The sequence below is a fragment of the Bos indicus genome, chromosome 1, assembly GCF_029378745.1.
Source record: "Bos indicus isolate NIAB-ARS_2022 breed Sahiwal x Tharparkar chromosome 1, NIAB-ARS_B.indTharparkar_mat_pri_1.0, whole genome shotgun sequence".
Taxonomy (NCBI): Eukaryota; Metazoa; Chordata; class Mammalia; order Artiodactyla; family Bovidae; genus Bos; species Bos indicus.
Genome location: NC_091760.1, coordinates 145,309,604 through 145,453,782, shown reverse-complemented (window position 1 = coordinate 145,453,782; position 144,179 = coordinate 145,309,604). Strand labels below are relative to the sequence as shown.

At 50.5% G+C, this 144,179-nt stretch overlaps 1 protein-coding gene across 12 annotated transcripts; it reads right to left on the bottom strand.

Moving 5' to 3' along the window:
* Positions 1-27,625: 27,625 nt before the first annotated feature.
* On the bottom strand, positions 27,626-143,731 carry ADARB1 (adenosine deaminase RNA specific B1). Of its 12 annotated transcripts, none has more exons than XM_019963238.2 (13): positions 143,579-143,731; positions 97,599-97,753; positions 75,616-75,651; positions 69,114-69,188; positions 68,912-68,950; positions 64,444-65,378; positions 60,690-60,804; positions 59,817-59,985; positions 59,058-59,206; positions 57,616-57,784; positions 52,313-52,494; positions 33,943-34,121; positions 27,626-32,035 (listed from the first exon to the last, which is right to left on the bottom strand). In XM_019963238.2, exons 3-13 carry the CDS (start codon positions 75,626-75,628, stop codon positions 31,856-31,858), a joined length of 2,205 nt encoding a protein of 734 aa, XP_019818797.2. In that variant the 5' UTR covers positions 75,629-75,651; positions 97,599-97,753; positions 143,579-143,731; the 3' UTR covers positions 27,626-31,855. The 12 variants fall into 12 exon arrangements, 11 of the variants coding, with proteins under 11 accessions (XP_019818797.2, XP_070652122.1, XP_070652078.1 ...); XM_070796021.1 differs by having other exon boundaries at positions 33,987-34,121; XM_070795977.1 differs by having other exon boundaries at positions 59,058-59,203.
* Between the last annotated feature and the right edge of the window lie 448 nt (positions 143,732-144,179).

The following is a 144,179-nucleotide window of genomic DNA, read 5'->3' as shown; positions in this document are numbered from 1 at the left end:
TTGCTTTTTCCATGATCCAGCGGATGTTGGCAATTTAATCTCTGGTTCCTCTGCCTTTTCTAAAACCAGCTTGAACATCTGGAAATTCATGGTTTACGTATTGCTGAAGCCTGGCTTGGAGAATTTTGAGCATTACTTTACTAGCGTGTGAGATGAGTACAATTGTGCGGTAGTTTGAACATTCTTTGGTATTGCCTTTCTTAGGGATTGGAATGAAAACTGACCTTTTCCAGTCCTGTGGCAACTGCTGAGTTTTCCAAATTTGCTGGCATATTGAGTGTAGCATTTTCACAGCATCATCTTTCAGGATTTGAAATAGCTCCACTGGAATTCCATCACCTCCACTAGCTTTGTTTGCAGCAATGCTTTCTAAGGCCCACTTGACTTCACATTCCAGGATGTCTGGCTCACGATCACACCATCGTGATTATCTGGGTTGTGCGGATCTTTTCTGTACAGTTCTTCTTTGTATTCTTGCCACCTCTTCTTAATATCTTCTGCTTCTGTTACATCCATACCATTTCTGTCCTATATCGAGCCCATCTTTGCATGAAATATTCCCTTGGTATCTCTAATTGTCTTGAAGAGATCTCTAGTCTTTCCCATTCTGTTGTTTACCTCCATTTCTTTGCATTGATAAACAAACCCCAATATATCAGTGATCCCAATAAATTTAAACACAGAAAACCTCCAATGAAAAGACTAGATTGAGTAAAGAATGAGACTGACCCTTTAGTAGAGTTGTGTTCTGCTCTTGAGAGGCCTTTCCTGTCCTGGGTGGGAGATGCGGCCAGGCCTCTGGGTGCATCTGCTGTGACATGAGCTGGCATGGGCTGGCCCTCTGGGCCCCACAATGAGGGTACAGCCCCACTGCTTTGGATCCTTACACCGAGGGCTTCAAACCACACAGCTCGGATGGTCAGAAGTCCAGCATGGAACCCGAATGAAGAGGTCTTACCTGAATCAACTTCTGGCTCCCTCGGCTATTGGGGAGCTCAGCCCTTCTCATGATTTCCACGCGGCTCCTGCATCTTCAGTGCCTCACAGTCTGGTGCCACCGGGCTCTCCGCACTTGTCCCATCACGACCCCCGCCTGCCTCTGCCTGGGGACTCCCATGGCCACACCCACCTGCCTGGGTAGCCCAGGACAGCCTCCTGTTCTCAGGTCCAAGCCTTGGTTGCTGACGTGCGTTGGCACCATGGCTTGTGCTGTGTAAGGTAAGAGGTTCCTGGGCATCTTGCCCAGGGACAGAGATGACCTGGCCAATTTCTGCCAACCACACCCAGGATCTGAGTCAATTTGATGTCCTGTTGGTTTCCAGGGGGATGGAGCTGGCCAGTAGCCAGAGGTGAGGGCCTCACCCAGAAGGGGAGTTTTGTTAACCTTCACCCACAGGGAGCAGCAGGGCCGTGTCAGGGTTTGGGGTCCAAATATGGAAGGAAATATGATTCCCGTGCAAGCTTCCTGCTTTTACCCCCACGTGTTTGTCTCCTCAGAAGCTCTGTTAAGTGCAACCAGGGCAGATCAGAAAGCCAGTGCATGAGTGCAGGCACTGCAGGGGGCCAGGCCGTTCAGGGATGCAGGGGTGCTGGGGTGAAGGGCGAAGGGATGCAGGTTGTATACGGGTACAGGTTGCAGAATGTGTAGGGGTGCCAGTGGGGGTTCAGGGAGGCCAGTGGTGTAGGGGTGCAGTGGTTCAGGGGTGCAGATTGTGTTGTTGTGCAGGTAAGTACAGGGGTTCAGGCTGTCTAGGGGTTCAGGGATACAAGAGTTCAGGGGTTCAGGCTGTGTAGGGGTGCAAGTGGAACAGGGGTGCAGGAGTGCAGACTCTGTAGGGGTATAGGTGGTACAGGGGTTCAGGGGTGCAGGCTGCGGAGGGGTGCAGCATGTTGCCTGGGACCTGAAACTGAGCTCTGCATTTTAGGGCGGGTTCCACCCTTCAGGAACATAAAAAGGCTTCAGTAGGTGTCAGCCAACGAGCATTATCAGTACAGATAGTGAATCTTCTGAAATGGAAGCTTTTTAAAAAAAGTCAACCACGGTACAAAGAAAAAGGCTCAATTAGTGAAAAACACAATGGAGATGGTAGACTGTGTTTTTTCTGCTCAACTGTGTACATACTTCTTTCTTTCCTTTAGAACATCTGTGATGTGTCTGAGAGCCTAAGAGTCCTGACTCTTTCCAACCAACTTAAACACAACCCCTCTACAAATAGTACTTAGTAAATCACTATTATATTATCAGTTTTAGCAAAAGACCCAGAGATGGGTGTGTGCTTTGACCCAGAAATCTTGCTCGGGGTGTGGGGGGGGGAGGGGGAGTAGCTTAAGAAAATATCTCACCTGAAACCCCCATGAAGGTTTCCACTGCAGTGTTAGTTATAAAAGTGTGCGATGACAGGACACACGGTGGTCAATGTGCGTGTCCTAAGTGGACAAGGGGGGCACTGAAAAGTGTAATAGAATCAGGTGTGTAGACGAGCCTTGATGTGAAGTCGGGTGGAAAAGGGACAATATCAGAATAGCACAAACTCCGTCTTTACAACCATGAGTTAATTAACGTAAGACATGAGCATTAATGTGTCCACTTTGGTGGGTTACAGATAACTTGCTCATTTTCTGGCTTGTCTTCAGTATTTCTGGTTTCTTGTGATAAGAAGGGGCTTCGGGTGGTGCTAGTGGTAAAGAACCTGCCCGCCAATGCAGAAGACATAAGAGATGCAGGTTCAATCCCTGGGCTGGGAAGATCCTCTGGAGAAGGAAATGGCAACGCACTCCAGTGCTTGAAGGACAGTGTCAGCTACAAATTGGCACCTGCCATGGGTGCTTACCATCTACCTCGACAAGGATCAGGTCATGTGCGCTGCAGCTGCTGACCTGCAACACCCCCTGAAGGAGTTCAGGGTGGAGAGCAGGAATGAGGCATCTGTGCTCAGGGAAAATTGGCAGGACAGGTCTTCAGATAGTTAGATGGTTTCAGGACCCGGTTTTGTGAGCCCAGTTTTTGCTCATATCTAGAAAGGGGCTTCCCTGGTGGCTCAGACAGTAAAGTGCCTGCCTGCATTATGGTTCGATCCCTGGGTTGGGAGGATCCCTGGGAGAAGGAAATGGCAACCCACTCCAGTATTCTTGCCTGGAAAATTCCATGGATGGAGGAGCTGGTGGGCTACAGTCCATGGGGTCGCAAAGAGTCGGACATGACTGAGCAACTTCACTTATCACATATCTAGAAAAGCACTAAAATCCGTCATGGTGACGACTGTTCCCCATGGCTAGCAGAAACCTTCTGGAAAAATGTGTGCTAAATTTCATGTACTCCCCCTTCACCAAAATCACACGTATACGGACCTCCACCTGCCTCTTTGGAGCAGTGTCTCAGAGCTATCTGAGGTGCTATTTCCCGGGCTGCAGTCCTCATTTGGCCCCAGAGAAGACATAATTCATGATTCTTGACATCGTGCCCTTTTTCAGTCGACACCGCTCTGTGGGGGTGACCCTGAAGAGGCCCCTGTGGCCACACGTCCAAGAGAAGGTTATTCTCAGCCCTGATCGTGGACTGGGGACATGTCTGTGTAACTGAAAAGCCACATGTGGTTAGAAGACCATGAACTCCCTGTAACAGGGACCCCCACACACTGTAGGCTCACCCATAGGTCCAGGTGACTACCTGCCCGAGCAGCCGCCAGACTCCTCCACCACCCTTGCTGAAAGAGGGGGACTCAGGAGAGGCAAAGAGCCACTGGCATTTGAGAGGAGCAGAAAGCAGAAAGACTGCCACCCGCGGCGTCTCGCCAACTCCCTAGTCAGAGAGAAGTAGCCAGGGCTGTGATGCTGTCCCCCCGATTACTCAATAGGACTCAAAATCCTTAAATAACAAATTCCTACTGGAAGCACAGCCCCCACCGTCACCCGCCATGAATTTTCTCTGCTGCTGCAACTGCTCTGCTCTGCTGGCTAACGTTGTGAGAGTCCCTGCTTGGCCAGACTGGATCCCCCTCACCTTCCTGACTCGTCGTCCCCAGGATGTTCCTAGGGGGAGATCAGCAGGCGGACGGTGGTGTGGGGTCTGAGGGGGGCCTAGTTTGCCTCCCCTCAGCACCTTTGTCCCTCTGGCTCCCTTGTGCCCCACACCTGGAGGTCAAGCTGCCGCATCCCCCCGGACAGTGGAAGGGTGCAGCCTGGCCCCAGTCGGGTGACTGTCCGAGCGTGGGCCTTGGGAGCACAGCAGCAGGTGGCCGTGTGTTTGGCCACGAGGCCCTTTGTGCTAAACTCTGGGCAATGTTTTCTGGGGTCAGTGATTGCCTCCCAGCCAAAAGATATCTGTGCAGGACTTTCAAGGGGTCACGTGATGTTTGTGGGCTGGGGAGGAGGTGGGCAAAGATGAGTGGAGGCTTGGCCAAGGGCCCCGCAGAAGTTTGGAGTTTTGCCCTGGAAGGACTAGGGTGTCAGTGAGGGTCTGAGAGTCTGTGAGTGCAGTGACAGCGGCCAGGGGACAGGTGTGGACCTGCCACCAAAGAGCCTCTCCTTCAGAGAGCAGAGCCTATCATCCCACCCCTGTCCCATGACCCACCCCCAGAGTATCTGGTGACCTTCCCCAGGGCCCACCCACCAGGGCAGGATGATAGGATAGCTGCAGGTCAGGAAGATGGAAACATCATCAGTTCACACTATTCTAAAAACTTGAGATTTTACTTCTGTCAGAAATCATAACCTGGCCTGGCAATGACACCCCAGTCCAGCAGGTGTGGCCAGAAGTGCACAGGTCTCTGCACTTCCCACTCCTTCCTCCCTCGTCAACCACCTCAGTACAGCCCTCCTGCCACTTCTGCCGCCCTGACGACATGGTACCCAGAGCGCCGTAAAGAGGCCAAGAGATGCAAACCAGGGCAGCTGATTCCCTGGGGCGAGAACTTCAATCAGTGGACAGTGGGCACTAGGAGGGGCCCAGGCAGAGACCTTCCCTCTCCCCTGCCCCTGAGTGCTCCCAGAGCCATTTTCTCTGTGCAGCCTGTTTGGGGGAGTCCCTAGAACTGAATGGATGCAGCTGCCAAGGTGGGTCATTCCAGCCCCTCTTGAAGCAGCAGCTGGGGCCTGTGCCTCCCTTTGCACTGACCACATCTCTCCTTGCCCACCTGCCAGTTTCTTACACTCTCTGCCCTATGCACCTCCCAATTAAAGTACCAGCACTTTCATCCTGGCCTTAGGCTCTGTTTTCTGGAGAACCTCAGCTAAGACGTGCCATACCTAAGGGACCCCAAAAGTGAAGAACTGCCGTGAGGACTTCTATTTCCTGGGTCTGGCAGAGTAGATGCCCTGAACAACCCTTCTGAAGAAAATAGATGGATGGCTGAATTAAAAGAAAACATACAATATATTGCAGACTTTTCATGAAAACAAAGAAATCACATGGCAGCAAACAGAAGCAAATCAGGAACCCAGGAGGCAAGCTAAGTCCAAACCAGGTTTCAGATGTGGGGTGCCACGCAGGGTCCTACAGACCTGGTGCCGCTCTGACAACCACCCAGGGCTTGGAGGGAGGCACAAGGCTGAGAATCTTCCAAAGTGGGAAACAGACAAGGACAGTTCATAAAGCTGGTTGGAAACATATAGGCAGAAGTAGAAGACACACAGGAAAGATTCCTGTATCAGCCCTGATACTGCTGCTGCTGCTCAGTCGCTTCAGTCGTGTCCGACTCTGCAACCCCATAGACTGCAGCCCACCAGGCTCCCCCGTCCCTGGGATTCTCCAGGCAAGGACACTGGAGTGGGTAGCCCAGATACTAGGGAAAGACAAAAGTCCCCCTGAGGATTCATCAACTCAAGCCAGACCTCAGTGAAGTTGGTGATCTAAACTCACGCTAACCATGTGGCCCAAATTTCAAGCTGATTATTTATAATAATGGTCCCATACTGGTGACATCCCCCAGGTGACAGAAGTGAACACAAAACTTTAGTCAGAAAAACCAAGTGAAGGACTCAAAGAATTCCAACCAAAGATGCTTCCAAAGCAAGCAAGCAGTTGGTGATCAAATTATAAAAAAGAGAAAGCCACCATAAAATTCAATGTCTAACAACAGATTAGATACAGCTAAAGAGAGAAACAGTGAACTGGAAAATAGGTCCAAAGAAATTATCCAAATTGCAATACAGAGAAACAAAGACACGGAAAACGTACAAGGAGCTGAAAAAAATTGGAGGATACAAATAGAGGATTAACCATATGTTTGATAAGATTTTTCAAAAGAAATGATAGATAAAGCAGAGAAGAGGCAACGTTTCAAGAGACAGCACTGAGAACTTCTCTGGTAGATTAAAGATACCTGGAAGAGCCAGTAAGCCAAATAAACCCAAAGGAGGATAAAAAAAATAAATCTCCATTAAAATATATAATGGTGAAACTGCAGAAACCAAGGGAAAAGAGATGTCTAAGAATAGCCAAAAAGAAAAATCAGATTATTCATGAAAGGATGACAGTTAGACTATTTATTTTACATTGGTATCAATGGAAGCCATGATTGGTATACTGTCTTCAATGTCCTGAGAGAAGATAGCCTAGTGTTACAGAAACTATCATACTATAATTATGGTAATTTTCTTTCAAACAAAGAAGAAATGTGAGAGTTTAACACAGAAATACATAACTAAAAGTGAAAGAATACTTTAGATCCATGTTGTCGGATACTGTGGCCATTAGGTACACATGGCTCTTTAAATTTAAGTGAAATTTACATTAAATAAAAAAATTCAGCTCCTCAATCACACTAACCACATCTCAGTTGCCCAAGAGCCACGTGTGGCTGGTGACCACCAGACTGAAAAGCACAGACTTTCCATCATCACTGCAAGTTCTATTGGATAAGTGACCCTTCATTAACTCCCAGAGTTTGCTCAAATTTATGTCCATTGAGATGGTGATACTATCTAACTATCTTATCCTCTGCTTCCCTCTTCTTGTTTAGACTTCAATCTTTCCCAGCATCAGTGTCTTTTTCAATGAGTCGGCTCTTTACATCAGGTGGCCAAAGTATTGGAGCTTCAGCTTCAGCATCAGTCCTTCCAGTGAATATTCAGGGTTGATTTCCTTTAGGTTTGACTGTTTTGATCTCCTTGCTGTCCAAGAGACTCTCAAGATTCTTCTCCAGCACTGCAATTCTAAAGTATCAGTTCTTTGGTGCTCAGCCTTCTTTATGGTCCAACTCTCACATCTGTACAAGATTTGGAAAAACCATAGCTTTGACTGTATGGACCATTGTTGACAAAGAGATGTCTCTGTTTTTGAACATGCTGTCTAGATTTGTCATAGCTTTTCTTTCAAGTAGCAAGTGTCTTTTAACTTCATGGCTGCAGTCACTGTCTTTGGGCACTGATTTTGGAGCCCGTGAAAATCTGTCACTGCTTCCACGTTTCCCCTATTTGCCATGAAGGACTGGATGCCATGAGCTTAGCTTTTGTAATGTTGACTTGTAAGCTTCTTTCGTTTTTTTGGTTTTTGGCCTCAAGGCATGTGGGATTTTAGCTCCCCAACCAGGGATTGAACCAGCACTCCCTGCATTGGAAGTTTAACCACCAGACCACCAGGGAAGCCCCATACACCACAGACTTTTTAAACTAAGTATGTATTCACAAAAGGGCACTTACTACCTGAATGATCCAAGAGAACACAACTTGTAAACACACAGGGGAAAAAAGGAAATGACAAAAGGATTTTCAAAACATGTCAGTAAACAAAAACGAAGATAAAAAAGGAGGGAGGAAAAATCTATAAGGGGACAAATTGAAAGCATACATGTTAGATCTGAAGTACTGCTATTGTGAATCTTACCGTTTTGTGTATAATTAAGGAAGAAAAAACAGTGACAATTAAAGGATGATGATAATTTCTTACCACATCAATTATAAGACACATCCTAATTCTACATTATGTGAAAAATGTACATCTTAGAATTGATGGAATCAGGTAAGAATATGGAGAAAATCCTATTTGTCAGCATTTACATGGATGAAGTGTATAAACGTGGACTAAGTCACACCACTCAAAGATGCATAGTGTCCATGTGGATAGTTGGCTACGCCAGGTCTTAGCTACAGCGTGTGGGATCTAGTTTCCCAACCAGGGATCAGACGTGGCCCCCTGCAGTGGACACGTGGAGTCCCGGCCACTGGAACCAGGAAAGTCCCTGGGTAGCTTTTAGAATTCCAAATTATCTACTGTTTAGAAGTCAGGCAATCATATACCACATTGTCCAAACCACGTTGCTTTGGACCATAAGAGGGGGTTCTAAACCTGCTTCTGGTTTAGAACCAGGGATGGCATAAACCATCGCTCTCCAGGGCAGATCAGGAAGTACAGTTCCCCCCCTTATAGGAGTGTTCAGTCTCTCAGTTTTGTCGACTCTTTGTGACCCCATGGACTGTGGCCTGCCAGGCTCCTCTGTCCGTGGGATTGTACAGGCAAGAATACTGGAGTGGGTTGCCATTTTCTTCTCCATGAGAGATCAACCTTAAAAACAAGGGCATTGAAAAAATAGAAGGTCAAAGTTAGATAAAGAGGCACTAATGAAAGAAGGCTGAATTGCTGATATCAGTATGAGACGACATAGTCTTAAGACCAGCAGCCGGGAGTGGCCGTGTCTGTTGCATCTTCTCCCGCAGGTTGTGAAGGACAAAAAGCCAGTCTCCCCCTGTATCCTCTCTTCTCCGAGGAACCTCAGGACTCCCAGGGAATGCACCCTGGGCGCGGGCCCACCTTCCTGTCGTTTCTGTGTCCATTTCTCCCCGCTGCGTCATCTGTATCTGGTGGCCCTCTGAGTGGGACTGTCCCCCTGAGGTCTCACTGTTTGCTCTAGGACTGTTGATGTTCAGGAAGGGCTCACAGACTCCAATGTGATTGGATCTGTTATTGTTGCCAGAGTGAGCATGACATTCTCTCCAGCTGTGACCCTGACTACAAACCCTCCAAACACACCTATTTTTTCTCCTTAGTTTTGTCGCCAGGGGTGGGAAAGTGGGCAAGCACAGCAAACTGAGGGACAATAATTAAATTTGAATTGCAGTGTCCTTTTACTGTCAGGGGCTAAGGTGTCACCCACCCTCTTGGTCACTAGGAGTCCAGGGATTGGCTGTGTCCCCACGATGCTTCAGTTTCAACACAGACAGGTAACCCTAAAAAGGTTACCTTCTTCTGGATTCAGGCAGCACAGGTGACGGGGCACAGAAGGAACTGCAGCCCGTCTCCAGCCGCCTGGGCTCCAATCCCCCAATGGACGAAAGGCGAGTGACCAGGCTCTGCGGGGCAGGTGACAACATTTTAAACTACAGTCAGCATTTCCACCCTAAAAGGTTAAAGATCAAGCAGTTGGAAATAATCCGGAAAAGAAACTGTCTCCACTTTGTCCCTTACATGACCCAGTGTTAGCTGTTCCTGAGACAAGGTCTAGAATAAACCAGGCACTTGTGAGACATGGAATTTTTTTTTTTTTCCAATAAAAGATACACTCTGGATTCAGTGGATTCCCCCATCCCAAGGCCCCAGGGCATCATCATGAGCTGATTAGTTCTGGGTGGAAGGAGAAAAACAAACACTGCTTTGAAGGTCAATGTCATCTGACTTTGCTTTAAAAATATTCCAGCTCCAAAAAAGCCCTTCCCACCCACCCTCTCTCAATCTCTTGGTTCTTTCTCACCAAAGGAGGCTGTAGGAAGTGGGCTCAGGACACACAGTTGGACACTCAGCCCTGAAGACCCAAATCTGGGAGGGTCCTGAGCCCATGACATTCAGGGGTCTGTCCTATGCCCTATGGGCCCAGACAGCCTCATGACGGGGTCTCAGGGGTATCAGTCTTGGCTAGAAGCCCACCACAGGACTTAGGAGTGGGGCAGTCAACCTTCCCAAGCAAAAGGCTCCATGGGACTCTCGGTGTGGACAGGATTGGTGGGGCGAGAGGGTCTCGAAGACAGGCCCTCACAATTTCAGTTTTGCTGACAATCTCTGAGAGATTCCTGATACCCTGTTATTATTGTTCAGTGGCTCAGTTGTGTCTGACTCTTGTGACCCCGTGGACTGCAGCACAACAGGCTTCCCTGTCCTTCACCATCTCCTGCAGTTTGCCCAAACTCATCTCTACTGACTCAGTTATGCCATTCAACCATCTCATCCTCTGTCAACTCCTTCACCTCCTGCCTTCAATCTTTCCTGGCTTCAGGGACTTTTCTAATGAGTGGGCTCTTGGCATCAGGTGGCCAAAGTATTGGAGCTTCACCTTCAGCCTCCCTCCTTCCCATGAACATTCAGGACTGATGTCCTTTAGGATGGACTGGTTTGATCTCCTTGCAGTCCAAGGGACTCTCAAGAGTCTTCTCCAACACCACAGTTTAAAAGCATCAATTCTTCTGCGCTCATCTTCATGATCCAATTCTCACATCCATACATGACTACTGGAAAAACCATAGCTTTGACTATATGGACTTTGGAGGCAAAGTGATGTCTCTGTTTTTTAACACACACCTCCTCCAGGAGGAGGAAATGGCAACCCACTCCAGTATTTTTGCCTAGAGAATCCCATGAATAGAGGAGCCTGGCGGGCTACAGTCCATGGGGTCGCAAAAACTCGGACACGACTGAGCGACTAATACTAATACTAGGTTTGCATAACTTTCCTTCCAAGGAGCAAGCACCTTCAATTTCATTACTGCAATCACCGTCTGCAGGGATTTTGGAGCCCAAGAAAACGAAGTCTGTCACTGCTTCCCCATCTATTTCCATGAAGTGATGGGCCTGGATAAGCACGATGGTGTGATCACTGACCTAGAGCCAGACACCCTGGAATGTGAAATCAAGTGGGCCTTAGGAAGCATCACTACAAACAAAGCTAGTGGAGGTGATGGAATTCCAGTGAAGCTATTTCAATTCCTGATAGGTGATTCTGTGAAAGTGCTGCACTCAATATGTCAGCAAATTTGGAAAACTCAGCAGTGGCCATAGGACTGGAAACGGTCAGTTTTCATTCCAATCCCAAAGAAAAGCAATACCAAAGAATGTTCAAACTACCACACAATTGCACTCATCTCACAACTAGTAAAATAATGCTCAAAATTCTCCAAGCCAGGCTTCAGCAATACATGAACTGTGAACTTCCAGATGTTCAAGCTGGTTTTAGAAAAGGCAGAGGAACCAGAGATTAAATCGCCAACACTGATCATTGAAAAAGCAAGAGAGTTCCAGAAAAACATCTATTTCTGCTTTATTGACTATGCCAAAGCCTTTGACTGTGTTCAGTTCAGCTCAGTCGCTTAGTCGTGTCCGACTCTTTGCGACCCCATGAATCGCAGCACGCCAAGTCTCCCTGTCCATCACCAATTCCCGGAATTCACTCAAACTCACATCCATCGAGTCGGTGATGCCATCCAGCCATCTCATCCTCTGTTGTCCCCTTCTCCTCCTGCCCCCAATCCCTCCCAGCATCAGAGTCTTTTCCAATGAGTCAACTCTTCGCATGAGGTGGCCAAAGTACTGGAGTTTCAGCTTTAGCATCATTCCTTCCAAAGAATAACCAGGGCTGATCTCCTTTAGAATGGACTGGCTGGATCTCCTTGCAGTCCAAGGGACTCTCAAGAGTCTTCTCCAACACCACAGTTCAAAAGCATCAAATCTTCAGTGCTCAGCTTTCTTCACAGTCCAACTCTCGCATCCATACATGACCACTAGAAAAACCATAGCCTGGACTAAACGGACCTTTGTTGGCAAAGTAATGTCTCTGCTTTTCAATATGCTATCTAGGTTGGTCATAACTTTTCTTCCAAGAAGTAAGTGTCTTTTAATTTCATGGCTGCAGTCACCATCTGCAGTGATTTTGGAGCCCAAAAAATAAAGTCTGACACTGTTTCCACTGTTTCCCCATCTATTTCCCATGAAGTGATGGGACCAGATGCCATGATCTTTGTTTTCTGAATATTGAGCTTTGACTGTGTGGATCACAATAAACTGTGGAAAATTCTTCAAGAGATGGGAATACCAGACCACCTGACCTGCCTCTTGAGAAACCTGTATGCAGGTCAGGAAGCAACAGTTAGAACTGGACATGGAACAACAGACTGGTTCCAAATAGGAAAATGAGTACGTCAAGGCTGTATATTGTCACCCTGCTTATTTAACTTATATGCAGAGTACATCATGCGAAATGCTGGGCTGGAGGAAGCACAGGCTGGAATCAAGATTGCTGGGAGAAATATCAATAACCTCAGATATGCAGATGACACCACCATTATGGCAGAAAGTGAAGAAGAACTAAAGGGCCTCTTGATGAAAGTGAAAGAGAAGAGTGAAAAAGTTGGCTTAAAGCTCAACATTCAGAAAACTAAGATCATGGCATCTGGTCCCATCACTTCATGGGAAATAGATGGGGAAACAGTGGCTGACTTTATTTTTCTGGGCGGGTGACTGCAGCCATGAAATTAAAAGACGCTTACTCCTTGGAAGGAAAGTTATGACCAACCTAGACAGCACATTAAAAATCAGAGACATCACTTTGTCAACAAATGTCCATCTAGTCAAGGCTATGGTTTTTCCAGTGGTCATGCATGGATGTGAGAGTTGGACTGTGAAGAAACCTGAGTGCTGAAGAATTGATGCTTTTGAACTGTGGTGTTGAAGAAGACCCTTGAGAGTCCCTTGGACTGCAAGGAGATCCAACCAGTCATCCTAAAGGAGATCAGTCCTGGGTGTTCATTGGAAGGACTGATGTTGAAGATGAAACTCCAATACTTTGGCCATCTGATGCGAAGAGCTGACTCATTGGAAAAGACCCTGATGCTGGGAAAGATTGAGGGCAGGAGGAGAAGGGGACGACAGAGGATGAGATGGTTGGATGGCATCACCGACTCGATGGACATGGGTTTGGGTGTTCTCTGGGAGTTGGTGATGGACAGGGAGACCTGGCGTGCTGCAGTTCATGGGGTTGCAAAGAGTCGGACATAACTGAGCGACTGAACCAAATTGAACTGAAGGGACCCGATGCCATGATCTTAGTTATCTGAATGTTGAGTTAAGCCAGCTTTTTCACCCTCCTCTTTCACCTTCATCAAGAGGCTCTAGAGTTCCTCTTCACTTGTCTGTCATAAGGGTGGAAGTGAAGTGAAGTCACTCAGTCGTGTCTGACTCTTTGAGAGCCCATGGATTTTAGCCCACCAGGCTCCTCGGTCCATGGGAATTTCCAGGCATGAATATTGGAGTGGGTTGCTGTTTCCTTCTCCAGGGGATCTTCTTGACCCAGGGATCGAACCTGGGTCTCCCGTATTGTAGGCAGACGCTTTACGGTCTGAGCTACCAGGGGAGCCCCAGAAGGGTGGTGTCATCTGCATATCTGAGGTTACTGATATTTCTCCCTGCATTCATGATTCCAGCTTGTGCTTCATTCAGTTCGGCATTTCACGTGATGTACTCTACATGTAAGTTAAATAAGCAGGGTGACAAAATAAAGCCTTGACGTACTCCTTTCTCGATTTTGAAAGTTTTCAATGTCCGGTTCTAACTAACTAACTATTTCTTCCTGACGTTCAAACAGGTTTTGCAGGAGGCAAGGTGGTCTGGTATTCCCATCTCCTTAAGATTTTCCACAGTTTGGTGTGATCCAAATAGTGAAAGCCTTTAGCATCATCAATGAAGCAGACGTTTTTCTGGAACTCTCTTGCTTTTTCTATGATCCAGCAGATGTTGGCAATGTGATCTCTGGTTCCTCTGCCTTTTCTAAGTCCAGCTTGAGCAATGGGAGTTCTCGATTCACATACTGTTGAAGCCTAACTTGGATAATTTTGAGCAGTATCTCTTCATATACTTTACTTTATGACTAAATTTCAGATCACAGATATTCCCACTCTGGGTCCTGCCTGGGACATTGTGCCCCTGACTTTCATGCAGACTCCTCCTGCCTCAGACAGCAGCACCAGTGTCTGTCCTGGCTGGAGTCTGTCATCCCTCCCAACAGCTGGTGGACGAGTCTACAGAGCAGAAGGAACCATCTCTCTTCTGGTTCGTGTTACCTGATCTTCCGTTCCCTAGAACTGGACCTCTGGGTCCCCTGGACCATGCACCTGGGTGACTTCTTCATCCCTGGATCCAAAACCCAGGACAATCCTGGGGACACTGGAGGAGCCCCGAGACGTTAACTGAACAGAGGGATGGAAATAATGGAGAACACGCCCACCCCAAACATATACTCAGGATTCAGGACACTGCAGTGCAATGCTCACTCCAGCATACCTGTGGGGGTCCTTTGCAGGTGGCTCTGCCCCAAGGCTGCCCTCTGGCCACCTCCCCAGGGCCTGTACCTGACCCAAGGTTTGCTGTGAGCCTGGGTGGGACACATTGTCTTCCCCCACAGCCACCTCCCCCAGCCTGGACACGAGCGATCCCCTTCTAATTCAGGGCCTTTCCTGAGAACTGTGTCTTCAACCTGGCGTGCCTCCCCTCCCCCACCTCAGCAACCATTCCTGGTCGTCAGGCACCTATTTCCCTTGGAGACGGAACACTCCCCAAGGTTCTGAGTGATTCGTCGTGGCCCACAGGACACTGGCCCTTGGAGGCAGAGCTGGGGAGCCCTCCCTGCCATGGAGGGCCCACTGCCTGCACCTGGGGTCCACAGCCAGCTAAACCTGGGGCTGCTAGTGAGCGCTCTGCTGATGGCTTCTGAGAGCTTGACCCGTGTCCTAGGCTTCCCTCTGTTGCCCTGGGGGGCCCTGGTTAGTGTTGTCTGGCTGCTTTGGGTCCTGAGGAGATGGCACATTGTCCGCAGAGGGAAGGTGCCATGCAGGAAGTGTGCTGCCTGCGATGAGGTCTGTGGACAAAGTAGGGAGACAGGCGGTTCCCCCACAGCACAGGCCGACAGAGCCCCCGAACCACCCAACAGGGAACCCGGCCCACCTGTGGGCCACACCCTGTGCCTGTCGGCACTGAACACACACCTGAGAGGCTCCTCTCATCAGGACACCGTGGACTTGGTGGAAAAGGCCCAGGAGAGCCGGGCACCTCAACACCCCCGAGTGACCGATGACAGACCTGGCCTCGGAGCATCTGAGAAGAGTGGGGGGCAGTGCTGCCCGAAAGCTGTGAGCAATTTGAATGGAAACACTCTTGTTGCTGAGCATCCAGGGCTGCTGGCCCAGGAACTTGCGAGATGGAAGCAGAAAGTCCAGGAGAAGGAGGAGGAGAAAGAGAGGCTGCAGGAGGTGAACGCACAGAGACAGCAGGAGTTGGAAGCCCTGATCTGCCAGGTAGAGGCCCTGGGTGAGCAACTGCTGAGGGTCTTCCCGGTCCCCGACCTCCTTGGGGGCCGTGGGGGTGACGGGGACGTCGAGCCGGCTGGCCGTGCCCCGGCCCAGCAGCCAAAAGGTGTCCTGAAGAAGGTGGGCGCTGGCGGGGACTTGTGCGTGTCCCTCCCGGGCCTGGAGCCCCAGCCCCAGGGAAGAGACAGACAGGAGGAGACAGAAGAAAGGTGGCGCTTTGCGAGGCTTGTGCGGGAGACGGTGCGTCTGCAGCGAGAGCAGGCGGCCCTGTGGGGAGCGGCCTTTCAGCTGGAGCACGATGTGCAGCTGCTAAAGCACAAGCTGCAGGTGCTGCCGGGACAGCACGCCTGGCTCTTGGCGGAGCTGCAGGAGAGGGAGCTGGAGGCGGAGACGCGCTGCCTGGAGCTGGAGAGGAGGTTGCCCGCCATGCTGGAGGACCTGGCCGCCCAGGAGGAGGCCCGCAGCATCTACCGCGAGATGGCCGAGTGCCTGGGCCGTGAGCTGGAGGTCAGCGTCACCTTCCATCACAAGCAGACCCTCTTCCAGGAAAGGATGGTGTGGGAGAGCTGGATGGCTGCTGAGCAGACCTGGAGGAAGGTCCAGGAGCTCAGGAGCTCCAACGCGTGCCTCAGGCAGGAGCTGGCCGCTGACCTGGCCCCCTCCCGGCCCTGCCCCCAGGGACCCAGAGCACCAGCCACTGCCCTAGAGGCTCCTTGGCTGATTGGACCCCCTAGGAGTGGGAGGCTCGGGGGTTTCGGGAGACAGGCCAGTCTTGACTCGGCTCCAGCATCCAGCCTCACCGCCAGCACCACACCCAAGACCCACGTGTGTCTGTGAAGGAATCTTCCTTCCTCTCCACGTGCAGCTCCCATGACTAAACAGATACCCCAGAGACTCCAGATCCCATCATGACTTCTCATGATGATGAAATTCCCCCAGGGAGCCTTTAGAAGTATATTCCATAAGTCACGTGGTTTTTTTTAACTGAGATGCCCACTGTGATCGTGAGCCTCCTCTGTGTGGGCCTTGATAGAAATGTTTCAAAGGATTAGAACTCTTCTGTGACTGGGGCCAGGACTAAAACTGACCGGAATAAGTTTTCATTGGTTTTTAAAACAGAAGCAGGAAGGCAAACAAAACAAGAAAACCTTAAGGAAAAACAAACTCCTGGCAAACTACTTATATTTGTATTAGTTTAATCTTCACTCCTAATTTACTCCTACTTCATAGATTAGGAAAAAGCTAGGCAAACTACTTAATATTTGTATTAGTTTAGTTTTCACTTGTAATTTATTCTTAATTCACAGATTAGAAAAAGCTAAGATTTTGCAGCTACTGTTTCACGCCTAATTTCTTTTTAATCTTTGTTGCTTTGTTTAAGATCATATTTTCGTTCAACTTTTCTGAATATACGCACTCAAATCCACAAGTTTTATTTTGATGCCATACTCACGCACACATACACCCTTCACAAGACAGGTATTAGACCCTGTTATGTGTGTCGTGTACCTGAAAAATGTAAAAGAAGACTTTCTAGAAGTCTTCTTTTTGAGGCTGTGTCCTGAGCGGAGGCAGGAAGGAGGGAAGGACCAAGGACAGGCCTCCAGGGGTCAGCAGGGAAGCTGTCCCTGCCCTGGGTATGGAGGGAGGAGGGGAAGAGGTGTGGTTTGCTCTGGGGAGGGGCTTGTCAGGAGCACGGAAAGGGCCCCCACCTGGGTGCTGTCCCCATATTGATGCAGGAGCAGTGGATGGCACCCTAGACTGGGCTGGTGCCCGCAGAGGGGAGCCTTGGGGCAGGCCAGGCCATAGTGGATGCCAGGGGGCGCGGGGAGTGAGCCCCACACTGCAGTGTCCTGGATCAGGGTGTGTGTTTGGGCTGCGGGTGTTATTTCCATCCGTCTGTTCAGTTAACATTCCGGGCTCCTCCAGTGTCCCCAGCACTGTCCTGGGTGTTGGATCCGGGCACGAAAACGTCACCCAGGTGCATGGTCCAGGGGACCAAGTGTCTAGCTCTCGGGAGGAAAGGAACCAAGGAAGAGACGGTCCCATCTGCTCCCCCGACTCGTCCACCAGCTGCCCAGCGGGGTGGCCAGCCCCCACCGGCGGACATTAGTGATGCTGTCCATCTGCAGCAGGGCGAGTCTGCCTGGAAGCCAGGGGCACAGCGTCCCAAGCAGGGTGCAGGAGTGGGAATGCCTTAGATTCGGTGTCTGGGGCTGGAAATGTGGCAAAGGTGACCTGGGTTAGGGGAAGGGCAGGGCCTCTTGCTCCCAAGCAGGTCCTCTAGGGCTGAGACCCCACCATAGAGGGGCAGTCCTGGGCAGGGAGTTGAGGGAAGTGGGGTGATGGCTGTTCCCTGCAGACCCCTGTGGGGGTGGAAAGAGTGGAATGTAGGGGCAGGAGTCGGGGGAGAGCCCTCTTGGGTCTGCAGGGAGTGCTGGGTGGCCCTCGGGTGGTCATCACAGGATGGAGGAGGAGGCCGGTGGGGTTTGTGGTGTCAGAGGGGAATGGGATGACCCAGAGCTTTCTAAGGGCCCTGTTGTCATCAGGTCCTAAAGAACCCAAGTACCATGTCTGTGGGAGGCCTTGGGAAGCCCTGGAGAAGGCGGGGAGGCCTGTGAGAGCTTTTCCTGGGGACAGAGGACAGTGAGCTGAATCTGTCCATCTGGACTCATGGGGCTCCTGCCGCCCCACATCCTGCCATCAGGTCTCACCTCCCAGGAACTCCCACACGGGGCCTCCCAGGATAGGAGCAGGGGCTGGATGCAGGTGAGGCCTCTTGAGGGGGTTCTCCTGCCTGCTGAGTGCAGCCCGTGTGGCACTCCTCAGGGGCCAGGGTGGACCAGGCTTCCTCCTGCACTTGCACGGCCTAGGAGGAGACAGACCCGGGCACCCAAGTGTCCTCGAGTGGGCCTGTACCCTTACTGCTGGAACTGCCCGGTTCTTCATCTGTCTGAGCAGTGAAATGGAGGGAGGATTCAGGGAGCGCTCCCTGGAGGGGCTGGCCCGAGCTAGGTAGTGATGGAGGAGCAAGAGTTCTCTGCAGTGCTTCCCACACCTTAGGCCACAGGGACCCCCGGAGAGCTTATTGCCAAGCAGGGCCTGATTCCCAGGTTCTGGTCTGGGTCTGACCCTTCTCTTCTCCCTGGAGACCCTCAGTTTGGGACCAGGCAGGAATAACATGATCTTTAGAAGATGATGGAGCAGGAAGGGGGAATGATGGGCAGGGACATTTCTCCTCAAGGGCAGCCACAAACATACTGGAGGCAGGAGGAGCCTGGCAGAGCTGGTGTGTAAGATGAGCAGGTCAGTTGACCAAGCTTTCCTCCCAGAAGCTCCGCTCTCCCCTGGATCCACACAGTCCTGAGGACACAGACCATCTCAGAGCAACGTCAGGAATCTCGGATGCATAGTCATCCTTGGGGAAGCTGGCCTTGGACACTCACTTCTGTCCTGATCTCTGTGATCAGCAGATGGCTTGGTTTATTTCTGGTTTCTATTGATTCCGTTGATCCTTTTTTTGTCTGTTCTTTTTAACTAACACAGTGCTGTTGTTACTACTGAAGCTTTGCATTAAACCTGGAAGTCAGTTAATGTATTATAATTTCTCCAAGTTTGTTCCTTATTAACTTCTATTGGCTACTCTAGGGATTTTGAATTTAATATTTTTCAGAAGCTTGTTTGGTGCTTGAGGGTGGCATTCCTTCTACAGGTAAATTTGAAGCAAACCGACATCATAGAAATGTTGTGTCCAATCCTGTAAACTCCAAAGTTCAGTCACTCAGTCATGTCCGACTCTTTGTGACCCCACAGGCTGCAGCACAGGCTTCCCTGTCCTTCACCGTCTCTCAGAGCTTGTTCCAAAACTCATGTTCATCAGGTCGGTTATGCCATCCAACCATCTCATCCTCTGTCGACCCCTTCTCTTCCTGAGTTCAATCTTTCTCAGATCAGGGTCTTTTCCAATTAGTTAGTTCTTCACAACAGGTGGCAAAGTATTGGAGCTTCAGCTTCACTTCAGCATAAGTCCTTCCAATGAATATTCAGGGTTAATTTCCTTTAGGATTGGCTGGTTGGATCTCCTTGCAGTCCAAGGGACTCTCAATAGTCTTCTCCAACACCACAATTCAAAAGCATCAATTTTTAGGTGCTCAGCTTTCTTTATGGTCCAACTCTCACATCCATACAAGACGACTGGAAAAACCATAGCTTTAACTATATGGACCCTTATCGGTAAAGTGATGTTTCTGCTTTTTAATATGGTGTCTAGGTTGGTCATAGGTTTTCTTCCAAGGAGCAAGCATCTTTTAATTTAATGGCTGCACTCAACATCTGCAGTGATTTCAGAGCCCAAGAAAATAAAGTCTCTCACTGTTTCCATGGTTTCCCCATCTATTTGCCATGAAGTGATGGGACTGGATACTATGATCTTAGTTTTCTGAATGTTGAGTTTTAAGCCAGCCTTTTCACTCTCCTCTTTCACCTTCATCAAGAGGCTCTTCAGTTCCTCTTTGCTTTCCACCATAAGGGTGGTGTCATCTGGGTATCTGAGGTTTTGCTATTTCTCCCAGCAATCCTAATTCCAGCTTGTGATTCATCCAGTCCGGAATTTCACATGATGTACTCTGCATATAAGTTAAATATGCAAGGTGACAGTATACAGCCTTGATGTACTCCTTTCCCAATTAGGAACCAGTCTGTGGTTCCACATCTCCTCTGTTGATTCTTGATCTGCATACAGACTTCTCAGGAGGCAGATAAGGTGGTCTGGTAGTCCCATCTCTTGAAGAATTTTCCACAGTTTCTTGTGATCCACACAGCTAAAGGCTTTAGCAGAGTCAATGAAGCTGAAATGGATGTTTTTCTGGAATTCTCTTACTTTTTCTATTATCTAGCAGATGTTGGTAATTTGATCTCCGGTTCCAGCTTGAACATCTGGCAGTTCTCGGTTCATGTACTGTTGAAGTCTCGCTTGGAGAATTTTGAGCATTACTTTGCTAGCATGTGCTGCCAAGTCGCTTCAGTCATGTCCGACTCTGTGTGACCCCATAGACGGCAGCCTACCAGGCTTCTCCGTCCATGGGATTCTCCAGGCAAGAACACTGGAGTGGGCTGCCATTTCCTTCTCCATGCTAGCGTGTGAGATGTGTGCAATTGTTGGTAGTTTGAAAATTGTTTGGCATTGCCTTTCTTTGGGATTGGAATGAAAACTGACCTTTTCTAGACCTGTTGCCACTGCTGACTTTTTCAAGTTTGCTGGCCTATCGAGTGCAGCACTTTAACAGCATCATCTTTTAGAGTTTGCAATAGCTCAGCTGGAATTCCATCACCTCCACTAGCTTTGTTTGTAGTGACGCTTCCTAAGGCCCACTACACTTCACACTCTAGGGTGTCTGGCTGTAGCTGAGTGACCACACCATCGTGGTCATCTGCGTCATTATTTTTTCTGTAGTTTTTTTGTGTATTCTTGCCACCTCTTCTTAATATCCTCTGCTTTGGTTAGGTTTGTACCATTTCTGTCTTTTACTGTGCCCATCTTTGCATGAAACATTCCCTTGGTTGGTATCTCTGGTTTTCTGGAGGAGATCTCTAGTCTTTCCCATTCTATTGTTTTCTTCTATTTTTTTGCATTGATCACTTTGGATGGCTTTCTTATCTTTCCTTGCTGTTCTTTGGAACTCTACATTCAGATGGATATATCTTTCCTTTTCTCCTTTGCCTTTCACTTCTCTTGTTTTCTCTTATTTGTAAGGCCTCCTCAGACAACCATTTTGCCTTTTTGCATTTCTTCCTCTTGGGGATGGTTTTGATCACCACTTCCTGCAGAATGTTACAAACCTCTGTCCATAGTTCTTCAGGACACTCTATCAGATCTAATCCCTTGAATATATTTGTCACTTCCACTGTATAATCGTAAGGGATTTGATTTATGTCATACCTGGTCTAGAGGTTTTCCCTACTTTCTTCAATTTAATTCTGAATTTTGGAATAAGGAGTTCATGATGTAAATACTATAGATTACCATTAATTTGGGTTCCATTTTATATATCTCAGTATATTTACCATGCGGGTCTGTGCTCAGTCTCTCAGTTGTGTCTGACTCTCTGCGACCCTCTGGTTTGTAGTTCCACCAGGCTCCTCTTCCATGGGATTCTCCAGGCAAGAATACTGCAGTGGGTTGCCATTATAGTTTATTGTAATTAATGTATTAGGTATTTGTTCATTTACTATATTTTTTACTCTATATGCCCTACACAACTTTTCTTAAATTTATCTTAGTATTTTATGTTTTTGGATAATATTATAAAGGGTATTTAAAATTTTTATTGTTAAATATTATATAAAAATATATAGAAATCTATATATGCACACACATACATTTATGTGTATTTGTGTTCACATCTGCTGCCTGTCTATCTATCATCTATCCATCTGTATCATCCATCTGGTGTGAGTATCATTTCTCTGAATTGGCTAAATTATAATCCTCAGTTCATGGAGGGTTCCATCATTAGCCATGCTTGGCAGGTATGTTCCATGCACGCACACATATGAGTGTATCCTTAGTGATGCAACAAGCCCCTTTAACGTCTCCCATAGCAACAGCTTCACCAGTCACCAGTGGTGTCCACGCCCTCTCCCCAAGGCCTCGCACTCCCCCTACTCATAGAACATCGTCCTAAACCTACCTCTGAATGGACTGAACTGTCCCTTTGTGTTTGGACCTTCAGTAACATTTCTAGGTTTCGGCTATAACAAGTAATTCTGTAATAAATATTCTTTTTTGGCATATCTAGTCCAAACACTGATTATGTTCCTGGGATGTGTTCTTATAACTGGAATTTTTATGTTATCAACATTGACGTTCCACGGTCTACAATTCATCTTCCAATATCCACAACCACGTTCCACCATCCCCCAGTCAATTCCCAAAGCCCACCACCTCTCACTCTTCCACATCCACCATCCACAATTTACTCCTCACTATTCTTCAGCAACCATCAGTCACCACCACCTGCTTTCCACCATCAACATTCCACCTTTCACCACCTCCCACCCATCACCCATGATTCACTTTCTTCATCCCATCCTCCACCACTGGCCATTGGCTCTCCACTTTCAACATTCCACACTCCACCACACTTGTTTCCCCAATTACCACCCACCACCCACCCTCCAAAACCCACCACACACCATCTGCCAGCCTCCATCCACCTCTGCCAGTCCACCTGTTACTTCCCACCTTTTACCGCACACATCCACCACACAACATCCACCATTCATTTACCACCCAACATCCTCTATCCACAATAGATCATCCACCTAAAACCCTGTAACCTCACCACCCATTTCCCACTATCCACTTCCCACCATCACGCGCCATTATTCAAACCCCAGTATCTACTATCCACCTTCCACCACCACCCCTCCACTCTTACTTCACTTTCCACCACCCATCTTCCTTTCCCTACCAACCCCACTCACCACCTTCTACTGTTGATTTTTCACCTTCCACTGTCCTCTGACGTCCGCTCACCTTTCACCACCCACATTTACCACCTACTAGCCACCACACATCACCTACCACTCACCACCCAAAACTCACTGTACACCATCCATCTATCCACCTGCCACCACTCACCTTGAGCCATCCACCTTCCACTTGTCACCTACAATCTCAACCTTCCGTTGCCCATCTTCCACCTTCCAAAACCCATATTTCACTGTCCATCACATGATATCCACTACTCACATCCACATAAGTTTTCAGCTTCAACCAGAAGAATCACCTTCCACCTGTGACCACTCATTGTCTACCTGCCACCAACCCTCCACCATCACCCTCCACCTTCCACACTTTACCATCCACCTGCCCCTGTCACCTTCCACCATTCACCTTCCATCAAACACCACTATTTTCCACCACCCCCACCAGCCACTTTCTACCACACACCATCCACCATGGACCTATTACATCCCGCCCATCTACCTTCTACCATTTACCAGCCACCACCATCATCCATGATCCATTTCTACCTTCTTCACTCCACCATGTTCCTCGACTGTTCACAACCCACTTTCCTCTCTTTGACTTTCCAGCATCTTTTATCCTCTTTGCCTATCCTTCCTTTTCACATCTTTGTGATCACCAGATTCTACTTATTAATAATATCTCCTGGATTTGTATTTCTTTTTAAATACTCTCAGGTGACAATTATTCAAACAACATAAATACATACTGGAGAAGGGAATGGCAACCCACTCTAGTATTCTTGCCTTGAGAATTCCATGGACAGAGGAGCCTGGGGAACTACATAACAACACTGATAGGCAACTGATACACAAGAGTGAAAAAACTGGTTTAAAACTCAAAAACTCAACATTCAAAAAAACTAAGATCATGTTATCCAGTCCCATCACTCCATGGCAAATAGATGGAGAAACAATGGAAACAGTGACAGACGTTACTTTCTTGGGCTCCAAAATCACTGCACATGGTGACTGCAGCCATGAAATTAAAAGACGTTTCCTCCTTGGAAGAAAAGCTATGAAGAACCTAGACAGCATATTAAAAAGCAGAGATGTTACTTTGCCAACAAAGGTCCATCTAGTCAAGGCTATGGTTTTTCCAGTAGTCATGTATGGATGTGAGAGTTGGACCATAAAGATAGCTGACAGCTGAAGAATTGATGCTTTTGAACTGTGGTGTTGGAGAAGACTCTTGAGAGTCCCTTGGACTGCAAGATCAAACCAGTCAATCGTATAGGAAATCAGTCCTAAATATTCATTAGAAGGATTGATGTTGAAGCTGATGCTCCAATACTTTGGCCACCTGATGGGAAGGACTGACTCATTGGAAAAGATCATGATGCTGGGAAAGATTGAAGGCAGGAGAAGAAGGGGACGACAGGATGAGATGGTTGGATGACATCACCCACTCAATGAACGTGAGTTTGAGAAGCTCTTGGAGTTGGTCATGGACAGGGAATTTTGTTGTGCTGCAGTCCATGGGGTCGCAAAGAGCTGGACACGACTGAGTGACTGAACTGAACTGATTACACACAAAAGCAACATCTGAGGTAAAAGGCATTCCTTAATGAGATGAGGACTGTTCTTCTAACTAGATGGTTCTCAGGTGCAAGGATCAGGGGCAGTCTCCTGCAACAAGACCAGCTCTGTCTTAGTTACGCTCTTAGTGTTTTTCAATAGCTGTAAAGCCACGACACTTTGCAGAATACACAGAGAAGGAGGCAGTGATACATGATGGCAATGTCCCTCAACTGCTTATTGAACGCCAACCTAGTATCCTTTCATCAGAAGGTGATCTGTAGTAAAAATTATAAAAACATTTAAAATGCTTTATCAGGTCTCGTCCAGGTTACCTTTTCATTCAAATGCTCTGAAAGCAAAGGATCCAAAACTCTGTACCTGTCAGACGATGTGTTACCCTGTCATTCTCAACTGCTGGGACCTTTACTGGCACAGCCTCACCTCTGCTTATAGTGATTCTCCATCACCAGGTGGTCCTTTGTTCGACCTGATACATTCTGAGAGGGTTGGGAATGTGCAAATGTTCACTTCATTGCTTTTTAGCCCATTTGACATTTTATTAAAATGCTCTGGCCATTCCATTATTTTAAATCTATTTTCACCAAAACTTGGAGGTGCAGATTATTTTCATTCTACTGATCCTAATGGCCCATGTCTGCCACGCAGCCTGACCCTCCTTGTCAAGCCTGGGAACTGAGTTAGACTTACCTTCTGTCCAACCAGGTCTGAGCCAGTTTTCTGATTGAAATAAAAACATTAACATGATTTTCCAGCGATTTTCAAAAAGAAAATCCTGAGAAATAAAATTATAGGATACACCGTTAAACGTCTGAAGGCAGTGAAGCCAAGATTTAGAACACCTATGATGTAATTAATTGACCCACTTTATAATGTGCCATTAAAAGAAAATCAGTCTATATACTGATTTCCTTACTCAGCTCATAAAATTTAATGAAAGTATGTAGGCAAATGTTCAGGTTATACACTGAGTAAGGAGAATGATGACAAAAAAATGTGTATATGTTGGTATTGAACATTATTCCCAGGAGCTAAAGGCTAAGTAAGAATTAAGTCTAAAAAGCATTTAAAAAAGCCCTGCCTCACTAATTCATGATCAAAGCCTCCTTCATTTTTAATGAAAAAGAAAGTTATGCATTGCTAAAACTAATCAGTCTGATAGCTAGCACTTTCCAATGTATGTCTGCAGTGTTATTTAAGAATATTCAGTTTATCCATATAAGAAAAGAGTAGGGAGGTGAGTAGTCTGACTCTTGAAATCATTTAAGGCGGGGAGGAATTCGGTATTCACGAGAAGCTCGTGTTCATGAGGCCGGACTTTATCTAAACATAGCTGACTTTCACTTTGGCCCCACTGTTTCCTACCCGAGGAAAAAATTTAAACACATAAAAGCAGAAAGAACAGTGTAGTGAATTTCTGTCAGCTCTAGCAATTTCCTACGTTTGGCCAATAACGTTTTATCTAGACCTTCCCATCACTTATGCTTTTTCTTCTAAGCAAGTTCCAGACTTGTTCATCTGCAAAGACTTCACTGCGCATTCTAGCAGCGCCTTTGTGATGCTGACAAATGACACAGACTCCCCATTAGCCAGATGTCAGTACCCTGCTGCTAGTGTCCAAATATTTTAGCATTCCTCTCTTCCTTTTTCCATCAGTTTTCTGATTGCAAATGCATTCTTTTATTGAGATAGTCCATTATGTTCACTATTTCAAATTCTTCTTTGCTCTCACATTTTCTATTTTAGAATGTTAATTGAGCTCATTTGAAATTCTTGGGCTCTCTGTTTGAAAATATTAGCACATAAACTGTGATGGAGTCTAAATCACTGTCTCCATTCTAATTATCAAATACTTGTACTCATCACACGTCCTCTATTCAGGTCATTCCTCAGGGTGCTGTGGCTGCTTGACAGCTGCCCTCAGTGGCCACAGCCCAGGGAACTGAGGGGTGGGGAGAGGTGGGGTGCACCGGGGCGGGGGTGCCCCAGCTCAGCAGCCTTGCACTTAGGGCTACAGGTGGACGCTCCCAGCTCAGGGCCCTTGCATGGCCCAGAGCCAATCATCAATTTTACAGCTGTGAAGACAGCAGCCCATGCTTTATAAACAATAAAAAAGTATGATGATCTGGCAAGTCCTGGGGCCTGCTGCCTCCACAGACACCTGGTGGGTTCTCACTGTGCCCTCGTATCCGGAGCCAGTAGTGCGGGGACCGTGGTTCTGACCAGAGAGGGGTCACTGTCACTCTCGCATCTGACTGGGACAAGCAATGCCTCTCATAACAGCTTTCAGAGGCTGCACCGACCCATCCTCAATTCCGGGGCCCTTGCAACCTAACAGGTATGCTTCAGTGTGATCTGCATGTCTGCACCCCGTTCTCGGGCCTGGGAAATGCAGGGTGGCCAACTAGGCCCAAGAGGGGGCGTCTTAGGTACAAGCCTCCCCCAGGGCCCAGAGGGCGCCCAGCAGGCTGAGGCTCAGGCACAACGATGAGCCAACAACTCTGAGGATCCAGCATCTTTTTCTCAACACAGCTGTGAGCTCGTATTGTGTGGCTTTAAACAGCAGCTGGGTTCCACCTCTCCCCAGAATGCTGTAGCTTCACTGCTGGGCCAGTGCCCCAGGACCACTCAGGCTGGTCCTTCTGTCTTTAGTAAGGAAATTATTAATGACGTGATTAATTGGATTTTAATATTAACAATGACTCAGTGACAGAGGAGCCTGGTAGGCTGCAGTCCATGGGGTCATGAAGAGTCGGGCACGACTGAGCGACTTCACTTTGACTTTTCACTTTCACGCATTGGAGAAGGAAATGGCAACCCACTCCAGTATTCTTGCCTGGAGAATCCCAGGGACAGAGGAGCCTGGTAGGAGGCCGTCTGTGGGGTCACACAGAGTCGGACATGACTGAAGCGACCTAGCAGCAGCAGTAGCAACTTACTAAGCAGCTGGTTTCCCAGATGTCTAGCAGTCGAGCGAGTCTTCAGGTAGCCCCCAGACCCGCTTCCAACCTGGGAGCGGATTTTCAGCCTTTCCTGCTGGAGAACGTGTGCTCCGTGTGGTCAGCCCCATCACAGAACCCGGGGTCTTGCCACCTCTCTAAAGGAGCCACAGGAAGTCCCCACGACTCTGGACTGAACCTGTGAAGAAGAGGCTGCTCCCAGCCTTTTCTCTGAAGTGTCATTGGTCTTTCTGATGACACATACCTTCATTTGAACGTTGCTTTTATTGTGGGGAAAGAAATGGAAACAATGAAAACTGACACAAAAGAGAGCAAACCACTTGTCTCTAACAGTGCTGCTTTTTATTTGCATGGGACTGTTCACTTTCCAAAAACTTTTCCTATTTGCTTTTCATGTCGTTGTAGGAATGCTGGACAAAGGCAGATTTTTTAAAAAGGAAAATCAAATGAAAACAACTTCCTATCCCGTCATCCACGCACGGTGACCAGACTCAGTCCTTTCAGATTGTTCCGTGCGTACCCTCCTTCCCTGAAGCATCTCCACAACTGTGAACTTCAACACTAGCTTTACAGCCAGTTTTCCACTCTATTGGGAACATCCTTCCAAAACACCGGCCCTGAACATTATTGCGACCAGGGGGCTACCTCATGGCCCCAACACCCAGATGGTCTTGTCAGCACCACCCTGGAGTGTGGCCCCTCTTTGCTGCCCCATCCATGTCCCTCCACATGCCTCCTACCACGTGGACTCATGTCCCCCTCCTCCCCAACAGATGGGGTAGGAGCAGGGCAGCTGTGCAGTGTCCACTCCTCTGCCCTGAACTTGGGGACTGGACTCGGAGGGCTGACCCCAGGGCAGGCGCTCAGAGCAGACACAGGCGGGGAGCAGGGCCCAGCCGCAACGGCCCAGCAGGTGTTGCTCCTGACACCTCTTCCCGAGCAAGAAGGGGGACACCCAGGAGGAGAGAGAGTCTGGGCAAGGCTGTGGTGGTGAAACATGGTTTTATTGAGAACATCTCATGCCCTCTGTCTGAGTGACAGCGTCTCATGCTCGGTTCTGGCTGGTCTCAGTGCAGGAGGAAGCTCATGCGGGGGTTACGTGTGGCCTGGACATTAGTGGAGACGTGGGGACACCAAGGGCTGAGCCCTATTGACAGTGTTCTCAGCTGAGTTACATTCATAGAAGGTGTCTGAACTCTAGAACAAAATTAAAAGCATAGAACCCAAAGTCGGAGAAGCAAACCGTTTTCGGGGCTCACTCCACAGACCACCTTAAACTGCTCACGGCTGCGCCCCTGATGCACTGTCAGCACAAGCTGTGGCCAAAACGCGAGTCCTTGGCTGGGGGGCGGGGCGGGGCGCCTTGTCCCTCCAGACCCTGAGCAAGGGGGTGCAGACATGCTGCCAGGAACAGGAGCCCAGAGTCGGGATTAAGTGAGAGTGCCCACCCCCCGCTCCCAGTTGTGGGGACACAAAACCCAGCACCCCGGGCTGGCTGCTGCTGAGGGAGGGATGGTCCCAGGACTCACAAAGCTGGACCCACACAGTCACACTCTGCTTTTACCATCTGCATAGGTTTGATGAAAAATAAACCTTCTGAGAGATTCACCGATTTCAAAGAATTTAGAGATGGGAGTGCCAGCTCACTTTATTTCTCAGGCCGGATCAAAGTGATGATTGGGGCAGACCTTACACATTGGTGTGAGGCATTCTGGAAATGCTGAACATCCATCCTTTTCATCTGTTTTGAGGAAAGGGGTAGGCGGTGGCCCCTGGGACATGCCCAGCAAGGAGACCCAAGGGCTTGGCCCCGAGACGAGGAGAGTAAGGGCTCTGCAGTCTGGAGGGCAACAAAACTATTCCAAGGAAACGAATTCCAGGGAAGTGCGGATCTCACACAATGCTGGCTTGTACATTTTAAAATAAAAGTAACTCGTTTTGATCACAATAAAAATCTCCAAAACAGAAAAGAAAAGCCCCTTTAAGACTCAGAGTCAACCAGCAGGGAGGAGTACAGTGTGCTGACCCCAAGCAGGGGTGAGGGCTGGAGAACCCAGGATGGGGGGCCTGCCTCGGCCCCACCCCCACGAGCCCTGGCTCACTTTTCTACAACACAGGACAGCTGCCCCTTGGGCTGGGCACTGAAGAGGGGCCAGTGTCTTGGGAGAATTAGCACTCCAGGCTCAGCCAACAAGTCAAAACAGCCCCTCCCATCCCCGCTGGTCAAGCTATCCTCAAAAATGTAAGATTTTTTTCAAAAGATCAAGTTCTTGGTTTCGTCAAATCTCTGTTTCTAAAGCCCAGATTAAGGACCCTAGATGTAAAGGACTCCTCAAGGGAACAGCTCCGTGGTGACGCCATGTGGGCATCTGGGAGGGGGGTGTAAGATGCTGGGCTCCCTGATTTCTTTGGGGGTTGAGGGGGTGCTTGCCCTGCTTTTCCTGCCTACAGACAGACAGACAGACACACAGACGGAGGAGACTGGCCACACTCAGGACGATAGGGCTGGAGACTTCCTGCCTATGAGCAGCGTCCAGCTGTCCTGTTACAGGAGCAGGGCTGGCCTCCTGCCCTGGCTCGACTCCCCCTGGCCTCACACAGGGGTCCTGCCCACCCAGGGCTCCCTGAACCCCTACCCCTGTGAACCTTGGCCACGTTCCCCCCAGCATCTCCCGAGGCCTGAGCACTCTTGGGGCGGGAGCCCTGTGCCAGGCCCGTGCTGCCCGGTGGCACAGATCCGCCTGGGAGAGGCAGTGGCACCCGGCTGAGGCCCTGGGGAGCCGCACATAAGGCATTCAACTATCTGGGGTGGGGGTTGCGAGGGGTCGGGCGTGCAGGGTAGCTTGTGTGTGCGCAACACCATTCCTCTAGACTTTGTAACCAAAATCCACGTATTTTTAAAAAACTAAGTCCATCTTCCACTCCCCATTAGAAAAAAATACCATCTATAGAGACGAGAATACAAACGCAGGGGCTCACAGACGTCTTTTCTGAGTGTGCAGGCCCCGCCGGCCCCTGTGCTGGCAGGGTCAGGCTAAGCCACACTCCGCAGAGGGAGGTGTGGGTCTCAAAGGACAAAGATCTGTCCTTTAACCTGGTCAGCCCGTGTGTACACAGCACCCTCAGCATGCACCCACAGGGCACACCCTCTCACGTCTCTGTGGTGCGAGGGGACACCTGGAGGCCAGCCCTCTTCAGCCCCACCTCCCACCCTGAGCACAGGGGTCACGGCCAGGGCCACCCTGCTCCTGCTTATTAAGTCCATAGAGGACACCCCCCCAACACGCCCCCTGGGCACACAGTCTGACTCCTGGACTTGGCTGGGGAGTGGGGTCTGCCTTCTCACCCACAGCACCCCAAGACCAGGAGCTGGCACTGACCCCACGAAGGGCGGGAAGCTCCTCCGGGGTCCTGAGTGGAAGCAGGAGGCAGTCAGTGTGGACTTTGTGCTCAGTGGGGATGCCCTCCCAAGGCCCCTCCGCCTGCCCCGACCCCAGACTCGCTGGCTCGGCCTGCCTGGGCTTGTCCCTGCACAGTGGGGTGCCGGCCCGTGTCCTGGGTGTCCCAGACGCCAGACCACCCCCTTCCCTGCCGTGACACCAACACCCAATCCCGGTCGAGACCACGTGAGCGACACGCTGTCTCGCTAACTTTCAGCCTGAACACTTCTTATATTTCAAACACGTCTTTGATAAAGTGGGAAAGAATAATTTAAAAATATGCCCTCAGTGGCATTTTCCAAGAGTGAATATCTATGCAATTCATCCTATTTCCATCCTGCGAGGATTCTGGGATGGTCGTTCACATCCACACGATTCAGAGGAGGGACCAGAGGGAATCCTAGGCCATTTATTGTGCGGTCGGCCTGCAGACTCCTTCTGGTCCTTAAGAGTTAAACACTGTTTAAAAAACCCAAGTGAAGGGCCAGGCTCACTGGCCACGTTTGACCTGTGATTACTGAGAGGTTTTCCAGGATATGATCCAACAAGGGGTACAGAAGCTTCTAGAAGAGGGGGCTGCAGGACCTGGGCCACGGTCCCGGGGGCCACCCAGCAGATCACTGTGCTGCAGATCGGCCTCTGTGGGAGGGCAGCGACTGTGGGGGAAGGGGCCACGGGCAGACAGGGACCGTTTCCTTAGGCTAGCTTCCTCGCTACTTCCTAGCGCCCTCCATATGGAAATGCCTCTTTGCACTTAAAACGATGTCGCATAAGAGTGACCTGGCATAATTATTTCTTATTTTATAAACCACATTCCTAGTTCTGAATAAATTATTCAAGAATTTCACACAAAGTAATTTCTATTTTCCTAAACTTCAGGAAGCCCTACTTAGTAGAACTCAATTTCTAAACGTAAACTGAGATTGAAAGCAGTCACTGGATGACTCAGAGGGGAAACGCTGCTGCTGAGATGCAGGTGGGGACCGGGACCCCGAGCCCACACCCACCACCCCACCCCCGCCCCGAACCGCACGCCTGCCCCCAGGACGGCGCCCGCACACCCACACCGGCCCCAGCCCGGCTGTGAGGCTGGGGCTGTGCTGCACGCCGTCAGGGTGTGAGTGAGAACTGGTCCTGTTCCGTGGGCTTCTCCACCCAGGCGCCCAGCCCGGCCTTGATGAAGGCTCTGAACAGACAGGCCTTGGCAGCCTGGTACTCCTTGGCGACCAGCTTGGACTCATGGTACACGTTGGGTTTGGTGATCTTGGAGCGCAGTAAGCTGGAGGGAACCTGTGAAAAGACAAAAAGGCAAGTGCAACTGTTCAAGCCGTAACAGGGGAAAACGCAATCCAGGATGGTGTTCAAAGAGCAGCATTTCAGCCTGTGCTGCTTCTGGGGGACCCCACTGACCCCGAGGACCACATCACACAGAGCCACGCCAGACGCCCAAGTGTGCCGCGTCCTCAGCCCCAGTGGCGGCTTCGCAGTTAAACAGGCGGGCTGCTGGCGACCCACGAGCAGGGGACTCAAACGATACACCAACGCTTTCAGGTCTTGAGCAAACACCACTCTGCTGTTTGGTCACAGAGAACTCTGTGCCTCGGCCCGTGAGGCCAACGCATTTCTGTGCAGCTAGGATCTGCAGGGAGGGCAGCTGCTGTGAGGCTGCCCGTGTGGTGACCCTCTTGCCACGTGGACACGGCAACTTCTGTCCATCACAGATAAAAGTTTCTGACTCGATGTAATAGGTGAAAACTGGTCACATACGGATCCACTAGAGAAGATTTTATCTGGGGAAAGGGGACCTGTTGCTGTAAAAACCCTCTAACTCCAAACCAAACCTCAAAATCAACAGGTTTAAGAGGCTTCCTGAAGGGCTGAGTGAACTCAGGGCAGCCCCAGGTTGCAGGGCCCAGGAATCTGCAGTGAGGGGGAGTGCCTGCCAGGCAGAGCTGGTGGGGGGCCAAGTGGAGGGGGTGCTGAGTTCTGGGTTCATATGGGCGTGGGGGCCGGGGGTTACGGGCTGAGCCTGCTTTGGATCTGAGGAGGCAGGGCCTGACTGCCAGCTGAGAGCAGCCCGAGGAGGCAGGAAAGGGTGGCCGTGAGTGGGTGGGGGTCTGGGCGCCTCACAGGGCAGGGTGGCCACGAGTGGGGGGGTCTGGGCACCTCACAGGGCAGGGTGGCCGCGAGCGGCGGGGGTCTGGGCGCCTCACAGGGAAGGGTGGCCGCGAGCAGGGGGGTCTGGGCGCCTCACAGGGCAGGGTGTCCGTAGATGGGTAGGGGGTCTGGGTGCCTCACAGGGCAGGGTGGCCACGAGCGGGTGGGGGTGTGGGCGCCTCACAGAAAGGGTGGCCGCGAGCGGGTGGGGGTGTGGGCGCCTCACAGGGAGGGTGGCCGCGAGCGGGGGGGTCTGGGCGCCTCACAGGGCAGGGTGGCCACGAGCGGGTGGGGGTGTGGGCGCCTTACAGGGGAGGGTGGCCGCGAGCGGGATGGGTCTGGGCGCCTCACAGGGGAGGGTGGCCGCGAGCAGGTGGGGGTCTGGGCGCCTCACAGGGAGGGTAGCGGCGAGCAGGGGGGTCTGGGCGCCTCACAGGGCTGGGGGGGGTCTGGGTGCCTCACAGGGCAGGGTGGCTGCGAGCGGGGGGGTCTGGGCGCCTCACAGGGAGGGTGGCCGAAAGCGAGGGGGTCTGGGCGCCTCACAGGGAGGGTAGCCGCGAGCGGGGGCAGTCTGGGCACCTCACAGGTAGGGTGGCCGCGAGCGGGGGGATCTGGGCGCCTCACAGGGGAGGGCGGCCGCGAGCAGGGGGGTCTGGGCGCCTCACAGGAAGGGCGGCTGCGAGCGGGTGGGGGTCTGGGCGCCTCACAGGGAGGGTGGCCATGAGCGGGTGGGGGTCTGGGCACCTCACAGGGAGGGTGGCCGTGAGCGGGGGGCTCTGGGCGCCTCACAGGGAGGGTGGCCATGAGCGGGGTGTCTGGGCGCCTCACAGGTAGGGCGGCCGCGAGCGGATGGGGGTCTGGGCGTCTCACAGGGAGGGTGGCCGTGAGCTGGGGGGTCTGGGCGTCTCACAGGGTGGGGGGGGTCTGGGCACCTCACAGGGAGGGTGGCCGTGAGCTGGGGGGTCTGGGCGTCTCACAGGGTGGGGGGGGTCTGGGCGCCTCACAGGGAGGGCGGCTGTGAGCGGGGGTCTGGGCAGTACCTTGCCGTGCACACGCATCCAGCGACAGTACAAGGCGTGCTTACACAGGCGTGAGGCGCGGCCCAGCTCGTCCTTCCCCGTGGTGGCGTTGATGACCTCGAGGGCCGAGTCGCCCACCGTCCAGTTGACGCTGAAGTTGGGGGCCTTGCCTGGCTGCCGCGCCTCCGCGTTGCTGATGCCTGGAATGGGGCGAGAGCGGGAAGGTGACGCGGGTGCTGTGGGGACAGGTCTGAGTCGTCAGCCGGGCACACCCGCCCTCCCAGCAGCTCAGTTCGGTCCATCGGGCACACCCGCCCCCCCAGCAGCTCAGTTCGGTCCATCGGGCACATCCGCCCTCCCAGCAGCTCAGTTCGGTCCAGTGATGCAGCCCAGAAACACGCCCCTGTGGGGAGGCGAGCAGGTCCACAGAAACCCCAAAACCTGAGACTTCATGCACTGAGTTCCCTTGGGGCCAAAACTGCTGACATCCAGGAGCAGATGGGCTCCGTTTCCAGGTTAATTCAGGGGCCACGTGGCTGTGCACCTCAGCATGTTTGTGCTTGGGCCCTGCCGCCGGGGCCAGGCAGGTTCACACCCCTGCCCACACTCATGACACTCAAGACCCAGCAAACTTGCCTCTTAGCGAGTGTGTCGGTGCCTTCTCAGCAGGGTACAAGTCTCCTGTCTTAACCAGATAGAGGCTTGTGCTGTGGGGCTGACAGGTGGATGCCCTCAGGTCACTGAGGACTGAATGCAGGTGCCCACCATGGGCAGAGTGACGCAACCCCATGGACCCAGACACAGGCCAGAGTGCTTGCAACAAGAGCTGGCTTACGGTTGCAGTGCCGGACCTCAGGGAGCTCCCCCGGGCTCCTCGCTCTTGGTGACCCCCTCCTCCCCCTTGCACAGAGTGTTAAAGCCAGGGCAGCAGGTCCAGGCAGCCCAAGGCTGGCACCCAGGCCTCGCTCAGAAGCCTCACTTCTTCAGGGCAAAGCAGCATGAGAAGGAACTGGGAAAATTCATGCTTACAGGCCACCAATCTCAGGGATTCATTTCAAGGGACAATATGTGTTCAATGTGATGTCCTTGCCCCCTCCCCCAGATGTGCAGGGGAGGGGTGGGTGCCCACTGTGCCCAGCCTCCCCTTTGCCCCTCCACTGCCTGGTGGGTGCTGGCGTCTGAATCCACACTTGGATAGCACTGGGTGGAGCTTCCTGAAGACCCGGGTATTTTACACAGACCCCACAATGGAACCCCCGGGCTGGCTGCCCAGTGTGTCTTCCCCAGGTAGTCGGTGGGGGGGCGGGATTGCCACAGCAGAGGATAGGTACTGGGCACCGGAAGGGAGCTCGTGCTGGGAGCACTCCACCCTGGGTCACCTGCCCTTCTGAGGTGACTCCCAGAGTGACTTCAGGTCAGCAAGTGAACACTTGAAAAATGATGATTTGTCCCCAGGAAAGAGTACAGAATAAGAGGTGCACATCCCCTCGAGTCATCTGCCCACAGAACTGCCTGGCCCTGCTACTTGTTCTGACTCACAAGTCCTCCTGGCTACAGTGGCCACCTCTGAGGGCTTTGTCCAAGCCCCACGCAGGGGGTCCAGCTGCCTGACTGGCTGCACGCCCTCCTCCCAGAGGCAGTGAAGAGCCTCACGGGAGCGGTGAGAGCCCTCAGTGGGGCCGAGTGGAGAACCACCGCACGCACAGAGCAGAGGTGCGCTGGTCCTGGCCTCCAGTGGCTTCTCCTGCAGCCCAGCCCGCCGACCTGCCTGTCTCCTCAGGTGTACACAGCACCCGCCTGCAGAATCCGCCCAGCAAGGCCAGTCCCCTGTGCAGGCCCCCACCGATGCCCAGGGCTGCTGCTCCCCAGCAGCCTGCCTCCAGCTTGGCCTGGGGGACTCGACAGCCGCTAGGCAGACAGACCCAGTTCCGAGAAAATCTTCATGGTTTTTTTCAAGGTTTCTGCCTTCTCCGTGAAACTGCTGAATCGTTTTTTTTTCATTCTAAGACATGAGCCCTGAATGATTTCACTTCCCATAAATGTTTTAACTAAATTATCGGACATCTCACAGAGTGAGCAAACCCTCAATAAACTGAGCCTCTGGCCCCAGAGTCTGCCCCATCCCTGCTCCTCCGCCACGGCAGCCACCAGCAGCCCGACACCACATCACTGATCACTGCTGCCTGCCTTAGTATGTGTTACACAAGTGCTTTCCAGACCTTCGAATTAACGTGTGATCTCTGTACTTACTAAAAACACGTATTCATAAGGCTTATTCCTTACATCCTCTCTGTTCTCAGAGTTACTTTCTCTCAGTTGTGTTTTCTCATATAGATCACTCTCTTCTGTGTTTATTTTCCTCAGAAGTTTGATGGCCATTCATTCACGTTTGTGAGTAAACATCTTGGTTGATGAACAGAGGCAGCTGGCATGGCCCTCCTGAGCCTCTTTCTGGGAAGGGCCTGCGCGTACAGGGAGAGCCTGGACCCACGTCCGTCTAGACCAAGAGTCCAGAGTCCAGCTTGGCCCCTGTCTGAATGTTGGCACGGGAGCCTCACCGTGGGCAGGACTCCCACCAGGGAAGCTCTGGCTTCGTTCCGGGTGTCCCAGGGCAGCACATCCTCGACACCAACCCTCTGCCCCCAGGCTGCTTCTACCCTGCGAGCTGGGGCCGCCTCAGGCAGTTTCATCAGCTGCTGGGTCTGGGGCAGCTGTCCCGAGCACATGTGCGCAGATGCAGGTGGTTCTGCAGGTCCCCTGGCCAGCAATGGGTGCACTCAAGGCCACAGCCTCTTGAGGACAGAGTCAGGAAGAGTGGCTCGGGGAAGAAAGGCGGTCTGTTTAGGTACAACTTGTGGGGAATCTCATAATGGGACAGAATCTTCTGTGAATGAATGGATCACTTCAGTTCAGTTCAGTCGCTCAGTCGTGTCCAACTCTTTGCGACCCCGTGAATCGCAGCATGCCAGGACTCCCTGTCCATCACCAACTCCCAGAGTTCACTCAAACTCACGTCCATCAAATCGATGATGCCATCCAGCCATCTCATCCTCTGTTGTCCCCTTCTCCTCCTGCCCCCAATCCCTCCCAGCATCAGAGTCTTTCCCAATGAGTCAACTCTTCGCATGAGGTGGCCAAAGTACTGGAGTTTCAGCCTTAGTATCATTCCTTCCAAAGAAATCCCAGGGCTGATCTCCTGTAGAATGGACTGGTTGGATCTCCTTGCAGTCCAAGGGACTCTCAAAAGTCTTCTCCAACATCACAGTTCAAAAGCATCAATTCTTCGGCACTCAGCCTTCTTCACAGTCCAACTCTCACATCCATACATGACCACTGGAAAAACCATAGCCTTGACTAGACAGACCTTTGTTGGCAAAGGAATGTCTCTGCTTTTTATTATGCTGTCTAGGTTGGTCATAACTTTCCTTGCAAGGAGTAAGCATCTTTTAATTTCATGGCTGCAGTCACCATCTGCAGTGATTTTGGAGCCCCCACAAAATAAAGTCTGACACTGTTTCCACTGTTTCCCCATCTATTTCCCATGAAGTGATGTGACCAGATGCCATGATCTTCGTTTTCTGAATGTTGAGCTTTAAGCCAACTTTTTCACTCTCCTCTTTCACTTTCATCAAGAGGCTTTTGAGTTCCTCTTCACTTTATGCCATAAGGGTGGTATCATCTGCATATCTGAGCTTATTGATATTTCTTCCCACAATCTTGATTCCACCTTGTGCTTCTTCCAGCCCAGTGTTTCTCATTATGTACTCTGCATATAAGTTAAAGAAGCAGGGTGACAATATACAGCCTTGACGTACTCCTTTTCCTATTTGGAACCAGTCTGTTGTTCCATGTCCACTTCTAACTGTTGCTTCCTGACCTGCATACAGGTTTCTCAAGAGGCAGGTCAGGTGGTCTGGTATTCCCATCTCTTGAAGACTTTTCCATAGTTTATTATGATCCACACAAAAGCTTTGGTATAGTCAATAAAGCAGAAATAGATGTTTTTCTTGAACTCTCTTGCTTTTTCGATGATTCAGCGGATGTTGGCAATTGGATCTCTGGTTCCTCTGCCTTTTCTAAAACCAGCTTGAACAACTGGAAGTTCACAGTTCACGTATTGCTGAAGCCTGGCTTGGAGAATTTTGAGCATTACTTTACTAGTGTGTGAGATGAGTGCAATTGTGTGGTAGTTTGAGCATTCTTTGGCACTGCCTTTCTTTGGGATTGGAATGAAAACTGACCTTTTCCAGTCCTGTGGCCATTGCTGAGTTTTCCAAATTTGCTAACATATTGAGTGCAGCACTTTTACAGCATCATCTTTCAGGATTTGAAATAGCTCAACTGGAATTCCATCACTTCCACTAGCTTTGTTCGTAGTGATGCTTTCTAAGGCCCACATGACTTCACATTCCAGGATGTCTGGCTCTAGGTCAGTGATCACACCATCGTGATTATCTTGGTCATGAAGATCTTTTTTGTACAGTTCTTCTGTGTATTCTTGCCACCTCTTCTTAATATCTTCTGCTTCTGTTAGGTCCATACCATTTCTGTCCTTTGTCGAGCCCATCTTTGCATGAAATGTTCCCTTGGTATCTCTAATTTTCTTGATGAGATCTCTAGTCTTTCCCATTCTGTTGTTTTCCTCTATTTCTTTGCACTGATTGCTGTGGAAGGCTTTCTTATCTCTTCTTGCTATTCTTTGGAACTCTGCATTCAGATGCTTATATCTTTCCTTTTCTCCTTTGCTTTTCACTTCTCTTCTTTTCACAGCTATTTGTAAGCCTCCCCAGACAGCCATTTTGCTTTTGTGCATTTCTTTTCCATGGGGATGGTCTTGATCCCTGTCTCTTGTACAATGTCACGAATCTCCGTCCATAGTTCATCAGGTACTCTATCAGATCTAGTCCCTTAAATCTATTTCTCACTTCCATTGTATAATCATAAGGGATTTGATTTAGGTCATACTGAATGATTAGTGGTTTTCCCTACTTTCTTCAATTTAAGTCTGAATTTGGCAATAAGGAGTTCATGATCTGTGCCACAATCAGCTCTCGGTCTTGTTATTGCTTACATTATTTTCTTTGGCAATTCCATGACTCTTCGACATAAGATCAAAATCAAGGGTTACTCTTCAGTAATACTTAAACCTTAGAATTGCACCATTTTACATTAAAACTAGACATGGTCAGTTAACTAACTGTATAAATATTTTTCACATGAAAGTGCTAGTCACTCAGTCATGTCCAACTGTTTGCAATCCCATGGACTATAGCCTGCCAGGCTTCTCTGTCCATGAGATTCTCCAGGCAAGAATACTGAAGTGAGTAGCCATTTCCTCCTTCAGGGGATCATACCACCTCAGGGATTGAACCCACGTCTCCTGCATTGTAGGCAGATTGTTTACCGTCTGAGCCACCAGGGAAACTCCATAAATACTTTTCATATTCTAAGTTAAATAAACTACCATCTTTAGCAAGAATGGAGAAAATAAAGCTACAAGACAGCAGGCAGTCCAAGGTTTAGCACCAGCCATGTACTTTCTTAGGGCAGGGAGCCCACATGGGCCCAGGAGATCCTGTCTGTAAGTCTGTGGGGTCAATACTCCCGCAGGACAGACACCCAGAAGGAGCTTGTGTTTCCGGGGCTGCAAAGTGAGAACTGGGGTAACGAGCTAACCACAGGCTACTGTGCAGAAAACAGTAAAAGCAGCAAAAGCTTGGTGGTCCTGAGAGTGTGTCTGCTGCTGTATATCCAGCATGCTGAGTCAGAGCTTTTAGAGCAAAAGCATGAAAAACTGTGAACTGGCCTAGTAACGGACACAAGGGAAACAGGAAACTTGGCTGGCGGCGCTGGTACTTCTCTTGCTTCTCTTGTAAGGGTGCTTCCTGTGCCACACACGGTGTGATCAGATGCATCACACACACAGTGAAGAGTGACGGATGCCTGGGGGACCAGGGCTCCTGTTACAGAGGCTACTGTTCACTCATTAAATGGCCAGGACAACGTGTAGTTACAATCTGGACTGAGTGTGGCCTTCATTCTGCAAACACACGAAACCCCGAGCAGAGCTAAAGGGGAAGGAAATCAAGTGCACAGCACAGTAATGGCCACTCAGTCCGTCGGCCAGGCCGTGTGTCCCGGGCCTGCAGCCCCTGGAGTGGAGCACCTGGGGATGTCCATCTCATTTCCCCTGGGCTGATGGAGGGGGTGGGAACCAATGGGAAACATGAGTCTGTGAGGGCAAGGCAGCCACACACACCCATTCTGTCATCTTCAGCTCCCCAACCCCAGACACAGATTGTGAGACTGTGGGCTCCACCTGGTGGACCTCAGGCCAAATCAGACCCCCTTCTTACACCAGCTTGGGGTGGGGGGTGTTTAAAGCACCAACTTAGGCGAAATACTGGGTGCTCCGGTCCACAAGGTGAAATGCACGCTGCTGACAACCTGGCCCAGAGGACAGGGGATCAAGCCAGCCTCATCCCAAGAACAGGGCTGGTGGGTGGAAGGGAAAGTGCCCCCACCCCAAGCAACACGCCCTGAGGATGAGAGGGGAGCTCCAACTCTGGTGCAGGGGGAAAAGGACATCTGGGCAGGGCAGGGAAGGGCAGCAGATCCCAGGACAGACACAGAACATGCAGCTCCACGGGACGCACCTCAGACAGGGTTCAAGTCCTCCATGTGCCATTATATCTACCGGTGTGGGCAAGAATCCCTTAGAAGAAATGGAGGACCCCTCAAAGTGAACAAGAGTCCTAAATGCAGTACTTGGGTACAATCTCAAAAATGACAGAATGAACTCAGTTCATTTCCAAGGCAACCATTCAACATCACAGTAATCCAAGTCTATGCCCCAACCACTAAAGCTGAAGAAGCTGAACAGTTCTATGAAGATCTACAAGACCTTCTAGAACTAACACCAAAAAAAAAAAAAAAAAAACCATGTTCTTTTCATCTGAGGGGACAGGAATGCAAAGCAGGAAGTCAAAAGATACTTGGAATAACAGGCAAGTTTGGACTTGGGAGTACAAAATGAAGTGGGGCAAAAGCTAACAGTTTTGCCAAGAGGACACACTGGTCATTAGCAAACATCCTTTTCTAAGAACACAAGAGATGACTCTATACATGGGTATCGCCAGATAGTCAATACCGAAATCAGACTGAGTATATTCTTTACAGCAGAAGATGAAAAAGCTCTATACAGTCAGCAAAAACAAGACCAAGAGCTGACTATGGTTCAGATAATGAGCTCCTTATTGCAAAATTCAGGCTTAATTTGAAGAAAGCAGGGAAAACTACTAGGGCATTCAGGTATGACCTAAATCAAATCCCATATGATTATACAGTGGAAGTGAGAAATAGATTCAAGGGATTAGATCTGATAAGAGTGCCTGAAGAACTATGAACAGAGGCTCCTAACATTGTACAGGATGACCAAAATCATCCCCAAGAAACAGAAATGCAAGAGAGCAAAGTGGTTGTCTGAGGAGGCCTTACAAATAGCTGAGAAAATAAGAGAAGAAAGGCAAAGGAGAAAGGGGAAAATATGCCCAAGTGAAGGCACAGTTCCAGAGAATAGCAAGGACAGATAGGAATGCCTTCTTAGGTTACCAGTGCCAAGAAAGAGAGGAAACAACAGACTGGGGAAGACTAGAAATCTCTTCAAGAAAACTGGAGATACCAAAGGAACATTTCCTCCAAGGATGGGCACAATAAAGGACAGAAACGGTATGGACCTAACAGAAGCAGAAGATATTAAGAGGTGGCAAGAATACACACAACTATACAAAAAAGGTCTTAATGACCCAGATAACCTTGATGGTATGGTCACTCACCTAGAGCCATCCTGGAGGGTGAAGTCTAGTGGGCCTTTGGAAGCATCACTACAAACAAAGCTAGTTGCGGCTGCTGCTAAGTCGCTTCAGTCGTGTCCGACTCTGTGCGACCCCATAGACAGCAGCCCACCAGGCTCCCCATCCCTGGGATTCTCCAGACAAGAACACTGGAGTGGGTTGCCATTGCCTTCTCCAATGCATGAAACTGAAAAGTGAAAGTGAAGTCGCTCAGTCATGTCTGACTCTTAGCGACCCCATGGACTGCAGCCTACCAGGCTCCTCTGTCCATGGGATTTTCCAGGCAAGAGTACTGGAGTGGGGTGCCATTGCCTTCTCTGCAAAGCTAGTTGAGGGGATGGGATTTCAGCTGAGCTATTTCAACTCCTAAAAGATGATATTGTCAAAGTGCTACACTTAATATATCAGCAAATTTGGAAAACTCAGCAGGGGCCACAGGACTGAGAAAGGTCAGTTTTCATTCCAATTGCAAAAATGGCAATGCCAAAGAATGTTCAAACTACTGTACAATTGCACTCATTTCACATGTTAGCAAGGTAATGTTAAAAATCCTTCAAGCTAGGCTTCAGTAGTACACAAACTGAGAACTTCCAGATGTACAAGCTGGATTCAGAATAGGCAAAGGGAATGAGAGATTAAATAGACAACATTCAGTGGATCATTGAGAAAGCAAGGGAATTCCAGAAAACACATCTACTTTTGCTTCACAGACTATGTTAAAGCTTGACTGTGTGGATCACAAGAAACTGTGGTAAATTCTTAAAGAGGTAGGAATACCAGACCACCTTACCTGCCTCTTGAGAAATATGTATGCAGGTCAAGAATCAACAGTTACAACCAGACTTGGAACAACAGACTGGTTCCAAATTGGGAAAGGAGTACGTCAAGGCTGTATATTGTCACCCTGTTTATTTAACTTTTATGCAGAGTATATCATGCGAAATGCCAGGCTGGATGAATCACAAGTCGGAATCAAGACTTTCGAGAGAAATATCAACAACCTCAGATATGCAGATGATACAAGTCTAATGGTAGAAGGCGAAGAGGAGAGTGAAAAAGTTGGCTTGAAACTCAACATTCAAAAAACTAAGATCATAGCATCTGGTCCCATCACTTTTTGGCAAATGGATGCGGAAACAATGGAAACAGTGACAGACTTTATTTACTTGGGCTCCAAAATCACTGTGGATGGTGACTGCAGCCGTGAAATTAAAAGATGCTTGCTCCTTGGAAGGAAAGTTGTGACAAATCTAGATAGTGTATTAAAAAGCAGAGACATCTCTTTGCCAACCAAGTCAAAGCTATGGTTTTTCCAGTAATCTTGTATGGATGTAAGAGTTGGATCATAAAGAAGGCTAAGCGCCAAGAATTGATGATTTCAAATTGTGGGCATGAAGAAGACTGTTGAGTCCCTTGGACAGCAAGGAGATCAAACCAGTCAATCCTAAAGGAAATCAACCCTGAATATTCATTGGAAGGACTGTTGCTGAAGCTCCAATACTTTGGGTACCAGATGCGATGAGCTGACTCATTAGAGAAGACTCTGATGCTGGGAAAGATTGAGGACACTGCAAGAAAGAGGCAACAGAGGACAAGATGGTTGGATGGCATCACCAACTCAACGGACATGAGCTTGAGCAAACTCGGGGAGACGGTAAAGGACAGGGAAGCCTGGCATGCTGCAGTTCATGGGGTTACAAAGAATCAGATACGACTGAGCGACTCAACAACAGCAATAATAACTAGTGATTCTGGGCATCTCTTCCTGTTGACCATCCATGTCTTCTTTAGAAAAATGTCTGTTCAGGATTTCAGCCCAAATTTTGTTTGTTTTTTTAGTACTGAGTTGTATGCACTTTTTGTACACATTGGATATTAACCTCTGATCAGTTGTATCATTAGCAAATATTTTCTCCCAGTTGGTAGGTTGTCTTTTCATCTTGTTGATGGTTTCCTTTGCTATGCAAAAGCTTTTAAGTTTAATTAGGTCCCATTTGTTTAATTTTGCTTTTATTTCTTTCCTCTTCAGAGACTGATCCAAGAAAATACTGCTGTGACCTTTATCAAAGAGGGTTCCACCTAGGTTCTCTTCTAGGAGTTTTATGGTTTCAGTTCTTACAATTAGGTCTTTAGAAACCATTTTGAGTTTATTTTTGGGTATGGTGTGAGGGTGTGTTCTAATTCACTGACTGCAGGCAGCTGTCCAGCTTTCCTAACACCACTTGCTGAAGAGACTGTCTTTTCTCTATTGTATATTCTTGCTTCCCTCCTCAAAGATTAATTGATTACAGGTGTGTGGGTTAGTTTCAGGGCTCTCTATTCTGTTCCACTGATCTATGCATCTCTTTTTGTGCCAATTCAACACTGTTTTGATTAATGTAGCTTTGTTGTATAGTCTGAAGTCAGGAAGCACGATTCCTCAAGTTTTATTCTTTTTTCTCAAGATTGTCTTGCCAATTCAGGGTCTTTTGTGGTTCCAGAGAATTTTAAGATTATTTGATCTAGATCTGGAAAATGTCATGGGCATTTTGATAGAGATTGCATTGTATCTGTAGCTGTCTTTGGATAGAATGGCCATTTTAATAATATTAATACTCCCAATCAAAGAGCATCACCCTCAATTTCCTTCATCAATGCTTTATAATTTTCAGGTCTTTCAGATCCTTGGTTAAGTTTATTTTTTTCTCCTTGATTTCTCCTAGAAGAAAATACTTCTAGGTATTTTATTCTTTTTGATGCATTTTAAATGGAATTCTTTTTCAATTTCCTCTTTCTGATACTTTATTATTAGTGTGTGTGCTGTGTGCTGCCAGGCTCCTCCATCCATGGGGTTTCCAGGCAAGAAAACTGGAGTGGGTTGCCATGCCCTCCTGCAGGGGATCTTCCCAACCCGGGGACTGAAACCGCACCTCTCATGTCTCCTGCACTGACAGGTGGGCTCCTCACTACCTGCACCACCTGGGAAGTCACTGTCAGCGGGCGCCGAAGGATCGATGCTTCTGAACTAAGGTGTTGGAGAGACTCCTGAGAGTGCCTGGGCTGCGAGGAAACTGTGGTGTTGGGGAAGACTCCTGAGAGTGCCTGGACTGCAAGGAAACCGTGGTGTTGGGGAAGACTTCTGAGAGTGCCTGGGACTGCAAGGAAACTGTGGTGTTGGGGAAGACTCCTGAGAGTGCCTGGGACTGCAGGGAGATCCAGCCAGTCCATTCTGAAGGAGATGGGCCCTGGGATTTCTTTGGAGGGAATGATGCTGAAGCTGAAACTCCAGTACTTTGGCCACCTCATTCGAAGAGTTGACTCATTGGAAAAGACTCTGATGCTGGGAGGGATTGGGGGCAGGAGAAGGGGACGACAGAGGATGAGATGGCTGGATGGCATCACAGACTCGATGGACGTGATTCTGAGTGAACTCCGGGAGTTGGTGATGGACAGGGAGGCCTAGCGTGCTGCGATTCATGGGGCCGCAAAGAGTGGGACACGACTGAGCAACTGAACTGAACTGATAGTAATCTTGGCTTCTGCAACCTTGCTGAATTCACTTATTAGTTATAATAGTATTTGGGTGGAGACTTTAGGGTTCTCTGTAGAGATTATCAGATCATCTGCAAACAGTGAGTTTTACCTCTTCCCTTCCAACCTAGGTACCTTCTATTTCTTTTTCTTGTCTGACTGCTGTGGCGAAGACTTCCAAAAGTGTATTAAATAGAAGTGGCAAGAGTATTTCCACTTGTGTTCTTTCTGAATTTAATAGGAAAGCTTTCAGCTTTTCACCATTATTATATTGGCTGTGGGTTTGCTGTAAATGGCCTTTATATAGTTGAGCTATGTTCCCTCTATGCTCACTTTAATGAAAGCTTTAATCATGAATGCACATTGAATTTTTTCAAATGCTTGAGTCTATTGAGATGATCATATGATTTTTCTCTTTCATTTTGTTAATGTGGTATATATCACATTGACTGACATGTGAACATTAAACCATCCTTGTGACCCTAAAGTAAATCAATTTGACCATGATACATGATGGTCAAATTGCTGGATTTTAATGTATTGCTGGATTTGGCTTGCTAATATTTTGTTGGGGAATTTTCCATCTATATTCATCGAAGATATTGGCTCAAAGTTTTGTTTCTTTATAGCATCTTTGGTTTTAGCATCAGGGCAATGGTGGCCTCACAGAATCAGTTTGGGAGTGTTTCATCCTCTTCAATTTGGGGAAGAGTTTAAGAAGGATTCGTGGAAGTTCTCCTTTGTATGTTTCGTAGAATTCCCCTGTCAGGTCTTGAACTTTTGTTTGCTAGTTTTTTTTTCTAATTACAAATTCAATTTCACTTCTAGTGACTGGTCTATTCAAATTGTCTGTTTATTCTTGACTCCATCTCGCCAGGCTGTGTGCTTATAGAAATTTGTCCACTTCTAGATTGTCCAATTTGTTGGCATATAACCATTCACAGTACTCTTATGATCTTTTGTATTTTTGTGGTATTTTTTGCCATTTCCCCTCTTTCACTTATCTTGTTTATTTGGATCCTCTCTCTTGTCTTCTTGATGAGTCTGACTAAAAGTTATCAACTTTGTGTGTCTGTACCAAAAAACCAGCTCTGGCTTTCGTTTATCTTTTCTATTGCTTTTTAAAAACTATGTTTAAATTTCTCTCTCTGATCTTTATTACTTCCTTCCTTCTGATTTTGGGCATCATTTGTTCTTTTTCTAAATTTTTAGATGGCAGCTTAAGTTGTTTACTTGAACTTTTTCTTCCTACCTGAGGAAGGGCTGTGTTGCCATGAATTGGCCTTTAGTGCTACTTTTGCTGCATGCCATATATTTTGGAAAGTTGTGTTCCATTTTCATTTATTTTCTGATTTCCTCTTTGATTTCATCACTGACCCATTGTTTTTTTAGTAGCATGTTGTTTTGTGTCCACAGATTTGTTTTCTGTTTCTCTATCAGTGGTTGATTTCTAGTTTCATACTACTATGGGCAGAAGAAAAATCTGATGTAATTTCTGCCCTCTAAGACTGCTGAAGTTCGTTGTGTGACGTAGTATGTAATCTATTCTGGAGAACATTCCATGTGCACTTAGAAGAATGCATGTTCTCCTGGTTTGGGACATAATGTCTTATAGATATCAATCAAGCCCAACCAGTCTAGTCTGTAATTTAAGACCGCCTCTGCCTCACTGATTTTCTTTCTGATCTGTCCACTGGTGTCAGTGGAAGGTTAAAGTCATCTATTATTGTATTGTTGTCAGTTTGCTCCTTTACACCTGTTAGTATTTGCTTTATAAATTTAGGTGCTCCTGTATATGTTAACATATTATTGACTGAGGGTTTTTTGCAGAAACTAATTCCTGTGGCTGGCAATTTGTTATATAAGTAAATATTGAAACACTCCAGTTAATAACATTCAGGTAACAAAAGGCGTATTATCTCTAGTCAATACGTGGTTAAAGAATGTTATATCTTCCTCTTGTATTGATTTCCTTTATCACTGTATAATGCCATTCTTTGTCTTTGTAAATAGTCTTTGTTTTAAAGTCTACTTTGTTTGATATGAGTATTGCTATCTCCTTTTTCTTGTTGTCTCTATTTATATATCTTTTTCCATCCCCTTTCTGTCTGTCTGTGTTTTACCCTGAAGTGAGTCTCTTGTAGGCAGCATATTGAAGGGTCTGTTTATTATCCAATTACCACCCTATGTCCTTTAATCAGAGTATTTAGTCCATCAACACTTAAAGTAATTACTGATATGTACGTTTTTATTGCCCTTCTGTTACTAGTTTTCCAGTTGTTTTCATAGTTCTTCTATGTTCTTTTCTTCTTTTTGCTTCTCCTGTCATGCTCTGGTGATTTTCTTTAGTAGTACGGCTGCAATCCATGGGGTCACAAAAGAGTGACTAAACAAAAGCAATGCTTAGGTTCCTTTCTTTTTGATTTTTGTGAGTCTATTGTAGCTTTTGGATTTGTTGTTACCTTGGGGTTCATATGTGTTGACCCATAATTATATCTACTAGGTGTACACTGATAAGTCATTTAAGTTCAAACACACTGAAAGAGCTACATTCTACACTCTCCTTCCCCACATTTTGTGTTTTTGATATCATATTTTACATCGTCCATGCTTATCCCTTTACTGTTTTATGCTGTCAATTATGGTTGAATATTTACTATATCTGATAACAATATAAGTTGTTTTACAAATAGTTAAATCAAGATTATATATACATTAAAATGTTTGTCATTCAGACAGATATTAGGGGTTCACACTAATTTCTAATTCCTCAGAACTGATAAATGGGTGAAAAACATTAACCAAGTTTGAATAGGGGGAAATGTTCATTTCTTTGTGATTGATCTGTTTTGTTATGAATGGAAATTGTCATACTCTATGAGTTCTAAGCTGAAAAGCATGTCTGCCACTGGACAGAAATATGGGCATCATCATATATAACTCTATTCAGTGTCACTTCTTTTCCCATCAACTCGCTGTTAAAAGTTTATGAATATGCATACAAATAATATCAAAACTCACTATAAAATGCATTATTTAAGACAGTAGCATTTTAATCCATAACTTGCTATGGAAAATATAAATAAATAAGCCTAGTTTTTTTCATTTTTTTGTTTTCCTAATCAAATTACAATATTCCTGTACTTTATTTTTCACTGTTTATATAACTAAGTTACTACCTAAGGTAGAAGGCAGCACACCCTGCAAAGTCTTCACTATGTTAAGGTCAGATAATCAATTTTTTTATCCCAAAAGACACAACTAATACAGTACAGAGAATTACCACTCAATATTAGCAGCTGTTTTTGTTAAGATGAGCTTTTATGGGGAATACTACAATAATGGAGTAGGAAGGAAACAGAATTTCATGTATCTCTATCTGTGAATTCTGTGAAAGCCCCACAGGTTGTTTTTTTTTTTTTAACTTATCATTTATTTTTAATACACATAACACGTATCTATTCTTCTTTAAATTATTTTCCCAATTAGGCCATTACAGAATATGGAGCAGAGTTCCTTGTGCTATACAGTGGGTCCTTGTTGGTTATCCATTTTAAATGTAACAGTGTGTATACATGTCCACTCCAAACTCCCTAACTATCCTTTCCCCCCACTTCCTCCTTGGTAACCACATGTTCATTCTCAGTCTGTGAGTCTGTTTTGTAAATAAGTCCGTTTGTGTCGTTTCTTTTTGGAGTCCACAAAAGCAGTATCATATCACTTCTCCTCCTTTGTCTGGCTACTGCACTCAGATGACAATCTCTAGATCCAGCCATGTTGCTGTAAATGGCGCTATTTCATTCTTTTTACGGCTGAGTAACATTCCACCACGTCTTCTTTATCCATTCATCTGTCGATGGACATTTAGGTTGCCTCCATACCTTAGCGACTGTAAACAGTGCTGCTGTGAATGCTGGGGGTGCATGTGTCTATTTTCCTTTACGGTTTATCGTAGTCATAGTTGCTTTTATATTTTTTCGGTCATTTAATTACATACTGGATTATTTAAGTGATCGCCTTACTCCATATTTGCCTTCCTAATGGGATTTTCTCTTTCCTATATTTTCTTACTTCTTTTCCCATTTAGAGAAAGCCATTCAATAATTCCTTTAGGGTACATTCAGTACTGCTGGAATTCTAGTTTTTGCTTGTCTGAGAAATTCTTCATCTCCTCTTCTATTCTAATCTTGCTGGGAAGCATATCCTGGGTTGTATGTTCTTCCCTTTCAGCCCTGTGAATATCCTGTGCCACTCTTTTCTGGCTGCTGATAGCCTTACCAGGAATCTCATGTAACCAACTCCTTGTTTTTCTCTTGTTGCCTTAAGAATTCTTTAGCTTTTGCCAATTTAATGATGTGTTGGTGTGGGTTTGATTGGGTTCATCTTGTTCGGGACTTTTTGTGCTTCCTGTACCTGGATATCTGTTTCCTTCTTTACGTTTGAAAAGTTTTCAGCCATAATTTCCTTGAATACACTTTTTACCCCTCCTTCTCCTTCTAGAACTCCTACAACATGAATGCTGGCACATTTGACGTTACCCCAGAGACCCCATGTGTCCCACTCGTTTTTGTTTTGTTTTGTTGTCTTTCTGTCTGCTGCTCTGGTTGGGTGAGTTCCATTACTCTCTCTTGTGGACCATTTCTGTGTTCTCCTGGGTCATTCTGTCTATTATCCATGGCTTCTAGAGTGCTATTTAATTTCAGATATTGAATCATCTATTTCTGATTGGGGCTTCATTAAATTTTCCATTTCCTGTGCTTTTGTCCAGGCGGTAGGTGAGCCCCACATGCTCACCCCACCACCCTGTGCTCTTTCTCTGTGTGTTACTGTTTTGTGACACTGTTGGCAGTGAGATCGGCATAGTGGGTCTCACCCCACGACCCCGGGCATCCTGGCTGTGACCACGACAGTCAAGCCTCTTGGTATTCCTCGCTGAGTTCTCTCAGTGTGCCTGACAGCAAGCGGGGCCAGTGGAGGAGAGCCAGCAGCCAGAGCTGCCCTGCACTTGCAGGTGCTGGATTTGAAACTAATCTGAAAAGGAGAGACAAGAGCATTCAGAAGGATGGGAACGCGCATCACGCGAGTGCCCAAGGCAAAGGTTCACCTCCAGGAAGTTTTCTTAAACACACACTTTTCATGCTGAAATTAAAGTAAAATTCTCATTCTTAACCTCGACGGCATTTTCAAACACAGTCTGCTGATAAACCTTTTAATAAGTCCATCTAGATCTGCTCCAGTTTCCAGGGAACCTCATTCAGTCACCTCAACCTTTCTCTGTGTGGCATTCAGGTCCGTTTCTCTTGCTCCCTGCAGACACTACCGTTCTCTCATGGCTGTTACACGGCTTTCTCGTTCCAACATGGGAATGACCTGCGATAAACTATGAGGTGAAAAAGAGCAACGAACAGGGCATGACCTGCTAGGCACATAGCCGTGCACCAGGTGTGCGCAGCAGGAGGACTGGGAGGGGACAGCCCAGGTGGACCTGGCCACTCACTGACTGTGGGGACTCCCTGTGAGCAAGCTGAGGGTGGTGCCATGGGCCCGTTTGAAAGGAGTGTGACCTCCTGCGTTACTGAGACACCGACACCCTCTCCTCCAGATTTCTCCTGTTTGAATCCTTTTGTCTGTGAAGATGCCCTGCGTGGTGTCTGTGGGCCTCAGGGCAATACTGGGGAGGAAGAGGGAAGAACAGGTCTTCCTTATTTGTAAGTTCACGTTTCTAACAAACATACGTGGTGAAACACTGTTCTCCAGCAGGTGCTCATAGATCCAGACGCACTCTGTACACAGACGACGTGATCAAAGCACACCGGACTTCATGGGTGAGCAAGCCGGTCAGTGCCCAGGACTCCTTCAGCAGGTGGTGGAGCAACACACCCAGAGTCACCCAACTGGGCACTGGGCAGCGGTGACTCCCGAGGAGCCCCCGGCACCACGCCTCTCACATATGATGTTCTCAGTGGCTGCAAACACTCTAGACAAGTGACAGCTGATTGAATCAAAGCATGCTTGCCCCACACACAAAGCACAGACCGGACAAGGAAAACTGTTTTCTGACTCGTGTGAGATTCACACCCAAACACACATCCAAGTACACCTGCTTCACATCTACCAGTGTACGTTCAACGGGAGGGACGCTACAATTTCAACTTACCATCAGATTTTATCCGTCTACTTTTATCTTTTTTCTCCTAAGAAGATAACGGTTTACAGTAGAGAGCTGTGAAACTGAATTTGGAGCAACTTTTTCTCCATTCCCGTGTGATCCATGTGCTCTAAGAGACATGCTTTCAAACAAAGCTCCACGTTGCTTTTCTCAGTTAGAGATGGGCTAGTAGCAAGACCACAGACCACGGCAAAACACACACACCAAGAGGCATTCTAGTTCACGGTTAGGGTTTTAGTTCTAGCTTTAAAAGTAGGTAAAGCGAGATTTCCAAAGGATAAAAATACCTTAACTGTGTCCTTTTAAGTAAAGGTGAACTGAGAAGTTAGGGCCCTTGAATTCAAAAGCTCTTGTTCACTTTACTGCTAGCCACTGACATTCTAGAAGAAAAACAATAAACAACCAGTAACCCAGGGCGCACTAGGCAGGTGCACGTCCCACTGAGAGACACCACTGCCTGCCACGGGCACACAGCCCCCTTGCCGACCTCCTGCAGAGCTCGTCTCTGTGGCCGTGAATCCTCTGTGGGCTGGCCTAGCATCATCTTGGGCAGCTGAGGCCTGTGGAGCTTCACGGCTCCTGCAAGCCTCTACAGTGGACGAAGGACTCAGCAGCACGAGTACGGGTGAGAAGAAAGCCCATAGGTGCCGCGTCTGGGCTCTAATTTCCCTGTAAATGGCGAGGTTTTCAACTGGCAAGAGAGGGGAACCTCGAGGGACCCACTTAAACGACCCATCCATTGCCTCCGCCCCTTTTGAATGGCCCAACACTCCCTGCCACCCCCCCACCTCAGTGCAGCCCCCACTGGTGTGTTACTCGTGAGACCTGCACGCTGCAGTCAGGAAGGGGGGGTACTTGCCACTGAGCAGAGGCTTGTTGAGGGTGTACAGCGGGGGCAGGTCCTCGATGTTGGAGATGCGCTGGTACATGGCCCTGGAGAGGTGGTCCCCGTGGTACAGGCTGCCCAGAATGATGCTGGAGAAGTAAATGGGCTCCACGAAGATGCTGAGCAGGGACCCCTGGATGCCCACCACATTCCACCTGGAGGCAGAGGAAGAGGCACTCAGCGTGGGGTCCCTTTGGCCTGGGCCCTCCATAGCACCATGCTCACATGGGCATACTGCTCATTCCATACAAGTGTTAACCAATTTAAAAGGCAGTTAAATAACTGACTTGGGTTCCCTGGTGGCTGAGCTGGTTAAGAATCTGCCTGCAATGCGGGAGGCCTGGGTTCGATCTCTGGGTTGGGAAGACCTGCTGGAGAAGGGAACGGCTATCCACTCCACTATTCTGGCCTAGAGAATTCCACAGACTGCATAGTCCATGGGGTCGCAAAGAGTCAGACACAACTGAACAACTTTCACTAAATAACTGACTTAGTTTAAAATTCTAAAGAGAAAAATCTACTTAATTATTTTATGCTGGAACGATCTTTTGCCTCCATGTTTCCCAAGATGACACATTTACTGAAGATTAGTTCTAAAAAGATATCGAGCCACGTTTCTTGTGAGAAAAATCAAAAGAAAAAATAAACCTTTATTTCATTACTTCTAATAAATAAAAAACGGCAGCTCCAGAAGGACGGAAACTGGTCTCTTCCTGCTCCCTGGTAGCGGCATCGACCGTTCTGACCCCGCATTTGGTGTGGGTGAGGTCACAGCACCAACCCTCCATGGCTTCGTCTCAGTGCCAACTCGAACATGGCCTCACCGCTCTGAGCCCCACAGACAGCAGGAAAGCAGCCCTCCATGGCCTCAGGGGTCCATGTCCCAGCACCCAGGGGGCAAAGCTCACTGGCTCTAGGGGTCTTCTCCCTCACACCCCTTCCCCGAGCCAGCAGCATGGGCATCCTCTGCTCCCTGCGGAGCTCCAGCCCTCAGCCAAGGGTCCCCAGTGCCCCCACCTTGGTCTGTGCAAAGTCCTCTCAGCTGCCACTGGAGCCCACCAGGTGCCCCCTCTGCTGAACCCCTGCAGACCTTACCATCTGTCCCCTACCTTCTCCCATCAACAGGCTCTAAGCGGGAGGGATTCGTCTGTTTAGCATACTAAAACATCCCAGCATTTAGGGACCTGGCCTCACAGCTCAGTGTGCGCTGACTGGACAAATCCTCGGCTCCCCCAACCCTCTAAGAAGGAAATTAGAGCACAGGGTTCCTCCTATCTAGCAAGGAACAATAGGGAAGGATTCAGTGCACACAAAACCCACAGGGAGCCCTTTCTTATGTAAATCAGAGTCTTGTCAGGGGGGTTAGGCCCCATTAAGCTGAATTCAGCCTCCTGGGGCAAACTTGAAAACCCTGCTCTTGCAGAAACTTATACGAGTTACAAGTCATTAATTTTGAACACATGCTTCGCAGGCGAATCCTAGGCCCCGATCGCTCCACGGAGGCCCTGGTGGGAAGTGGTCCACCCACTCGGCTCAGCTCCCCTGGGCGAGCCTCACGGGGAACACGGAGGCGCCGACTTTACCAGCAGCAAACACTCGTGGGATGTGTGCCGTACAAGCCCACCGCCCCCAGCAACCCCCTGTGAAAACTGGCTGTCCCCGTGACCCCACAGTCTCCCCACGGCAGGGGGGCTCACAGCCGATGCCCCTGGCCCCCTCTGTGTCTGGGGGAGGGGGAGGAGGCGGTGGTGGGGGACAGGGCTCTGCATGGTCGTGCACACTGCTGCCCTCAGGCAGGTGGTCTTTGCTTTCTCCCCAGCTCTGCGTGGAACACAGGCTGTGCTACCCCCTCCCATGGCCCAGTGAACAGAATTCACTCAGAGGTGAGAGCCCCGGGGACCCCTCACCGCCACCCCCCGACTGTGGTCTCACCCGAAGCCCACCCACTGCCCTGACCCCTCTGGAACCGGAACCATCTGTGGGAGGCAGCCCTGCCCTCTGTGAGACCCAGGCCAGCCCCCCAGACCTTGTTCATGGTGACCACGTGACTGCCAGAGGCAGGGGCAGCCCTCCAGGGGCACCAAAGATCGATCAGAGGGTGGGAGCTCAGCCCCGCCCCCACTTCCGGGGTTGAGTGAATCACCAAAGACCAAGGATTTAATCATCTGCAGGGAGATTCCAGAGGACAGGGCTGGGAGTGTCCTCCATCCACGCCCTGCTGCCTTAACCACTCAGCGAGACTTTTTCACTTGAGTGTCAAGAGCTGTGAAAAATGATGAGATTTTGATCGAAGTTATAGATTTGGAAGAAAATTAAACTATTAGAAATAATATTGGATTTGGCATATACATGCATGTTTTAGATTAGAAGACGGCCCCCGTCATTTTGTTTCCCTTCCTGGCTTGGTCTGGGGATACGGGATGAGCTGGGGTCCTTCCCCACCTTCCTGATCTGTAGAAATGACTGTATGTATGAAGAGGATACCTCCCCAGAATGCAGAGAACTCACTCAACGGTCTCCTGCAAGAGCTGCATCCTCTTTCTCTGCAGCCACCTCTTTGATTTTCTCCAATTTATTTAATTCTTGGGAGTGAGGGCGTGATTGGTTTACTTTTTCTTAATATATTTGGAATTCCATTCAAATTTCTTACACATGCTTGACTCAATTTTAGGAACATACACATTTCTACAAAGCTTTTATGTCATCTCGGTTTTAATGGTGTCTGTAACTCTCACTGCAGCCAGATGCGCACGTGTCCATTCCTACTATATCCTGACACCCTTTCCTCCTCCCCTGACTTGGCTGCACCCTTTGTCTTGGTCAGACTTCCAGAGGTCTGCCAATTTTATTACCTTTTTCAAAGCAGCACTCTGGGTTTCTGACTGTTCGCTGCTCATCGCTGCTGCATCGAGTACTAATGTCTGCTCTGTGTCCTTCCCTCCCTTCTGAGAATTTGGACTTGCTCTCTTGTTCTCAGCTGTGGTGTTTTATGTCGTTCACTTACGACCATCTCTGAACTTCCCCTGCAATTTCTTCTGTGAGTTGCTGAGGCTTGATGGATACACAGTGCCCTGCCTGGTGTTAGAGCACAGAATTTGGGGAGTCCTAGCATGTAAACACCTTCCTTGATTGGGAAGATCCCCTGGAGAAGGAAATGGCAACCCACTCCAGTATTCTTGCCTGAAGAATACCATGGACAGAGGAGCCTGGAAGGCTACAGTCCATGGGGTTGCAGAGAGTCAGACATGACTTAGCAACTAAACAACAAAACCCCCACTCCCAGCTCTCTAGTCTCCTCCCCCCTTGCTCCAGGCCTTCCTCTTGCCCCTCCTGCTCTGCCCCATCCCTGGGCCACCACTGACCTGCTTCTATCACATTCTAGAAATCTATAGCAATGGAATCACATGGTAAGCACTCCTTTGGTTCCTGGCATGCTGCACAGTTCTTCTGCGATGTGTCCACGTACCACTGACTGAACATGACAGCTTATTATGTCCCTTGCCTGAGCAGTGCCCCGAGGCACAGATACCCCCATTTAACCCTGTTTAAAGACTGACAGCCTTTTGAGCTGCTCCCAGACATGGAGAAGCTGCTTCAATTGCTCCAGGTGAGTCTGCATGGACAGTGCTTCCGTTTCTCTCGGGAAACAGGAGTAAAGTGGAGGGAACACAGGCCAGAAACGCCTTTAACATCTAAGACACAGGTGAGCTGTCCTCACAGTTGGCTGCATTGTCTGTTCCCAGCCTGGGAGGATGACGCTCCAGGGCCTGGGGTCCCCACCGTACCCGACAGGGCTCTAACCCTGGAGTGAAGAATGTGCCCTCATAGCTCTCTGTACGTCCCCGTGATTAACGAGCTTCTCATGTGCTAATCTGACATCTTTTTTGGTGAAGTGTCCATTAAAATATTTTGGCCATTTTAAAAACTGTTTTTCCCCCTTGTTGGTTTCATAAGCCTTTGTATAGTGTGGATCTAAGTCCTTTATCAGATGTACGATGTGTAAATATTTTCTTCCAGTCGGTGACTTTATTTCTCATTCTTTTAACAGAGTCTTTCAGAGAAGCAATTTTTAATTTGATGATGTCTAACACCATTTTTTTCCTCTCAAGGAGTGTACTTCTGGTGTTGCATCTCAGTGGCCAAGATTTTCTCCTCTTTTCTTCTATAACTTTTATGCATTTAGGTCTATGACACATTTTCAGTGAACTTTTGTATATGGTGCAAAATATGAAGTTCACTTGCTTGTTTTTACATAGGGATGTTCAGTTGTCCCAGCATCATTTGTTAAAAACACTATTCTTTCTCTACTGAACTGGCTTTGAACCTTGATCAAAAATCAGCTGTGACCAACAATGAACTTGTGGAACTTGAGTTTAAAACACAACACTGTTTACATTAACACCTCCCAAAATTAAATACAGGTACAGATGTAACAAAAATACAAGACCTGTACATGGAAAACTATAAAACCGACAAAAGAATCAAAGAATTAAGTGAACAGAGAGATAGCCCATGTTCATGGAGAGGAAGACTCGATTCTTTCCAACCTGAGCTACAGACTCAGCACAAACCCATCAAGACTCTAGCACAGTATTCTGCAGATGCTGACAAACTGATTCCAAAGTTTACATAAGGGGCAGAAGGCCAGAAGAGCCCACACAACACAGGAGAACCAAGTTGGAGGACTCACTATCCGACCTCAAGACCTACTATGAAGCTACAGTAACTGAGCTTGTGATTTATCAGAAAAGTACAGTTGGTCACTCAGATGATCAGAAATATATTTTTCTTATATATGTTTGGTCTTCTTCTGGGGTTCCTGGCTCACAGCTCCCAGGCCCTGGGAACTCTCTAAGTGATTAACCATAAGGTGTCTATGTTAATGAGGTAGATTGTGTCACCTACCCGAGGACAGGGGCTGGTTGGCTGTGGAGCCAAATACTGATTACATACAGTGGGAACTTTCAGCCCCATCCTCTTGACCTCCCGGTAGGGGACAGCGGCTGGAGGTTGAGTTCCCATACCAACAGCCATGATTTTTAATCAATGGTGCCTTTGTAGTGAAGCTTCCGTAAGAACCCAAAAGGACCTGGCTTCAGAGCCTCTGTCCACAGAGACCCCACCTCTCCTCTCAAGGTGGCCCTGAAGCACCTTTTAAAACCTGAGTCCTTCAGTGAATCTGTGGGACACATACCCAGGTGTCCCTGGAAACACCCCAGGGCACCCAGGCGTGCAGGGGTGGGGACGGGCCCAGGCATGTGTCCGAGGGGACTTACCTGGCCATCTTGTCGCTGCAGGACATGGTGAGCAGCCGCTCCCCCTGCAGCACCCCGTCCCACGTCTGGACGCTGGCGTTGGAGCGAACGGGGATGGTGCCCTCACCAGACTCTATCTTCGTCCGCAGCTGTCCACGGGCTTTTCGGTTTGGATGTCTGTCTGCTGGCTCTAAGACAGAGACACAAGGTTCTCTGGAGATGGTCTGCCGGTCGACGACCTATTTAACTCACCAGAAAGCATGTCTAACAACACTCTGTCAATTCAAAATATGGTTCACACGCACGTGTGCATGTGTTCATTCTACATGCACCCAAGACATGTGCGTATGATGCAAGCACAAAAAGTTGAACAGGAGGATACAATACAAACCAAATTCACAAAAGTGGTTTCCTTGGTGGTTGGGAGAAAAGAGGGCCTCCATTTTAACCAACTGATGTATTTCTAGGATTAGAAACTAGCTGAAGCAGACAGAACACAAGGCTGACATTTGCGAATTCTAGGTGATGGATATTAGAGTATTTGCTATATTTCTCTGCTGCATATTTAAATTTTCAAAAATAAATCTATAGGGATGTGGAAATAAATCCATAGGAAACATTCACAAACACCCAGAGGTTTTTTACATGAATACATTGATTTAAATGTTATTTTTTATGTTTTAAAAATATTCGGCCATTTCTAACAGTGCATATTTGTTGCTTTAAAAATTTTTTTTTACAATTTTGTCTTTTCTTTTTAAAAATTCTTGTTTATCTGTGCTGGGTCTTCTTTGTGGAATGCAGGATCTTAGATCTTAGATCTTAGTTGCAGCACGCGGGATCTTTAATCACAGCATGTGGGATCTAGTTCCCTGACCAGGATTGAACCCAGGCCCCCTGCATTGGTAGCGAGAAGTCTTAGCCAGGGTGACCCCACATGTTGCTTTTATAATCAATAAAAATAATGTAATCAAATGTTCTATTTGGAACAAATAATGCTTAAGCTTGTGAGCAGGGTTGTGGATACAAATTACTATGAAACAAGAGCACGAATAAGAATGAGAGCAACACAGAGGTCAGAGAGAGGCCGTCCTGCCCACCGACACCTGCTTCTGAGACTTAGGCACACTCTCGTGATATCACAACCCACCAGAAACATGGACCACGACATGCATTTCCAATCCAGAGATGCGTGTCATCCAAATTCAAAATATGAACACAATTTTAATATCCTCACTGTATTCTAATTTCTTGTTTGAATCCACATCTTCATTCATTAAAAATTTCAAATTACTAATTGAGAAGAAAACTTCATGTTTTTATACATCCCTATCAGATCCACAACCAAGGTGGAAATTTTTGAAGAAGAAACGATATTAATACAGGTTTGTCCTTTTCTCTGTTACAACACAGTCATGAACTTTCTTGGGAAATGGCAGCTGCTGCTGAGCCTGGCATGGTACCTTCCAGGATGGGTTCATGTGGTGAGAAGATCCTGGCGTCCCCACAGGGGGAGGTGCTGATGTACAGGTGGAACTGGACATTCTCCTTCAGCTTGAAGCCGCCCCGCTCGGACTTCTCAAAGATGGATCTCTTTTGATCATCTTTGCTACTGAAAGGAGTAAGTTGCAAACATAAACCTTAAAGCTGAACACAATCAAAATTCAGTCTCTCATAGCTTATGATGATTTTCAAAGGCCAGTGTTTTCAACAGGGTAAGATAAGCTTGCACTGGGGTATTTACTTGACATGTTTATGATAATTAGCATGGTTCCTGCCTGCTCACCAATGAGACAGGTCATCAGTACACAAGTAACCCCGTTCTCTTCATTTACAACCTCAGAACAGAAAGGCTGTGAGTAGGACGTGGCCTGCAGCAGGAAGCAGTCAGACTCACAGTCAGCCGTCCGGGCATGGTGACCTCCCCAGCACTTATTCCTGTATAAAGCAAAAGCCTGGCATCTGGAGCACAGACATGACCCCTCTGACTGCACGTGTGGCGGGTATGTACATGGGCATGTGCGTTATATAACTCAGCCAACTCTACTTGACAGCCTGAGCTTCAAGGGCAAAAGGGTTCCCAACCTGTAACCCAGAAAGTTACTATGCTGAGAATTTTTCAGTGATGACGGACACAGTGAAAAGGATGCAATACACTTTGATCGGAAGAAAATTTTTTTTATGGAAAACAGCTTCCTTCCCCCATTTCCTCGGACACTCACTTTAAGTAAATCTCAAGCTGCGTGTAGAGGAACCTCAGCAGGGACCTGCGGGCTATGATCTCCGCGTGGCAGTCGTTAAGTGCGAGCCCACGGTCGCTCATGTACTCGCCATTGATGCACTTTGTTCCCGTGGAGATGCTGATCACCTTGGCGTCTTTCACATCTGTGCCTGGAACACAGGAGAAACCGTCTCGCGATTCCTCCCAGGAATCGGCTCAGCCAGCTGGGCTGAGCGGATACTCCAAGAAGAGAGGGCCCCAAGACAGCCTCAGACCCGGCCCTCCGGAGCTGAAGGTCCTCTGGCCGCCCCAGGGACACAGGCACTGGCCATGGTTGTGGTTCCTGCTCCCAGGAGTGGTCCATGTAGACACTGCTCAGAGGGCTCACTTCTGGAAGGTGGAAGAGGACTTGGGGAGGGATCCCGTCACAGCTGGGAACTTAGGGGCAAATTTAGCTGGGTTTCTGTTGCCGTCCCGAGGGTGCTTCCCCCACGGAGTCCCTACGCTTGCAGAAGCCTTCTCTCTCGGGGAAGGGAACAGTGACGTGAACTGACACACCAGAGATGGCTACTCTCAGTGAAGTGAAAACCAAGAGGTCTCCTGCATTTCCCAGACTCACTCGAGAGGATTCATGTAAGATTACTGGAATCAAATACTAATACAGGATGCTTTCTCCAAACAAAACACTCAGGTTAAACAGATGAAATGGTGGGGGAAAAAACATAAGTGCAGCTCCTCCAGTTGCACACAGCAGACATTCTGAAGGAGAACGAAAAAGTAGCCTTCTGCTCCTTTCAGAGACTTCTGTACACTGAGAGCGTGTCTTCTTCATTAAGTGTGAGAACACGTAGTGGACACACACTGACACGGTTACCTGTTGTCATGACGATTCCAGCAAGGACCTTCCTGCGCGCGTGGGGGGAGGCGAAGCTGTCTGTCAGGTCCCCAAACTTATCCAGCACCAGGCGGGCCACGGCATCGGCCAGGACCTGAGGACCAAGAGGGGGTCAGCGCCCTCTGGGGTTACGTTCTGGGGCCTCTTCTCTGAGCCACACGGTAGGTCTGGCAAATGAGCATGTGAGTGTGTGTGTGTGCGCGGGCACGCACACGTGTGCATGTGCAGTTTTGCCTCCAAGACATTTCTTGGAACCAGGCACCCAAGGGGCATACGAGGGTCTCTACGGACAGGATGGCAGGAGCCCAGCCATGTGGGAGCTGCATAGAGCAGCTAAGGCCTCCCATCCCAGCCCTGTCTCTGGGGGAACCCAGGCCCAAGGAGGCAAGATCACTTCCCTGCCTCCCTCTGTGGCTTGGAGCCAGAGCTCTGAGTCCTGCAGCCACACTCCCCAAGCAATAGGGCTTCTGGAGGAAGTAAGAGCACAGGAGGGAGGCCAGAACGGCCCTGCAGGGGCCACTCAAGATGGAAAGGGGAGTCAGAAGGGAAACCGTATCTCAGCACCTCCCTCCCAAGGCACCAGTCCACCTGCGCCTGTTACCTCCACATCTGAGACCAGAGAGCAGCACTGCTCAGAGCCCCACAGGCGAGGGCTCTGTCCCCTAGCTGGGACGACAGGGGAGGGCTGCAAGGCTACTTGCGCACAGTGCTGGTCGCGTCTGGGGGGTGCGCAGCACTGCACTTGGGGGCAAACGGCTTCGAGAGTGTGGACCTGGTCCTCCTTCTACAGCATGGACTGAGGGACCCCCTGTGTTCTGGGAACAATGCCTGATGGGAAGGGGTTCAAGGAGTCACGTGGGACCCATGTCCCAGCAGCTCACACCTGTCTCGAGTCCCCAGCTAAGCCCTCAATGAAACACTCCTGAATAGGCAGAAGAGCCATCATCCTCAATGGCAGCTTATCTGGAAAGAACAGTCGTCAGGTCACTGCCCCATCCTCGCACCAGCAACTAGCCCCAGAAGATGGTGCTCACAGCCAAGTAGGAGGGGAACAGGAGAGTGGGGACAGGGCCAGGACCCCACCCTGCACCCTCGGAAAAGGAGCAAGGCTATGGGTGAGCGCAAGAAAGGCAGCAAGACCGCGGACAGGACAGGACGTGGAGGGAATGTGAGCGAGAGGAGACAGCGGCCCCCCTACAGGGTGAGGAGCTCCAGACAGGCGGACGCAGAGTCTGGGCTCCTGCCACGCCTCTGCCTGGGCAGTCCCCCACCCACCATCCCCCTCACACACTGGCATGAAGCCCCTCCCTCCAGCTTTGGGGCGGACAAGGTCACACAGCAAGCACGCTCTCACGGTCAGTGGGGACTGGGTGGGCTCCTGGGACACCTTGCTTGGGCCACGTCCATCAGGTTCATGGGTAGCCCTGTGCTCACCACGTGGGCAGCACCATCTGACTTTATAAACTCTCAATGCCCCATGAAGGCAACATGGAAGCAACAAGTCCCTGGGACCAGGGACGGCACCCCCACATCCTTCAGGGTGACCCCAGGAAGCCAGCAAGACACCTCACTCCCAGAGTGTATGTCTGGAAAAGGCCATTGAGTCCAGAAATGACGCTAAGAGGACCGACTCTGAAGGCCACCCACAGGTCCTCCCAGGAGGGCATGACTGCATCCTTGAGTACTGCTTGAGGGCAGGGAGCCACTGTGGGGCCCCTGGAAGCAGTGGGGGCTTGGGGGGAGACAGTTCACCTCACCAGACCCAGCTGGCCTGGGCCACAGAGGCAGCTGGGCAGGGCTGAGGAGGCCCCTCCCAAGCCAGCAGCTCTAGTCACTGCTCCCCACAGCTGTCACAGCCAGGACAGAAGCAGGCTGCCAGTGCACATGCACATACGCATGCACACGCATCCCTCCCTCCACAGGTGACTCCATGCAGCTTCCAACGACCCCAGTCTCTCTACACGACTGCCGACACTAGAGGACGGCGCACGTCACGAGTCGCCGCGACCACAGCGTGGAGGAAGCTTGGCTGGAAAGACTGCATCAAATGCTCAACTGGAAAAGAAAGTCCCTCGGGAGCTGGTGCCCCTGATGTGTGCAATGATGAATGGACCAATAGTCTTTATAAATCATATAACAAGAGGCTAATACAGGAAGCAGTTACTTGGCTCATTTTTTTTAAAAAAACAGTAATATACTTTGAATATATTACTTTACATTGAGGCTGTATTGGTTGTTTTCAGCAAAAATAAATAAATAAAGTTCCTCCTTTCACAGCTGAGAACTACTGGTCCTCAAGAGTCCCCCAAAGGCTGGATGGGGGTGGGTTTTCCTGAGGGAGTGCAGGCTTCCTGTCAACCTGGGCTCCTCCATACCTTCTCATCACATCAATGTGTATTTTATCCTCAAACTGAATCATATGATAGAAAGCATTAGAGAACAGGGTGAGACTTTCTCCCTGAAATAAACATCTTCACAATAGACCAGAAAGATGTTGGATTTCCATGAAAAGCAGCAATAAATAACCAAACAGTTCTAGGGTGTTGAGATAACTAAGTATTTCTCCTTCACTCTCCTCAGAGCCCCCCGTGATATGTCCCCTCTTCACCCTGAGATGACCCCTCACCTTCTTGTGAGATGACATCACCCTTCACAATGAAATGTCCCTTCTCTTCACGCTGAAATGTCCCCTCCCCTCACCCTGAGATGACCCCTCCCTCACCCTGAGATGACCCTCCTTCACCAAGATGACCCCTCCCTCACCAAGATGACCCCTCCTCACCCTGAGATGACCCTCCCTCACCCTGAGATGACCCCTCCTCATCCTGAGATGACCCCTCCTCACCCTGAGATGACCCCTCCCTCACCTTGAGATGACCCCTCCCTCACCCTGAGATGACTCTCCCTCACCAAGATGACCCCTCCCTCACCCTGAGATGATCCTCCCTCATCCTGAGATGACCCCTCCCTCACCCTGAGATGTCCCTCCTTCACCAAGATGACCCCTCCCTCACTCTGAGACAACCCCTCCCTCACCAAGATGACCCTCCTTCACCCTGAGATGACCCCTCCCCTCTTCTAATTTTCCTGCTTCGTGCCCTGTCCAAGAGCAAACTAAGAGCAGTGCCCACCTGTGGCTGAGCAGGCAGAGCTCTAGGGACCCCACGGGGACTCCAGGTGCAGAGACCCCTGGGACCCTGGGGCTCTGGATCTCTCGTGGAAGCCCAACACCCCAGGCCTTGTGACACATGCTCACCACTGTGGAGGCTTGGCCTCTGCCTGGACACGCTCCACAAGGCCCTGGGACCTTGACCCCAACTTGGGTTTCAGCGGCTGACCAGCCAGCCTCACCTGTCCTGCACCCGGGGTTCCATGTGGGAGGTGGAGGGAGGAGACCGCCGAACTGTGACCCGTGCAGGGCTCCGGTCCCTCTCCTGCCTTCCCGCTGCTCTGAGACAGGCCCTGCGGGGTGTGGTCGCCACAGGGTGGGCAACAAGGTGAGGGCGCCTTGGCCTGCCTGCCGTGGGCACCACTGGCCACAGAGCACCTGTTGGCGCTGGCTTCGGCTGGGCTCCCACGCCCACACAAGCAGCACAGTAGAGGGAAGGCCACCGGCAGCCTGGCTTGCAGGAGCTCTCTCTCTCCTGGGGACAGGGCGGCGGAGAAACTGACCCCGACCCCCGCACCTGGTCTAAGAGCGTTAGCCACACACGGCGTTCAGCGGCTCTCTCACCTGCGGCAGGTGCAGCTGCAGGCCCTCGCTGGGGATGGGCTGGCGAGACGGGGTTTGATCCAAGTGCAAGTTAAAGATAGTCGCCAGGGCAGACTGTGCGGCCCGGGCCTTGGCCAGCTTTTTGTTCCTCCCAGAGCCTTCAAAGAACTGGCCGTCCACGACCACGGACATGACGAAGTTCTTGGCGTGGCTCTCCCCACTCTCTGAGAGGAAATCGTACTTGAGTCCCGGGCGCAGCTCGTTCAAGATCATCACAGGGTTCTTCCCGCTGGGCGGAGGGAAAGGCGGGGGCCCAGGCAGGGGCGGCTGGGCCAGGCCGGCGGGCACCGGAGACGCAGCCAGACTGAGGTCCCCACTGGAGCTGAAGGAATCATCGCCATTGGAGCCCAGGTAGAAGGGCACCTCCGACCTGTCGGGCGTCTCGAAGCCGTTGAAGAGCGCATCAGGGAAGTCAGCCTGGTCAGACGTGAAGTCCGCGTTGGTGGACAGGCTGCGGCCCATGGCCAGGTGGGCCTCGGAGGCGTTGGGGAACTGGACGAATGAGCGCAGGGCCTTCTCGGCCGCGTGCAGCTTGGCCTTCTTCTTCGTGGGGCCGGAGCCCTCGAACACCTGTCCGTTGACCTCGACGGACATGAGGAAGAGGGGCGCGTGTACTGGCCCCGTCTGCGACAGCAGCGTGTACTGCAGGCCGGGCTTGATCTCGTTCAGCTGCATCAGTGCGTTCTTGGGCAGTGCTGGGCCCGGCGCCCTCCTCCGCTTCTTCAGGCGGAACTTGGCATGGCCGTTGCTGCCCTCGTCCAGGGCCCGCTTCCTGCTGGTGCCCCCGCCGCCCCCGTTGGAGAGCGGGGCACCCTCGCCAGGCCCTGGGGCGCTGCCGTCCTTGGGGGGCGCGCCGTCCAGATTGCAGTTTTCCTTAACATCTGTGCTGCTCGAACCTGCGGTGCCCAGAAAGAGTAACTTACAACGCCTTCGTTGCAGGATCTTGTAAATGCAAAATTTATAGATTCCTTTATCTCTCTTTGTAACTGGTTAAGTGATGTGTGCTTATATATCTTATTCCTGGCTGCACTTTTAACCACAGAACTATCCGCCTACATTGGAACAAGCAATTTGATGTTCTGCTAAATAATGGCTAATCCTGTTTCTATTTAGTATCAACGACTGCTTTTGCATCAAAAGGTGAATCTTCAAGTCATCTTTTTCTATGAGAATATTCTGAAGCATCAAAGGTATCTATTCAAGCTTATCAAAATGTGGAATAAACGAATCCAAGAAGACCTTACATTAATAATCTAACACCAGTATCAACAAAGCGCCTTTTATTCTAGCATTTCCTTCTTTTCAAGGCTGTTTCTCATCCTATACCCGTACTGGGCTTTCAACTGCAGCCTTTCCAGAAGAGAAAACATGATTTAAAATACACATTCACAAGTCACTTAGTTTTTCTGGTTTAAAATATTCAATTAATATGTGCAGTTGTTTGATTTGGTTCATGGATAAGTCTTAGAAAACTGTTTATGTAAAGTGTTCTGGCCTTTTAGAAATTATTTTGAAGGACACAGCTTCACTTCTGGTGCTCAGTTAACATTTTTTCAATATGTTATGGGGGCCGATTTGTCTCTGAATCCTTAATACACCCCATGATACAAAAAAACATATAAGGCCAGACATGAAGACTGACACGCTGGTGGTGGCCACGGCTTCCCAACTTCCTGAGGGTGGCAATGTGCTCCTTTTTAGAAAAACAAATATTTGATGAAATTACAAAATAATTTGGTTATACTACCTTTTAAAGGTAGTTTATTTTTACAACTAATAAAAATAATTTCTAGAACTCTAAAAGTTCATGGCAAAATAAACATGATTTTAACTTCAAAAAAATGGGAATAAAAAAGCACTCACTCTTCTCTTTAAGTTTATCAAGCTTTTTGGAAAAGAGAAAAAGCAGTAACTTCTTGTTTTCCTAGTTAGCTTGCATAGGCCACTGGCTGCAGGAAGCACATGGTTAATGACCACTGGGCTTTACAATACTGTTGATGTGAGTGTATTTAAAGCCCTACTGCTAACTTTTGAGAATCCACAAGTGTTTTCAGCAACGGAATATTGCTCACAATCATAAGCTGGTTTACAGGTGCCCCATTAGGTGGCCCCCGCTCCATCTCTATTACTTAACGTGAAAGAAGATTCTGACTATGCTAAGGAGGCCATTTCTATTACTTAACGTGAAAGTAGATTCTGACCATGCTAAGGAGGCTGAGGATAGCCATAAAGACCTTCCAGCTGGACCCATGGGAGGCATTTAACGTGGCAGCAAGTCTGGGTCCCCGGCTGCCAGTGCCCACAGTTCAAGTTCCTGGGCTCCGGGCTGCCATCTTCACTGAGATGCAAGAATGGTGCTCATGTAAACAGCCACAGGGAGACTGGCTCTATCTCTGCTATGGCTGAGATTAGGACACTGCTAAGCCTTCCCTGGTGGCTCAGACAGTAAAGCATCTGCCTGCAGTATGGGAGACCAGGGTTCGATCCCTGGGTCAGGAAGATCCCCTGGAGAAGGAAACAGCGACCCACTCCAATATTCTTGCCTGGAGAATCCCATGGGTGGAGGAGCCTGGCAGGCTGCAGTCCATGGGGTCGCAAAGAGTGGGACACAACTGAGAGACTTCACTTTCACTTTCACGCCTTCCTGGGACTCACTGCCTCCCAGGTACACCTGACACACACACCACTTTCCCAGTTGACAAAGTTGACGGAATGGACACTAAATTTTCATTTATAACATCCTCCAGCAAAAGCTCAATAGGTTACTCCTTTCGGTGCTCCAAGGAAACAGAAGGTTAGAGAGGGCAGAGCGAGACAGAGTTTAGGTTAACAAGTGAGCGAGAGCACGGCACACCGCACGGCTGCGTACATTCTCATGTTACTGCCAAACAATTATCAGTAAAGAAGTCAAGTCATGGTAAACATTCTGACATGCATTTAATCAAATGTTCATACTCTCTGAAACCAATGCTTTCCTTTAAGAAATAAAAATAGTGTTGATTATAGAAAAATACACTTTCTACAAGAGAGTTCACATGAATTCTACATTCTTCTGTGCTTCAGTTCACGTGGCTTCTACGTTCTCATGTACTTCAGAAGCTCGGAAATGCTACTCATGCTCTACTTTCCTAAAAACGCTTCTACATAAAGGCAAATAAAACACCAGAATTGCAAGAAGACATCCCACCCTCACAACTCTTCTTAAATAGATGCTTTCTATTTCCATATCATGCTATTTTATTTCATAAATGTGAATACTAATCATGATAAAAATGATCATTGCTTTCAAAATGACAGAAAAATATGGGACTGGCATTTCAGTTTCAGCACTAGAACCAGCAGCTTATCTTTCCAGAAAACGTATTCAGAAGGACTCTTTATCTAGTAACTGACCCCCAGAGCAGTCTGGGGACAGTTACATAACCTACAGCATTGTGAAGCTTCCTCCCAAACCCGACGGCCAGCACCGTGGACAACAGCTCACAGTCCTGACAGCAGGGGGAGGGCTGCATGGGTGACAGTGGGCGTGGGGAGTGGGTTGGCCCCAAAGCCCCCCGAGAGTGACCGCTGGGGCAGTGGCCTGGAGAAAGCGCGGGCAGCCAGAGGCCGCACCCACGCCGCCATGTGGCCCGAAACCGCACCTGGTCACGTCTTCTCATGCCAGCGTCCTGGGGGTGGCCTCCCACACGAGGGCACACAACTGCAGGGTCACCTGGCAGAGACCCAGCAACCCACAGTACCCACTACCCTCGGGGACAGAAGCCTGGATTCTGTGAGCAGACAAGCTAACCCCAACGCCTCAGCTATAGGCTCTGGGTGAGGCCGCAGGACGCTAGGCTGAAGTGTGTCCTCATCCCGAGTGACCGTTCATCCCTTACACCCATGGGTTCTTCCAGGGATACCTCAACACACACAGGTAACAGGAAGGGCACATATCACACACACCAGAACTCTCAGGTCTCTGCTGTGACCTCCCTACAGAACACGCCCAGCCTCTGTGGGAACCTGTAACCTTATCTAACTGCTCTGCTACCTGGGATCAGCAACAAACAGAACAGAGAAGTGTGTCTACTGACTCTTTATAGGGAACAGGGTCAAGGGTGGAGCCAAAGCCAGGGAGGGCAGTGAGGAGGGGCTTCAGCCAACTCCAGCCCTGAGGCTCATCAAACAAGACCAAGAGACTCGTGTGAGCCCTTCCCTCAAAGTGCAGGACAGCCCACTGCACCTGAAGGTTCTAGGCACCTACACGGCCAATCTCAAAGGCCACCTTAGATTTACACAGATGGAAATCACGGCCATTGTTACGAGAAGCACATAGGGACATGAAGCATGCGGCTTTATGGCGTGTGTGCCTGGAGGCTGGGCCCCTCCTTTCAGCCATGTGCGCTGGGGCCCCAGGGCGAAAACAAGAATAAAAATTCAGACAAACCGCTATAAGGAAAACGCCCACAGCAGACTCCGAGACCTACTGTAGAGAATATATGAAAATTAAACACATGCCACTGTGAACAGGCTGTATCGAAGGAAAAAAATAACCCTCCCCAAATCGGTCCCATTGCATAAATTTACAACACTAAGATTTTAATAGAAAAATGAGCCACTTGACACTACAGGATAGGCCTGGATCTTACTCATGTTTTCTTCATCTTCTATATCCATGGCAAAATACTTCTGAGGGTTTCTTGACTGGCGGAGGCTGTTTCTGTCTGAAAGACATCAAGAAGACCACACTGAATGTACAAGTAATGTAAGTCTCCTCTGTGGGAAAATGGCAAAACAGGATGGTTAGGTCTGCCCTCTGGACAGCATTCTGATGCTCCCACATCCTGAGCACATACCAGGAACCCCAGGGTCCTGGCCAGGACTCTGCAGCTGGGGTGGGGGTGGGGCAAATTTCAGGCCACGTTGCAAAGGGCAGCCTGGATTCTGGGGTCAGGACCATGGAGAGCTCCAAGCCAGGGCAGGGTGAGGACCTATGCATCCCAGACTCATCAAGACAGACCCCAGACAGACTTCAGGCCCGGCTGCCACGTGATCTCTGCTCTGGGGAGACTTCAGTTTTTGGGTCATAAGATAAAGCTGTGGAGCAAGAACAAACATGCCTCAGCATTCACCCCACCAGTCCCCTCTCATCTTGAGCAGCATCGCATGGATGACATTAAAAAGTAAGCAATTCCTCAAATCTGACCTAATTTCTTAACTATGTATAATTTATTATTTTGTTGGCAGGAGAAACCACAAGAAATCCTCAAAGAACAATTATTTCAATTATATAATTTTTAACAAATTCAAGAGTTTCCTCTTCCTAAATATTTTGGCTGTACTTTGCAGGATCATACTAATGTGTTTGCTGCTGTTTGGTTGCTAAGTCGTGCCCTCTGCTTGGTCCGATTCTTTGTGGACCCGATGGACTGCAGCATGCCAGGCTTCTCTGTCCTCCACTATCTCATGAAGTTTCTCAAATTCATGTCTATTAAGTCGGTGATGCCATCCAACCATCTCATCCTCTGCCACCCACTTCTCCTCCTGCCCTCAATCTTTTCCAGCATCACGGTCTTTTCCAATGAGTTGGCTCTTCCCATCAGGTGGCCAAAGTATTGGAACTTCAGCATCAGCCCTTTCAACGAGTATTCAGGGTTGATTTCCTTTAGGATTGACTGGTTTGATCTCCTTGCTGTTGAAGGGACTCTCAAGAGTCTTCTCCAGCACCACAATTTGAAAGCATCAATTCTTCGGCACTCAGCCTTCCTTATGGTCCAACTCTCACATCGTACATAACTACTGGAAAAACCATAGCTTTGACTGTGGTGGCAAACTGATATCTCTGGTTTTTAATATGCTGTCTACATGTGACATAGCTTTTCTTCCAGGGAGCAAGTATCTTAAATTTCATGGTTACAATCACTGTCCAAATCTTGGAGCCCAAGAAAATAAAATCTGTCACTGTTTCTACTTTTTCCCTTTCTATTTCCAATGAAGTGATGGGATCGGATGCCATGATCTTTGTTTTTTGAATGTTGCATTTCAAAATAGCTTTTTCATTCTTCTCTTTCACCCTCATCAAGAGGCTCTTTAGCTCTCCTTCACATTCTAGAGTGGTATCATCTGCATATCTGAGGGTGCTGATATTTCTCCCAACAGTCTTAATTCCAGCTTGTGCTTCATCCAGTCCAGCATTTTTCATGATGTACTCTGCATATAAGTTAAAAAAGCAGGATGACAATATATAGCCTTGATGTATTTCTTTCCCAATTTTGAACCAGTTAGTTGTTCCACGTCCGGTTATAACTGTTGCTTCTTGTCCTGCATACAGGTTTCTCAGGAGACAGGTAAGGTGTTCTGGTATCCCACTCTTGAAGAATTTTCCATAGTTTCTTGTGATCCACACAGTCAAAGGCTTTAGCAATGAAGCAGAAGCAGATAATTTTCTGGAATTTCCCTGCTTTCTCTATGATCCAACTGACGTTGGCAATTGGATCCCTGATTCCTTTGCCTTTTCTAAACCCATAATAAAGAATCCCATCAAATTGCCATTGAGGAAAAAAGAGATTGGCAAATTTTGTAGTAACATGTTGCTTTGTATACAAATTAAATTGTAAATCAGTAAAAGGCAAATTTACTGCTTTTAAGAAAATGGTGACGAAAATGAGCTCAATCATGCTTGTATCTTATACATCTCTCTCATATAACACATACATAAAATAGTTTCCATGACAATCATTTGTTAATAACACTAACCCTTACTGTGTATCTGGCAAATACAGTTAAATGAGTTAAAAGTTAAATGGGTTTCTGTTTCTTGGCTGTGCCATGCAGCATGTGGAATCATAGTTCCCCAAGCAGGGGTCGAACCTGGGCCCCTGCAGTGGAAGCAGAGTGTTAACCGCTGGGTCACCAGAAGCCCCTCTGAGTTTCTATTTAGACTCCTTTATTCAACAAAGTGTTTCAGATAGTCTTTAAAGTATTAATATTTTATATTCATGAATTACTTCAACATATATGTTTCTGAAAATGTACTATAGGAAAAGCACAGTACTGGATACTATAAGAACCTAAAATGAATCAGATGGACTCTGCAACTGAGAAAATTAAATAAAAATATTGTCTGGATAGCTGACTATATTAAGGAATTACTTTTGATCATTTTAGGTGTGGAAATAGTGTTTTTATCTTTTGCGATATATACTGAAATCTTACAGATGAAATGGCACCTGGGATTTATTATAAAAGATGACCCAGTGCAGTGGGGCAAGTAGATACAGATGAAACTGGGGAGCTGGCAGTGCTGGTGCTGCCAGGGTGAGGGCTCAGGCTGCGGTTCTGTGTTGGTGTGTAACCTTCCCACTATGGAGGCTGTTAAAAGTAATGCCCTTGAGATCTAGCGTGGACGTGAGTACCCCGGGTGAGGCATGGGTGCTCTGAGGAGCCTCGTGCGGTGGCTGTGCTGAGCCTGGAGGGGAGGGGCCTTTGGGAAGCACAGAGGCTGAGTGAGAAAGGACTTACTGCTGAGAGACTCGAAGACCAGTCTTGGAAGCAACCACACAAGCCGTCCAAGCACCCTGCTCTCTCTGGCTGAGAGCTGGACTCGAAGCGGGCAGAGGGGCTCATGTGGTGGGAGGTCAGAGGGCACGTCCGTCCCCTCCCCTTCAGCCCGACTGGAAACCCCAGACGGCGCAGCACAGCACACAAGAAGGCTTGGGCAAGGGGTGGGGGAGAAGATGGCAGACAGCTGGGACCCGAGGATGGTGTGGCTGCAAGTCCCCTAGTCTTCTGCTTGCATCGCCACCCCAGACTTGGAGCTGAAGACACCAGCAATCTGGAAGCCCCACTGGGCAGACCCAAACTCCCAGCAAAACTGTCTCTCTGGCCAAGGGCCCAGGAGAGGCCCTCCCAGCAGGACAGGAGACTGACAGACTGAACTGCCCATTCCAGCCAGACCCCAGCCTCCCATCCAGCAGGAATACAGGGTGGGGGAGCCTTGAGTCCCATGCCCTCTGGGCTGTGACGACCCCTCCCACCCTGCCTGCGATGCAGTCAGGGAGAAGGGGTGGGAGCCTGGGCTGCCCCCACCCCGTGGCACCCAGGTGCTTGCCCCTTCCTTGCTGGGGTGACGCAGGAGGTCCCACCCAGCAGTGCCAGTGGAGGCCAGGAAGCCCAGACGTGCACTCCCACTGGCAGCAATGAGGCAGATCTCACCTCTGTTACAGAGGCCACGAGAGAAAGCAGCTGAAACAGAGATTCAAGCAGGATTCGGATCAGGGAACATAATATGTCCAGGTTGCACTTGAAGTCACTCACCAGACTGAGAACCTCAAACTGAATGAACGAAGGCAAGAGATGCCTACCCCAGGACGTCAGCATTATCTGAGAAGGGCTTTCAAGCAGCAATCAAAACAGAAGTGGGAGGGATCAGTAACCAATCTCAACACAGCCTATACAGCCCGCATCACCAAGAGAGACAGGCAGACCACACAGAACAGGACAGGGGACTTGGAGACCAGCCCGCACAGCAAACCTGCTCACTGTTGACAAAGGCAGACAAGCCACGCGGTGAGGGGAAGACGGCCTTGCCCACAGACAGCGCTGGGTCAACCAGCCATCTTAGCTCACACCCCACACAGGTCCTCGGAATGAACCACAGGCTTAATACAAAGCATAAAACTAGAAAATTTTCACAAAAATCATACCCCAAAACCAGGACTGGGCGAAGAGTTTGCAGACTAGCCATCAAATCCATAAAAGAAGAAAATGATAAACTGGAATCCATCAAAATTTATGGCTTTTGCTCTGCTAACAACCCCGTTAAGAAGAGGAAAAGACCAGCTATGGACTGTGAGCAGATATGTGAAAACCACGCATGCAACTCTCAAGAACAGAACACACACTCACATGAGGAAGAGACATTTCACCAAAGAGTGCACGCAGACAGAGACACACAGGAAATGACGTCCATCGGCATCAGCCACAAGTGAAAGGGACTGAGAGCCACATGCATCCTCCACACACCTACGAGAATGGCTGAAGCAGAGGGCTGACGACCCCAAGGCCAGCGGGCTCAAGGCGAACTGGATCACCACACAGCCACCTGGGAACCAGTCTGGTGGGTTCTTAAAACTAAACACAGACGTCGATCCCAGAGAAATGAAGACTTACATTCACATTAAAACAAACAGTGTGGGCGAATGTTTACAGCAACTTTTTTCATAACAGCCCCGACCCAGAGACAACCCAGATGCCCTTCTGCAGGGGCCCGGCTGGACACACTGTCGGCCGTCCACACCAGGAGTGCCACAGGCAATAAGAAGGAACAAACCGTTAACACACCACAACCTGGATGAGTCTCCAGAGGACTCAGCTGAGTGGAAAGGCCAACCCAAAGGTCATATATGTTACACCTATTTACACACTGGGAGCCTCGGGCAAGGCAGGCTTGAACTGCGTGGGTCACTCAGACACAGATTCCTCTCACTAAACGCATACTGCCCACTGCACATCCCAAGGCCAGCTGAAGCCAAGGCCAAGGACACAGAAGGCCGACGACCCATTACATGGGTTTTTGACGGCAGCTCTGGTCAACACTCAACCCTGCGCAGTTCAAGGGTCAACTTTCAAGGGTTCCTAAAATGAGAAAATCATAGAAATAGGGAGCAGAGCAGTGGCTGTGGGGGTCAGGGAGGATGTGGGCGTGGCTACAAAGCACAAGGGGGTGGGGGTCCTGGTGACAACAGATGCTCTGGACCTCTCCCTGGGGTCTGCCTCCCACTGAGACTGCATACCGTGTAAAGGGAACACAATTCCCCTGTATTCACAGCTGCTTGTGAATGTGGGTTCTCTCAAAATAAAAATGTCGATTTAAAAGTAGGCAGAAGGTACACAGCATATTCATATGTAACTAATCAGTGACTGGTGTGCTGAGAGGCTGGCTTCGCTGGGGTCTAGGACGAGGGGAACACACGCCGGCAGTGACCACGACGGGCAGTCTGAGCCACAGGAGGAGTCCTGTGGCCCCAGAGTTCACTCGGTCTATAGGACGTGCCTTGTTTTCCTGCTCTTTCATACCCAAGTCCTAAAAAAGGACAGGGAAAATGTCTCACAGTAGAAAATAGTCAGGCTGTGCACCGTGCCACTGAGTACGTGTGTAACAGAATGGAAGCCGGAGACCTCTTGCAGGGCAGAAGCTGGCACTTCCAGCTTGCACAAATGCCAGCTTTCATACTGAAGGTTATAAAACAAAGCAAAATAGCAAATACAAGCACTTCAGAGCATTTTACATAACCATTTTTCTTTCATTTTGAAAAGCACCTTATAGGGCCTGGACCACAAACACCGAGGAATGAAAACCCCATCAAAAATCCCATATGAACAAAATTCCAGCAACTGCCAGTGAAAGAAAAGCTCTGTTTGATAGCAACATTCGAATAATTTCTTCATTTTGCAGGATTCCCCTAAAGCGTTAAGAAGTAGGCAGTGAGGTAGGAAAGACGATTAACCTCGGCATCAAAAGACCTGGGATTTCAATTTAACTTGGCTCCAGTTATAATCTCAACTCTTTTTTACAGTAGAACTGGACACACTGATGCTAAAGTTTATGTGGAGAAATAATCAGATTTGAATAATTAGGGAAACTCTGAACTGAGGAGCAACGAGGTGGGGCTGGTCCTCCCGGACTGGAAAGGATGGAGCCCCAGAATGTGCTCACGGCTCATGGATGCAGAGCAGAGAGACAGACTCAGGACAGAAGGGCTTCCCCAGCACTGACCAGTGCCCTTTAAAACAAGTGGGGCCAGACCCTAGGTGACCCCTGGAGGAAGAGGAGGCTGGAGCCGCCAGGGCCCTCGGTCAGTGTCGGCGTCAGCTCCCTGTGGGTTTGCGTCTGACTTCCCATAACGCCACCCAATGGCAAAGCTTTACTTTCTAAGTGGCTGGTGGGTAGATGGTCATCTGTTGTGTGATTCCTTACACACTTGTAGGTGTTTCTGATGTAAGATAAAGTATAAATAAATACGTAAACTATAGCATTTCTCTCTGCATCTTATCTCTCACTGTGGAAACACCAACCTGCACACATGCCTCCCCTCCCTTGGTGAAAAGAAGGGTTTCTGGAATAAAATACGAAGAACAGGACTTACTCACATTCAAGATGCATCAGAACATGAATTCTCTGTTGTGCTGGTAAAAAAAAAAAAAAAAAAAAAAAAAAGCTATCCTGAGGAATTCACTAAAAATTTTAAAAATGTTAAGAGAGACAGTAAACTTGACAAAACTTACTAGTAATTATTACTCATTTTAATCTACCTTATGCTCTGAAAAGGATGGTTTTGAAAAGGTTTTACATATTCTTAATGACTGTTATGGGTTTCAGTTAGGAGCCATACACTACAAAATTTTAAACAGAGAATTGTTAAAATGAAGATTCTTCATGTTAATTCTTTTTACTATAAATCAATCAACTTGTTAAGGGGCTTCCCTGGTGGCTCAGATGGTAAAGAATCTGCCTGCAATGTGGGAGACCTGGGTTCAATCCCTGGATTGGGAAGATCCCCTGGAAGAGGGCATGGCAACCCACTCCAGTATTCTTGCCTTGGAGAATCCCAAGGACAGAGGACCCTTGGCGGGCTACAGTCCATGGGGTCACAAAGAGTAGGACACGACTAAGCACAGCATAGACTAATTTTGCAGCTATGGGAAAAAAATTGAAGGCTGATTCAATTATTTATTTAACAAAGGTGATTGAAGTTTAAATAATCTCAAATTCAACAACTTAATCATGCATGTTTAGAAAATGCATTCATGACTTGTATTTTGCTTCCAATATTTTGCTTTCTAAACAAAGTAGTATCACTAAAATATTCAAAACAATCAACTTATAATACTTTACAATGAAATATTTTCCTTTCTAGGAAACCACCCACATACTAGATGCTCAGTTCAGTTTCCCTTTAGAGACGCGGTACGCACTGGACACGGTTAGGCAGACTGTGTACAACAAACAAGGCTCAAGCACTACTTTCCGAAAATGAAAGTGAAACGCAACAGAGAATAATTAAAATACGCACAGCAACCGACAGGAAGACTCTTGGAGGCAGTTGTATCAAGCTTGCAGAATGCGAAGTTAACACACAAAGACAACTGCTTTCCTACATGCGAGCAATGAACTAGAATTTGACATAAAAAACAATACTGCTTACATTAGTATCACTCCCCCCAATGAAATACATTTAACAAAATATGTAAAAGATCCATATGAGGAAAAGTACAAAACTCTGATGAACAAAACCAAAGAACTAAATTAGTGGAGATATAATCCAGAAAGACTCAACAATGTCGGTATCGGCTCTTCTCAACTTCACTTATAGATTCAACAAAATCCCAATAAAATCCCAGCAAGGTATCCTGTGGAAACCAACTGACTTGTTCCCATGTTCATATGGAGAGGCGAACACCCAGAGCAGCCAACATAATATGAAGGAGAAGAACAGAGGGGCCCTGACAGTCTGTGACTTCAAGACTCACTGTGTATACAGCTATAGGAATCAAGACAGATCTGAACAAAGATGGTGGAACAGAAGGCCATGTGCTCATCTCTTCCTGCAAGAGCACCAAAATCACAACTAGCTGTTAAACCACCATCGACGGAAGGACACCGGAACCCACCAAAAAAAGATACTACATCCAAAGACAAAGAAGAGGTGTACAACCACAGAAAAATCAAACCCCATACCCATCGGGTGGGTGACCCACAAGCTACAGAACAGTAATACCAAAGAAGTTCCCCTGCTGTTGTGAAGGTTCTGAGCCCCACATCAGGCTTCCCAGCCTGGGGATCCAACAAAGGGCCTGGGAGTGCCCAGGGAATCGGGCCGAATGAACTTTTGGGCCAACCCAATACAGTCCACTGGAGAAGGCAATGGCATCCCACTCCAGTACTCTTGCCTGGAAAATCCCATGGATGGAGGAGCCTGGTAGGCTGCAGTCCATGGGGTCGCTAAGAGTCGGACATGACTGAGCAACTTCACTTTCACTTTTCACTTTCATGCATTGGAGGAGGAAATGGCAACCCACTCCAGTGTTCTTGCCTGGATAATCCCAGGGGCGGGGGAGCCTGGTGGGCTGCCGTCTATGAGGTCACACAGAGTTGGACACGACTGAAGCCACTTAGCAGCAGTAGTAGCAGTACAGTCCACAGACCTAACCCCACGTTTGTTTTAGAATTTTAACTATCAGGTGAGGGTGGCTCTGTCCACCCCAAAGGTCCCCCACTGGAGGAGCTCCTCCCCAGGGAGCCTGGTCCCCACTCATGCTGGGAAGCCCAGTAGTACAAGTACAGTAACATGCACCCACACATATGTCACGGTCAATTCTGGGAGCCTCGGGCCCTCTGTCTACTACTGCTGCTCATCAGCGGTCAGCAACTTCCCCTCCCTGTATCCTCTCCTGGCAGACATGGCGTCACCTACTCTTGCCAGAGACGGGCTCAGATCCTTCCTTTCTGAGGCAGACATGGAACTCCTCTCTCTTCACCCACCAAAGGGCACTTCAGGTGGCCCGCTGCAGAGCGGTGTCCAGGCCTACCATCCTATCACCCATGCCTGCACACACAGGCCCCAATCCTGGTGCTGGCACTTGAGGGCGCCAATAGCTACTTGTTGCATGAAAGGATGCCTGGGTGGGTGGGTGGGTGGGTGGGGGGATGAGTGAGTGGACTGGATGAATGAGTGGATGGGCGGGTGAATGAATGGATGGATGGAAGGATAGATGGGTGGGTGGGAGGGTGGGTGGTAGGATGAGTGGATGGACTAGATCAATGAGTGGATGAACAAATGGATGGATGGAAGGATGGATGGATGGGTGGGTGGATAAATGCTCTTCCTCCCTATGCCTCCAGCTGGCACAGTGCTCCACCCCTCACAAGGAGGTGTTCTCTCAGCAAGGCGGAAGCAGGGAAGGAGCCCGAAGCCTCAGGCACTGTCTGTATCTCCTCCATCTATGAGGGGAAGTTGGCCCAGTCTCTGCTGCCCTGTCCTCTGGTGGTGCTCAGAGGAGGCTCACTGCTGTGGGTCTGGGCTTCCATTTCTACAACAGGCCCCATGCCCATCCACTTCTCCATTCTGGAAAGATGGGGGTGCCCAGATGGCCTGAGCACAGGACAGTGACCATCACAGAGCACACAGATAAGGGTGCTGTAACACTCAGGACCCAGCACTCACTAGGGAAGCCCGTAACCCCAAAACACAGGAGCCTCTTCACATGGGGTTCCCCCACCTGTTCTCAGCAGCAGGCCAGGAGTGGAGGAGGTCACAGTGGAGCTGGCGGCACTCCTCGGGGCCCTGGGGAGGCTGGGGTGTGCTCCACTGTTCCCGGGTGTGACCTGGGCTCCAGCCCACCTTGGGCCTTGGGCACAGTGCCCACCAGGGCAGCAGCGTCTGCCTCACAGGTCCTGGTTGGTGGTTGGTAATTAAACTGCACATCACTCTCTTCTAACTGCCATTCATTTCCTGACGACTGAGTTAATCCCCAGAGTCTCATCCACAGCCACAGCTAACATCTGCCTTGTGGAGGGGGTGACCACAGGGATAATTCAGGATTGGTGAAAAACCACTGAGACTCCATCACTACTAAGAGCAAGTCACCTGCTGCTATGCTATACTGACAACTAATGACATTCGAAAAGCCACATGTCACACCAGGCTTTACATGTGACTGGGAGCACTTTAAAATTACACAATAGTAAAGACTACATTTCAAATTCTGTAAAATTCATCCCATAAATGGGATGGCCAGTCCTAATAACACTCATAAATTCGAAAGGCATTCTTATTAGTTTCAAACATAGGGTGTGTGGTAAACAGGAGCAGGCATTCACGTGTGCCCCACTCATCAGCGGTGTCCACAATGAGCGTGCACGCACAGCAACCACCATGAGCATGCACGTACAGTGTCCACCATGAGCGTGCACACACAGTGTCCACCACGAGTGTGCACACATGGCGATGTGCAGTGAGCACTGCTACATCTCATCACGCTCAGCCTCCCAAGATGCTGGTCTGAAAATGCCAACAGCTTTCCTACTGCAGAAAAAGATTCCAGCACGCGTGAAGACATTCAGAATTTATGTACGGTGGGGCTAACACAAACCACGTGAGTCACAGCAAGTTCCAAATGATGACACAACTGTTCTTACACTTCTCAAAACTTTCTCCAATTTAAATGTCTAGTGATGAAGGACCATGGGGAAAAAGGTGGCAAGTCTAAATTTAGGGTCTTTGGATGAGAATTCTTGCAGTTTGGGCTCCTGCCTTTGTCTCAGTTCCCTGCTGCTTGTCTTCCTGCCATCTTGCTCTCCCACGCCTGACTGATACTGTCACCCAGATGCGGGGTGGGAGCAGCAGGGACACACTGAGGCAGCACCCGCGTGCCCTCGGATCCTGGACAAGCACGTGGGCACGGCACCCCCGGAGGTCTCACACTGTGAGCCAGCCCTACTGCTCCCACTAGTGTGATTGTCTGTGGTATCGAAAGACTGCCAGTATCAAGGTGGGTTTCCTCTTCCTCCTCTCGGGACATGCACTAAAAACAAGCTCATTCTATTTCCTGGAGAGGTCACTGTCTCCTGCTGCAGAAGACCCCAAAGATGCGGTGCTCCTGAAAGACCCATTCCAGCCCTGTCGGCTGCTGGGTAACGAGGTGGCCCCCAGAAAACACCTGGCTTTTCCCTCAGTAGGGGCGTCTTTGCACTGATGATGTTTTCTGTTAGTTCACGCACGTTACATGGAAACAGCAAACTCTCAACATCTGTTAAAGCAGCGATTTGCCCCAAGGCCAGGAGTGTGTGATTTTTATAGTCAAGGGCAACTTCTGAATCTGGTGTTAAGAAAAAAATAATGATTTTAACATCTTAACACATTAAATTGAATTAAAAACCGAAATCATCTGAAGTGGTGAATGGAACGCTCTCCGCGTTTTTAAAAAGGCAAACACGTAACGGTGGCAAACAGCATGAAGAGCAGTTTTAAGGTTGGAAAAGTCAGTGAGAAAGCGTGGCAGCAGAAGGGGAATCACAGAGCGCCCGTCTCTAGAGGGAGAATCCCCCAGGACTCCAAGCCGCACACTTCTGAGATTCCATAAACGTCTTTGCAAACAATACTTTAAACCTGGAAGCCAAAGGGATTTCTAGACATGTTTCTAGACATGTTCTTTAAATCTGCCTTTGTAAGCTGGCCCCTCACTGACATTCTATGAAGTGCCAACAGAGAAAAAGAGGAGGGCTTTAAATGGAGAGCTGGAATCACTGGCATCAATAAGATGAATTCACAGCACCACAAGTCAGAACACATTCCCACAGCGCATTTGCATCCAGGATCTGCATTTCAGAATAAAAGAGGACGACTCACCTTTCCTCTCGGAGCGTCTCCTGCGCCTCCTCTTACACCGGCGGCCCCTGATGCTGAGGACGGTCCCCATAGCCTGTGTCCCCGTGATGAGCGAGCCAGCCCGGGGCAGCCCGGCCCTAGTCTGGCCCTGCAGCTACTGGGGTGGACGCTCAGCCAACCCTTGGAGCTGCACAGCTGCGACGGCCGCCCAGGGACACGTGGGAGGGCGGCTCCTCCCCCGCCCCAGGCTCACTCATCAGAGGCAGACGGAGGGGCCACCAGCTGGAGGGTGGCCCGGGACCCTCAGCCCTGAAACACAAGCAGGGACATGACCCTGAAAGGGAGGAGAGACATGCTCTCCCCAGCAAACAGAATCTGACCTGAAAAAGCCCAGCATCTTCAAAACACACAGAACCCTCAAGTAATGAAGCAGAACTGCCAGGAGGCCAGTTCACAAAACACACTGCACAAAGTAACGCGGCCAGGGAGAACACACAGGGGCCAGGACCCCGTCTGGGGACACTGCCGCCAACCTGCATGTGGGCAGCCAGGCCAGGCAGTGCCACTCGCCCCTTCCCATGCATCCAGGTGCACAGGCACACGCGCGCGCACACACACACACAGAGTTATACACCTGCACACACACACAGAGGCACATCTCGGGGCATGGGACCCCCGCACTCGGGCTGGCCCAGCACAACCCACGCCCTTGGCCCCCCTCATCCAGACAGGCGGTGTCGACGCTCTCCCACGTCTAGGGGGGCCTGTCCTCCAAACAAAAGGCAGCTGCAGCCGGGAGGACGTGAATGGCACAGTCCTTCAGCCAAAGAAAAGTCAATCAATGTGTCAAACTCTTCTTTACAACATGACTGACTGTGTCTTGCAAAAAAAAAAAAAGTTTCTTTCCCAGTAATGCCAGCATCCCTTTTACAATTTAGTATTCCAAAGGTGTACACGAATTAACACCGGATTCACCAACTGTACGCAGAGCTGAGCCATGTCTTGTCACGTCGAGCAGCTCCTATTACCTTAGGCTTGTGGGTGTGCCCATCCAAATGTGCCCCACAGAAGAGGTTGCCCTGCACAGCCCCCTCCCCAAGGCTCCAGGCAGTGGGCACGAGGGGAACAGAATCCACCCCTGGCCTGGGGTTGGGGTGGAGGGGGGGGGATCAGAGCGCAAACCCAAGCGGTGGGCCGGCTTGGTGGGCAGAGCCCAGGGACTGTCCCCAGCCCCAGGCCCAGCCGTTCATGCGGCTGATGGAGGCAGTCACGCTAACTCTGATTTTCTGGACTCTGTCCAGTATTTTTCCACGTGGCATCCATACATCACATTATTACCCCAAGACAGACTGCCCCTTCCCAATGAGCCAATTCCCAGAGACAGCAGAGGGCTCAGCCAGGAGCAGTGCAAACCCCAGTGCCCACCACCATCCAACCTCTCCCCAGACCCCTCTGCCTCACCCCGAAGCCCTCAGGCAGGGACCAGGCCAGCAGAAGTCACCGCTCCAGCCTGGAGCCTGTCAGCACGACCCACACCGACCAGTCCTGTGTAGCTGACTCTGCCCCACCTCGCTGTTCCCATGCTGTTACTCAGTTGCTAACACAACAAAGTCATGTCCGACTCTGCAACCCCACAGACTGCAGCACGCCAGGCTTCCCTGTCCTTCACTACCTCCCAGAGTTTGCTCAAATTCATGTCCACTGAGTCAGTGATGCCATCCAACCATTTCATCCTGTGTCATCCCCTTCTGCCTTCAATCCTTTGCAGCATCAGGGTTTTTCCCAGTGAGTCGGCTCTTCGCATCAGGTGGCCAAAGTACTGGAGCTTCAGCTTCAGCATCAGTCCTCCCAATGAATATGCAGGGTTGATTTCTTTTAGGACTGACAGCTTTGATCTCCTTGCTGTCCAAGGGACTCTCAAGAGTCTTCTCCAACACCACAGTTCAAAAGCATCAATTCTTTGGTGCTCAGTCTTCTTTATGATCCAACTCTCACATCCATACACGACTACTGGAAAAACCATAATTTCAACTATATGGAACTTCGTAGGCAAAGTGATGTTGCTGTTTTCTAATATGCTATCTAGGACTGTCACAGCCTTTCTTTCAACAAGCAAGTGTCTTTTAATTTCATAGCTGCAGTCACGGTCCGTAGCAATTTTGGAGCCCAAGAAAAGAGAATCTGTCACTGTATCCATTTCTCCCCCATCTATTAGGCGTGAAGTGATGGGACAGGATGTCATGATTTTATTTTTTTGAATGTTGAGTTTTAAGCTCTTTCACCCTCATCAAGAAGTTATTTAGTTCTTCTTCCCTTTCTGCTATTAGAGTAATATCATTTGCATATCTGAGGTTGTTATTTCTCCTGGCAATCTTGATTCCAGCTTGTGATTCATCCAGCATGGTATTTCACATGATGTACTCTTGTGGCTCAGCTGGTAAAGAATCTGCCTGCAATGTGGGAGACCTGGGTTCGGAAGATCCCCTGGAGAAGGAACGGCTACCCACTCCAATATTCTGGCCTTGGGAATTCCATGGACTCTATAGTCCATGGGGTCCCAAACAGTTGGACACAACTCAGCAACTTTCACTCACTCACTCTGCATAGAAGTTAAATAATCAGGGTGACAATGTACAGCCTTGACGTACATACACTTTTCCCAACGTGGAACCAGTCCATTGTTCTATGTCTGGTTCTAACTGCTGTTTTTTGACCTGCACACAAATTTCTCAGGAGACAAGTAAGGTGGTCTAGTATTATATCTCTTTAAGAATTTTCCACAGTTTGTTGTGATCCACACAGTCAAAGGCTTTAGCATAGTCAATGAAACAGAAGTAGATGTTTTTTTGAATTCTCTTGCTTTTTCTATGATCCAACACATGTTGGCAATTAGATCTTGGTTCCTTTGCCTTTTCTAAATCCAGCTTGTACATCTAGAAGTTCTTGGCTCACATACTATTGAACTGTAACTTGAAGGATTTTGAGCATTACCTTGCTAGCATGTGAAATGAGTGCAACTGTGCAGTAGTTTGAGCATTCTTTGGCATTCCCTTTCTTCGCAATTGGAATGAAAACTGACCTTTTCCCTTCCTGGGGCTCTAGTGCTGAATTTTCCAAATCTGCTGGCATATTGAGTGCAGCACTTTAACAGCATCATCTTTTAGGATCTGAAATAGCTCAGCTGGAATTCCATCACCTCCACTAGCTTTGTTTGTAGTGATGCCTCCTAAGACCCACTTGACATAGCACTCCAGGATGTCTGGCTCGAGGTCCGTGATCACACCATTATGGTTATCTGGGTCATTAAGATCTTTTTTGTATAGTTCTTCTATGTATTCTGGTCACTTCCTCTTAATATCTTCTGCTTCTGTTAGCTGTCCCCATGCAAACTCCCCAAAAGGCCTTCTCACTGCCTTATCCCTCCAGACCCCAGTGGGTGCTACCATGTTCTGCAGGGCATGTGTGCAGCCCGCTTCTCTAGGGCACCCACTGCTCACGATGATCCCGTGGGTGCAAGAGGACACAGTTTGGTTCTCAAGACACTTGGTGTGATGACACTGAGTCCATTTAGGTTCCTTTCAACTAAAGGGCACGTAACAGTCCATGAGACACAAGGGCAAGTTAGCTTCCTACAAGCATGTGCACAAGCCCACTTCACACCCGCTCTACATTCTTATCAAGAGGCAGGCAAAGCGGCAGTTACAAGCATACAGCCTTCACTTCATAAACTGACAGCTTGCTTTTCTCATCAAATGACATGACCCAATGCACAATGAATCTTCATCAAGTAATGAATGCCATATTCTCAAGAGTAAGCGTGAGGCAGAATCCACCAGAATGACAAGGTGAGTGGGGCCCTGACCATGCTGAGCCTGTGGCTGTGGTCAGGCGGCGCCCTCAAGGAGCACCATGCTTCTCTATTCGTCTTAATTTATCTCAGAGCCACTCCACACGGAGTCCCCAGAGGTGAAGAAATGACCTCTCTCTGCATCTATCATAGTCTTCTTTATTCCCACTTCCTCCTTCCACCTTTAGGATTATTTAAGAGAAGTGTAAAAATAGAATTCCCATGTTCATGAGAATCAAGAGATTCACAGCAGAATGGCAATGATTTGCTGTTTCAGATAGGGATTCCAGAAGCATTAAATTGACAGTTTATAATCTAAAAAAATACTTCAAAGCTCTTTTTCTAATTTAAAAATACATCAATTTTGGACTTCAGCTGTCACATCTTTGCAAGTTAATAACTACTGAATTCCAAGAAAAAGTCATAAATAGTCAGACACCATTTAGCATCTGACATTCCTGGTACCTAATTAACTTTATTTTTATCCAGGTCTTAGAGTAAAGACACCAAAATTTAATGCTCCTAGACTATTAATCTAGAATAAGACTCTTGAAAACTATTTTTCTACTCCTACAAGAAGGAAAAAAAAAGTTTATTCTATTAGAATTCTAAACCCTCTAAATGAGTCAGTTATTCATTAGTTACTCATATATAATCAACACATGGGAGATTGTAACAGTACTTGATTTAATATTAACATTATGGCACCTGAGAAATATCTCTTAATAAGAAAAGCAGCACTCGCTCACTCACTCGTCCGGCCGTCCTCTGGGGAGGAGTGGGTGCGGGGCAGGGCTGAGGCGGCAGACAGGGCAGGAGGCCAGTGCCAACAGCCCCAGCGGCTCGGAGCCCACCAGTGGCGAGGTGAGAAACAGCCAGACTCCACAGTGGAGTGGAGCAACACAGCAGGCAGGCCGGCCTCATGGCTCGGGTCTGGGGCAAGAGGGAAAGGATGCCTAGCTTTCAGCCTGAGAGCCCAGAAGGACGGAGCCGCTGAGCTCAGAGGCCTGTGGGGGATGGGGGCAGGTCATTGGGAGTTCACTCTGATGTGCCAAGCTGGAGATGAGGTAGTCCCCCAGAAGATGTGGGGGAACCCAGGGTCTGAGTACAGAGAGCAAGAGAAAGGTCTGGGCTGGAGACTCAAGTGTGGGACTCACCTACACAAAGAGGAGGCGAGAGTCTTGAGTGTGGATGCGACACACGCTGCTGCTGGGCGGTTGGGAGAGGGAGCAGCCACGAGGTGATGTGCTGGTGTGCGTAGGACAGGTTTATCCACTGACCATCGCCTGTCGGTCACTGCCCGTGCTTTAGCTCACTTGAACATCACCAAATCTCAGTAAAGAAGACTGCAATGACCGCACGAGGGGCAGCCTGGACACAACACCAGCTGTTTCACGGCCAGAAGGGATGCCAGTCAAGCCTCTGTGAGGGGAGTGGTGCAGTGCAGCCTGATTACAGCACAGGGGCCTCCCGGCTGAAGCCCTGCTCCACCTCCTCCTGGCCTGGGGCCACAGGAACTTCTCACCCTCCTGGCTCCCCGGTGACGGTGAAGGTTCGCTCCGGCTTGCTGGGGAGACCACATGAGGACAGTGCGCAGGGAGGGCGGGGACCCTCAGCTGTAGCTGCTCCTGCATTAGCAGCATCGCTTTACAGAGGAGCCTGCCAGCTGGAGAAACTAAGTGACCTGTCCACAGTTACAACTGGGCAGGCAGCAGGGCCCTGTTCAGAATCCAGGACATGCCCAGCTCAGACCCAGCGCTTCAACCTCTGCAACACAGCCAACATAGCAAAAGCACAGCCACTCAAGTTTACTTTTTTAGTGTATTAAGATTCTACAGTATTGTCAAAATGACACGCCCATATTTCTTTAACATTGCACGTTTCTACCTTCTCTGATAGAACAGTTTCCAGCAGACTAAGGTGAGCGTAGTTGTCAGTCTACTTGCAACATTGCTCCACTCAGTTAAGATCACGGATTCAAGCAAGCTTTTTCCATTTTCTTTTAAAGTGACTTTACCAAGGAACTTTGGATTAAAATAAGAATCTACACAGCTCAAATAGGTAAAGCAGGTGTTGAATCTGAAAAAAAAAAAAAGTGGGGAGACACTTGAATTGAAATTAGGCCCTGAAATTAGTTCCAATAGCCAATCATGGGGACAGTAACTACAGCCATGATATTAAAAGATGCTTGCTTCTTGGAAGAAAAGCTATGACAAATAGGCAGCATATTTAAAAATGGAGACATCACTTGGCCAACAAAGGTCCTTATAGTCAAGGCTATGGTTTTTCCAGCAGTCATACATGAATGTGAGAGTTGGACCATAAAGAAGGCTGAGCACTAAAGAATTGATGCTTTTGAACTGTAGTGCTAGAGAAAACTCTTGAGTCCCTTGCACTACAAGATAAAACCAGTCAATCCTAAAGGAAATCAATCCTGAATATTAATTGGAAGGACTGATGCTGAAGCTGAAGCTCCAATACTTTGGCCACCTGAAGGGAAGAGTCGACTCTTTGGAAAAGACCCTAATTCTGGCAAAGACTGAGGGCAGAAGGCGGTGATAGATGAGATGGTTGGATGGCATTACTGACTCAGTGGACATAAGTTTGAGCAAGACAGTGCTCAAGATCCAGGAGACAGTGGAGGACAGGAGCCTGGCGTGCTGCCATTCATGGGGTTGCAAAGGGTTGGACACAACTGAGCAACTGAACAAAGTCAGGCAAGGAAGTAGCCACAGATGGTGGTAGGCAGATGGCTCAAGTGTTCCATGGATGACGGAGGTGATCCACAAGTGGCCATGGTGGCCCGTGGATGAGTGCCCGCAGCAGAGGCCTCTCAAACCCAAGAGGCCTGGGCTGTGCGGGGAGGGCTCAGACACCTAGCTAAAGATGAAAAGAAAGTCTGAAATAAACACTGCCATCAAGTCTGAACATAAATTTGAAGCTAAACTGAGTACACAATTGATAGTCATGATTGGATAGGTATTTTTCCTCTACTGTATATATTTTTAAATTTATTTATTTTTTAATTGAAGGATAATTGCTTTACAGAATTTTGTTGTTTTCTCTCAAACATCAACATGAATCAGTCATAGATATACATATATGTATATTTTTCTTTAAACATTAGTTTTTGAAGTATCCTTTAAAATGCTTTAGCTATTACTCATTATTAATAACAAATTAGAACATAAACTTTTTGAAATACAAAGTAAATCTGGCTGGTTCTTCAAAGAAGACAGAGTGACTTTGCTCAATCTAGAGTAGAAAATCTCTGGCCTAGTTGCTCTATTTATAAATGATTCCAGGGTTGTCATTTTTTAACTGGGTATGCGTAGGTGAAAGAGCTGATGTGAACGTATGTATGTACAAGGAAGGTTCAGTTCAGTTCAGTTGCTCAGCTGTGTCTGACTCTTTGTGACCCATGGACTGCAGCATGCCAGGCTTCCCTGTCCATCACCAACTCCCAGAGCTTGCTCTAACTCAGGTCCATTGACTTGGTGATGCCATCCAACCACCTCATCCTCTGTCATCCCCTTCGCCTTCTACCTTCAATCTTGCCCAGCATCAGGGTCTCTTCCAATGAGTCAGTTCTTCGCATCAAGTGGCCAAAGTATTGGAACTTCAGCTTCACCATCAGTCCTTCCAAAGAATATTCAGGATTGATTTCCTCTAGGATAGATTGGTTTGATCTCCATGCAGTCCAAGGAACTCTCAACAGTCTTCAACACCACAGGGCAAAAGCATCAATTCTTTGGCACTCAGCTTTCTTTATGGTCCAATTCTTACATCCACACATAACTACTGGAAAAACCAGAGCTTTGACTAGATGGACCTTTGCTGGCAAAGTCTCTGCTGTTTAATATGCTGCCTAGGTTGGTCACAGCTTTTCTTCCAAGGAGCAAGTATCCTTTAATTTCATGGCTGCAGTCACCATTTGCAGTGATTCTGGAGCCCAAGAGGACAAAAGTGACCAGATTTGACTAAAAACATCAGCAAGACTGAAGGGGAAGAAACAACTTGAAAAGAGACCAGAGGTGTGAAAGCCTGGACCGCAGGTGGCACCTGAGGCATGCAATTCATAAGCCTGAGGAACAGACACACGAGGGGCACACTCAGAGCTGCAAGAGGGGAAACATCTCAGGGTGTGAAGATCCGAATCTACCACCAAATGGATGCCAAGTGCAAGGAGACGGCAATAAAAGGCAACAACGAAAACCCACATCTTTGTCACTGAAATCCATGACTAGAGAGCACCAACGGAGTCGAGACCAAAGCAGTCTGGTTACTGAGGCAATGAAGATGGGCTGGAGGGCAGTGGCAGGGTGTCACCCAGTCTGAGAGGGGGTGACCCATCTCAGGTCCCTGAAGCTGATCACCTACAAAGGTGGGAGCCTAAGAGACCCCGAGTTCCAGGGTGGGGCAGCCCACAGGCCTCACCCCACCTGCAGATCTGTATCCCCAAACTGCCAGGAGGCCCTCAGGAGATGTGAGTGTCATCCTGGACGGACGTTCACAGGGAGGTGTGGGAACAGGTCCCTTACTCACTCTGGCCCGCAGGGATCTCTACTGGCTGGAGTATGCCTTCATCCCCAAAGTCTAGCACCCTGGGATCTCATAGGCAGAATCTGAGCCACGACTTGGAGGCCCTGGATTACACCATGGACCCAGGCTACTGCCTGGCCAGACCTGACCCCGCCCCGCCCCCGCCCTCCCTGGTGCACAGTGCTGCAAGGTCAGCCTCAGCAGAGCAAGTGAGGGTGGGGACAGGACAACAGAGTGGGCGTGGCTTCAACACAGCCGTAGGGCTGCAAGACACGGGTTTATGGAAGAGGAATTTTAAACCTTAAGCAGTCACATTATTTTTTCACTTAGTGAAGAGTTGTCTTCACAAAAGATCAAACACACACATACAAATTTTGGTTAGTCTTATTAAAATCAGCAATCTGTTACCACACATTTAGAACTTGAGAGTAGAGACTGGGATTTTTTTTTTCTTTTGCATTTTTTCTTAATTATTGCCTATGTGAAATATTAAGCTAAAACAGTAGAACTACAGAATTATGTTACACATAAATAAGCAAAGCAATACTTTTTTAAAGATGAGAACAAATTATGCAACTGTGCTTTCCAAGTCTGTAACACAGACTCAATTTATTAGTATAGTTAAACATAAATTATTTGATAAAATGTATAAATCAGGTCATTCAGTAAACTAAACCAGCCATAAGTATTCCATGCCATTGTCTCCTGGCTCCTTTAAAACGGTTGAAACAAAGCCAGTGAACCGAAACTTTCCCGAAGACTTCCCACAGGAAGTTGGTATCTGGGTTCAGGATGGGAAACAGGCTTCTCTCGTTATCTCGGCACAACCCCACAGCGCCACCTACTGTCTGAAGGCGTCCACCTGGAGCTCTGGGCACGCTGGACAGTGCGGTCCGCCCTCTCCACTGCTACGTCCTGGCTCTCTGTCCGTGGCAGGCAATGGCGTAGAATACCACCAACAGACAAGGCCACTCTGCGATGAGGGTGGATGGGGACATCTGAGCGGGCCAGAGGGCACCTCTGGGAGGAAGGAGACACGGCGGTGCTGTGCTAAGTGCACACACTGTCAGCACACGTCTAACTGCTCACAGAAAAGTGATTTTTATTGCCTGTCAACTATATCTCAATAAAGTCAGCTTTTAAAAAAAAAAATCCCAGGAAAAAAAACACAAATTATATGAGAAAGTTACCGTTCAATTTGAAATAAAAGGTATGTGGATTTCAAGAAGGAATGCATGGATTCCAAACACAGAATGAATCAGCTGGAAAAGACTGGAAAGCACGGTCTCTCTCATCAGGACAGCAGAGGATGGTGCCACCAGCTCTCGCTGCTACGGGTGACATATCACGCGAGGAGACTGGGCTGGGAAGCCGGCAAACTGCCTCAAGCACAGAGCTGTGTCATGGAGGCCGAAGTCCAAACTGGACTGGGGCCACTTCTCACCGCCCGCTCCACCACCCCAGACAATGCAAGAATGCAGGGAGAAGAGGATAACACTGAACAAAAAAGGCACGACCCAATGATAAGGCTAAAGTGCCCTCCATGCCCCCACCCCAACAGCTGCAGCCCACTTGGGCCCACTAGGCTGCTGGGATCCTCTCCTGTCCCCAATCCCCTGCTCCGTGCCCACTTCCCCGTGCCATCTGCTTGGAAAATACACAATGTTCAGGACTCCCCACCCCATGAAGCCTGCAGCCCTGCCTAGAGTGCAGGTCGCCGGCCTCTGCCCCCACTCTCGTCTCAGCAGCAGCAGACACCACTGTCATCACTTGCTTCCAACCCACCCCCAGCCACGCCCGTCCTCCAGGGCCTGCCTGTGCAGCACTGCAGAGGCCTGAGGGCCCCCAGGAACCAAGAGACCTGCCCTGTCCTCTAAGCGGCTCTGGGCTTTGTTCTTCCAGAATTGGGCCCATGGAGCTCTCATCACTGCTGCCAGTTGCCACCTGACAAACTCCTGGGAGTGATGAGAGACCACATGGAATGTCCCAGTTCACGTTCAAAAGGTGGACCACAAACCCAGCAGCAGTCCACAGCGTCCTGGGCACAGCCAAGAGTGCATTCATAAGATGGTCAGGAAACATCAATCTTCTAGAATTCTCCATGTGCACAGGAGGGCCAGGGGGTCTCATAGATTCAGCCTTTCAGATTTTAGAGTGGTGACTACGTAATAAACCCATCCACAAGAGGGCGATGCTAGTATTTCTAAAACTCCCTCCATGAGGACACAGGGAAGGACACCAGATTTTCCTGTATCTACAATGATCGAGCCACAGAGGCTGGGATGGTTGGATGGCATCACTGACTCAATGGACATAATCTGATTAAACTCCAGGAGACACTGGAGGACAGAGGAAACTGGTGAGCTGTAGTCCATGAGGTCACAAAGACGTGGACACAACTTAGCGACTAAACAATATAAATGAATCTCTTAATTTTTCTTTTACACATCAGTCTTAAGTGTCTGATTCTATTATCTAGTATTGAGTCTAGTATTGACTAGAGCTCAAAACAGCTAGAAAAAAATCACCAATTAATCTCCAAGAACAACAGATGCAACAGCACACAACACTGCAAAGGCAACTGGATTTTTATTTGCCGAGTCATATTTTTGAGTTGCGCTGGGCTTAGCTGCTCAGTTGTGTCTGACTCTTTGCAAACCCATGGAATGCAGCCCACAAGACTCCTCTGTCCATGGGATTCTCCAGGCAAGAAAACTGGACTGGGTTGCCATGCCATCCTCCAGGGGAATCTTCCCAATCCAGGGATCAAACCCAGGTCTCCCACGTTGCAGGCAGATTATTTACTGTCTGAGCCCCCAGGGAAGCCCACTCGTGAGGTTAACTGAGCACTACTTTGCCTGCAGCCACCCTCAGCCAGGGATATGCAGAGAAGGCACATGGGGTCCCCTCCTGGGTCCTTGCTGGGATGCTGCCCCCTGGGAGAGGTCCCACCCCTGGCCTGCAGGTCCCCCTCACAGTCAGCGCTTCCTGATGGCAACCATGACTCCTCTGCTTCCAGGTCCCAAGGGCCTCCGTTAGTGCCTGCCCACAGGTGGAAGGCACATATCTGCTAGATAAATGACAGACTGGGTCCAGAGTGCAACAGAGATCTTCCTTGAACACTGCTGCAGGTGCTAAGAAGCTTCACTCAGACATTCCCTGCCATCTGAGCCCCTACCTGAGGCCCTGGAGCTGAGAAAGAAGGCGCGTTAGGGGCCCAGGACATTGAAGGGGGCACCCCCAATTATGCAAGATCAGCCAAGAGATCATGAACCCAGTGCCTGGTCCGCGCCATCACCCACCATGAGGGGTGGGGAGGAGGCCGGAGCTGGACCGCGGCAGGGGCGACAGCCTGGGGACAGCCCTTCCAGAAGGTGAAGTCCAGGTGGGGGGAGAAGATGGAGTTCTTCCCTCCCCCTAGCTCCAGGCCCTGGTCCACTCATCCCAGCCTCGCCCCAACCCCAAGCCCCCCAGAAGTCCATCTGCAGCACCCTCCACGCACCTGACCACTTAGCAGGCCCCCATCCTTCCCAGCCTGTCTGATGGGCAGTGAGGCGCAGAAGCAGGCCAGCAGTTTCAGAATGACTTCCTGGCTCTGCTGATGAGCCCATAAGGTCTCCCTGTGAGTATGCTCACAGCAGCTTCTAACTGTCTATCCTGCACTGAGTGCTGAGACAACAGCTGCGGTAACACCCTCAGGGCTTCCTTGGGCACCGGGAGTGCCAAGCAGCAGGAATGGGGAGAGGGTGAGCAGGGGAGGATTCCCCAGGAACCAGCTCTCCCCTCTGGCTTCAAGTCCACGTACACAGACTCAGTCAAGGGCTGCTGCCAGGGTCTCAGTCTCTAGGCTGCACATATCTTGGAACAGGCCCCAGAAGTAGAATGCCAGGCCCACCTGGGGCCCAGGTGCCCACCTTGGGGATGGTTCCGGGAGGATCCCCAGGTGGCTTTCGGGCTGGTGCTGGCCCAACCTCCAGACATGCTGGGTTTCGCTGCCAGTGGGCACTGCTTCATATGTTCACTGGCCACCCCTATTTCATTTCTGGTACCAAACCTGTGCAAGCTTTCCTGCCCTTTTCCCCCACTGTCTTGTCCATATTGGTTTGCAGGGGCCTGTATGCATTATGTGCTTAGAGACCACGCAGGCCTCTGCCTGTCTGGTACACACCGATCAGATACACATCCTGAGAGGCACACACACCTCAGACACACACCTCAACCACGTGCGGGTGCAGTAAGTTCTTCCCCGTCAGTGGCGCCACACTTCATTCCACACCTTGCTTCTCCCTCCCCCTTGATGGTGGCAGAGCTGCAGACGTGACGGGCCTACTGCCACAGGAGGCATGGGGAAGGGATGTGCAGATACGATGAAGGTCCCAAATCAGCTGGCTTCCCTGGGTGGGCTCACCCAATTAGGGTGGAGGAAAGAATGGGGTTGGGGCCAAAGGCCTGCATCCTGCAACCACAAGTAACTCCGTGGGTTGGGTAGGGCCCCTGGGCCTCTAAACTCTGGACCAGGTGAAAGCGGGAGCAAGGAATCTGGCCCTGACCCTGAGACAGCTGGAGGACATTTGCTGCGGTTTCTTTCAGTGACAAGAAGTTAGTCCGTGGGCATGCTGACCACCGATGCTTCCAAGGACAGAACTGGGTTCACACTCCGCACTGAGCCGGCGGGTGACCTGTGGTGGCCGGGGAAGTATGGCTTGCCTGACGCTAGCCACACCAACTGCGCCAACCACGCCCACGACACCAGCCACGCCAGCCACACCGGCCACGCCCACGACCTGGGCTCTCTGGACCCTGCGCGCGTCTCCTCCACATGGCTTGGGGAAGCAGGCCCTCGCCGCCCCAGGAGGCAGGACACAAGCTTCCCAATGAGTGATGACTGGACCACCAAGGTGCACATGCAGAAGCCTCCAGGAGAAGAGCATGGTCCCCGGCAGTATCCGTTTCCCGCTCGGCTTCCTGGTTCCCAAGCAGAAGAGTGAACACTGGCAGACCTGAGCTGGGCAGACCTCGGATCCCTGGGCAGCACCGGGGTCCCACAGGGCCAGTCTCTGCCCCTGGCTGCCCGAGACCCGTGACCTCACAAACAGGGACGCTTCTGCCTGGACGCCCCTTGTTGAGCTGACGCTGGTGAGTCAGGCAGGCCACACAAGGACACCTCGGCAGCAGTGACTCATGCCAGAAGCACACTGAGACACTCTTCATTCTCAGCCAAACTTTTCTTTAGTTCACTGACCTTCAGAAGTGTTTGTAAACTGAAGTGTCATCTGTGTTAAACAGATTCTGTTCGCCAATAAATCACAGTGAGGGGGGAAAGTCAAGTTTCTACCCCAATATGTGAGGATTTAGCCACCTGCCTGAGCACTAGGTGCCCTCGCAGTGCTGCCTCCTGCTTCCCCCACTGGGGTTAGTCAGGAGCACCCGGGGTCACCTGCACCTGCCAGGGCCTGCCTGATGCCCCAGGGGACCCTCCCAGGCCCACAGCTACCAGCTTTCAGGACTCCCAGCAGGCCTCTGAGGATCTGGAGGCCACCCTCCTTGCCACCTTCTTCTCTCTGCCAAGGCTCCTATCAGTGGTACCCACGTGTGGACGTGGTCTGGTCGTCACAGGGCTGAGGCGCTCGGGCACCATATAGGGAGAGGGAATGTGTGAGACAAGCAGGACCGTCCCAGAAATAACTGTCCTGCCCGAAGGACTGACACGCAGGTGACAAAGAGCTTCATGGGGACACAAGACCAGGCCTGTTTCAATACAGTCACAACTCCCCACACACCCAGCGTCCAGAGTGTAACTGCTGTGTGAAGGCAGAGAGGGCCGCATCCTGCAGCTCTGAGAGCCAGTCCACGAGCTGAGGGCCACCCCACTCCAGTAGGCACCGCAGTCCCACGTCAGCATCGCAGCGCCTGCAGCTCTGCGTCCACAGGCGTGTGGGCAGCACAGGACATTCACAGGTCCACGTGAGAGCTGTTCATCGTGCGTCCTCAATTTCTCTTTTACTACATTTGGATATGGTCATAAGTGTAATGATTTCATTTCAGAATTAGAGGGGGAGTCTATACATATTTGTCATAAGCAGACTGCGGGGATTGGTGGCAATGAGACATTGAGGAAAGCCTCAGTGTCTGAGCAGAGCCAGGCCTCCCTGGGACCCCCTCAAATTAACCCCCTGAGGGAGCCTAAGGGTTTCCCAGGTGGCACTAGTGGTAAAGAGCCCGCCTGCCAATGTAGGAGATGTAAGAGACTCGGCTCGATCCTTGGGTTGGGAAGATCCCCTGGAGAAGGGAACGGCAACCCACTCCAGTATTCTTGCCTGGAGAATCCCATGGACAGAGGAGCCTGATGGGCTACAGTCCATAGGGTCGCAAAGAATCAGACATGATTGAAGCAACTTGGCCCGCACAGCACACGGCCCTTAAACTCTGCAGGGGCTCCACAGCACAACCTCAAGAGGCCCCAGCCTCAGAAGGTGTTCTCACCTGTGAGGCACAGGAAGCAACTTCAGCCTGTTTAAGGAGCAAGAGAGGTGGCAGCAGGGACTGGCCTGGAGCTAAAAATACAGGCTGCCTGCAGCGCTCCCGCCAGACAGCAAATGAGGCTACCAAGCAGGAGCGTGTCAGCCAAGAGATACTTTATCCAGCCAGAAACTTGCGTGCTTTTTTCTTTTTCAAATCACTGTGAAAAAAAGATTAATACACGGGATTACGGTTGCTAGAATTAGCTCTCATTTTATGACACAAATGTGAAGTGTCCACTCTGCAGGTACCACATATCAGCACAGACTCAGCAGAAGACCTGATTCCTGACTCCGGGCGTCTGACCATCCCGCTCTCCGTTCTGCTTCGGATGCCACCTTTTGTCCTTGCTTTTTCTCCCGTGCCTTCAGGGACAACTGACTTGTGCACAGGATCGAAAACAATTCGCTTCTTCAGTGCATGCTTACGTCACATTCAAAAACACTTTCCAATTCACTTCAACAGCATAATTAAAATGATAGTTCACATCACATTATGATTGGCTCTGTGGCTTAGCTGTGAAAGCACCTGTCTAGTAAACAGGAGATCTTGGGTTTGAATCCCAGATGGGCCTAAGAGGGCAATGTTTTGGGGGCTTCCCTGATGGCGCAGTGGGAAAGAATCCACCTGCCAGTGCAGGAGATACAGGTTCAATCCCTGGGTCAGGAAGATCCCCTAGAGAAGGAAATAGCAACCCACTCCGGGATTCTTGACTGGGAAGTCTCATGGACAGAGGAGCCTGGTGACCCACAGTCCGTGGGGTCATAAAGAGTCAGACACGACTGGGCGACTAAACAAAAGCGTTGCACCTACAGCACCCTGGATGGAGGTGGCTGTAAACCCCAGCTCACTTGCAGTGCTGAAGCATGGTCTCAGTCTGGGCTTTTTACCATCTCCCAATCAACTCTGGCTACAGAGAAACTGGTTTAAGATCACTAATTGAACTAAAAGATGAGTTGTGGTTAAAAATACAACTCCATCCTACTGGCACAAGCAGTGGTAAAAGTAACCATGGTTTGCCCTCTCCGTACACTTGCTGGCTATGTACAAGAGAGAAAAAAAAGACAACAGAAAGAAAGCACCAGTTGAAGATTAGACAAAACCTCTTTTAAAGGTTTCCCTGGAAACCAGGGACCTGATGTTCCTGATGTCTAAGGACACAGAAATGACAGGTGGAGCTTTCCAGGTACAATTCCAGGGCCCTGTGGTCAGGCATGGCACATCTCCTGCCCCTAAGCAACCCCATGGGCTCCACGCCCACCACGGCCCAGTGGGGGCTGTGTCCTGGCTGACACGCCTCAGCCCCCAGCAAGGGAGTGGACGAACACAGAACGCCTTCTTTCTGCAAGCAGCAGCCCCTGGCAGCCACTTCCTATAATACTTCTTCCCCAAGAAAAAAACCTATGTGAAAGTTCAGTGCTCGACCTTCCTGACTCAGTCACTCTGCAGGCCACAAACTAACCTTACGTCATACTAACTACCGGGATTAGCTATCGTCTCAGCTTCCCTCAAGAGCAGACGCTGAATCATGTAATAGTCACCAACAATAAGTACCGAAGAAATGTTCTTTTAATTACCTCAAAGAAAGTAACCTGCGGTAAAGGCTTTACAGCGAGTCCCCAGTAATGCCCAGCCCTTGGCCACCCGCGGCGGCCACTGGGGGGCAGCAGAGCACCAGCTGAGAGGCTGTGAGGACAGGAACAGACCATCTGTAGGAAGCTCCTAACAAAATGCATTTTAAACGGCCAGCCAAAAGGCTTAACTAATGAGTTTACGTGGGGCCAGAGGTATTTTTTATGAGTCGAAAGTTAGCAAACGTTTACAGGTTCCACTCTTACCGTGACTCCCTCGTGTTCCTGTGCCGCCTGGGCCCTGCAGAGCGGGTGGAGCTGAGATGATCCGAGCGTGGCGCCGGCTCGGCGAGCTTCCTTCAGGCCCTTGTCTTCCTTCAGGCCCTTGTCCAGCTCTCCATGCCGACCGGAAAGCTTTCCCCCTGCAACAGACGGTTCCCGTGCTTCATGTTAACTTTAATCCAACAATAAAGCCTTTCCACCATTGCAGAAGTCAAAGTGAAAAAGTGAAGTCACTCAGTTGTGTCCGACTCTTTGCAACCCTGTGGACTGTAGCCCACCAGGCTCCTCCGTCCATGGGATTTCCCAGGCAAGAATACTGGAGTGGGTTGCACATTTCCTTCTCCAGGGGATCTTCCCCACCCAGGGATCAAACTCAGGTCTCCTGCATTGCAGGCAGATGCTTTAACCTCTGAGCCACCAGGGAAAACAACTCCATAACACATGCTGCTCATGAAAAGTCCTCTCCCAGGGAACTGACCCTGCAGGCTGCACAGCACAGCACAGCCCCCCAAAAAACCAGTCCTCTCTTGAATATGGGGGCTTCCCTGGTGGCTCAGTGGTAAAGAATCTGCCTGCCAATGCAGAAGATGCAGGCTCAATCCTTGGGTCGGGAAGAACCCCTGGAGAAGAAAATGGCAACCCACTCCAGTATTCTTGCCTGGAGAATCCCATGAACAGGGCAGCCTGGCGGGCTACAGTCCATGGGGTCACAAAGAGTCAGACACAACTGAGCGACTGAACAACTCCTAGATATGTTTCACTTACTCCTAACGTGTTCTTGGTTTTTAAAGCAGATGCCCCATGATAACTTCCACCTTCACCCCCTGCCATGACAGAGGCATGCGTGACACACACCATCAGATCTCCACTCGCCAACAGGCCAGCGCAAACAAGCACCAACCACACGCCAAGGAATGAGGCCTCGGGCAGAGTCCTGTCCGGACCCATCTTCTGAGAGAGCAGATGCCACCTTCGCAGGCCTGTGCACACGTGTGTGAGTCCAGACAGACCTGGAGTTGCGGGCTCGGCATCCCCCTGCCCCTTCCCGCCCTAGTCAGCGCCAACAGCCCGCCCTGTGTCTGGAGCGGAGCCCAGGAAACAACTCTTCAGATCACTTCCTCCTGACCAGTGGGACGATGGAACTTGCTGATATACCTATGAGACCTGACAATGGAGCGCCTGTATTTTCTTTCTGAAAAACAAACTGATATCCAAACGACACTGCTTCTCCAGTGCAGACCTACCGGCCCACGTCTGTGGGGAGAGCGGCAGGTCTCAGAGGGGCAGTGGCAAGACCGGGCGGGCAGTGCATCTGACCACAGCGCAGCGAAGCTGTGCAGACCCCATCCCCAGCCACCAGGACCCTCCCTCTGCATAGCCACAGCTGCAGGTCCTCAGGCTCCGCCACAACTCTTTGCTGTGACTGGCTCAGATGCCCCTAGAATGTGTCAGTGAGGACAGGGCACATGGCGTCCCCATCTCCTTTCCAGCATCACCAGGTGTGACGGGCACTCGCTGCAGAGCCCCTCAGGCCTGGGGTTACGGTCACACAGCCATCTTGTCCAGCACAAAGGTTCTGAGCCGAGTGCCCAGAGCCGTGCCCAGCGTTGCCCAACCATCATCACCCAGCTGCGTGAGGTGCCACCCCATGCCACTCACGAAGCCTCCTTGGGCAGGACACTAAGAACCAATGAACCCAGGCATCAGCCTAAATGATGGCTCCAGACACATGGCCAACCTCCAGATATTTGGGCGAGCCCAGCTGAGGTCCCCATCACTGCAGAGCACAGACAGGCCATCCACACACGCCCTGCAAATCCCTGACCCATGAAGACACAAGCAGAACAACATCGTGACTGTTCTCTGAAGCTGAGTCTTGGGTGTGTAAGTTAAGCAGCAAGAGACCCCCCAGAATGGAGCTGCTCCAAAAACCTTGTAAACTTAGGTAAAATGAGCAAATTCCAAGAAAAATGCAACTCATCAAAGCTGACTCAGGAAGAAATGGAAAATCTGACTAGACTACCAACATTACAGAAGTACAATCAAGAGAGAAAAAAAATCACTGTACGAACAACAGTCCATGCCCGGGTGGCTCCCCCAGGAAGTTCGCCCAACACTCAGCAGGAACACATCTGCCAAGTGCGAGGAGGAAGGAAGAGGTGTCAGCCGAACCACTCCCAGGGACAGACGTAAACACCTGCGACAAAACATCAGCGAGTGCAGTCCTGACTAATCCTGCGTGATCCGGCTGGATTTGTGCTGGGAACACGAGAACGACTGCATGCGTGGACATCTATTGATGTGATCCTCCGCGCTAATAAACCTAGAGGGCCACACGAGGACATCCCATGACCCCACTACTGGCAGCTCAGTAGCAGGCACAGTTGAGCTGGATTCCAAGGGACACAGGCTTCCGTGCTGATGTAGAGAGAACGGCAAGCACAGTGCTATTTTGAAACCTGGGACAGCGGCCATGTCCACATGGGGAGGGGCTGTGGTCAAGGAGGAGCTCGAGGGAGACTGAGACACGTCTGCTTTTACCCTAGGGAAGGCAGAGGATGGATGTGTCATCAGAACCGCTCTCCTGACCCTCATGCCTCTGTAGGAGTCACACAGCTTATAATACAGATGTAGGAGAAAATTACAAGGCACAGAAGACAAACCCGCCATGGTGCCCACGGTGTTAGGGAGCACTGTCACTAACGATGGAGCCCAGCACAGCTGAACTGAGAATGACCCGGAAACGACACGGCCATGCGTGGTGCCCCGAGTGCCCAGGTCCTGTGTCCTCGGGTAGCGCAGTGCTGTAGAACTACTACTGACGGAAAGGCAACCCATTCACACCCAAGCTGGGCCAGGGCCAGCCATACCTGCTGCACTGTGAACCAGACGAGACCAGTGACAGCGGCACTGACTGCAGCAGCAAAGAGAGCCGAGGAGCCTGGGTGTAAAGGGCAGCAGGACCTCAGGGAAGGCCAGGAGAGGCAGCTGGAACGCTCCTGCCAGTGAAAGTGCATGCGTCAGTCGCTCACTTGTGGCTCACTCTTTGTGACCCCATGGACTGCAGCCTGCCAGGCTCCTCTGTCCATGGGATTCTATAGGCAGGAATACTGGAGTGGGCTGCTATTCCCTTCTCCAGGGGTTCTTCCTGGGATCCAAACCTGGGTTCAAACCTGGGTTTCCTACATTGTCGGCAGATTCTTTACCATCTGAACCATCAGGGAGGTTTCCTATTTCTTGCAAAAGAGAAGAGAGACCCTGTGGGAGAAGAGGCGCGCAGGGAGCCAGGCTGCAGGGATAGGAGGCCAGCTGATGGCACAGGGTCAGGAGCCAGATCCTGCCCGGCTTGATACACCCGCACGCCACAGGAGAAGGGCAGGGCCTGGGCACCCTGAAACTCTGGAAGGGGTGGACAGGGTGGGACATGGAGGAGCCCTGTCAGCTGGAGGCTCTGTGGTCTCCAGTCCCTGACACACCCAGGCGCCACCGCCACCACCTCCCGGAGCCCTCTCCTGGTGGCTGCGCCTGGCTCAGGACACCCTCCTCTGACAGCAGCGTGACCACTCATTAGTCAGGCTGCAAGGGTTTCTGCAGGGCTTCACCATTCTGCTGACAAATGGAGCTCAGATGCCACAGCAGTGCTGGTGGAACAGGGTCAGGTGGGGCTGAGCTCGTGGGCACTAACTGCAAACACAGAACTAGTCCCATTACACGAACGCGTTGCTCGGCACCCGATGGACTGCTGTGCCCTTGGGAACTTTGCTGACTGAATGAAGCTCTCGAATTCCCTTGAGAAGTGGTATTTATCGTTACAGTTTTACTTGACTGGAAATCAAGGCTTCACTCTGCCCCCAAATAAGTATCTCACATTCTACCTTTCAGATGCTTAGCACCATTCGTAAGTGTGCAGATACACAAAGCAGACACCCACTCCAGTATTCCCGGGCTTCCCTTGTTCAGCTGGTAAAGAATCCACCTGCAGTGCGGGAGATCTAGGTTCGATCCCTGGGCTAGGAAGACCTGGAGAAGGAGAAGGCTACTCACTCCAGTATTCTGGCCTAGAGAATTCCATGGACTGCACGGGGTCGCAGAGTCGGACATTTACTTGCTCACTCTGCCCCGACATTCTACCTTGCGGGTGTGTAGCGCAGTTTGTGAGTATGCAGTTACACACACCAGATTCCCTGATGTTAGAGATGCCGACTGTCTGAGACACAAGGCTTCACAGGCTCAAGGCAGGGGACGAAAACGGTCAGCAGAGGGATGCTGACACACAGGGGTGCTTCCGCATCACTGCTGCCACCACCGCTTCAAGTGCTTAACTAGTCCTGCCATCTTCCACCAAAGGAGGCACCGGAGGAGGGGCCACGGGGGCTGGTACTGGAGGAGGGGTCGTGGGGGGGCCCCCCGAGTCACTGAGCGGGCAGGGAGGGCACCACAAGGGACCATGGAGAAGGCACCAGGAGGAGGGGCCATGGGGGGGGCCACCAGGAGGAGAGGCTGGGAAGGGGGCACCAGGAGGTGGGATCACGGGGGCGGGGCACCAGAGGGGACCCCAAGTCACTGAGCAGGCAGGGAGGGCGCTGCAAGGGACCATGGGGGAGGCACCAGAGGAGGGGCCGTTGGGGAGGGCACCAGAGAAGGGACTGCAGGGGGTGGTACTGGAGGAGGGGTCGCAGGGGGGGCCCCCTGAGTCACTGAGCGGGCAGGGAGGGCACCAGGAGGGGCCACAGGGGAGGCACCAGGAAGAGCGGCCATGGGGGGCCACCAGGAGGAGAGGCTGGGAGGGGGGGCACCAGGAGGTGGGATCACAGGGGAGCACCAGACGAGGGACTGCAAGGGGGACCCCAAGTCACTGAGCCAGGAGGGGCCCCCCAAGTCACTGAGCCAGGCAGGGGGTGCAGCTGCCCCTCAGCTGAGGCTGAGACTGAAGGCAGGAGTCCCCCCTCAGGATGCCTTTAGTAGGGGAGGGGCTCTCGGCAGAAGCTGGTGTGAGATAGAGGAATCTGGGATGTGTTTTCTGAAAGATCAGGCTGATAGCTCTGTGAGCAATGCCAGGGGTAAGGCCGGGACAGCTGGGGGCAGAAGGATGACAGAGATGGAAACGTCAGGCTTCTCACTGGGAGGCTCAGTGGCCGGGCCCCGGGGATGAGGCCTATGGGTGGAGGAGACCATAGAAGCCGAGTGACTCAGGATCCTCACTCCGAGGATCCTGCCTCCACCCAGAGGGCAGAGCGGCTCTTCCACAACTAGCATGAGAAAATGCAAAGGAAGTTCTAGAAGACAGGTGTCTTCAACTGTTCTGAACTAGGGAAACCTCTGAGCATTGATATTGCAGCTCCGATATGACAGAAGCTTCCCTGGCTGATTTCAGAAGAATCAAGTCGATCCTGGTATGTGACCATTGTGGAGACAAGCAGCAGCTTCATGTGGTAAAACTACAATAAGCACTTAAATGTAAAAACATCCCGAGGAAGGGGACACCCAAGGAAGGGAAGTGGGCGGGGGGCACTGGCCCTCACTTCCTCTGGGAAGTCTATGAAGAAAGACTTGCCGGAGGAAATGATTCTCTAGTCCAGAGGCCTTGGTTTGATTTCATCTCTTTTTGTATTACTTACATTCCACTTGGAAGTCCCTGGCAGTCCAGTGGTTAGGACTCGGCACTTCCACTGCCAGGATCCAGGTTCAAATTCTGGTTGGGGATCCAAGACCCTGCACGCCGAGGAAACGCTCCGGACAGTGCATTTATTCCACGACACCCGAGAACCACCCTCGACATTGCTCCCAAGCAGGGCCCACTCCAGTCTGAGCCAGGGGGACGGGGTCCAGGGGAGAGCACTGGATCTGCCTGGTCCTGAAGGCTCAGCCAGATACAGGTTCTCACGTGACCTTGGGACCGCCCAGCAGGGCCTCAATTCACCAGCCTTTCATTCCCCCCACTTTTGGGGCTTAATAGCCCCAGTCGAAGTGGACTTTGTTCTCCTCAGTGAATTAGATCTACCCCACCTTCTGAGCAAGCAAGAGTACTGTCCTTTCCCTCATAAGAAAGATTCCTTTGGGATGAAGCACTGACAGTTTCAACAACACGCTGGGTCTCTGAGTCATCGCGCTGAGTGAAATGAGCCAGACAGAGAGGGACGCATGGCCTGGTCCCATCCACGTGAGCCAGGAGCTGCACAGGATCCACCGTGACAGGACAGGGCAGGGTGGGGGCATTCACCACCTTCACAGGGCGAGGTCCCTTGGGGCTTAACACTCAGCCAGCTGCTCCCGTTACACGTGCAGGTTCCAGGCATACGTCAACCGCACCCCAAAAAGGCTGCCGTCAAAAAAAAGACTACTTTGTTTTGTATTTTAAAACCCCACTTATTTTTTGAAGTGAACTGATGAAAGTTATTGGAAATATTTTTATGACCTGAAGGAAATGTTATTTTTTTTCAAACTTTCAACAATCAAATGCTTCATGGGCAATTAAAGCATGTTGCAAATATTAAAACAATTCATTAAGTAGGTGGGAGGCTGCCCCCTGTCTGGATATATTTTATTGTTTTATGATCATTTTTAGAGAAACCCAATGTTCCCAACACTAGGAATGAGCCCTGGGTCTCCACTGGAAGACAGCAGAGATGGAGTGGAAGAGAGAGAGAGAGAGAGAGAGAGAGACCCAGAAAGGGAAAGACACACAGAGAGAGACACACACCCAAAGAGAAGGAGAGGCACACAGAGGGAAGAGAGGCAGCGAGAGAGGGCCAGAGAGGCTGGTAGGAACAGAGCGAGCCGTCACCCAGCGCCCAAGGCCCGGCCTCCCCTGCCCTTCCACACTCGGGCCCAGGACAGTTGATGCTGACATGGGCTGCGGGCAGCACTGGCATCACCAGCCCGGAGCAGGAGTGACTCCATCCTGGGCACAGGGCAGAGGCCTGGTCACCAGAACAGCAGGTACAGCAGATGGGGAGGGACAGGCGTTCTGAGCCCGCCCTGTCCTCGGCCCCTGCACCCTTCAGGACAAACCAGCGAGACCAATGGGTGAGCAGAGGAGGTGTCTTTGCCAAGGGGACCCCAAAGGCACACTGGCCTAGAGTGGAGCCTCGCACCCCATCACAGCCGACAAACAACAGGACCCAGAGCAGCAGGTGAGGGGGACCTGCCCCAGAGGATGCCTGCCTGCCCCTAGTCTGCAACCACTGCCCACAGACACCAGGAAACCCACAAGGAAGGCCCTGCCACTCCCCCAAGAAACCCGGACTGGATCATGAACTGAACAACTGGAGAAAACAAAACGCTCTCCAGACTGAAATGCACAAGCCAAGTATGGAAGGCAGAGTGACAGGAAGAATTAACACGCAGAGCAAAACTCAGGAAGCTTCCTGTAACTGAAAGAAAGAACAAGACTCTGAGACCCGTACAGACCAGAGCGGACAAGCAGAGATGCTGGGGCAGCAGCCCTGGCAGGGAGTGCAGGGATCCACCATTCACTGCAAGGTCTAAAAATACCAATAATGCGGAAACTGCCCTAAGGACGCATGTCCCTGAGTGACAGCAGCGCCAGCTTCCACCGTCACGTCCCTGTGTTACATAAACCTGGGCCAGCCATCAACCTCTTGGATCCGATTCATGTGTCAAACTAACACATTCTCAGATGCTCTTAATTAAAGCCCAAACAAATGTGATCTCTGTATTTCTTAAGTAATGTTATAATTTTAAAAGCCGTCAGTAAGGTTATGTATCAAATACTGAAAATTAATATATCCTATTATCCATTGCAGGAAGATGAGCTGTCTAGACAAGAAAAACCTTTAATCATTTTTGATAGAAAGTTCTCAAATCTGTCTCCCTGCTCTTACATAAGATGAACTAAATGTAAGTTTTTAACCAGAAAATGGTCTTTGGTTAGAGATCAGAAAAGAGAAGGGGGAAGGTCACTAGAAGGAGGGAATAGCCAGGTGGCTGAGGGGGTGGGGGACCAGCCCAGTCACTCCAGATGAATAAACGAAGCTATTAAAAACTATGAGCTTAGACCCCAGAGAGCCCAGGCCTGGAGAGGGGGTGGTGAGACCCCCACAAGCAAGAGACGTGGGCAGTAGCCCTTCCACAGTGAGGAAAGCCAAGAGGCCCAGACGGGCGCCTGGGGCCCCCTGCAGCCAGGTGCAGTAGTCATCTCAGCAGGACGAGGTGAGGTGGAGGACGGGCAGGATGAAGATGAGGCGGGCAGCCTGAGGGCCTCCCAGACCCTCAGAGGAGGGAAGAGGGCGCACTTCCCAATGCTCCTCATGGCCGCCACGACCTCGGCTGGAAGCCTCTTGAGGACATCAGTTACAGGAATTAAAACCTAATGGCCAACTTCTCTTAGAAACAGAGAGACAAAAACCATAACGAAAATACAAGCAAATTCAAACCCTGGCACGTGTGACAACATGTCACCATCAGCTCCTTGTGTTCATACCGAGAGGGTACGGTGGGCTGGATCTGAAAACACATTAGTCCCCACGTCACCAGCAACAAGGCTCCCCAGTGATCCAACTGGTGTTCTCCTGACTGTGCACTAGTGTGGCGAGCCTGGTGCTCGTCCCCAAAACCACCCTCTATTACGGAAAAGAACTGAAAACAGGGCAAGGAGAAATAAAGAAGCCAAGAGAATGAAAGTCTGCGTCCTCGCAAATCGCAAAGATGCAAACCAAGCACACAGAAGCCTCCCGGCCCCGTCCTTCCTTTGGGAGGAGGAGGGCCGCAGGGCTCGGTGTCCTCGGAAGACTCTGGGTCTTCCGTCAGGAAGTTGTGAGAGCCGCAGGCTGTGGCAGGAGGGGGCAGCGGCCTGTGGGCCCTCTGTCCTTTGCTTCCATGCGTGACGCCTCCTGCCCGGTGGGTGCTGGGCAGAGGGAAACAGTGGCCCCACCACCTTATCTAGAGAAGGGGTGCATGGAGGGGTCCTCGAGTCTGTGGAAACATAAAATTAGACACATAACGGTGTGTGTGTGTGTCCAGACACACCTTCCTAGGACAGATGAACAGAGCTGCAGTCAGACGCCCAGAGACCCTCTGGCCTGCACCCTGCTTCAGGCATGTCTAACCACAGGTTGTGGCTGACCTCAAACCCAGTCTCTTTTTATTTTTTTTAATGATTTTCAGCCTCTTTTATTTGCTCGTTTATCTGGGGGTCTTTGTTGCTGCACATGGGCGTTCTCTAGCCGTGGCAAGCAGGAGCTACTCTTCGTTGCCCTGCGTGGACTTCTCACTGTGGTGGCTTCTCTTGTGGAGCAACGGGCTGTAGGCATGTGGGCTTCGTGGGCGTCAGCAGTTATGGCACGTAGGCTCAGGAGTTTGGTGCATGGGCTTAGTTGGTCTGGGGCGTGTGGAATCTTCCCAGAGAAGGAATCAAACCTGCATCCCCTGCACTGGCAGGCAGAGTCTTATCCACTGGACCGCCAGGGCAGCCCCCATTCCTCTCTTTGGCACTTAACCAACAAGATGTTACAGCCTTTCTTTTTTTGATATAACTATCACTCGATGGTAACCTATAAAGTGAATCATTAAGGAAAACTAAAAGTTGTAATTCATAACCCAAACCTGGGGTGTTCTCAAGTTTGCAGAGGGCCATGCACTCCCAAGTTCAGAAAGAACAGTTCTTTCATCAATAATGGCTTTAATTTGGACTCCATGGACTCCAATGGCTAACTATTGTTTTTTTTAATCATTATAACATTACCTTTGCTTTATCATTCCACATTAGTTTAATATGGGCTATCTGGGTACAGAGGGAGGAAATTTGGTCAGTTTTCCTGGACCATAATTTTTCAATAACTAAACTTTCAGTATCATAAATGATCTCCAACCTTATGGCTAAACACGTGTATAGAGCCCCTCTGAATTGTGATCCAGTAGAGACGTTTATCCGGAGAAGGCGATGGCACCCCACTCCAGTACTCTTGCCTGGAAAATCCCATGAATGGAGGAGCCTGGTGGGCTGCAGTCCATGGGGTTGCTAAGAGTCGGACACGACTGAGTGACTTCACGTTCACTTTTCACTTTCATGCACTGGAGAAGGAAATGGCAACCCACTCCAGTGTTCTTGCCTGGAGAATCCCAGGGACGGGGGAGCCTGGTGGGCTGCAATCTATGGGGTCACACAGAGTCAGACATGACTGAAGCGACTTAGCAACAGCAGCAGCAGCAGAGACGTTTATCAGGAAACCAGGTGCTGACTCTGAGTCTGTGAAATTTAACTAACATGCAACACAGTATCTAGGTAAATGTAACAATATTACCCAGCTATTTTTAAGTTTATAGGGCACACTTACATAAAACAAAATGACAAGTATATGCTGCTGACAAATTTACTGGAATGGGCTCATTTAATTTCTTCCCAATTCTTTGATAATGTTAGGCAGTTCTTCCAGTGGAAAGAAAGAACCCCGACTGTTGGAGATGTTCAAGAACCTTGCCACTCACAGTGATCTAAAAAGGCTTTTAATTGAAAACAGAGATAAAGTCCACACCTTCCTTCCTTCCTTCCCAAGGCCCTGTCAAAGGGTCAGAAAAGGTACATTCTGGAGGTGAATGAGCCGAAATAGTGCTGAAAAGTCACCAAGGGGGCCCAGCAGTGGAGGAAGCTGGGATAGGCATCATGGCAGAAGGCAGGTGGACCCAGCCTGACTCATGTGAGTGGAAGGAGCCATGTGTAGGATGGCAGGGCAGGGGTTCCAAGACCAAGGAACCAAGAGCAGGACTTGAGAATGACTGTCAAAAGACAGGCCAAGAGTCTGAAGGAGGCCCAAGCATGGGACTGGAGGAGAAGCAGAGGGGAGCAGAGGGCAATCCTAAGTCAGATAAATAGCACTCAAGGCCACGCAGGGATGTGACGGGACAGCAGGAGATCTACCTGCAGAAGAACGAGCATCGCCGTCCTGACTTCCCATCAGTGACACCAGACCCTGGAAGATACTAGAGAATACTTGCCAAGTTCTAAAGGAAAGTGACACGGACCAAGAATTCTAGACCCAGCCAATTATCGATTGAGTTCAGGAACAAAAAAAAAAAAAAACACATTTGAAGACTGTGTGCAGGAACCCAGGAAGTCTCTCAGCTGTGCATTCCATAAGGAAGTGGATGAAGGAGGTGCACCAGCAAAAGAGAAATGGAATCTAAGAAATGAACATCATGGGGTATGAGGACCCACAGCAGCTGGAGCAGCCAGAGGCAGTACAGAAGCCCCACAAGAGGGCAGAAGGTGCCGTCTGAATGTCCTCTTTGCTGGGCAGGAGCTCTGTGATTCGGAATTGCATTTTCTGCTACTTGGCTCTGCAGTGAAATACATTTATATGATCATAGTACTATACACGCCGCTTTCCTTCTGTTAACGTTCCTGGACTAACGCTGTAGAAAAAGCACAGAAAGCCTAAAATAATGGTAGATGAGAAACAGACTACAAATGTTTAGAGCTTAGTCAATATAAATCTAAAAATGTAACTCGTAAAAGTCAAGCACTGGAGAGGCGCTGCTTGCTGGCTCTGCACAGAAACAGAAGAGAGACGAAGCGATGACGGTCAGGACCAGAAGGATGGGGAAGCAGAGGAGCCACACACTCTCAACTGCTCACCTCGGGGAGCACCGAGGGCAGAAGGGGACGGGTAACTTCGTTCCGAATGCATGCTCACAGCACTCTGGGCTTTTAAACAGTTAAACTGCAAGGGCACCCTCACCCATCAGGGCATACTGAACGACTGCAGTCCATCTGCAGGACAGAAGGACAGGCTGTCCTGGTAAATATGGCAAAATGAGCCCGATAACAAGGTTATGAGCGTGGTATTAGTTACACAAAATCAGAAGGCTTCTGAAACTATTTTTAACTGTGGAAGCAAACATGTACCAGATAAAATGTATCAGCTCTAAGAAGAGGGAGGTCCCTGTGCACTAACACGCCCACAAGGTAATGGAAAAGGTGTTACAACTGTACAGAGAGTAAGCCAGTATCTAATGGAGAAAGCCCGCACATACGTCATGTATGTGTATACGCTTGCTATACGATGTGGACATAGATCTCAGGAATCTCATGTGCACAACACAAGTCCCATACATACCACAGAAATGCCACAGAGACAACAGAAACCCCACACATGTCACAGGAAGCCCACGGACATGACGACAGACCCAAACCCAGCATGGAAGGAAGTCAGGGCTACAAGCACATTTATCCTGCACGTACACTCGCACACTCACACACCCCACACGCCGGCCTGGAGAGTGAACAGACATCATGGGAAGATGCCGGAGTGCTTGGAGACGGCCTCCCTGGAAACTCAGGCGGGCAGCAGGCACAGCATCCTGGAGGAGAGAGAGGCCAGGGCAGTGCCCAGGGCTGCTCCTCTGCTGCGCCACCGTCCTCAGAGGAAGAAACCCCAGATGCACAACAGTGCCGTCCACTCCACGTGAGACCTGCAGCAAAGTCCTACTAAACGACACTGTACAGTGAAAACGAAATACAAACCATTCTTCCAGTCGCTGCTGCTAATCTGTAGCACATGTTGCTCCGATGACATGAGAGACCCGCAGAAATACGCAGAGGAACAGCAGTCTCTTGAATGTGTTTAGGGAAAAATAAAACATGTCCGTATGAAAGAAGACTCAGAGGACACAGACAAATGCTATCAGCAGAGCTGCCATCAGGCAGAGGGATCACTGCACCTCCCTGCTCCTAGTTTGCATCCCTGCAGAGTACACGGTTCACAACAATATTTTGTTTCTGAATAAAACATAAAATCTCACTCAAACTCAGCAGTGCGAGGAGTGCTCTGCAGAGGCCGCAGTTGAGGCAAAGGGCACACGTGGTGGAACAGTGGGGCCAGAGGGCACAACCCTGTCCCGCCAGCCCCGCCCGGGCAAGGTGGTTCCCAGACTGACCCTGCTCGTAAGACAAACCTGGCTCAAAGGAGGACCACGGGGACACGCTGACCAACCAGCGTCCCTGGAAGCACTCACCACCCCCGCCCCATTACCTGCCCTAATGAGCGGGCAGAGTCTCCATGGTGGAGATGCAGCACACGGGCCCCGCGTGGTGGCAACCAAGGAGAGGTCACTGAGCTAACAGGTGTCTGTCTCCCCAGCTTCTGTCTGTGCAGAAGATGACAAAGCAAGCTCCTTTCTGGACAAGTCCGCGTTCCAAACACTAACTTAGGGGGATGACCTCACCCCACAGTTCAGGGGATGAGGCCTGGCTCTGGCAACCCCACGTGTTACACAACAGGACGCAGACCCCACAAGGGCATTCAGAGCAAATGAGTCACCCTCACCTTCCAGACAACCTCAACGACTTCTGCAAGAATCCTCAGGTTTCATCAACACAAGTAAAGAAAGACATCTCAGCTCTTAAACATGTGAAGTTCAAAACCCAAGACTTCAGGAGAAGGGGGAGGGTGCTGAAGCCAGAGGCATGCACAACCAGGAGATCACCCCTCATCACAACGCGACCCGGGAACGAGAACTCTGGAGAGGGCACTGGCAGGGTGAGGGGTGCCGTGGCGTTCTGAGCTCCGCGTGCCTGGTGAACCCTGCCTGCAGGGCGGCCCTGGGGGATAGGGGTGGGGAGGGCCAGCAGGGCTCGCTCCCAGTGCTCGGCGTCCTGCTCTGTGACAGCCCATGGGGCTGCATGTCTCTGTTCTGTGCGCGTTCCGTGCATGTGATGCCTCTCAACAACAGTTCAAACACGAACTGTTTTAAGTCACTGCTGAGTCAGAACAGGTGAGACAGGAAGTGCACGAGGGTTCCTGAGAGAGTCGAGCACCCTCACCTCCCACGAGGGCCTCCACAGAGGAACAAGTTCTCGCAGGGCCAATGGCTGTCCTCTCCGGAAGAGCCAAACTGGACAGAGATGCATGGCGAGCTTTTACGAGGCAGGACAGGAGTCTGTGCAACACTTTCCATGAGATTCAACGTGTTTGTTTATTACTTTTAACAATGGCTAAAGATTCATCACCTGTTCAAAACAAAATGAATCCTGCTGGAAGCTAACTAGAAAGGTCAAAGGTGCTATAAATGCTAGCAAGTCCTCGACTGTGAGACGCTCCAAAGGGACAGAGGCTTAAACGCATCAGGCTGACCCCTTCCATGGCCACCAGTGAGGGGTTCACTCTCTGAGGAATTAAAATACATTCCTGCCAGTGACTATTATTTAGTTTAATTCCTGTAGGAAAACATAAATAAACACCAAACAGTAAGCAGATCCACCGCACACTCGCCTCATCTGGCTCTCTGACAGAACGGCCCTCATGTGCGGCCACCCCAAGACCCTCTGCCCTGGGACTCTGCCGGACTGCCTGGAAAACACAACCACCACTCAGGCAGGTCTGTGCTGTTCTCCAACTTGCTGAGAAAGAATTAACAACTGCTTCATAGAGTAAACGGATTAACATTTTAAAGTGTGCTTCATGAACGGAAAATGAACATGCTACCCTGAGGTTAATCCCACCACTTTCGGAGCATCTCATGCTGAAAGTGGCTTCTTGTCAAGACACAAAATTATGCAGAGAAAAGAATCACACATTTTCTCCTCAAACTCTGGAAGTGAAAAGGCCAAGTAAAAATAAATACAAAGCAAACTGACTAATCTGGGCTTCTCTCCTCCCTGCACTGGCTAATAGAGCAGAAAGCTAAAGTTAGAAAGCAAAGCGGTCTGAGCTTTCTGGAGAAAGGCTGAGGATATAAATACACACTCACATCTGACTCGGGGCTGAGTCGTGACTGCGGAGCAGCCCTGCGCCCGACCCGCACGTTTCCATGAGCAGCAGGAGAGGAAACTCCTCACCTCGCGGCTGGCGAGCGGCTGTGCACTGGGAATGATCCGCTCGCGGCAGGACCCCAAAGGGAACTTCAGGGGTAGATTAACTATGTTTGTTGAAAATCAGATCGAACTGGCTTCTCTATCCTTTCAGCTGAAAGCACACTAAGAGCCGCAGCAAACACTGGTTAAACAACAAACCTGGCGGCAAGCAAAAAGCACACCAGAATTAAAATACTGGGGTACCCAGCCACTCTCCAACAAGCGAGGGGCCCAGGCCCCCAGAGGCAGGTGCTGGGGAGGGGCTGAGAAGGAGCACACACCAGCTCCAGAGGAAGGGGCGCGGAGGGACACCACTGGCCACGGGAGCACTCACACACAGAAACGGGTGCTTGAGAAGCCAGCGGTGCCACGACCTCAGGTGTGAGCCCACACAGATAGGCACGCATGTTTGGGCGTGGCTATACAGTGACACACATGTGAGCCCAAAGCTAAGCCCCCAGGCAGCTGCTTGGTCCCCCTCGGCTCCCTGATCTGTGATGAGAGCAGAGAGGCCGGACCCCATGTCCCCTTGGCCACTGACACGCCAGGGGGACTTGGGTCCAAGGCACACCCACCCGTGCGCCCACATGTGTCCACGAGGAGGCACCACCCCAGATGGTCACTGCAGTCCCCTCTGGGTGGCAAGATGACGTCTTTTGCTTTCTTCTGCTCATCTCTGCAGTCTGAATTTTCTACAGCAAAGCAAACGATTCTCACAAGAGAAAAACTCCAGCGGTGAGAGGGGCAAGCCCCACAGGAGAGGAGGTGGCTGAGCCCTGGCTGCCCCTGTGCCTGAGACCCATGGCTGGGCTCTGGGCTGGGCTTGGTGCCCCACACCACTGTCCCTGCTGTCCCCCACTCAGGCCCTCAGCATCCATTGCATCTGAGCAGACCAACTTCTGTCTCTATTTAATTTAAATGCAAACCAGCATGGCAGGCGGCACTGCTGTCAGGGTCCCTGCAAGTCCTAATGGCCACTTGGGGAGGCAGCTCCTGTGCCTCCCTCCCAGGCCCTCTTCATGGTGAGGCATCTCTCCTCCTCTCCAGCCGGTCCCCAAGATGAAACGAAGCTTCAAGGCCTGGCATGCAGAGCAGGAAGATGCCAGGGACGGAAGCTCCCAATGTGGCGGGCGATGCCTGAGCAGCCTGTAAAGGATGGGGCACCCGCTGTGTGTGGGGGGGAGTGAGGGACAGAGGGGGATGCGCGCCTGCCAGACCTCTCACCCACTGCCCACTGTCTCTCCTGCAGACACAGAGGCCAGGCCAGGCTGCAGCCACAGAGGAGGACTGCGAGTGTCTGCTGGGAGGGCAGGGAGCAAGCCTCCAGCCAGCCATTCTCCTGGCCCCACCATGGGGCGGACCCGTCACACTCTCCCACTGCTGACCCTGGTGTGGTGGTGGGGGTTTGTCTCAATGTGAGCGACAGGGTGGCTGCTGAAGCCGGCCGGGGCCAAGCTGGATCCCCAGCGAGAAGCAGGCCTCAGCCTCAGAGGCGGCTGGCAGGATGGACAACACTCCCCCATGTTGTCACCCGCATGGAATGGGGGCACGGCTCCTAGCCTGGAAGAGGCCTTGGCCTGGCTTCCCACCCCACCCTGGGTGAATGCTCACTCCCACACACGCACACACACTGGGCACAGCAGGGCCGGAAGCAGCCCTGAAATTCAGTCAGACGTTTGAGGCTGCATTCCCTGTGTGCAAGGCTGTGGGCTCGTAGGTCCACACGAGGGACACAAAATCAAAACAATTTGGCCTTTAACCAGAACCCAGGAGCAGAGAAGGCTGTCCAGTGTCTGCAGAGGCTGTCAGTGGTGAGACAGCGGCCTGAGGGCCAGGATGGGAGGGCCCGGCACAGCCCAGGCTGCAGGTCTGACCTCTCCTCTGGCCTCTCCTCCTCCCTGTCTCGCTTCTTCGCATAAAGTTCCCGAGACAGATGCCAGCGGAGCGAGGCTAACACTCTCCACACTGACTGCACGGGGCTGTCTCGTGCCCAGAGACCAGCCTCTAGGGTGAGCCGGCTCGAGGACGGATGAAGGGGCACCCACATGGCCTACACGGACGAGGCGTTACCCTTCCCCCTAAATCCACACACACATCGCAGACACCTTCCCGCCAAGCAGAGCGTGAAATCCATGTGAGCACAGAGCTACCTACAGGAAAGGGCAGCAGAGCAGCAGCTCCTAAACTTCAGGCGTGGGGAGAGGGAAGGACAAACAGCCCGAGGGACCCATGGGACCCAGGATGGGGCCCGGGGCCCAGCAGCTCACACACACAGCTTCCCAAACACTCGCTCTATGCTCAGAACCTACAAACAATGAAAACAAGGGCAGGGTTGTCACTTCCATCATAAAGTCCATTTCAAGGCCAGTTGCAGGTCAGCTCAGAGTCAACCACTGTGAACGCAGCCTCTTGGTGGAACCAAGAGGCCCCTTCATCCACTGACTGTCTTCTCCCACTAAGCACATACACAGTGACAGCTTGCCAAAGGGCTTTGGAATTTCTGCCCATCTGATGTGTGAGAAACAGTACCTCCAAGAAGCTGAAGGGCCGTTTTTATATGTGTGTGCAAACACATGTACACATATGTGCACATGTGTATGCATGCACATGTGTGCATACATGCATACAGTGTGTGTGCATGATCGTGTGCACTGCGCAGGTGTGTGCATATACGTAGACATGCATGCGTGCCTGCATGTGCTCATGTGCTTGAGCATGTACGCATAGGCCTGTGTGCAGGTCTGTGTGTACGCACGCATGCACATGTGCATGTGTGATATGTTGCGGAGATGTTTCTCACAGCTGACCTTTCTGACTTCTGACCTCATGTACAGTGTTATTGCTGCTGTTTGAATCCTCGTCAGAAGTTCTTCATCGGTGGAGGACTGTAATGTCATAAGATTCTCCCTCTCCTGGTTGACTCTCAACTCTGAGTCATGTTTTAAAAGCCCTTCCCAGCACTGAGATTATACTGGCCGGTGTTTCTAACACCAGAATAGTCTCCTCGGATCCATTTGGTGCTTATCCTCGTACATGGTCTAAGGCATAAACCTAATGTTGTCTTTTACAAAATGGTGTCAGACTGTCCAAAAATCACTTACTGAAAGTTCATCCTGACCCAGCACTCTGAGATGCCGCCTTCGTCAGACCTGAGGCTTCCGTCTGTACCTGCTTCTTCCTGCACTTCTGTCTGCTGGGCTGTCTGTTACTCATGTTTGTCCTGCTCCGTCATCACCTTATCTTACTTAGAGGATGAGTTAATGTCTGGCAGGGCTCTTCTCCTTGGCCCTTTCTCTTCTGAGTTTTCTAGGTGGTCACACATGTTCTTCTGTTAACGACACAATCAACATGTCCAGCCCCAGGGGAAAAAAAAAAACCTGATGTAGAGAGAGCGGCCATCTCACTGGTGCTGCAACAACCAAATCAGGAAAAAGGCCTGTCCTTCTGTCTGCCAAAGGCTACCTGTGTGTCTTTCTGGAGAACTTTTAGAATGTTCTTCCTTAGGTTTTGAACAATTCTTATTCCATTTACTCCTAAGGACTTTATTTTGCTATTGTAAAGGGGGCTGTCTTCTCCCTGGTATCTTCTAATTGGTTAATTCTGTGAATGTGAAAGGCACTAGGAATATCTGCATATTAACTTTGTATTCCCACTACCTTGGCAAATTCTTTCATTACCTGAGTTGCTCTCATCACCGATTCTCTGAGTGGTGGCCTCTGCGTGGACAGCCCAGGTGTGAGGAGCCCCGCCGCCACCACAGAAAGTTCTGCTGGACAGCACTGCCCGGGTTTGTTGCCAAGAGGGGCCACTCACCTCCTCTGGTCCAAACCCCACTTGTGTTCTGTTCTTTCCTCAGCCTGGCTTGGAGGAACACTGTGATCAGTCGTCATACTACACACCTGTGTTTGGTGCAGCCCCTGCCTCCTGCCCTCCCTTTGGTCCGCAGCCAGGTCAACGTCTCTGAGGGGAGCACAGGGGATGGAAGGAGGATCAATTAGCGCCTAAAATTTATTTTTCAGTAAAACCTTCTTTACTTTTCTGACTCTTATTTAAACCTCTGATAAGACTTTTTCAGACAGAAAAACAAAACTTCCATCTGGGACAAACTGAATGATTGACACCTGTGGACCTGAAAAAGAGATCTTTAAGATTTCTAAAGGTTACGTTCACTAGAATTTGAAACAAATAGAACACATGTTTCTGCCTCCCGTTCCATGAGTGCAGCATCCAATGATCACGTGCCTCACAGACCCCATGCTTAGGCCCGGGCAGCGCGCTCACACAGGGACGTGGGATTCCTTGCATCCTGCTGCTCAGGGTCTTTCACTGGGAGGACCCGAGGCCACCGCAGATGCAGTAACACGGTTTGTAAAAGTGACGTGGGCTGAACTTCTTTATGTTGCTGGGAAAATTCATTTTTTATTAATTTGTTGTTCTAATTCCCAAGTCATTCATTATTAGAGAGGAAGAAAAAAGGGGTCAGCAAACACGCCACAGGCCAGCGGCCTCCCGTGTTCTCGCAAGGGTTACTGTGGAGACCACACCCAGGAAGCAGGCACCACAGTGGTCAGGCCTAGGCAAGTTCATGTGGTGGGACGGTGGTGCAGAAACGATAGTGGAAACAGAAGGATGAGTTAGCTGACAGACCACGTGTGTACTGAATATACTAGTCTAGGCTGCAACACGGAGCAGGCCCGCCTCCTGCCCTGAACACAGAGAGCTCTGTTGGACCCAGAAAAGGGCTTTAAACTCAGCAGGCATCATGGAGAGAGGGACCTATAAAAACCTCCAGAGGAATTTAATAAGCCTGGTTTTACAGGATACAATTGCAACAAAAACAAAGAAAGGTATTACCACTGCTGTGAAGAAGGAAAAAAAAAAAAGCAGCTTTGAAAGCTGAACCCTATTGACGGCGCTTGAAAACCTAAGAACAGCTTTGTAAACAAGCTGAGAAGAATCTTAAGACTCGAAATGGCATCAAGGTGCTTTCTCTTCAGGAGAGAAGGGACCCCGGGTTCTTGACATTCCCCCACAGCTGTTCCACTGGACAGAAGCAACGGTGTCGCGAGCAAAACAGTCTGAAAAAGCAAAGAAGCTGAGTTCAGCCCCAGTTCCTAGACAGAGACCTGTTATGAAAAGAGCACAGAGCCGACGGGTCCAGAAAGCCCAGCCAGGGTGAGGGAGTCATTGCTTCTGAGGCCGGTGAACCCCACGCAGTCCGTCCCACATCCCCCCATGGCCTCTGGTGCACCTTCATGAAAGAGGCCAGTTCCTGAAATAAACCCCCTTACCAAGTCTCTAGATAGCAGGTGTACCGGAGAGCCAGAACCAACACTTCTGGGTGCTTTCGTCTGTACAGTGCTCGAAATACTTCCCTGCTTGCTTACAGCCGGCTCTCGGGGGCTGTCTCCTTTAGGGTACGTGTATGTGTGAGTGCTCAGTTTCTGACTCTTTGAGACCCCATGTGACCCACCAGCTTCTCTGTCCATGGAATTCCCAGCCAAGATTACTGGAGTGGGTTCCCATTCCCTTCTTCAGGAGATCTTCTTTACCCAGGGAACTCACATCCACTGCAACTCCACTGGCAGATGGGTTCTTTACCAGCTGAGCCACCAGGAATACATTCCACTACTTATCCTCTGAGAATGACCAACACAAGAGACCTGGCCTTGCCCCTCGGTTATCACACGAAGGGCCAAAAAGAACCCAAATGTTCCTCTAAAAACACAAACGCCACCGTCAAAAAGTGAAAATCAAAGGCTCAGTGATGCATCTGAGGCAGCAGAAGAGCCTTGGAGGAGGTAAGCCAGCCAGCTCACACGCCCCCAGCACTGTCACCCTGAGTGGGAGGTGAGTTTCTTCCACTAAACCCTGCCCTTCATTTGGGAGGGTGTCCTTTTGGGGAAAACAGAGATTGGTATTAAGGTCATAAAACCCAAGACCCTCCCCAGCCAGCCAGCAGGAGCGTGCGCAGAGGCAACACTGGAGCAGGGCTCCCAGGCCAGCAGGCAGGGGGCTCACAGGGCTGCCACCCACTGCAGGGCAGAGGCCCCGCTCCCCAAGGCCGCAGGGCATAGGCCCCACTTCCCAAGGCCGCATGGCGTCCCACTGGGAAAAACAGGCACCTCAACTCTGCCAGAGGCACCGCTGACAAGCAGGGCAGTTTCTGCTCACAACCCTCACTAGTGACCGGACCTTTTCCCCTTGAGCAGGGTCTGCACTGGCAAACTCACGAGAGACACTGACCAGGGCAACACACCAACGTGATATCTATGAGAACCAAGTGGACAGCTGTCACCTAAGTCGGACTTTAGCTAATGAAACCAGGAAGTCACAGTCTGTTCAGACTCCTCAGTTTCCCCTACTGACCTTCTGCTGCCCCAGGGCTCCAGCCAGGCCCCCACGTGACACGCAGCCATCGTGTCCCCTTCAGAGCTCCTCTGGGCTGTGACAGTCTCTCAGACCTTCCTGTCTTTAACGACCTTGACGGTTTGGAGGAGCCAGGCGTTTTTCAGGACGCCCCTCAGGGAAGACCACAGAGGGGAGGGGCCCTCCTCACCACGTCCCGTCAGGGTGCGTGCCGTCACGTGACCTTCATGGTGGACGCTGACCGTGGTCGCCCGGCTCAGGCGAGTCTGGCAGGTGTCTCCACTGTGCTGCCACCACCTCCCACCGTCCTCTGGAAGGAGGTCGCTGTGCCCACCCCCAACCCGAGGAGGGGCGCTCCCTTCCTCTGAGGACGGGACAGCTGCAGAGCCACGTGGATCCTCCTGGTTTCCTTCTCTGTCACTTGTTTATGTCAGGCTGGCCCCGGGGGTATTTATTTATTTTATGCTTTGGGCCGTGATCCAGGACGACTCTGTTCTGCTGCTGAACCTGTTCCAGCGCTGGCCCTCGGGAGTTCCTCGGTTGGCTCCACTGTCCCCTGACACGCCCGTCCATGGGGGCTGGCTTTTTGTTTTGTTTTGTTTTTAGCACTTCTGTACTTTCTGGCACTACCAGGGGCTCCAGGTCATCTTGGGTATTTCCTGCACAGTCTCAGAAAGAAACCCTCACTCTTTATTTTTCACATGCTCATTTATGGAGCATGCAGTTACATGTTAAAAAAACACGAGTGGCAGACAGCTAGCTTTGCCTACCTTGCAAAGGTAGGCATCTTCCTCCTGGGAACAGCACCTAGACCTTGTTCAGAAGTAATGACTTTCTCCCACTGGACATGACTGGGTGGTCCTCTGGAAAGGGTTACCTGCAGGGAGTAAGATGGCGGAGGAAGCCCAAACTTTTCATTTTAAATTGCTTGCATAACTTTTTCCAAGGATGTGTATTATTTCCACAAATTTTTCAAAATGTAAAAAATTAATTTAAACCCTTGTGTTGTCAATAAGTACAAACCAAATCTAAGAAAGAGAGAGAATAGTAACAATTCTGATTTTGAATAAAAATGAACACAAAGCATGCTCACTTCAGAATGGACTGAGTCTAGCAAAGCACACACCACCTGTCTAGTGTCCACTCTTTTTCTTACACAATTTTACATTGCTCTCTCAATCATTTAACAATCAGCAGAGACTCTGGTTAACTAACATGAACAGCATTCAAAGTATTCAAATGCTTTTGCCGAATACACAGTATTTAGAAACTTTTACAAAACGCTTTGCTTGAGAAGTTTTATAGCTGCAAAGATGGTGGGGTTCACCATAACTCCCCAAAGCGAAAGCATTCTTAACCTACTTGAGAAGTTCAGTTCAGTCGCTCAGTCGTGTCGGACTCTTTGCGACCCCATGAATCGCATCATGCCAGGCCTCCCTGTCCATCACCAACTCCTGGAGTTCACTCAGACTCACGTCCATCGAGTCAGTGATGCCATCCAGCCATCTCATCCTCTGTCGTCCCCTTCTCCTCCTGCCCCCAATCCCTCCCAGCATTAGTTTTTTCCAATGAGTCAACTCTTCGCATGAGGTGGCAGATACCCCTTAAACTCCAGGACAGGAAATAAATGTTGTACATTAGCAAAAGAGAAAAATTAGCCAAAAAATGTTTTAGTGACATCACAGGTATACTTAAGAAAAAGTATAATTTATAACTTCAAGGTTTCTAAAACCAAATCTCTGTGTGCATACTTTAGGAGGCAAGGTTTTCCGACGTCCCCTAAAATGTCCGCACCTGGGGATCTACGGAATCGGGTGGGGCTGGCGGCGGATGGAAGTGGGAGGGGGAGACCCAGAGCAGGCGGCTCGCTAACCCCTGACCCAAAGCTGGGCGCGCGCACCGCGGCTCCCGAGAGTGCGAGGGCGCAGGCGCGCGGCCAGCCCAGAGCCGACCGTTAACAGTAGCGGACGCGAGTTCATAGCGGGCAGCCTCCCAGACCTCGCCCGAAAGGACCCCGAAAGGTCTCTGCAGACTCACCGGGCACTGACGCGTCCCGCAGGCCTGACTGGGAGGTGCCTGAGCTCACGGCCATGGCGACCCCGCCCATGACGGTGCTGCTGCTGCTGCTGCTGGCGCTGCTCTTGCCCACGCAGACCTGCACGGAGTCCACGAACACCGCGCCCACCCCGACCGCGACCCTGACCCCGGAGGGCAACATCTCGGAGAGCCGGGCCTTGCCCGGCATCGAGCTCAGAGCCCGCAGCTCGAGCCCCGTCCCTGGCCCACTCGCCCTGCTGGCCCCACTTGCCCTGTGGCTGGTCCTCGGGTAGGGACGCTGCATCAGGCCTGCCCAGCGTGGACACTGCACCAGCACCTCGCCGGCCTCCACGTCTCGACCTCACGGACAGAAACAGGTCCAGAAAGCAGAACCCCACCACCACCCCGTGTGCCGTCAGTGATTGTCAAGGTCACACCTCCCAGCGACTCCCTGAACAGCCTGAAAGGAGATGCCACATCCCAGCGAACTGAAGACAGGGCTCAGGAAATCTGGGTACCAGGAAACCAGAAGATAGTTTATCTCTACTTTGATTCATTAAATTATAAAGCCAAACAATGGCTGGGTGGTGTCTCTGAAAAACAGCAAAGCATGTCTCTGAAGCATGGGCCATCGGCAGCAGCCAGGCCTCCCACCAGGGCAGCTCGTAAGCTGCAGTTCTCTTAGGAGCTGGTGGCCACATTTGACCTGGGGACAGTAAGTGACAGGGGCCTACACAGTGATGGCAGATGGTCCCCAAATCCAGACCTCGTGAGTCACTTGTGCACCCCGCTTCCCCACACACCCTACCCTTACCCAGAGAGAGACGCACACAACCTCCCTGAACTGTAGACGCTACTGCTTTATTTCTTTATGTTCAATAATTTTTACAATTTAAAGGTGAGGGGTTTTTTTTTAACATATTTAAAAATCTTGAACATAAGGTTTGGGTTAAAAAATTGAGCGTTTGGAAAGGGAAGATTGGAACTTGCCTAGGTTCAGTTCACACAGATTTCATGCTCTTTTTATAAGGTGTGTTTTCTCTTTACAAATCCACACCTGGACTGCTTGCTATCAGTGTTTTCAGATAGTATCTGGGGCAAAGCCTAAAATAGATTCCAGAGGTAACTCTAATACAGCCAGTGATGCACAGACACCCCCTCTAGAGTCTGTGGTTCACAGCTGCACGTGGACATTCCGGCACCCAGAGGCTACAGGCCTTCATAACCAAACACGTGCCAGCCTTAGAGGGCATTCCAGAAACACCGGGGCCAGAGATCGGGAGGACAGCACGTGTGAACACTGCGTATGTCCTGCATCACACGCTGTGTTTAGTGTATAATTATGCTTTGATTTACATAAAATGATAAAGTATTTGCACTGAACATAAGTGGTAGTTTTTTTAAGCTTATAGAGCAATTGAAAGAAAAAGATCCTAATTTAACAGCTAGGTTTTACTCTGCAGTAAAGAATGGTGACCAATAACAGCTTTATTTCACTTAAAATGATGATGAAAATGCTGCTCTCCCACAGGAAACATTTTCTTGGCCACCAATCCTACAAAACCCATTTCTCAAGGAGTGGTGCTGAATTAACACCCCTTAAGAGAAGATATGGGAATTCCTTTCAATCTCCAGCATCTATTAGATTTCACCTCTGAAGGCTGGAGCAGCCCTTGCCAGCTCCACTCCTGCTGGCATCAGGTATCCGTTCTGTTGGGGGAACTGTGTTCCTGTCCTGTGGTCAGCCACGGCTGCTCTGCAGGGAACGTGCTCACTCTGGTCTACCAGGCTGAAATACTAAGAAAAGCCTGGCCATGTGTCCAATCCCAAAGCAAGGCAGTAGGGCTCAAAGGTAAGGAGACCAGTTCCTGACTGCCTGCGCGGCCACTCTCTGCAGGGCACTCTGCCAGGTGTTCCGTCCAGTTCTTCCCAGTACCTGCTGTCCACACACACACTGTCACAAATGCTTCACATGACCATTTAATCCTCATCTTGCAGATGGGGAAACTGAGGCCCAGAAGGTTAAATGTCAAGGTCACACAGTAAGAGGCAAGGTCAGCATGACTCAAACCCAGTTTGGTTCCAGAGACCAGGCCCATGACCATATCCCGAAGCCACCTCCCAACAGAACATCAGAAGACACCCCCACGAACAGGTGCGCCAGGCCCACCTCAGTGGCAGTCTCCTGATGGAGAAGAGCCCAGGGAAAGCCAGGAGGTGGGAACAACTGAAGCACCTACACGGGCTGGGAGGCTGGGGCGGACCAGGCAGATGGGGGCGGGCGCCCGAATGGTCAGAAGCGGGAGGCTAGGGCCGACCAGGCACAAGGCTGGGGTGGACCAGGCATAAGGAAACAGTGGTCAGAGGGAAGCCGGGGCCAGCTGGAGGCCAGGGAAAGCAGGGCGCTGGTAGCTAAGAATTAAGTCAGGGTTCTCTGCAGATGCAAAGGCACGTCAGGAAAGACTGAAAGCGCAAGGTGAGACGGTCTGACCGCCACTACCTTGCGGAGCACTCGGAGAGACAAGGTAAGACTCAGGGCCCAGTGGGATGCCTCTGTCAAGGCCAAAGGAGAGACAGCAGCGGCCTGCAGGCTGCAGGGAGCGGGGGGGGGGGGGGGGGGGAAGTGGCGGGGGACGGGAAGCAGGCATCCAGGAGGAGATGAACGCAGGGACAGCAGTGATACAATGTGAGAGGGGCTGGAGGTGACAGCAGGGAAAGTCTAGGATACCTGCCGGTTTCTAGCAGGACACCCGGGGGTGTTGGGACACGGACTGGGGGGGAAGGGTAGAAAATTTAGGAAAAGAGAGGGATTGGTTCCAGACGTTCAGTTTGGGGCCTGTGGCTCGTCAGCGTGGCGCGGGGGGTGTACCGTGCTCCTGGCAGGCCCAGGCCCAGAGCCACGCGTGGGAGATGGAGATGGAAACGCAAACCTCCCTCACAGCCAAGTGTGTGCGTGCAGAACAGACCTGCTGCTCCAGGCCTCTCACTGCTACAGCTGCCTCCCAGCAAGCTCTGTTCAGGCAAAGGCACCCCTTCGCCCCACACGCAGCCCCAACACGCCTGAGCTCTCCTCCTGCCCTAATTCTCAGAGCAGACACAACCGCCTGCCGCCCACAGACCCTCCGCCAGCCTCCTCTCCTGCAACCCAGGCTTCCAGCAAAGCTCTGCTCCATCCCCATTGACTAACAAAGAGAAGGTACAGGGCCTACCTGGTGGTGAGTGACTCTTTCTGAAGAACCGAAGGGGCTGTCTACCTGCTCTCGCCACCCCTCTCTGGGACTGCAGAGGAAACCCAGACCCTTCCCTGCAGGATACAAGGGGGTGGGGGGTCGGGGGATGCCAGGGGAACACTGCTACCAAATCCCAGAAGGGTGCCCCCAGAGGTGCCCCTTGACTGTCAGGACTGTGGAATCAACCTTTGGGAGGGTTCTCCTCAGAAGCCACAAAGAGGCAGCAAGAAGGGGGCAAGGATCAGCAGGGCCCCCGGGGGGTCACAGAGGTAGCAGAGGGGCTCATCAGGGGCTGTGTGAGGACAGGGCCACCATCCCTGAGGCCGACCCATGTCAGGCTGCCCCCACTGGAGATGGCCAATCCCACGGCAAATGAGGAGGCTGCCTTTTGGCTCCTGTTGCCCTGAGGGGAGAAGCCAGCTCATCCTCAAGGAGGGAGGAGGCAGCAATGATGGTCTGGGGGAGGGTGGCCCACCCCTGAGACCGGCCCCTCAAGTCACTGTGCAGGAGGGGCTGGTCCCTGTCGAGGTCACCTGCCTGGCCATGCTCGACACTAGGGGTGTCGGTCTGACTAATCTGAGATGAAAGAGGAGCAGCCTGTAGGCTAATGATAATGTCGTCCCATAGGGCTGGACCGCCTCTGTTCTCCACAAGCCCATCCATGGGTATGGGGGCTGTCCCCACAGAGGAACCACAAGCCCGTCCATGGGGCGTGGGGCCCTCCCCATGGAGGAACTTGAGCCAAGAAGAGTGGGCGCAGGTGACAGGAGGCCATACCCGTTAGCCCTGCCAGGCCTCCCCAGACTATCTCCCTGCTCCTTGCAGAGCCTGACTCCAGAGACACCCTCCCAGCCAGCGGGGTGGCGGCAGGGCTCCTGAAAGAGATCGGTCCCTTGCTTCCCCTCAGAGCAGCCTCCCCGAGGCCAAGGAGCCAGCGGAACAGTGGCACAGCAGAGAGGAGAGACAGAGGGTACCGGCCCCTGACAGGAGCCAGTGGTCTGCTACTTGCTGCCAAACCACCCCCAAGCCAAACACAGGCCCGGGAGAAAGCCCCCAGTGACCCAGGACCGCCTCTGGTTTCCAAAAGCTCACATGCCAGGGCAGGGGACAGACAGCACACGCGCCTCCAAACAAATGGGGCACCTTGAGTGCTCACAATAGGGGTGGGAAGACCAGGGGGCCAGCGCGGATGGCTGAACAGGGAGCAGCAGCAGCCCCATGAACACCAGGAGACAGCCATCGCCCACGGGAGGAAGAGCAGACACTGCGGCCCTGGGGGGTGGGGGGAGGGCGGCTCTGCGCCAGAGCAGCATACAGGGCAACGGAGGGAAGCAGGCTCAGGGAAGACTGTGAACTCCTGCCGACAGAGCGCCCCCCTGGTGTGATGGGAAGTCACCAGGAAGGCTCCCGGGCAGGATGTGCCCCCAGAGAGATGCCTGCAGAGGCCAGATGAAGGGTGGGCTTCTCGAGAGCAAGTCCAGACCCAGGAAGCAGAGGAGGAGCATCCACGGCCCGGAGCGAGGCTCAAGCGGGAGACGGGAACTGGGAGGAGAGGATGACAGCCAGGCTGAGACACAGCGAAGCTGAGAAGGGGGCTGAGCACATGGCCAGCTGGTGGGGAGCAGGGGTGGGCAGGAGAGGCCCCAACTCCAGAGCAGGAGGGAGGGAGGTCTCGGGCTGAGGGTGGACAGGAAGATAGGCTGGCATGGGCCACTGTCCTCAACAAAGACAGGTCCCCAGGGGCTGGAAGAGCCACGTGCAGGGATGGCGAGGCCACCTGACCACAATAGCCCAGGAGATGCTGACAGCGGGGCCAGGAGGCGGGAGGCACCTGTGCAGAGAGCCCCCAGGCTGGCACTTGAGGGACCTGCGTTCACCTGGGCTGGGGTGAGGGGACAGGCCCCACCAAAGCAGACACGCTGGGGCTGCTTCTCCGGGCAGGGGGTGTCCCGACCAGTGACCACACCAGCCCAGACGGCAGTGGGGCACTTGGCGGCAGTGGAGGCAAACCATCCAAAGCAGGTTATCCGCCCAACCCACAACTCCAAAGCACCCTGGGGAACGAAGCCTAAGCTTTCCAAACTTTACCGAAAGATTTCCCACCCTAAAGGTGATTTCAGCACTAAACCAGCACTGGCTCCAAAGGAGGCTACAGCCTTTGGGAAGCCCCGCCCTCGATAAAGACAGGCAAGCGGCCCTGCACTGGCTGCTCTCCTGGGCCTTTAATGAGACACATTAAAGACTGTGTTTAAACCCAGCTGCTCTCAGAGTTGTGAAACCTACTTCTGGACATTTCTGAACAAATCATTTGATTTATTCCATTTCGGAAAAGAGCCTCACTTTTTATATACAAAATCACCAGAAACTCATCTTAACAAAAAAGACATTATATGCTAAAAACAAGGCACCACCTCTAAGAATGCTTTGAATAAAAGCGTTGCCATCACATTGAGCAATACAAATACTCAGATGAGTCACAAGTTGAGAAGGCAACTAAAATGATTGTCCTATGAAACGCCGGAAGGCAAGTTATTTCATCAGATTGTATCAAACCTCTTCTGGGCACCGTGTACAGCGGGGACACGAAGCCCAGCCCCAAGGTGCCCAGCAGGAAGGACATGGAGGAAGGAGGTTCCGGACTGTGACTGAGAAATCCAGGAGGCCTGCCTGTACCCTGCATTCCCCAACTAGGCCTGTACCTCCCCAGGCCCCGGGCCCCAGGGCCTCCTCCCAGGGGTGGCTGTGCCCTCGCAGTGAGACCGCAGCCCTGAGCTTGCCCACCGAGCCTCCCCGTGGAGGGCAAGGCTGGTCCCAGGGCTGCAGAGTCAGAGGACAGAGAGGGGGCTCCAAAGGTGGCACCGTGAGAGGTCCCGCTTCTCTCTCTCCCAACTGATAGTCAGGGATGCCAGTGCGTCTGGAAAATGGCCAACCGGAGGGGAGCTGCCCCGGGACAGCAGCGCCCAGGGTGTAAGAGGGCCCCACAGCCCAGGTCCAGCTCTGGAGCTGCCCGGGAAGTGGGAAGGAGGCCAGCCTCCAGCGGCTGCCCCCACCTCCGTGCCCAGCGCCCAGCAGCCAGGGTCTCGAGGTCCTTCTTGGCCAGAGTCACGTGTGGGTGGGTGTGACCGCACAGGGTGTCGGGAGCCAAGCTTCCTTCCTCCCAAAGACCTTACTTATCTCAGAGCCTCGGTTTCCTGGTTTTCATTGTGCCTATTGTGTAAACACAGGGGTGGGGGCAATCTGAGACTCCCCAGAAGGGTGTCACAGGCCTGGAACAGACCACCTCGTGGACTCTAGGAAGCAGGACAAAGATTCCCTCAGCTTTAGGAAACTCAGTGACGGTGGTTTCGGCATCTCCAGGACCCTGGATCCAGCTTCGGGAAAAAGAACCAAGAATACAAATGTGTAGTGATGAATGACTGCCACTTCACAGTAGGGAGAGGCTCTACTCACTAAGACACATTAAATAAGGACACAAGAGTTAGGTTTGAGCCATTGGAGCCTCATCGATCTCCCCCACCTCATCTGCTGTGTCTGGTACAACCTCTAACTCGTCCATTCTTCTGGTATCTACAGAAGGATGTTTTGTTTTCATATTCTGTGATACTATTAGTATCTGACTTATACGTTTAAGTACAGATAAATAAGATGTATCCATTTAAAAATCCAATAGGACCACAACAATGGAAAATTATTTCTGACAAGGGTTCTTGAATTCTGATTCTAAGATTTAAAGGTAGTCTGTGAGGATTCAACCTTCAGATTAAGCCTGCACCCCCAGAATTGTTACTTTCAAAGACTAAATTCCAAGGTGTAGCTATACCCCCACCAAAATATATTTAATCCCATGAAAAACACTTTCCATCACATCCATTTTTATAGTAAATCCTCTTCATAAGCCAGCTGCAATACAGTCAGAAGAGAAAGGAGAGCCAGCTCGCGGAGCGTTTACTAATGGTCACAAGTCACCCATGGCAGAAGGCTCTCGGAGGTTCTGTCCATCCTTGACACTGAGGGCCAGACCACACCTCTGGACCAACAGCTGGCAGCAGAGTGACCCGTCCTTTCTTGGAAGGTTCTTCTGTGCAGACCGACACTCAGGGGCCAGGAGCCAAGGCCTACCCATGCTGTTCTTTCACACATCTGACTTCCTCATATCCTCCCGGAGAGGCAGCAAAGTTGATCTCTGAGGTCTTTTAAGATCCTGAATAAATAAACTACAACTGATTGTTCTTATTAAAATGAAATACTGACTTTTCAATTAAAGACAAACTAATTGTGCAAAGGATTGAAAAACAGAAATCACAATCAGCTTAGCAGAGACGGGGAGGTAAACTGGCAAGGCCCGCCAGCTGCACCCTAATTTTCCAGCTGCCCCCAGGCCGGCTGCTCACAATCAAGGTCTTCTCGCTCCTCCTCCCCACAGAAGCCTCCTCTCTCCTGGCCTGTGGCCCATGGGCACAGGGACCTGGCCCCCACCTCCTCCACCTCGCCTGGTTCCAGAGCTCCCAGTGAATGTCTAACAAGGATCGGTGGCTGGGCTCCCACCCTCAGAGCAGCCGAGCTGCCAGGGCACAGCCCCATACACCCTGATGCTGTCCAGAGTGAGATGAGACCACGGTGCTGGGGAGCAGCCCGTGGACACCTGTCCCCCCAACCAGAACTGTAGTGGAAGACCACCAGCTCATCCCCGGTTCCTCCTCGGACAACAGGCCATAAAGAACGTCATTTCACTAAACTTCTTCAATTAGTCTACTGACCAAACCCTTTAAAAACACTGATCTTTCCTAACGTAAAAGTCACCAGATGCAATTCTTTCCCTTTTCCTGGTGAGATTTTGGTAAAAGTAGAAACTGCTGTATAAGTAGTTAAGGTAATGTCAACTAGCATCGAAGCAGGGGATTTCAAAACTGGAGCAGTGGAAGGAATTGGACTAATTTAGGGTTGATTTAAGATAACACCAGCGGCAAAGACAAGTGGATGTCTAAGGAGAAAACTCACAAGGATGATCAGATCAGAAAAACACACAACTTAAAGGTATATCAGAACTTGGGCTCTATGAAGAAAGAGCGCGTGCGTGCTCAGTTGCTCAGTCATGTCCAACTCTGCGGCCCCATGGACCGTAGCCTGCTAGGCTCCTCTGTCCGTGAGATTCTCCAGGCAAGAATACTAGAGTGGGTTGCCGTGCCCTCCTCCAGGGGATCCTCCTGACCCAGGGATCGAACCCGCATCTCATGGCTCCTGAATGCAGGCAGATTCTTTACCAACTGTGCCACTGGTGAAGCCCACTATGAAGACAGAGACTGAGTCTTTTATTACTGCTATACCTTTGGCACCCAAATACCTGACACTGGTGGATGTTCATTAAATGCCGACTGAATGACTGAACAAATAAATGAAGGGAAAAGGCCCTAATTAATACTAAGGAAGATGAAAAGCTGCATGATTATAACATGCTAGCAACCCCTCAGATTTAAATAAAGTCACTATCTGAGAACCCTCACTGTTTTCTAGTAAAGTTAGTGCCACAATAGTAATCATGAGTCCAATGTTCAATTCTTCAACAGAGCTCACTGTGACCCAATGTCTTACCTTTTCTATACGAGGTGGCCGGTGGGAGAGAGGAGCTGTGAACACAGGAAAGAATGCCAGGGCTCCAGACGGGGCAAGGACCCTGGGTGACTAAGGTTAGACCTAGGGCGTGGCTGCCAGTGGACGGCCAGGAAGCACAGAGGATGTCTGAGATGGTCCCATGAGCCACATGGGTGTGGCCATCAGTCAGCAGGCTGCCCACCAAACTTGGCAGCTGGGCCAGCTCCTACCAGCTCAAGAGGACTGTTATATCTCAGGACCATCAGCCAATAGCTCATCAGTATCCTGAAATAGGTGATGGTGAGAAGATTTACACTGCGGAAATTGGCAAATGCTACAAATCAGGGCTTTTTACACCAGCACCAGCACCAAAGAAAACCATCTGTTAAACATCGATCAGCACAGCCCTGCAGGTACCTCCCAGTATGCACACCATGTCTCAAAGGCACACAGGACAAGGGGGAGAGAAGAGACACATTCTAAGAGAGAGAAAACATTAAAATAAATAGCAAGTTAAATAGCAAATTAAATAAATTTAGTCAGGATACAATGACTAATACAATACTAAATACATTTCTGAACACTGGGCAAAAGGCAGAGCAAGCAACAACTGAGGCAACTGGCTAGCCAACCAGAAAAAATATTAGATCCTGGCCTCAAACGGTACAGAAGCAGATTTCACGTGGATTAACAGGCTGTGTGGAATACAACAGAAAACTGCTGGAAGAAGAATGACTCCTGAAACAGGACAGTGTTCTCAGGCAGATTCAAAACCAAGTCATAAAGGAAAAGACTGGCAAATCTGAACATTTAAAATTTTTAAATTTCTCTTTGGGCTTCCCTTGTGGCTCAGCTGGTAAAGAATCCGCCTGCAATGCAGGAGACCTGGGTTCGATCTCTGGGTTGGGAAGATCCCATGGGGAAGGGAAAGGCTACCCACTCCAGTATTCTGATCTGGAGAATCCCATGGACTGTATAGTCCATGGGGTCGCAAAGAGTCGGACATGACTGAGCGACTTTCACTTCACTTTGGAAAAAATAATAAAATCAAAAGATCAAGAACAATCCAGGACAACCCTCCTGCTGCTGAGAAGTCCCTACCTGTGCCTCTGGAGGTCACTGCCTCTGGGTCACAGGGTCTCTGCCCACTGGGTCCAGGCCACCCCGATGCTCCCACTTTGGAAAGAGCCATGCCCCTCTGCCGAGGGTGCAGGTCACACGTCTCCAGAATGTTCCATGCCTGGTCCAGATGGCCAGAACTTCTGGTAAGAAGGCATGAGTTTCTCGTTGAGACGACACTGACCCTCCCCTGGGACAGAGTTAGGACCATACACACGCTTCCCTGTCTCCTTAGGCCCCTCCAGGCCGAGACCCCCTCAATTGCCTGGTCTCTCGGGATGTGGACATGTGAAGGGCCTGGCCTGGTGTTTTGGGGACGTCCTCTGTGGGGCGGGCCTGCACTGTGCCCGTGCCCAAGCAGGAGGGAGGGCACGAGGGTGACCTGTCTTATCACAGGTGACACTGCCCAGATCATTGCGTGGGGTGGTGTCTTGCTGGCTCTCTCCACTCTAAAGTTACTGCTTTTCCCTTTTCAATAAATAAGTAACTTGGGGAACAGATACTTTGAGACAAGACAAATATCCTGTTTCTCCTCAAACTCTCACTAATTTAGCATGAGTCCCGAGCCCTGCCTAAAGTAATTATTACCCTGGTGTCTGCCTCTCGGTGATCCTGTGTCTTCATTCCTTCCCCGTTGCTTAGCTGGAACTCTTTGGTTCCCCTCTCCTTGCTTACTGACTGCTGCTTACGTGCACCAGCATGGAGTGATGGGCTTTACTTTATTCTACAGGTTATGAGCCACGCCATCACCATGAAGGTCCTCGCTCAGACCCACCAGCTCTGCCCCACCCCCTCCGTGTGGGCCGGTCCCTTCCGGGCTCCTCCTTGCTTCCTGCACCTAGGGCTTTCAGTTGCATCTTCTTAGAGGAGCCCTGCTTCTCTGATCGGAAGAGCCCCTGACTGTCCTTGGGGGATTGGCTAAGGAGCTGAGTGGCCTGGGCTCTGACATTTATTCTCTCTGCCCATCTGTGCACACTGACACCTGCTTCCAGCCCAGTGCCCAGGTTCCTCTGTCCCCTCCCCTCGTCCGCACCTTCCTTCCGGATCCTGTCCCTACCACACACTGGCTGTCCCACCTTTGTGAACACTGCACCACTAACCTGGCGCTGGGAGAGATAGAGAGACAGATGGTGTGCAGCCCTTACAGAACCCAGAAAAGTTTGTTTTCCAAAATCCAGCTAATCCCTCCCCACCCCCACTGTAGCTCCATGACTGTCTGTCCTACACGGAGCTTTGGTTCTGTCTGTGTTCCATTCTGGGTCCCGCACATCCTGGCTGACGCTCATTTATTTTGTCTTGGGGTCTGTGGTTCCCAGACTTGGGCTGTACTGAGAGGGTCGCTCAGAGAAGCCCCGGCCAGCCCTCTACCCTCCTGTGTCCCCGCTCCTTCCCACCGGCCGGGGCCCCACCCCACTCGCCCTGGCTTTCCTTTTTGGTGTCCCTTCCGCACGAAGGCACAGATACACGTTTGCTCACTTCAAGGGTGCTCACTGGCCACGCTCCAGTGCTTGGCCCAACTCCCTTCCTGTATGTTCTGGAAATCGCCTCAGATCAGAGACCAACACCTCCACATAGCTCGTTATGGTGTGGTCACCCAGAGCCCATCTGCCTGCCCCTGACTGCACAGTTAGGTCACTTCCATCTGTATTTCCATCTTATCAGCGGTGTGTCCTCGGGCTGAATTCCTAGAAGAGGACTGCAGTGTCAAAGCATGAAGCCCATGGTGTCTGCAGGCAGGGTGTGGATTTTAACAAACCTCAGAGTTCCTCCTAGACGGCTTCTGATGAATGAAAGGAAAAGCCAGATGAACACTGGGAAGGGCTCCTTGGCCCAACACTCGGCCCCGAGGGCGCCATCACATCACAGTACTTCATCCCAGAATTAACGGGTCCACGCTGCTCCGGACGCGCAGTGCCCCTCGCAGCGACAGGCCTGAGTGTCCCTGGGGTCCCGAGAGCGGCTGTGCCATCATCCCAACCCCACCCGAGAGCCGGTTCCCACAGAGATGCACCCGCTAACACTCAGAGCACACTGTTCACAGAGGCAAGAGGCAGAACGCATCCAAACGCCCGTCCCTGGCGGAGGGTAATACAGGCATGTGCCCCTCACGCAGCAGAGTCCTAGTCGACCACTAAAAGGGACAAACCACTGATCCACTTACAGCACAGGCGAACCCCAAGAAAGTCAGGTGAGGCGAAAGAAGCCTGATTCAAAAGACTCCAGGCTGCACGATTCTATTTACGTGAAATGCTCAGAAAAGGCACACTTAGAGAAACAGAAAGCGGATCAGTGGTTGCCCACGGCTGGAGGTGGGAACAGGAATTGACCACAGACACAGGGGCACTTTGGGGTGACGGCGACGTTTTAAAACTGGACTGTGGTACTAGCTGCACAACTCAGAATTCATGAAAAGCGCTGACTTGTCCACTTACCGGGGGTGAAGCTCACGCTAGCTTTTAAAGCAAGAAAGCAAAGCTTCCCCAGGCCCTGCCAGTCCCTGTACTTCCTGCCCACGACCTCCAAGCAGGCCACAGCCTGGACACGCAGGCCATAGGCTGACGGTGTGCACCATCTGTCCATCTGTGTGGCTTCTCTCCCCCTCCAGTGAGGCTGGGCGGGCTCCTGGGGTTTGTGCCCGTGAATAGCACACGCTGGCCATGCAGCACTTCCCTCCCCAGCTGCTCCCAGCAGAGCTCTGGCCCCACGAGTCCTGAGCACCTTACCCAGCTACACGGCTAGTGTGTGGCTGAAAGCCCTGGTGACCTGAAGGGAAAGCCCTGCTTTTCCTACAGTGAGGCTTTCAGAGAGAAATGCTGAAAGCCATCAAGCGCCTCCTTCCCAGCTGTGCTCAGGGAGAACTCGAGGGGCACTGGCTGGGTCACACAGCACCTGCTTTTCCTGTGGAAATGTCATCAATACCCTTGGTTTCACTGGAGGGTAAAATTAAAGAGTAGAAAGCGTCACTGTGAAAACCTGAAAACCCAATCCTCACCCAATTTAATTCAACAACTAATACAGTCTCGTCCCCAGAGACTGAGAAAATAGAGAGAGGGCTCATCTGGACTCCCCAGCACTCCAGTATCCTTGCCTGGAGAATCCATGGACAGACGAGCCTGGAGGACTATGGGCCTTGGTGTCACAGAGTCAGATGTGACAGAGTACAATCCAGTCTCGTCCCCAGAGACTGAGAAAACAAGAGACGGGGTCATCGGGATGTCCCAGAGACCAGTCCTGTGTCCTGAAGCCCTCCTCGCCCTCCTTCAGGAAAGCTGTGGGTCCGGGAGGTGACAGGACGCCTCATGCCGAGCCCAGGCTCTTGTGCATGCACAGTCACTGGGTGACTGGCACCCCGTGCTATCCTCACAGGGCTGTTGTTGACAAACACTTGTTGACAGCTGACTGAGAGCTGTCAACTCTCAGAGCACTCAGAATTTGTCACCTGACTCCCAGGTACAACAGCTTTCTAGGAATAGCGTGACCTTGGACATCGCCAGCTCGACCACCCTTTACACTCAAGGACCTGCGGAGGAGACGCGGGAAGAGCCCACCACGTGGGAGTGGGGCTGGACCAAGTGCCAGCGCCCCATTCCGGTACCCCCTACCACTGGCCCCCCTGCCAAACAGCCCTTACATGACGTTCCTTCCAACCTTTAAACCCTTTGAGCCTCCACCGTGAATCTACTTCATTTTATTTGGCTGCTTTTCTGAAATCTCCCAGAATTATTCAAAGTATCCTCACTTTCATCAAGATGTAGTTAGGAATATCACTTCTCTACAACGGATACTGTTAGTTCTTATGAGAATGTATTTCAATCCACCACCTGAAAGGGGTTAGCAGAACAGAGCTATTTTTTTTTTCAAGTTGAGAACTCTGTGTTTAACTGCTATATTGCACTTGATAGTTTCAGAACAAGTTTGAATGTTTTGTAAATGTTTCTGTTCTACAGAGAAAAGCACAGAAATCTGGAGATAACACAGACATATGGGCCGTAAATATATGACTGATTCACCAAGTACAATGGGACCCATTGGTGGGGGGAGGGCAGCTGGGGGTGCAGTATGCTCGGGTGGAAAAAAATATATTTTCAGAGGCAGACAGCCTTGTTTCGGATTCTACTATCTACATTGCAAGTGAGAAAAACTTATTCATTCATTCAGCAAACTTTGATTAGTGCCTCTATCTGCCAGGCACTGTTCTGGGCCCTTAGGATAAAGACAGAATTAAGATCCCTGCCTTCCTGAGGCCTCCACTCTGCCAGGCAGGCTGGTAAAAGGAGGGGGTAGGGGGGAGGGCAGATGAACAGAACAGACTGAAGGGCCCACAGCAGGGGAGAGGGGGAGGCAAGGGCATGGAGGAGTGAAGCCATGGGACAGCTGGAGGGGGTGGCCAGAGGGGAGGGCAGGAGAGGAGGCCTGAGGTGGGGGCAGGTACAGGGCTCTAGTACAGGCTTGAATCTGGCTGCTGGTCAAGAACGGACAGGGAGAAGGGAGAAGTGGGTAGGGCAGGGGGGAATGGAGCGGAGGCTGTAACGTAGCTACTCAGGTGAGCCAGGTAAAAGGGGACAACCATGGTTCCATAGAACAGGAACCTTCTGAAATTACCTTCAGGAGTAAACGAGATTAAACTGGTTCCACCACACCTGACACACAGCAGGAACTTAATAAATGTCAGCTAAATATTATTAAGTTATTAATAATAATAATAATAAAATTAAATTATTCCGCTTTCCCAGGAAATTACTGAGCCTCTTCTGCCAGTTCCTGATTTGAAAAATAGGGGCAATGAAACATCTACTGTGAGGAAAGGCTGATGGAAGCAAAGTCCTGCCCCACAGAAGTGTAAGCACACACGTGCCTGCCTTTCACAAACAATGCATGTTATGTCTACAGATCACACCTAAGTATGTACAAAGAAATACTCTGCACACCTCACAGCAGGGGGAAGTGAGGTGCAGACTCAAACAGAACCCACCATAAGCTGACGTCCATGACTGAGATTCCCCACCTCGGACCCTCTGGCCTCAGCGGCATCGGATCCACAGCTCCAAGAACCCTTCTTAACCCTCCTGGACCCTGCCCCCCAGACCCCCTGCGTCACCAAACCCTGCTGACTCCGAGGACATCTCTGCCCCTCCTCCCCAGCGGCCCCACACGGCTCCAGCCAGGTCTGTCCTCCACCACGGCCCCCTGTCCTGCTCCAGGGCCCCTCGCCCCTCTCTGCAGGCCCTTCCCAGGCCCAGGAGAGCCCCCACAGCTGGCATCACCACACATAACCCGATGGAGGCTGCTGGCCTCCCTCAGTCACTCTGATAAGTGGCCTCCACGTTGGGGCAGGGTGTCTGCCCCCCACCTCCACCTGGCTGGGTCGTCCCACAGGAATGCCAGCTCCCAGAGGCAGAGAGTGTCCCCCTCCACGAGTCTGGCCAGAGAATGTCCCCAGCCAAACCTCCACATCCAGAGGGCAGGGGGACATGACCAGCTCCCCCTCGGCTCCCCCACGGCCTGAGGACAAGGGGTCGGGGGGACTCGTGTGTTTCATCCTATTGACTGAACCACTGAGAAGGCTGACATTTTGGAACTCCAAACCTAAAAACCCCAAATAACCACACAGAGTACAAATCAACACACAGGGCAGATGTTCTACCATTTCACCAGGCAACTAGAAGTGAACACTGATGCCTCAGGGGGGCTTCAGTCCACACGGCCCAAAGCAACAGTGCCAGCCTCCGGGCGGTGGGGGCAGCCGGCTCCGACGCACCTCCCTCGAGAGCTTTCAGACAAATAAAGGGCAAACCAGAAGCCAAGTCTGGTTAGCCCTCTACGAAGGACTGGATTTGGTGAATAAAGGTGCCAGCACTTCTAGTTGAGTTAATGATACTTCTAGAGACAAGTGAATATTTTTAATAAAGAAAAATGCCATTTCCACATGTATCTTTCTGTAAGGATACCCCAAGGTATGTTTGGCACCACAAGCTAATAAGAAACTAGATCCTAAGTCCTACAGCACAGTTCCCAAGGTTCCTGGACTGAGCACAAAATTATATTTTATTTTATGCCCTCCTTTCAAAGGGGCAGTGTGTCTCTTAGCAATATTCTCGGAGGCTCCCACGCACAGAAGTCCCGCCTCGCTCCGGGGTGGTGGGGTGGGGGGGCTGTACTGCCCTGCCGCTCCACCCTGGCCGCTTCCCCTCTTGCTAGAAATCTGTCATATCAGCCCCAGGACACACAACAATCACTCTACCTGAAAATTAACAGTAAAAGCTCCCTGAGCCCACAACCCTCCAGTCACTGTCCCATTACTCTGGCCCCTCCTGGGGGTCCTCCACACCTGATGCTCTCCACCCACCACAGGGTACCGCCTCTTATTAAACCCCAAACCCTCCTCCTCTGTGGACCCAAAGCCCCCAGGCTCAGTCCTCACCCTGTCTACACCCAGGGCCCACCCTATAGTCTCAAACACCAGCAATATACAAATGACCCCCAGCCTCTCCTTGAACCCAACCCTAAAATTCTGCGCAGACCCACACACCTCCACTCAATGACTGATCACAAAGATAACAAGCAGAGTAAACCCTCCTAAATTCCGTCAGTGAAATACTGTTTCAGGCCCTTTACATTAGCTTGGCTATCGACCCACGGGCCATGGAGGACCAGGTGTTGCCATTCCTCCTAATCTACAGAAGAGAAAACTGCAGCGCTGGACGGCGGCAGAGGGAGCACAGGCTGACACAGCTGGTGGGCCAGGGTCAGAGACAGCTCCGCTGGCTGGCTGCTCTGCCAGCCAGCACCTGGGGGCGTTTCTGGGCTGTTCCACCTCAGAGTCTGCCAGCAATCCCCACCAGCAAATATGCCAGGGCTTCTGGGCCCTAAGACCCGAGTTTTCCCTCATTATCACGACTTTGAGGTGGGGTGGGGGCTGAGCAGTCACTCAAGCCCAGCAGTTCCTCAAGGAGGCATGACTGAAGGAGCTCCCTACCCTGTGAGCTCCCTACCCCGTCAACGGGTCAGTCCACAAACCATTCGAGGACCGGAAACCTCTCCTTAACACCTGCTGGTAGGACAGAAAGCTCCCAGCCTCCGGGATCGTGTGTCCCGAAGCTTGGACGCGCCCCAGAGACGGCAGCGGGACAGTCGAGAAGGGCTCGTCTCTCAACAGATGGTGACAGCACAGCGCACCCAGCCACGGTGCCGACTCGGAGGAACTGAATGCTAAAGGTGAAACACAATTTTATAATCACCTTATTTCACTTTCATTTTCCTTCTACATCAAATGAGACTGGGATGGTTTTAAAAGTCTATTCGTAAAGTCTGAAAGCTATCTCAGTGGGTGTAAGTGAGCACACGCACACAAGTGACAGGAAAGCACTGTGTCACAGGCACATGGGCAGCATTTTCTGATTCAGTACAAAATGATGCCGAAATCGGTGACCCAGCAGGTCACCATGGCCGGGCTGCTTCCCTCCAGCCCCGGGCAGGGACGGGGGAGTCCGTCCTTGGCCCCTGATCTGTGGTCTCCCTGCACCGAGCTTTACGTACACATAATGTGGGAGACCGGAGAAGGCGATGGCGCAACTCCAGTACTCCTGCTTGGAAAATCCCATGGACGGAGGAGCCTGATAGGCTGCAGTCCATGGGGTCGCAAAGAGTTGGACACGACTGAAGTGACTTAGCAGCAGCAGCAGCAATGTGGGAGACTGAGAGTACTGCATGCCTTACAGATGATCACAAGAATTTAATTAATATATGTGAAGTGCTTAAATGGCCTGGCACACCACAAGCTCCCAATAAACACTGCTACATAATGGCCAGAGCAATTCTTTTCAAAGAGAAAGCAGATCGTGTCATCTGTTGTCCAAAACTGTGACGCCAACGAGGACTGAAAGCAGGCAGGCCGGCAGCCCCAGCAAGGCTGAGACTACCGTCTAAATTCCACACCCCAAGCCAGGTTCCGCAAGCCACAGCCAGCCGCCAGGCTCTGGGCTCACTTCCTGCCTGCCTCCCTCCCTCCCTCCCTCCAGGCCACACTGGGCTCCTGGCTATCGTCAGCACAGGACAGGAAGCTGGGACGATGGGGCCAACCTGTGAGTCCAGAACCCCCTTCACCAGCGCCCAGCCAGGCGGCACCCAGCTCCCTCCACCCTGAGCTCTCCCCATAGACCTCCCGGCCTGCTAGCCCCATCCCCATCCCAGCAGGGCACTCAGGACTTTGTAAATTTTACATTGGAATATAGTTAATTTACAAAGATATGTTAATATCAGATGTACAGCAAAGTGATTCACTCATACATAAGCATACATCTATTCTTTTTCAGATTCTTTTCCCATATAGGTGATTACAGAACATTGAGAAGAGTTCCCTGTGCCCTACAGTAAGTAGGCCCTTGTTGGTTATCTATTTTATATACGGCAGCGTGTGTGTGTGTGTGTGTGTGTGTGTGTGCCCTTGTTGGTTATCTATTTTATATACGGCAGCGTGTGTGTGTGTGTGTGTGTGTGTGTGTGTGTGTGTGTGTGTTAATCCCAAACTGCTAATCTATCCCTCCCCCTACTTTTCCTCTTTAGTAACCAGCCACAGTTTTGTTTTCTATGTCTGGCCATCCATTTCTGTTTTGTAAGTAAGTTCATTTGTATCGCTCTTTTTAACTACACATATAAGGGATACCATGCAATATTTGTTTTTCTCTGCCTGACAGTTCACTTGATATGATAATCTCTAGGTCCATCCATGGTGCCGCAAATGACATTATTTCGTTCCTTCTGATGGCTGAGTAACATTCCCTTGTATTCGTGTACCACATCTTTCTGTCCATTCCTCTGTCCACGGACACTTAGGCTGCTCCCATGTCTTGGCTACTGTAAATTATGCTGCAGTGAACACTGGGGTGCACGTATCATTTCGAATTGTGCTTTTCTCTGGCCAGGACTTAGGGCTGGAGCTGGGGTTTATGATCCTTGTCTCCTCCAGAATGTGAACCCCTGAGGGCAGGGACTACCCTTCCGTGTTTACCCCTCTGTCTCCAGCACCTAGAACAGGACCTGGCACGTGGTAAACACTTGTGGGATGAGCATGGGAATGAAGCGAAACTGCCCTCCATGCAAACAGAGCATCACTGCACTCTCCGAAAGAATACCAGGCCCTCTCAGCTACTTCCCCCAACTCCCTGCCCTGTCTTCATTTTAAATCCACCACAAACACAAACTGAAAACCAAACTCGTTTTTTGGTACACTCCTAGAACACAACACACACATACAGGAGAGCAGCTGGCAGTACTAAGCAGACCGCCAAGAATACAGCAAGGCCAGGTGAACACCTCTGTCCACACTCCAAGCAAAACGTAACCTCGGAAAGAAAAGTCACTCTCGGAACAAGAAAATCTTAATGACTTCAACTTACAATTTTTAAATGAAATTGTCTTTCCTACCTCACATATTAGGAACACACTTTTTAAAGGTTTTTTTCTGTTTTTTCTTTTTTTCAACAGCAGCATTACCAGGGGCGCTAGTGGTAAAGAACTTGCCTGCCGATGCAGGAGACATAAGAGATGCAGGTTCCAGCCCTGGGTTGGAAAGATTCCCTGGAGGAGGGCATGGTAACCCACTCTGGTATCCTTGCCTGGAGCATCCCACGGACATGAGAGCCTGGTGGGCTATAGTCCATGGGGTCACAAAGAGTCAAACATGACTGAAGTGACTTAGCACACACAGGCATTTCTATCACACCAAATTTCAGATTCGGAAATTTGTGTTTAGAAATCTGACACAAAAAAACATCAAGTTTTCCAATAAAATCTGACCTCTCTAAGCTCTTCAGTTTCATACGAAGATGGACTTTTTTTTTTTTTTTTTTGCTCCACCACTCGTATAGCAGGATCTTAGTTCCCTGACCAGGGATCAAACTCAGGGCCTCAGCAGTGGGATGGAGAAGACAATGGTGCCCCACTCCAGTACTCTTGCCTGGAAAATCCCATGGACGGAGGAGCCTGGAAGGCTGCAGTCCATGGGGTCGCTGAGGGTCGGACACAACTGAGCGAGTTCACTTTCATTTTTCACTTTCACGCATTGGAGAAGGAAATGGCAATCCACTCCAGTGTTCTTGCCTGGAGAATCCCAGGGACGGGGGAGCCTGGTGGGCTGCCGTCTATGGGGTCGCACAGAGTTGGACACGACTGAAGTGACTTAGCAGCAGCAGCAGCAGTGGGAGCACCAAGTCCTAACCACTGACACCTCCAGGGAATTCCTCCAACAATTTTTCTTAAACAAGTTTTTTATAGGCTGGATAACTTCACCTATTAATCTTGAAAATGTACTTTCTAACTATCTCCAACCTAAATATTTAAATAAATTCCTTGGTGCTAAGTACTTACATAGCTCATCACAGCATTCAAGGGAATATAAACCAGCTCTTAAATAAACCTTACAGCTAAGGAATTTTGACAATTAATAAAAAATGATTAGTGGATTTTGTTTGCACACTAATATATAAAAAAAATTCACTGCAGTACTTTTAGCAGATATTAAAAATTATATTAAAACATACACATAATCATGAATATTTTGACTACTGCTGGGACAATCCACAGTCAAATGACCACAGCAGTGGCAGGGACCCGAGTGGCTGGGGTGGAGTGGAATGGGGTTTTCTTATGTGTTTATACCTTTGTGCATATGCATGCTCATACTTTCACATCTATAAATAAAAATTTCAATAGTATACATTTAAAAATTTTATAACTAAAAGTACAGATGTAACTTTTAAAATGTAATACTATAACACAGTTTAGTAAAACAAACTGCCAGCTTTCAAGCTTTTTTGAACTCTGCCTCATTTGTTCAGCACTGTATCGAAGGAGCCTAAAACAGTGAGCAGCACGACACAGATAAGTACCTGCCAAGTGAATCAGTCTGCTTCATTCGTTCACCAGATAAATATAAATTTAAAGAATGTTCCTACTCCAACCTAAAAGCAGTTGAGATACTTTTACAACCTGTAAATTTACGGAGGACTGGATTCGCCTATAGGCTGAGAAGTTTCTTGAGGAAGCTGTTACTAGCTAACTGTCCGTCCTTCACCTCCCAGGTCAGAACTGACCTCATGAGCATGCTGCATCTCCAGAGCCATGTGTCATCACTTTCTCAGAGCTGGACCAATTTTCTTTTCACCACTGCCCCCTGCAGAAAGCCTTTTTTTTTCCCCTTCCACTTACAGCTTCAATTTTTGTGGAAGATGTCCCTGAATACACTCAGTCTCAGGAACATTCAGATGTCAAACAGGATGCCACTCAGAGATAAGGTTCTCCCTGCAAAGCAGGGGTCAGTCCCTGCCTCCACCCCAGAAGGGCGGGCTCACCACCCAGCTGAGCCATTCTCAACCAATACTTTACAGGCCCTGCTGTGGGTGGCATGGGGAGGGGACCCTGTCCCTGGAGGGACCCTGCAGGGAGGGCAGCGACTTCTCACACCCAAGAGGAAGGGTACTAGCCAACCTTTGCATTTTCCTTCTCCCTTTCCCCTCAGGGAAACCCTCAGCAAGCAGGTAAAGGAATCTCAGGCTCAGAGAAACCACGGTATCAAAAGACACTGCTGGAACTGCTCCTAACACATCCCAGGTTTTGGAAACTGTAGCTCTAGGTGGCACCTTTTGAAGGAATAAAATATACTGTAAATTTAGGAGAGATTAAAGAGAGGTAAATAAATATTCCTATTCTCAAAACTTAACTGATCATCATCTCAATTAGGGCACTAAGAGTAGAAAAGTAAGTCTGACAACCAAGCCAGTTTTCCTTATACTTAGAGGGCTGAATGCTAACCACTATTGCTTGTGTTGGGGAAAAAAATAAATAAATAAACGCCCTTATCATTAGTAACAACCCAAACCTGCTGGCTAAAAATATGAACTGCGAACCAAACACGGCGCTGTGGGTCTCGCATATATAAATCGGTATTAGAACACATTTCAGGTTCTCCAGTCTGTATACTGGGACTCCCACCCGTTGTAGCGTCCACAGCCCATCTTGACACCTTCCCCCAGACCCGTTCACAGCTCGGTGATTTTCCTACTGCAGACCTGAGCACGACAGAATTCACCTCGAGCCCCCAGTCGCCTCAGACGCCGGGCACCAGCGGGAACTTCCCCGCCCCGCGACGCCCGCGGCGAAAAGCATCCCACGCGGACACTGCGCCCTAGCGAGGGGACGCGGGCCGCCCTGGCGCAGCCTCCCTTTCCCCGGGGGCGCAACCTCCCCCGGGGGTGCCTCTCCCCTCTGCGCAGCGCAGGGCACCCCGCGCGGACACGGCGCTCTCCCGAAGGGGACCCGGGGGCCGTCCCGGGAGCAGCCTTCCCTCCCTAGGGCGCAGCGCATCCGGAGCAGAAACAGCACCCCCGGGGAGGGGACAGGGTTGTCCCCGGGGGCGCAGGCTCCCCTCCATCCCGGGTTCGGTGTACACGCGCCGGGGCGCAGCTTCACTCTGGGAACGCAGCCTCCCTCCATCCCGCGGCGCGGCGCGGCGCAGCGCAGCGCATCCCGCGCTTATGCGGCGCCCGGGGAGGAGACGCGGGGCCGTCCTAGGCGAAGCCTCCCCTGGCGGGCGGCCGCGGCCCCTCCGGACAGGGCTCGGGGCAGCACGGGTCCCGCTCGAGCCGCACGCCCGGCGCGGCCTCACCACCTGCCCGGCGGCGCTTACATAAACGCGGTCGCGGCGCTGCCCAGCGCTGCCCGGCAGCGTGGTCGGGCCGTGGTGTCCGCCCGCGGTGTCCGAGCCCCGCCGTCCCCCCAGACCCCGCCGCCCTGCCGCCCCCGCCAGCGCGCCTCACCTCAGCCGCGGGCCGCTCAGCTCCGCGCAGCTCAACGCCTGGGCTCGGACAGCGAGTCCGCGGGACTCTGCTCGGGCGCCGGGGGCTGCGGCGCGCTGGCCGTGGCCTGGCGCGGCCCCGAGCGCGCTCCCGAGCGCGCCCCCGAGCGCGGCCAGACCGGCCGCCGCCTCAGCCGTCGCCTCAGCCTTTGCCTCAGCCTCCGCCCTCCGCCCCCAGCATCGGCTCCGCCCTCCCACCGCCCCCGCCGCCGGCCGCGCGCACGCCGGGGAGCGACGCCAAGGCGCAGGAGGGCGCGCGCACGCATGCCCCGCAGAACCCTGCCGGTAGTACGCGGAGGATCGGGAGGACGCGGCGCCAGGGTGGGGATGGGCTCCGGGGACCCGGGTGGGACGCGAGAAGCGGAAAACCCGGCGGGGCCCGCACCACGACACCCCGCCCTAAAGCATGAAGCCCTGGACAAAGCGAGCCGGTCCACACAATCCCCGCACTGGAGGGCGCGCCGGGAGCGGGACGCGAGGGTGCATCCGGCCTGTGCGGGGTCTGGTCGGGACGAGTTGGGAGGAGGAGGAGGTGGGGTCACGGCCCCAGGGGCGCCCTGGAT

Coding starts and splice junctions, on each gene's coding strand:
- ADARB1 (XM_019963238.2), bottom strand. Junction 57,785..59,057: donor ACATGAACCCATCCTGGAAG/GTACCATGCCAG, acceptor TCTCTGTCTTAG/AGCCAGCAGACAGACATCCA. Junction 32,036..33,942: donor GGATGCGTGTGCACGGCAAG/GTACTGCCCAGA, acceptor GTCTTTTCACAG/GTTCCCTCCAGCTTACTGCG.